This window comes from Cricetulus griseus, chromosome 3 (genome assembly GCF_003668045.3).
Source record: "Cricetulus griseus strain 17A/GY chromosome 3, alternate assembly CriGri-PICRH-1.0, whole genome shotgun sequence".
Lineage (NCBI taxonomy): Eukaryota > Metazoa > Chordata > Mammalia > Rodentia > Cricetidae > Cricetulus > Cricetulus griseus.
In genome coordinates, this window is record NC_048596.1 from 89,827,716 (window position 1) to 89,971,894 (window position 144,179).

Genomic DNA, 144,179 nt, shown 5'->3' on the forward strand with positions numbered 1-144,179 from the left:
AACAACATATATCTGGTTGTTTATGGTTTGAGTGTATTATAAATAACTCCAATTTTGGTGTACCAGTTTTTGTGTGTATATATGCTACAAGCAGGATGACTGGATTGTGCGGTTGGCCACAATCTCTTTCCACAATGACCGTGTTACCTTACACACGCTTTACATACATGCAACAGGCAATCTATAATAATAATTCCAGTTGTTCAGCATCAACATTTAATACAGTCCTTTCAATACTCTTGTGATATTGCATTGACACTTCATTTTCCTTCTAATTTACATTTCCTTAATGAATAATAATGTCAGGCATCATTTTATATGCTTATTTACCATCCATAATCTAGAAAGCTCGTTCAGTCTTTGGCCAATTGAAAAAAAGTGCTTGTTTCTTTTTTGAGGTGGAAGAATTGTTTGTGTATTCTAATTGGAAGTACTTCTGTTAAATATATTTTGCTTATTCCAAGTCAGCGGCTTGCCTCTTCTTTTTTTCCTTTAAAAAATATTTTATTGATTTTTATATATGTATTTTATCTGCAAGTATGTGTCAGCAGCCTTGAGCCATAGAGGCCTCCAAAGCGAGCAGGTGGGGTGGAGCTCCGTCTCCAGGCAACGCTCGAGGGCGTGGCTTTGCGTCACTGAGGTGCGACTGGGACCGCCGCGGCGCCGCTGCCGCCTAGCGGGTTTAGCTAAGCAGCGGCTGAGGCGGCGTCGCTGGCGCGGGGGAGCAATGCCTTCATCAGGGTGAGCCTTGCAGCGCCGCCCCCTCGCCGTGTCCTTTCCCAGCTGCTCCACAGTCCTGGAGCAGGGAGTGGAGGCCGGGGTAGCACTGGGCTTCGGGGGAGCGAGGCCGCCCTGATTAGGGCCTCAGCTGTGGGTTTGGGGCACCGGCTTCCACGGAGGGTGGATGCGTTGGTTCCGCCTTCGCCGTGGTACTGAGGAAAGGTTTCCGATCAGCTCTGACTGTTTTGAATCTTGGCGCTGGAGCAATAAGCAGTTTAGCTGTTGGTTAGCTGAGCAGGTGCGCCGAGGAGGGGCCGAGGGGCGGGGGCCGAGGCGGGAGGGTGGCACAGGGCAAAGCTCCTAAGGGGGAAAGCCTGGGCCTGTAGCGTTGGCCAGCCCTCCTCCTGAACCCGCCCTGGATGTCCACCTGGGCCTTTGTTTGTCAAACTAATTGCTACCTTGAGAACCGACATTTAAAAAATAGTTTCCTTGCTAATCGTAATTGTAGGGTAAGTCGCCTTCTGTGTGCAGTTTCATTACAGAATGTGGGTTTACTATTGTTGGACTTTCTCCAGCCTACCTATTAAATAAATGGCCATGTGCCTTCTCTTTCTGACCCAGCCCCATTTCATGATGCCCGGCATCTCAAGTCCTTCTGTTGGATATGTGTAGCTGCAGTAACACTCCCAATTGCTTTTAATCCATATGTTACGAACTAAGTTGGTCATTTCCACTCCCTCTTCCATTCTTGCTATGCCATTAAGTTCATCCTTCAGAATTTTACCTTGGGAGTGAGCTGCCCAACAACCCATGGTTCTGATAGTTGTCTTTGAGAAGATAGCCTCCTGTATTTAGAACCCTCAAAAGTAGCATGGATTCCCCCTTCATGCTATCTGGTTTCAGTTTCTGTATATTTTCCTCAATTTGATTGTGGTTTTGTCATTTGATAAAAAGGAACAGTATATATAAGGGATATATATATATATATATATATATATATATATAGAGAGAGAGAGAGAGAGAGAGAGAGAGAGAGAGAGAATTTGTATCTTGGTTCTCTGATTATGACTTAATTCCTCTAGGGGAAGTTGTTTTCTCTTTCTAAACAGGTAAAGAAAGTGCAAAGAGAATTCTTACAAATCTAGTATTTTTTTTTAAAGAAGTGAACTTATTAGAACACACCAGGACTATTAGAACTCCAGCAATTACCCAGTACTCTGTTTTTAGGTTTCCAGTGTTTTTTAAGAGTTCTTTAGTTTCATTTTCTCTTACTTAAGACATTTGACCCTAGAACAGGCATTCTAGATTCTCTAGTGACTCTGACCAGTCTAATCATTGGACTATTATATCTGTGTTAATTTCAACAGCTGGTACTTCTTGTAAATTTAGAGTTTGTGTAAACAGTGAATAATAAGGTAGTGTCCTTCAACACCCAGTTGTAGGACTTAGTATTTATTACTAAGCTTGAAGATGTTATAAAATTTAACAGATTTCAAAGGTGCCTTTAATACCACAGTCCTTGTCAAATGATCAGTGTGTGTGTGTGTGTGTGTGTGTGTGTGTGTGTGTGTGTGTGTGTGTGTTCGCATAAGTGCACACCAAAGTTAACCTTGGATCTGGTTAGACTACACCTGCTGGATAGCAAGTCCCAGGGATGAGATTACAAGTGTGCCAACACTCTGTCTTTTCATGCTGGCCCGGGGATAGAACTTGGGTCCCATAAGCACTTCCCAGCTGAGCTCTCTTGCCCTCTTCTAGTCATCTTGCAGTTTGATTGTCTCAGTTTCCCTCCAATACATTTCTGAATGGCTTATGGTTTAAATTTTTAGAGCGCCTGTGTGTGAGAATTATTAGTGATGCAGTTGTTATATAAGGAATACTTGGACGACAACAACTCACTTGTTAGAAAAAGAAGTGATCAACTATCTGCGCCACCCACTGAAGAATGTGGCATTTTTGGAATCCTTGATTTCCTGTGAGTTTCAGAATAACAGCTCTTATTTAGAAAATCCTCCAGATGCTTTCAGGAAGCACAACTGTTTCTTGCTAGAAGGGGCCATGCTAGAGATGGCTCTTTGGTTTGAAAGCCACTCTTTGAGGAGTCTTGACCACTGACTTGTCTTTTGCTGAATTTTATTGCCAATGGTTTGCCAGCAAATTATGTCTGTAAGCAGCACTACTGTTCCATGATTTCAAGGGAGATATTTTGTTGTGCAGATATAATATATATATATATATATATATATATATATATTATATATATATGGGATAAGTTTTTACAATTTTACATTTTCCATAAATATATTTTAACTTCCACTTCATGTTAGTGTGGATGAATGACTGAGCTAATAAAAGAATACGAGATGAGTGATTTAAAAAATTTACTATGGTGACTAGGGAAATATGATATACATTTACCTGTTGTCCAGAATCGAGAACACAGGTAGGTGTCCTGAAGAACTCATGGGGGAGAAGTGTAAGTGATTTAATTGAATGATACATGCTATAATAGTAACACGTAGGTCATTAAAGAGTGATACTGCAAAGGTTGTGGCTGGCCACTGAAGTGTGACTTCAACAGATTGCTTTTGTGGATACTCATGTCAGTGGTTCTGTATTACACATAAAAAATTGTATTTTCACACAAGTGATGAAACTGGTTAAATGCAAGGCCCTCCCTCCTAACCAGTGCATAAGAAGTCTTTAAGGTACAGATACTTTCTAAAGTAGCAGATGAAAGAAGTGTGCTGGGACTTACTTTTCTTCCCTAGAGAAGGGGATGAAGCAATCATGTAAAAGTACCTGCCTTTTACCTGGGAAACTTCCCCCAGCCCCAACCTCTTGTCATCTTTTCACAATTTCACAACTCCTCTTTGTCTAGTGAGTACCTATGCTTTGGGCCCTATTTAAGGTCTTGTGAGGACTTCCCCATATATATAAACAATAAACCAAAATGTGTATAGTTTTCTCCTGTTACTTTTAGTTAACTTGGGAAGAGTTGGGGACTTTTGGTTCCCCTACAAATGTTGGTTCGGTTGTCATGAGTTCCATTAAGTCTTGATTGAGACCATTTCAGAAGTTTATTTTTCTCTGCTAGGTAATGTAGATGGAATTGGAAATATCAGGCTGGTTGATAAGTCTGTTTATTAAACTAGTACAGCAAAGCTTGAGGAAAGTTAAGCCTCATTTTGAGAACTAGAGCAGTGGTTCTCACTCTTCCTAAAGCTGTGACCTTGTGATACAGTTCCTTGTGTTAGGTTAGAGCAGTGGTTCTCAACCTTCCTAATGCTGTGACCCTGTAATGCAGTTCCTCATGTTGTGACCCAACCATAAAATTATTTTCATTGCTACTGCATAACTAATTTTGTGACTGTTGTGAATCGGAGTGTGAATATCTGTGTTTTCTGATGGTCTTTGGGGCCCCTACCCACAGATTGAGAACCATGGGGTATAGGTTAGCACCTCCATTTTGCACCTGGAAAATTCTCTTCGGTGTCACTCTTTAGAGGAACTTCCAATTTTTAAACATTTTCGTATTATATCATTGAAAACTTCACCTATGCTACAGCAGCACTTTCCATTGCTGTGTTGGTAGGGCATTCTTACATAAGTCTGGCTCTCCCCTCTGTCCTTATTGGCCAGTCTGTTCTTTATAGACATAAAAAAAAAAACAGTTCTTGTGACAGTTCCTGAAATATTTGAACAGGCTGTTGTGCTACACAGGTCATTGCGTAGCTGTACTCAGCCACAGCCAGTCACTTTCATGTGACTCTTGAATGTGTTCTCATGTGTTGGCACTCCTTTAAAGGTGTGGCCGCCTTGAGCTGAATGAAAACCTCTTGTGTGGTCAGCCCATTGTATGACACAGTAGAGTGGGAGGCTCCTTGCTGTAGACATCTGCTTCTAGCAAGAGTTAGGGTTATTTTGACATACCTGCTTAACCTATTGTATGTTATTTTAATCTAAAACCTCAGGACTCCTATTTTTGTGCTGCTCTAAAGCACATCTTAACTAGGTGCTTTTGTGCAGTCAGCTTTTCAGCATACTTTGAAGAATTAACTTCTTACTGTATTTATAGACTTAGGAAATCAGAGACTTATTCAGTAGATACAGTTCATTCATTCTAGTCTTGGTCAGCTGGTTTGGGCAAGCATACCTAATATTGTCTTTCAGTTATCTGAGAAAAATCTTAAACAGCCATCTTGATTTTGTTTTGGTGTCAACATCTCCCTTCTCTGGTCACCCCAGGGTTTTTATTTCCCTCCAAGGCACCATGGTCCACCTATCTCAGAGACTTTTGGAAACCTCTTCATAAAAATGCCCTCCCACCATGTCCCGACTCTCTTGCAAACCCAGACTATCTTTCTGGACTCAAGTGTTTGCCCAGGATTTCTTTTCCAACTCAAGGCTAGTGTCTCTCACCCTTCTAGGCTTTCATAACACTCTGTACTTGTTTGGTTTAGTGTTTCTCATTTTGTAATTATATACTTACTTGTATGACTATTGCTCCATCCCTAACTGTATCGGATACCCTGTGGTGCCAAGAAGCCTGTCTTTTTGTTTGCTCACCATCCTGTCCCCAGGCCATAAACAATACTTGTTAAATGTATTGTTGTTGTTGTTGTTGTTTGTTTTTCAAGACAGGGTTTTTCTGTGTTGCCCTGGCTGTCTTGGATTCATAGACCAGGCTAGCCTTGAACGCAGAGATCTGCCTGTCTCTGCCTCCTGAGTACTGGGATTAAAGGTGTGTGCCATCACAGAATTTTTAGAAAGACCATGTATGACAGTGGTTTCCAGCTGCTCTGTAGCCATTTGCTTATGTTTCCACACATTTGAATCAGAACATGAAAAGTAAAGATAGCATGTGTTTAAATACCTATATTCAGTGTCAGGGTGAAATTACTGCTTTTCTTGATAGGGACTTACTCTAATGCCATACCCTACTTTTTATGTTATAAGATGTTACATTTTTCTTAGGTTTTTGGCATTTGGGAATTTTTGTTTTGAAACTGTCTTTGCTTAGGATAAAATGGAGTTCAACACTATTGTGTTTTGGGATGTCACTAGTCTGTGCTGCCCAGAAACCACTAAGGTGAATTCCTTGGACACCTTCTCTAAGCTGGGAATTTTAATGGTTTCTCTTTGGATATAGTTGGTATGAGTCTGTTATACTTGGGCATATTTAAATTGTAATCTTTTGCCTTCAGAGATTATGTTTTAGTAGTCTAGGTTTCCTTCTTTTTCATTATTCCTCTACTATGGTATTTATTGCTACCACATGGGTTCAGATCCAAAATAGTATTAGGGGAATTATTTTTTTTTTAGTATAATTATACTTTTTAAAGTAACTTTAAAAAACCATATAGCACATTAAATTTAATACTGAAAGTAATACATATTTGTGGTTATACGCTTTAGTTTGAAATCTTTTTGTTTGTTTTGTTTTGTTTTGTTTTCTGAGACAGGGTTTCTCTGTGTTAATACCCCTGATTGTCCTGAGACTTACTTTGTAGACCAGGCTGGCCTCAAAACCACAGAGATCCATCTGCCTTTGCCTCCTGAGGGCTGGGATTAAAGGCATTCGTCAGGACCTGGAGACTGCTCTTGCAGAGGTCCCGAGTTCAATTCCCAGCAGCCACATGGTGGCTCACAACCATCTATAATGAGATCTGATGCTTTCTTCTGGTTTGCAGGCATACAGTGCCTAGAACACTGTATACATAATAAATTAATAAATCTTAAGAAAAAAAAAAAACAGAGGTGGTGGCAATGCACGCCTTTAATCCCAGCTATCGGGAGACAGAGGCAGGGGCAGATCTCTGTGAGTTCCAGGCTAGCCTGGTCTACAAAGCTACACAGAGAAACCTGTCTCAAAAAACAAACTAAAAAAGGTATGCACCACAACTGCCCTGCTAAAGTCACATTTTTAAAAATGTTTATTTGCCGTGTGTGTATACGTGCATGTGTCTACGGGTGCACATGCTACAGTGCATGTATGGAGGGCAGGACAACTTTCAAGAGTTGTTTTTTTTTTTTTTTTTTTCCATCATGTGACTCCTGCCAATAGAACTCAGGTTGTCAGGCTTGGCAGCAAGTGCAGTTGCCCACAAGCCACCTTGCTAGCCCTAAAGTCACATATTTTTATTTAAACCTATAATGTCATTTTGATTAAACAATAAAGCAAGCTTTCTGCTGAAATTCTTTTCTATGTAATTGTTACTACTTTGCTTGCTTTATGTGGCAAGGGTGTAATTTGAGTAAAAGTAAAAGATAGATATTTTTATGGTAAACAAAATGGAATTTGCTGAGAGTTCAAAGTTCACATCTATCCCACACCGTAGACTTAACCATTTCCTTATCCATAAAATGAGGATATAAAAAAATCCATCTACCCTGTAGGATGCCGTGAGTAATAAATGATGTCATAGATGGAAAGCATTTAGTTTGGAGTCTGACATATAGTAGACAGTCTGGAAATGTCTTTAGGAAAATGCAGTCACTTGACTGCCTCTCCGTCTCTCTCTGTCTCTCTCTGTCTCTGTCTCTCTCAATCTCTCTCTCTCTCTCTCTCTCTCTCTCTCTCTCTCTCTCTCTCTCTCTCTCTCTGTGTGTGTGTGTGTGTGTGTGTGTGTGTGTGTGTGTGGCTTTTGTTTTTGATAGAGGCCTGTCACTCTTCCATTATCATAAGTGAATCATTTAGCTATATGATTCTGAAAAACTTGATATAAATTTTTACTTTAAAAATGGTTAAATAAATTGTATCTCAGATTCATTTGAGTTGACTGAATCCCCCTTAAGGTGCTTGTAGTTTTTGTTTGCTTTTTGAAGGACAACTGTGCTGGATAGTTTTATATCAACTCAACCCAAGCTAAACTCATCTGAGAAGGGGGAACTCCAATTGAGAAATTACTTCCATAAAATGAGGCTGTAGGCAAGGCTGTAGGTCATCTGCTTAATTGGTGATCACTGTGGGAGGGCCCAGCCCGTTGTGGGTGGTGTTATCACTGGGCTGGTTGTCTGAGGTTCTATGAGAAAGCAGGCTGAGTAAGCCCACTCCTTTGTGGCCTCCACATCAGCTCCTGCCTCCAGGTTCCTGTCTTGGGTTCCTGTCCTGACTTTCTTTGATAATGAACAGTGATGTGGAGGTGTAAGCCAAATAAACCCTTTCCTCCCTAAGTTGCTTTGGTCATGGTATTTTATCACAGCAATAGTAACCCTAACTAGGACAATGAGTATATTGGTATTTTTTATAATTATGTACAAATAACTTCTGCATTGTATTTAATAGAAACTATGTGAAGCAAAACTCTGAATTCTGAAAGACACCGTTTCACCATGGGACAACAAATTTCGGATCAGACGCAGCTGGTTATTAACAAGTTACCAGAAAAAGTAGCAAAACACGTCACCTTGGTTCGAGAAAGTGGTTCTTTAACTTATGAAGAATTTCTTGGGAGAGTAGCTGAACTCAATGATGTGTAAGCCTTGCTCATCTTCTTTCTGTTTTCCCTCATGTGTGATCCCATTTGTTATGTACAGAAGGTAACCATATGTACTGATGGTAAGAATGAATGTTTTTTAGCATAAGTTAGAAAGTACATTGACTGTCTGCTCTAAGTAGACTTTAATGTAGCTATTTTAAAATATGGAAAGGGAACAGAGGGGTGGGAGGAACTTAAAATGAAAATTAGAACACAGGCAGCAGGTATGGCAGAGCAATTCTAGAATGTACTGCAGCTCAGCAGCTGTACTAAGAGGCTGTAACTGACTCTGGTGTGGAAGCACTTAAAGATAATTTGCCATCAGTCACCAGAGCAAAAGAGTTGGACAGTCAGAAGCACCACAGTGTACCAGGTATGTGTGTGGCCGCCTGTTTCTTCACTGAAGTAGTCTGCTTAACTCTCCTGAATGAGTGTCTAAGATAGTGTAAATTTCTCCACCTTGAACTTAGTCTTTCTTTATGGATTTCACCTCAATTTTTGTGCTGATCTATGTAGAAGCTTTTCAAAGTACAAAGGGCTCTTTGCCTTTGAGTGGCCTCAGACCCCTATACTTTCTCAGTACTGCTGGTCCGTCCGTCCCCCCCCCCCCCCCCCCCCCCCCCCCCCGTCCCTGCAGCAGGTGTATTGGTGACACTTTTTTTTTCTCTTAAACCTTCCTCTGGTAGCACCTTCTACTTTACTTTATTCTGTATCAATCTTCTGTCTCTTGGGGAACTTAATTAAAACTTGCCTAAGATACTTTAAATGATATATTTAAAAATATTTCTATTTTATTTTATCTGTATAAAGTTTTGCCTGCATGTATGTTTGTACACCACATGCATGTCTGGTGCCTGTAGAAGCTTGAAGAGGGCACCACATTCACTGAGACTGAAGTAACAGACCATTGTGGGCTGCCATTTAGGTGCTGGAAATTGAACCCAGGTCACGTGGAAGAGTAATCAGTGCTTGTAACCACTGACCCATTTTTCCAGCCCCCTTAAGTGATATCCTAAAGCCTCTCTCTAGTCTCTTCAATCTAACCAGTGTTCACTGAAGACGATATGCACAAAGCACTGTGCCATGGGTTTGAGCATTTTAACTGATGATTCAAATATTGATGACACTTCCAGCTGTCGGTGAATCAGAAGTTCCTTCCATTATCCTACACTGCTTCTTATTCAACCATCTCAAAGCCCAGGACCACTACATACAAATTTATAGTAGTAGTCACTATTCTATTAATAGCTCATCTCGTGCTGATATGTATGCACCTATGCTGGAGGCTTTTATGACAACCCTGTTGGATAAGGGACATAGTGACAATGTGAAACATGTTATGTAAGATGATCATACTTCTTTGTGAATATAGCGTCTATTATTTTTAGTCAGTTATGAAGGCTAAAGGACAGTCCTAAGGTTTTATTGGGGTAGCTTTCTTTTAAGAACACTGAATTTTATTAATTAAAAAAAAGAAAAATAGCTTGTTTCTGGAGTCATATTTATAAGGAGTAAAATGGGATTGAGAATTTAGTAGTATTAGAAGCATAGGGTACCTTATTCTTATTCCAACTTTTAAAAATATTACATTTATTTATTTATGGGGGTAGTGCACATGTAGAGGTCAGAGGACAATTTTAGGAATCTGTTCTCTCCTAACATGTGGGTCCCAGGGATTGAACATAGGTGATCAGGCTTGAGCAAGTGTCTTTACCAAACACTAAGCCATCTCTCCGATGCATTGCTCCAGCTCCTAGGAAGAGTAATTCATAATATTTGCCATCCTTTAGTTCATTATATATGTAAACTCAGACTATTTAATGCAGTTTTGCTTATTGACCTAAAGTTTTTAGAAGGAAAAAAATTGTCCTTTGACATCACTTATGAACTAAATTACTGTGCCACAGTAAAAATATATTCCTTTTACTTACTTGGGACAGGATGCTCAAGTGAATTTGAGAGTTTTGTTTATTTTGGTGGCTTTCTTTTTGTTGTTGTTGTTGTTCTGTTTTTGTTTTAAAGTGTTGAGAATTAAACCTAAGCTCTTGCTGCTGACTGTACACTAAGCAATACCAGCAGTGTAGTTTGAAACACGTTTCCATGGGCTAGAGTTGGACATTTCATGAATACAGTGCTCCCTTCTGTCTGCCAACCATGAAGTCAGACCTGCATAGAGGTGTGGCTTGGTATCTGGGGAAACAACTGGAAGCTGGCATGTCTGAGTTACTCCCTTTGGCTGGCTTGTTGAGGCCAGTTGATTTACTTAGCTGGAAGGTACTTAATTGTATGCAACTCTCCTGCTGCTAGTGCTCAGAGAAAAGCCAGTAATGATAATGGGAGCTACAGTCTTAGGCCTTTAGATCCATTTTAGATGGTGTTGATAGCAAGATTCTGAAAGTGTGGCTCTTGTAACTACTTCTTGAGGAAAGAGCAGTAAAGCTATATTAGTATCACAACTATTTGTTTTACTTGGATGAACCCAAAATTAGTATAAATTGAAAGCTTTCAAAAAAGTATGTGAATGTGGTTATGTAAATAGGACTCAACCAAAAATAAGGTATTCCTTAGAATTATGTGTATTTGGTCAGCATTTCTGTAAATTAAGCCTGCAAACTTTTACCTAAAGTACCAGTTTTCTTGAGCTATGTTTGTCGGGGTTAATTGTTATTGCATGTTTTCTTTTAGTCAGGACCTCATGCAGCCCAAGCTGGCTTCAAGCTCTCCTTGAACTCCTGATCCTCCTTCTTTTCATCTCCCGGGTGCTGAGGTCATAGGCTAGTGTCACCATCCCCAGCTTAGGATGAAGTTTTTCAAAACATCTGTTTTAGGCATTCAGAGACAATTGAAATATAGATATGGAGTATTCCACAGAGCTTTTGACTTTAAAAACATTGGCAACAATCTCTGTCCCTGTGCTGTAGGAATCTGCTTATTGCAATCACTTCTGCTTTTTTCCTTCCTTGTTGGAAAGTGTTTCTTGAATTTGGTTTTACTTTTCATAAAAATAACAAATGTGCTTGCCTCTTTTCAGAACTGCTAAGGTAGCTGCTGGCCAGGAAAAACATCTTCTCTTTGAGGTACAACCTGGGTCTGATTCATCTGCCTTTTGGAAAGTGGTTGTACGGGTGGTCTGTACCAAGGTAAGATTGGTAGTCTTCTGTTTCAGAGCTGATACTGTATTGGTAGTTAGAGGCACATTTAATAATGTAATAGACTATACATAAATGTTATTGATTTTGTAGAACATGGGGGGTGTACGTGCACACGTGTGTGTGTGTGTATGTGTGTGTGTGTGTGTGTGTGTGTGTACTCTAGTACTAAATGTGTTAGTCTATGTATGCGTGTGTACATCATGATTGAGGCCAGACATTGACATTAGGCATCTGTCACACTTCACCGTATTTTTTGAGACAGGGTCTTTCATTGAACCTGAAGCTTACTTATCATTTTGTCTCGGCCGACAGGCCAGGAACCCCACCTCATGCCCAGGACCGTCTATTCTCTGCTCCCCTAGTGCTGGGCTTACATAAATACTCTTTTGCACCCAGATTTTATGTGGGTCCTGAGTATCTGAGCTTAGGTCTTCATGCCTGTGTAGTTGGCACTTTGCTGAACTACATTCTTGACCCTGAAAGCACTGTTTGATATTGTTGTTGCTTTCAAGCTGTTTGAATCTCACTGTTGTCTAATTCCAAGTCATAGAGATTATTATAATTGGGAGGAAGTGGTAGTAAACTTATCCTCACCCAACATCTGTCTTTTGAGGTTTAGCCAGCTATGGAGCCCTCAGAGGACATGTTATAGTTAGCTCTGAGGTGTTACCTTAAAAATTAGTTATCTCAGGAAGTTCGTTCTTTTGAGAACATTGTTTTACATTCACTTAAAAACAATATCCACTGGAGAGGCTGTGCTGATTTTTGAGTTATGGAATGAACTTTTGTCAGGAATGTACTATCTTATAGTTGAGTTTTTATATTTTAGGTAACTGCTAAAAGTATTTTGGCAGCTGTTACAGAGTATTAGAAAACTTCCTTCTCTCAGCAAGTTATTTAGAATAGCAATTCTTAGTCATAGGCTTTTGAGAGGAAATGAATTTTATTAGCTCTCCTTCAGTTTCAACCCCTCTTCTAAAAGCTAAGGTAAGCCATATAAGCCATAATGTACACAGTCGTGAATGCCCTAATGTCCATTCGTGACCAATTGGACTCTCTACCAGGTGAGTCACTTGACAGTCTGAAATATACTATATAAAAGATAATACTCTGTTTATGGACATGGATAGAAGCTAATCTTGTTAAGCAAATCTTAAAGGACAAGGGGCAGTCTTAAGAGAATTATCTCAGAAGATTTCTTTTAAGAACATTGGGAACAACAACCCTTTTTGATGTGTATATAATACGCTAGAAAAAATGGTATTTTATTCTGCAAATAAATGCTAGTGAGTCACAGACCCCAGAGACGGCCTTAGTAGTCTGTCACATTTCCATAGTGAGTTGTCAGGTTTACTTCTGCCATGTTTTATTTCTGGTTTATTCAAGCAGAATAGAGCTAAGAGTGCAAGCAAATGCCATGTCCTCAAGGAAACTGATTATAGTTCAGGTCCTTGTCCCTTCCAAGTAAGAATGGCATAGACTCTGGTGATCTCCACGCCTCCAGAATCCTCCAAATTCCAGTTTATGCTGCCGTGAAATGGCTTTTCTGCCACACAGCTCTCCTCAGCTCTCTACCCTGCTTAACACTCTACAGTCCTCAATGCCTATGAAACTCACCTACTCTTGTATGTGGCATTCATGGCCCCCACCACGACTCCAACCTTCTTTTCTGCTTTAAGCACTATTCCCTTTTACATTCTGCATGTCCATCACTGTTAATGAATTGAAGTTATTACTTTTACAGCTCACACCCTCTGTTTATTGAGTTCTCACAACTAGAACGTCTGTTCCTTCTGTCTCTTTAATGGTTATCAGCTATGAGTCAGAGAACACTTGTTTAAACAAGTTTAAACAAAAGCCGTTTATTTTCTCATGCATCAGCAAATCCTGATATAGTGGTTCCAGAGGTGGTTACAGGCCCAGCAGATGTCCATAACCATTGGTCAATAGTCAGTCTACCTTCTATACACATACACACACACACACACAACACACACAACACACACACACACACACACACACACACACACACACACGCGCACACACACACAAAAACACACAGTGGGGGGTGGAGAGAGAAGGAGAGGGAGATGGGAGGGATGATTGGCTTAGATCAGACTAACCAGTACTGATTCCTAAGGCATTTTAGGGAGTGGAGGATTCCAAAATAAAAGCAGGTGTGCCAGCAACTAAAGAGGGAACAAGACTTGGACAGTCAGCTGCTGTTCCCATCACTCTTGCATGTGGAAACATGATGTCACCAATGGTCCAGCTTAGGTACCGTCTTATTCATAGTCTCCCTTCACAGAAATTTTCTAGCCTCTTCTAAATTCCAGTGGTTCTAGGTTTCTACTTCACCACTAACATTCAGTACTAAGAATAGTCAGGCTGGGAGATGGCTCAGCGGTTAAGAGCACTGGCTGCTCTTCCAGAGGACCTGGGTTCAATTCCCAGCATCCACATGGTAGTTCACACTGTCTGCAACTCCAGTTCCAGGGAATCTGACACCTTCACACAGACATACATGCAGGCAAAACCACCAATGTAAATGAAATAAAAATAAATTAAAACAAAATGAAGAGTAGAGTAGTTTGTTTAGTCCCTAATTTCCCTGTGGCTCCTTGGGCGGGAACTGTTCCTTGCAACTACGTGTCATGGCTGAAATATGTGCTTTGCATGCCGCAGCTCACCTTGTACTACATGACCAAAAACCTGTTGAAGAAATACTCTCCTTTGCATGGCCAGGGCTGAGTCTTCCCTTTTGTTTGGCATACATGTTACCTATATTATATTCACTCTTCATCCTTAGTTCATAAAATACTTAGTTTGCAAGGAAGAGACCTCTATAATTATCAGAATGTAAATGTATCAGGCTTCTGATCCCTTGGTTTTCTGTTACTCCTTTCGATACAGAGTTAATGTTTGATATTATTATTAGTCAGATTCTTTTTTGCCCCAGCAACTTTAACTGTGTTACTGTGTAGTTAAGTTTAAATTATTGTATTCTGTTGAAATTCTTTCTTTCTTTCTTTCTTTCTTTCTTTCTTTCTTTCTTTTTTGTTTGTTTTTCGAGAGAGGGTTTCTCTGTGTAACAGCTCTAGCTGTCCTGGAGCTAGCTCTGTAGACCAAGCTAGCCTCCAACTCAGAGTTCTGTCATTTCTTACAAGCTTTTTTGCCTGTCATTTCAGGCAAGCTTTATTTGTTAGAGTATAAACAAGACATCACTACATTCCCCTTTTGTCTAAAATAAAAAGGTTATAACTAACATAAGAAAAACTATACACAGTAAGTACAATAACTATATATAATATATACAGCAACAAATATATCAACAATGTCTAGTCTGTTAACAATTAACAAATTCAGAGAAAATACTCCATATCTATCCTATCTTGGTGAATCCAAAAAGTTGTATCTACTTCACTTTTCATTCTAACTTGCATTACCACAACTATTTTTTTAATGTCTCTCAAACTTATACACTTTACCTTTCTTTGTTTGGGGGGGGGTGTTTTGAGACAGTTTCTCTGTGGCTTTGGAGGCTGTCCTGGAACTAGCTCTTGTAGACCAGGCTGGTCTTGAACTCACAGAGATTCACCTGCCTCTGCCTCCCGAGTGCTGGGATTAAAGGCGTGCATCACCTACGCCTGTCTCACTTTACCTTTCTTTAAGGAATTCCTCTTCTGAATCTGGTAACAAGGAAAACTGTGGTGATATATTGTTTATGATTATTAAAGCTTGCCTGGGAATTCAGAAAGCAAAGTCATCCACAAGCCATAGAAGCCAGGCACACATCTTTAATCCCAGCAGCCAGAAGCTAGGAGGTGCTAGTACACACCTTTAATCCTAAAACTCAGGATTAAGAAGTAAATGGATCTCTCTGAGTTCAAAGCCACCTAGGGACACTTGAGGTTGAATCAGTCTAAAAGAGTAACAGATCACACGCCCTTAATTCCAGCACTAGAGAGGTATAAAAGCTAGAAGCAGGGTCTTCAGTATTCAGTAGGAGGCATTCATTCTCCAGCCATGCTGAGGAGAGACAACAGTCTGAGGCTTGGTGAGAGCTTGTGGATCCAGGATCAGCCCTTTCAGTCTGAGGTAGAGGTAAGAAGTTAGTGGCCACCTGCTTTGCTTTTCTGATATTCAGTTGAAGCTTGAACCCCAATATCTGTCACTGGGTCATTTATTTGTTTGTGTTACAGAAAACTATAACTATAAAGTCTTCAACTCCATCAGAGACCCGAGAAGGAAATAATATTACCTGAGTAAGCAGGAAGTGCAAGCAAGTGACTTCCATAAAATGTGAGAAATGACAGAAACCTGCCTCTGCCTCCCAAGTGCTGAGATTAAAGGTATATACTGCCACACCCAGTGAAATTCTTAAAATAAGATTCTGAGTAGAAAAATAAAAGTATTTAAGACAGCTGTGCACGCCTTTAATCCCAGCACTCAGGAGGCAGAGGCAGGTGGATCTCTGAGTTCCAGGCCAGACTAGTCTAGAAAGCGAGTTCCAGGACTGCCAGGCCTACACAGAAAAACCCTGGTCTTGGGGGGGGGGGGGAAGCAAAAACAAAACAAAAAAGTATTAAAGGCAATGGCCATTAGCACCTTCTTTTGTATGTGCATTTTCCCCCCCTTGATGGTAGATCTATTCAAAGAATTTTTATTTGCATTTCTTTGCAAAGGATGTTGTGAAGCCAGTATTTGGATTAGAAAGAGTTAAGGCTAGTGTGGAAAAATGATTTGGGCCAAAAGTGTTGTGTTTTTTCTCTTTATTTTTTTTCTTTTATTTTAATTAAAAAATTTTCAGGGCAGGGTTAGCAGTCTCAGTGTGTAACCCAGGCTGTCCTAACTAGTTCCTGGGAATCTGATGACCTCTTCTGATCTCCTCAGGCACCAGGCACACATGTGGTACACATAAATACATGCAGGCAAAAAACTGACACAGATAAAATAAATATGTAAAGCCCCCAAATTTATAGACTGAAGTGGCTGTTAAGAAAACTTCATTAGAGGGCTGAGTAGAAAGAGTTTAGTCAGCAAAACCCTTGCCATGCTATCATGAAGACGTGAGTTCAATTCCTGGAACCCACAGTTTAAAAAAAAAAAAAAAAAAAAAAAAAGCCAGGCTTATTGGTATAATCCTAGCACTGAGGTGCAGGGGGTGGGGATGGGGAGACAGGAGGATCACAGGGGCTTCCTGGCCAGCCAGCTTAGCCCAATTAGTAAGTCTAACCAACACAAGACCCTGTGTCAAAGAACAGGTAAAAGGTGTCCTGAGGAGCAAACAGTGCCCAAGGTTGACCTTTCCTTCACACATATGCCCACACGTGAATACACCTGCATGTGTGTGGGCAGACAGGTCTTCATGAAGTGTGTGTCTTACACCTAGTGTGCTAAATTGACACCTTGCAGTTGTCCATTAGTGTTCCTAACCACCCATGTTCAGATTCTGGAGGCCCTCACGAGGTCCTCTCTACTTTGAGTTATTCATGATGGCCATCACTTCTCACCAAGAGTATTCCAGTCACCTCCCAAGAGGTCCCTGCTTCTGCTCTGGTATCCCTCTGTGTATTCCCAGCACAGAAGCCATTCCTTATCTGTGAAGTAGATCCTGTTATGATTTGGCTCAAAGCGTTCCTGTAGCCTCCTGTGCTTGGAATAAAAGTCAAAGTCATTGTTGAGATCAGCAAAGTTCTATCACTGCCTCACCTTCTAACTTATCTTTCACCACCTTTCCCTCTGTCTTACCAACTCCTGGCTCTTTATCTGGAAGCCTTCCTTGCCCTTCAGCTTCCCCTTTCCCTGTTTTATCTCCACTGCACTGATTTCCATCTAACATCCCCAGGTAGCCATATGTGACTCCTTCCAGTACCCCTTCTAGTTCTTAAATGTTTCTTTTACCTTGGGACCTTCCTTGCCCTTCAGCATCCTCTCTTCCCACCTTATGTCCACCACACTGATTTCCATCTACTCTAGTCTGTTCTTTGTTTCTCTTCCCTGTCATGCAGCTTGCACACAGCAGGGGTTTCTGTTTTATGCTACTTTGTCTTTAGTCCCTAGAAGTAATGCACATCATGCCCATAACATCTGCATTGTGGACACTCAATAAATACAAGGACTCTGTGATTAGAATAGTTACTGTATGACCCATTTCATTAATAGAGTAAGACCCTTATATGAGTCACCTCATAATGTATTCTATGTTATGCAGTTTCAAAAGAACACTGGCCCACTTTTCTGAGTTCTGAAGGCTTATTCTAAATGTTTCTGTAAATTCCCTGTCATGTTTTATTTGTTCTCTCTATATAGTTTTTTTTTATTGCAAAGAATCTTGTATGTTTGAATCTCCACATAGATATTAGCTTCCCAAAATTTAATCAGGTTTTTGAATATTAGATATGATTTTATATTTTCACAGTATGGAATCTGACCCTTTCTTGAGTCTCAATATTTTTTGCTACTTTCTCAGATAGTAAACAATTAATAAATGATTAGTTATACCTTAGCATTTTCATTCAAATACTGCTGTGATAATTTTAAATCTATGTACAGTCTGTGTTCTCATATTTTCTTTTCTATGAGCACATTTAACAATCCTTAGGCTCACTGTTACTGTCCCTGCCCTTTTCTGTCTTTTTTGAGACAGTCTTGTTGTGACATCCAGCCTCCTGGGTCCTGGGATCATTCAGGTATATACCCCACACCCAGCCAGTTCAACTCTCTACATAGTTTCTAGCCTTTCTAGTCTTTGGATAATGTTGTTTCTTTGTTTTTACTTTTTGTTTGTTTGGTTTTTGAGACAGAGTCTCATTACATAACCCAGGCTTGCCTTAAACTTGAATCGGTCCTCCTGCATCAGCCTCCTGTATGCTGGGATTACAGGAATGTACCACCACTCTCAGCTTTGTACAGACTTCTCTACCACCTCATCTGCTGAAAAGAAGTCTATCTACCTATAACTAATCTCTGATTATCTCATGCTCTTCAAAAGCATTACATCCTCATTCTGATTTCAGTTATTTCAAAAGATAATGTGTGTTCCACTCTGATTTTCTCAAGTCTTATGAAAGTGTCCTCTATCCTTGTCTCAAGTATGGTGCATCAGATTGTCAAGTGGAAAGGAACCTACAAAGGAACTATCACCAAGCCACTGGTTCAACTTCATAGGAAATGAAATTTTATGAAATCTCAAAATTCAGTAACTTTTTATAGTTTAATGTAGCATTTAGGTTTAGTTTAAAAGTACAAAGTAGCATAAAGATGTTCAAGAACTGAGCTGAGGAAATAGCTCAGTTGGTAGAGGGCACTGTGCAAACATGAGGGCCTGAGTTTGATCTCCAGAACCCATGTTGGGGAGGGGGGGAATCTAAGCATTACAGCATGCTTGTAATCTCAGGAGCAAGGAGGTAGAGACAGGTAGATGAATCCCTTATGCCTCCTGGTTTGTTGAAAGTTTCAGGCCAAGTGAGAGAACTTCAAACAGACAGAGCAAGTAGCCAGTGTCCTACCCTGTTGTTATCAACTCCAGACAGGATGCCTGATCAACTTTTCGAGGTTATTTTGAATGTCAGATGGGAAAATTTTTTAAGTTCTCTAATGAACTACACAACTGAAGAGAATGTGAGTATTCTTTAATCAGACACTTATTTTCCTAGGTACATTCCATACCATAAATTTCTGTTTCCTAGGATATTTGACTGAGTTGTGTGTCTGTGCCCCCCTACCTTCCCCATTGTTTCTAGATTAACAAAAGCAGTGGTATTGTGGAAGCATCACGGATCATGAATTTATACCAGTTTATTCAGCTTTATAAAGACATCACAAGTCAAGCTGCTGGAGTGTTGGCTCAGAACTCCACCTCTGAAGAGCCAGATGGGAACCCGTCCTCTATAACGTCATGTCAGGCTAGTCTGTGGATGGGCAGGTATGTGTGTACCATGTAACACAGTTACAGTGAATAAGCAAAGCTCTGAGATCACAGTGACATTCTCCCTAGTGCTTGGTGACACCCTCAGGCCTGTTACCTCTGTCAGTGTTATAGCCAGATCAGTTTTAGGTTATCCTATTCTTCGATTCATTTTACAGTCCCAGATTAAGGTGGTTCACAACAGGAAATGTTTCTGTCAGCTCACTCTCTGGGGAACCCACTCTCTGTCTCTTGAATTTAATAACATTAATTACTGATGCTTCCCCTTTAACAGGTTTTTAGACAGTCAAAGCCATTTATAAAATTAGGTCCAAGAATCTGGCAAAATTGTTTCAGAAATGATGTAATTGGAAGTTAAATTTTTAAATATTGTCTCCAGGCCTTGGTGGTCTACTTAGTAAAGAACAAGCACTTGTATGCATGTGGACACTGCATTAGCAGGAGGAAATGATGTCAGATGGAGTTTACCATGATGGCACCTGCTTACTCGGGCCTCATGTATTACTGTTCTGTCTGAGCTTTTCTTTGTCCATGCTTTTGGTGTTGCAAGTTCCCTGCTGCTGCTGCTGCTGCTGCTTGACATGACATATTTAAATTTGTAAGTGCCTTGTTGGAGAAAGACTTCTGTGTTTCCAGGCGTGTTGATATCTTGTCTTACTGGGACACTGGGAGATGGCAGAATCTGCATTGACTCTGCCCTAATTAAGTTAAGTCTGTGTTTGACAGGGGTTTCCCTTTTATTGCTTTATCCACAGTTGCATTTTTGCTCCATTCTGAGTGTTTTGAAAGCTGAAAGTGGTTTTTACATCTGTAGCCACTGAAAAACAAGTGGCATTTCTCTTCCTGTTGGGGTCGTCTTCAGGAAGATGGTGAAAGTGTTACTCTTAAAGACTAGGAAAAGCCGTACCAGTTGGTTAGGTAAGCCAGCACTTGGCTTCATGCATTGTGGGCTTCTAGTGGTACCCTGGTACCCAGGTCATAGAAAAAGACTTTGCAAGTAGAAGGTGAGCCTGGGGGCTTCTGCAGTCCTGCTTCACTTAGATGCATAGTTCTGTTAGTAGCTAATGTTTGCTGAGTACTTGCAGTTCATTAAATCCTAACAGTTATTCCACAGGAATACAATTAGTCAGATGAGGAAAGCGGGTTTAGAGGAATAAGTGTGTGACTAGATATTGATTGACATAGCTAAAGACTCACGTTTAGCCCATTGATGCTCAGTGGTTTGGAGGAGGAGCTGGAGATTGTCCAATTCTGAGATGCTCCAGTGCCTCTGATCCTAGGCAACTGCTCTGTGTGTGCTCTACAGGATCAAGACTGCACCATAGTTCACCGAATGGAAACCAGCTTGTACTTACAAGTTGCATTACCACTAGCTCCCACAGCTTTGTGAGACTCACTGTCTCAGAGAAGCAATCCTCTTCATATCCAGATAGTTTTAACTACTGTGAAGGTTTTCTTTTTGCCTTCTAGCCTCAGAGTAGTCTCAGTCTGGCCCTCTGGAAGCAGCACAGCAAAGGCCCTAGAACCAACTTGCCTGTGTTCAAACCTTAACTCTCCCCTTTCCTCAGTTTGAGAGCAATGGCATCTGCCCTAGAGGACTGGTGAGAGTTAAGTGAGTTAATAGATGAGACACAGAATAGTACCTGGCACATATTGGTATATGTGGGGGCATTAACTCTCACCATTATTATTAAATTATAGAGTGCCCTGCTCGATAAATTATAGAGTAGCCATGCATGACCTCTGGAATTCCACCAAACAAGTCTGATTTCTTCCGTCCTTCAAATGTTGAAAACTAATCAAATTCCTACTGAGCCTTGATCTTCAGAATAAGTGTCTCCAGCTTTGGTTTCCTGAGTTCTTCCTGCACTGGTGTCCTGTGTGGTCCTCATCTGTCAGTGTGCCTCTCAGGGGCTGCAGTAGGAAGCGGCACCCTTCCAGCTCCAAGTGGTCAGATAGAGCAAGGTTCCTTCCTCCTGCTAACTGTGCTACTAGGAAGATAGCAGAGAGTAGCATGGAGCAGCTTCTGCTGGCAATCTGTCTCTGTTTTCTCTGACTACCATGCTATTCTTTGTAATGGCCTTCTGCTCCTGACTCTGAAACTTCCCTGTCAGGACACCCTGTCACTCTGTAGAGTCTGCTGTGTTCTCAGCTGCTGACACCCTTGGGTGACGACTGGGACACTCATAAGCAGAAATGCTAGACCATTGGACCTGAAAAGGCACTTAAATGTCAATATATGTGTATAAATGTTGGTATGCATATTTGTACGTGGCTAATGTATGTGCATACACAACTGTATGTATGAATACACATATCAGATCCACACTCATGTAGGTTTCCACCCATTTCACCATTTCAGTTCAATGAGCACTCTTTTCTCCATGATTGAAGCAAACATTAATCTGTTACCTCACCCTAATAGTATGCCTGTTGTAATTCTCCTTAAACCAGGCCCTAGCTGTCTTTCAAGTGTACTGTGAGATAAGATCCTACCTCGTTCCCTCTCTCTATACTGCCCCTTGCTCTCTCTACTCTTAATTTTCCTGAAGTCCTGTATCAGTGGGGATTTGTGTTCCCTTGATTAGACACTGCTTCTAGTTTGCCTCTTAAAACAAATTCAGATTTAGTATTTTAACATTCAAGAATCAGATTGTCTTTTCTATATAATGAGTCCTTTCTCTCAGTTTAATGCCTGAACACACACACACACACACACAGAGGTTTCGTGTTTTTGTTTGTTTGTTTCATGCTTCTGTGGCTTACTTTATACTCCTAGAATGTTCTCTATCAATGTTCTGTGATTTCTCTCTCATTTTTCTAAAAGTCCTTACTTTACTTAGCACATACTATATGTGCTGCACATTTGATATTTGTTTATATTATGTTCATATCAACAGATTCTGTTATTGCCATGCCTTACATGCTATGCTATAAATACAGCAGGAGATGGAAATACATCAGACACAGCTCCTGCCTTTGAGAAGAATGTCTGTACTTTAAAACAACAGAAAAGCACAAAGAGTGCAACATTTAAATCACTTTAAGGAACATTGTATTTTTAAAAAACTAACCTATGGGGTGACTCACCATGGAACAGCTGTATGCAATTTTAAAATCATTTAATTGAGGCAAAATTTAGTTTCGAAAGCAGAAGGAGATAGGTATTTTAAGCTGAGCTACTGGAGTTGGAGTTGATTAAATTCCACATGCAATGGAGCATGGTTCCTGTTGCTCAGGGTTGTGGAGGGGAGAAGGTTTCTTCCTGGGAGCTCCCTGAGATTGCTGGGCTCCAGCCCTTTTGTGTTTCCTGTGCCATCTGATACTTAACCACTGTGCTGTCCCTTCTCTTCTCTGATACTGTCAGTGCCACTCTAAGGTCCTACTGATGAGGCAGCATTGTGTCCTTTATGGCAAATAAATGATATCCTGGCTCATTTCCTATATGTAAATTCAATATACCTAAAATGGAATGAGTTATTTCAGAAAGACCTGAATATACAGTTTTTGTTCAGATTTTGTTTCCTTTAACCTACTCAGAATTTCTTCCCTAATGTATTTGCTATCCCCAAAAGATGTTAATTTTGGTTTCTTGTTCACTATACACATAAGTCATGCTGAGCTTTATGCTGTGGGTGTTTACTGATGCTTCTTAAGGCAGTGAAACAGTAGGAAGCGTATGGACAGAGACTGTCATTGTTCCAGCTATTTTCACACTCAGGGTGAAGCAGCTGACTGATGAGGAGGAGTGTTGTATCTGCATGGATGGCCGAGCTGACCTCATCCTGCCCTGTGCTCACAGTTTCTGTCAGAAGTGTATTGATAAATGGTAAGTTATCCACTGCCCTTGGGGATAGCAGAGGTCAGCTGGACTGTGAATAAACAACTGGAAATACAAATGTTTCAGTGCTAGCCACTGGAGCTTTGCTCTTTAGTACTCTGAGTTTTATGGTATGCTGTCCACTAGTTCAGGTACTTTTTATACCTAATGCTTATGAAATGTGGAGATGCAACTTGGTTTTAACACTGTAAGAATCTTTTTTGGTTTTTCAAGACATGGTTTCTCTGTGTAGCCCTGGCTATCCTGGAACTTGCTCTGTAGACCAGGCTGGCCTCGAACTCAGAGATCTGCCTGCCCCTGCCTTCTGAGTGCTGGGATTAAAGGTGTATTCCAACACTGCCTTGCCTGACACTGTAAGAATCCTGATGCCTAGTTTGAATCTAGAATCAAACACTTCCCCCTTTTTGGCTCCCCTCCCACCCATAATTCATTATATGTATGTAGAGGAACAAATCCTCAGCTGTATGATCTTCATCTAGAAGGATGTTTGGTCAACTAATTAAGGTCATTTGCTTACAAGACAATGGAGCATTTAGGAGAATTTATAATTGACATGCAATAAGCTATACATGTATCTGAAGTATAATCTGATAAGCTTTAATTTATGTGCATACTAATGAAATCTGTCACAACAAGATGAGGAGCAATCCATCACGCCCCAGAATTACCTGTAGCCTGATTCTTAAGTAGCTGTTAAATGCTTTCATTTGCTGAAAATACTTTGGATTTGCTAGACTTTTTAAAATTGGCACCATACAGTGCTCTCTGTTGTCTAGGTTCTTTCCTTCAGTATAGTCATCTTCAGATTTAACCATGTTGTAGGTGCAGGTAAGTACCATGTAAAAGCTTCTATATATGTTTGTGAACAAGTATTTTTTATGGACATGTATTTTGATTTTCTTCGGTAGCTGCCTCAAGTGGCCAGATCAGATATAACAGATGTTTCTCAAGAAATTGCCAACTCAGTTCCAAAGAAGTCATACTTTTTAAAAGAAAAAGCTTTTTTTTTTTTTAATTTTTTTTTGAGACAACATCTTTCATTGTATAGACCAGGCATGCCTCAATTGGAACTTGTGTCAATCCTCCTGCCTCAACCTCCCAATTCTAGAATTATAGATGTGTGCCACCACGGCTGGCTTCTTCTTACCCTTTTTGTGCCCTCTCCAGTACTACATAGGAGTTTCCACTATCTTTAGCCAGCATTGTAATCAGGCTCTCACATACCCTGGTGTCTGTGCATCTTAGATGATGGTCTGTTGGAGTCTTTGCCTGTTTTGTTACTGGGAGTTTTGCATTATCATATGATTTGCACTTGTTTCTCCCCCTCTGTGGCTTGTCTTCTTTGTCTTGAGACAAAGGGAGAAGAAGTTTTTTGTTTTTATGAAGCTAAATTTCAATTTGTGACAGAGAGAGACCCTATCTATGAAATCTTCCTGCCTCAAGGGCACATAAGTTATTAATCTTCTACAAGTTTAGGGTTTCACATTTAAGTCTATGCTCTATTTTTAGTTAGTTTGTCAAAAGACTGTCTTCACTAAATTGGCTTTGAACCTTTTTTGAAATTAGTTGTTCAAGTATAAGTCAGTTCTGAACTTTTCTGTCCCCTGATCTGAATCTGTTTCACTCCAGTCTCATGCTGTCCTGCTTTCTATAGCTTTACAAATCTCTGCTTTCCAAAATCATTTGGACTGGTCCAGGGCTTTGGCATTTTAATAAGAAGTTTAGAATTAGTGTATAAGCTCCACAAAAGATTCTGCAGAGACCTTGATTGATACTGTATTAGCTACATCAGTCTGGGACAGTGGCTTCATCATGTTTAGTTAGCCCTCTGATTTCTGCAAGCAGTTTTATAGTGCTCAGTGTTGCAGATATTGGGCAGATTTGCCCTTGGGTATTGTATTCTACAGTTTTGCTCTGTTCTAATTAGTTTTTGTTTGTTGCTAGTGCATAAGATGACATTAGTCATTTCACATCCATCTTGTATCTTGAAGTCTTATTAAACCACATATTATTTTTGGAAACTTTCTTCTGCAGATTCTGTTGAACATCTTGATGATTCTATTAGACATCTAACCATTGTTTTTCAAAGATACCTTTTCTGATACAAAATTCTAGGTCAAGTGTTTTTTCTTCCAGACTTTAGTGTTGGGCTCTACCTCATCTTGCTTTGTGTTCCTAGGAGCAGCTGTCTCTTTATTGTTCCCCTCCGAGCAGGCAGTGTGCCTTCTTTTCTCTTCTGTCTGTTGTAAGGTCTTTATCTTTTAACTGCTTTTTAAGCTATTTGAGTAGGAGATGCCTGTTGTCACTCCAGGTTTCTTGTGCTTGGAGTTTGTTGATATAGTAGGTTGATGGTTTTGTTGATATTGGAAATTTTTCAGCCATTGTTTTCTCAAATCTCTTATATGCCCCTTTTCCACTCTCTTCCTGTGACCTCCATTACCATGTGTTATACCCCCTGAATTTTACTTCATTTGGGCAGTCACTGTGTTGTCACACTCCCTAGTATCTAGATATTTGTTTGCCTTGTACTAGCCCTCACTTCTGTGTCCACTGAATATTGTGGCTCTCTAGTACTTTATGTGGACTATAGTTACAGCTTCTCATTCATCTGCTATAGTTCTAATTTCATGTCAGTTCTACATTTTTTATTGTTTTTCCTCTATATGTGTCTTGCAATAGTTTTCTGCTACTTATCTGCCTTATAGTTTTTTATTAAGTACTAAATATTATGAATTTTACCTTTCTAGTTAACAATTTTTTTATTATTGTTAACATTCAAGCTTTGTTTTGGAATATGGTTTGCTTACTTAGAAGCACTTTGACTCTTTGGATCCTACTGTTACAGTTTGTTAGCAGGAGCAGAACAAAGTTTAGTTTCCTCTTATTATTCCCCATGGATGTGACAGAATCCTTCAGAGTGCTTTACCCAGTGCTCCAAGAGTTAGGAGGGTCCAATCTAGCTGTGAGGACACCACCCTGTGCCCTCTGAGGCCTTTGCATACACCTCTCAAATTTCAGCCTCCTGGCATTTGCTCACATGCTCACACTGGTGCACTATTTCGTTCAGTGGAGGGCCTGCTGTCTCTTGACACTGCTCCTCTCTGTGTGGCTCTCTGCTGTGCAGTGCTCTGCCCTGTAACTCTAGCTGCCTTGCCTCAGCTGTTTCTACAATAGTCTGCCAGGCCTCAGGTCCCCTACTTCTTTTTCTGAGTCCTGGAAACTCACAGGGCGGCTGGCTTGCAACCACAGATTCACTTTGCTTCTCACTTCTTGGGAGTCACATCCTTGTCTGTGTCCAGTGCTTTATATGAAACTCATCAAACACCATTCTTTTGGACAGTGTCCTGTGTGTTAGTTGTTTTAAGTGGGAAGATGTCTTAGGGTTTCTATTGCTGTGAAGAGACACCATGATGACAGCAACTCTTTTTTTTTAGTTTTTCGAGACAGGGTTTCTCTGTGGCTTTGAAGGCCATCCTGGAACTAACTCTTGTAGACCAGGCTAGTCTCGAACTCACATAGATCCACCTGCCTCTGCCTCCCAAGCACTGGGATTAAAGGCGTGGGCCACCACCGGCTGGCGACAGTAGCTCTTATAAAGGAAAAACATGTAATTTAGGTGGCTTATATTTTCAGAGGTAATTTAATCAGATTTTAAATAATTAAAAATAATTAAATTATTTTCAGATAATTTAATCCATTATCATCACAGTGATATGCAGGCAGACATGATGCTAGCTACATTTTGATCAGAAGGCAACAGGAAGTGTACTGAGATACTGGATGCGGCTTGAGCATATATGAGACCTCAAACCCTGCCCCCAAGTGACATACTTCCTCCAACAAGGCCACACCCACTCCAACAAAGCTGTACCTCCTAATAGTGCTACTCCTTTTGGGATCCATTTCTTTCAAACCACCACAGAAAATAAATCAGGTTTCTGCTGGCCAGAAGCAGAAATTGACTGTTTTTAAATTATGATGTTTTATTTATAGAAAAGCACACATAATGATCTTGTAAACCATCTCTGGGGAGCCTAAAATCAACTGAATAATGTATGCCAACTCCAAATTTCACATCTAGTTTTTGGAATAAGTTTCTCAGTTTTTACACAAAAGCAAAAGAACAGTTGATGAACTGGTTATTCTGGCCCTAATTTCACTGGGAGAAGGGAAAACATTGTCTTTTCCTTTCATAATGTATTTCAAGTTCAAATATGGTATTTAAATTTCCAAAGTAGTATTTGATGAAGGAAATCCATTTGAAAAACATAATCTTAAGTAATCACATATGTATTCTGTATCAGAAAATTATCCTGTATATAAGTGTCATCTCTTGTTTTAACCCTCAAATGCTCCATCTTTGTACAATTTTCTAACATTTTCTTGGTTTTAAACCAAAGGATATTTTATCAGACCTTTAGTTGTAATTAACTTGTCAAAAGTCTTTTATTTTTCTCCATGTGGTGGTGCATGCCTTTAATCCCAGCATTTGAGGAGGAAGAGGCAGACAGATCTCTATGAGTTCAAGGCCAGTCTGATCTACACAGCAAGTTCTGTGCCAGCCAGGGCTGCAAAGAGACCCTATCTTTAGAAAAAATGGCTTTTAGTACTCAGAATAATAATTAGTATACTAATTAGTAAATACTAGTAATGCCACCATGTGCCTACCACTGGCCAAACATGAGTCCCAAGGCACAGTGGCTTCTGCTTAAAGATAGATAAATATTTAAATATTACACTGTGATCAACTCTCCCACTGGTAAGAGGTAGCTTCCTCTTAGGACGCATAAGGAATCTTTATTGTGAAGGAAAACTTATTTGGGTGCAGGAATAAGAATTAAAGACCCTGGCTGGTGGTAGCAAACAAGATGGGGACTAGGTTCTTTCTGCTGGAGGTTAGTTGGATACTTTATGGCATCTCCATACAGTACATGTTTTTAACAAAGAGTAAACTGAAGTCCAGGTGTGTTGATGTGCGCTACAGTCCCAGTCCCAGCACTGAGCAAGCTTACAGCAGGAGGATGTCAAGTTCTGGGCTAGGCTAGATGTTATATAGCAAGACTGTGTCTCAAAGGAAAAAGCAAAAAGACTAGCATAACATATGCTGGTACGAAATGGTTTCTAAGATATTTGGATAGTAGTACAAAGTCAGTGAGACACATACGTACTTCCTGGTTTCCTACAAGTGTGAGGTTTTTAATTCATCCCTAGTAAAATATGTAGACAACTGGTTGACCCTGGGAAGAGAATTAAAGATTGGGATGAAGAGAAATATTAATTCTTCACTGTGTACTTTTATGTTGTTTTCATTTTTTAAAGCTGTGTACTTTTCAAACAAACTTGTTTTTTTAGAAAAAGAAAGAAACTTGTTTTGCTTGGACTTCCCTGACAGGAGTGATCGGCACAGGAACTGCCCCATTTGTCGCCTACAGATGACTGGAGCGAATGAATCATGGGTGGTGTCAGATGCACCCACTGAAGATGACATGGCTAACTATATTCTTAATATGGCCGATGAGGCAGGCCAGCCTCACAGGCCATGACTAGGGGAAGACTTGTTATTGTGAACTACAGATACACTGTGGTCATAGAGGAAGAGTAGAGGGATGTGTGGCACACACAGGAACATCAGTTTTCCCACCCTCTTATTTTTGCTACTCTGATAATATATCCCATTCTTAAATAAACTCCCATGTCTTCCATGTAGGGTGGGCTACACTTTGCTACTGTTTGGCCATAGTCCTCACAGTCGACCTGTTCTTTGTTGCTCTTGAGCCCTTTGCTACAGATAGCAGCAATACTTGATATTACTACTTTTCAGGGAGGGGGCATTTTTAGATAGGTTTAAAATTTAGGGTGTTGAAAGTTGTAACCATCTGAGATAAAGGACTGAAACTGTCTCAGTGGGAGTTGCTACTGCTGGGACCTGAGGCGAGTGTACTCCGCCCCCTTGTGGTTTATTCTGGATCCTCCAATACTGTGGCCCATTTGCTTCCTGATGTTACAAGTAACTTCGGCAGTGGTTTCTAGGACTACTCTTTATCATTGCCATGCTGCTTACTCAGAGAAGGACACAGAAGTTGGGACTTCATCTTGCAAATGGACTCTACTGGAAGAATCTTCATGGCTGTTCTCCAGACCTGGGGAAGTGTTCACTGGATTTTTCTTAATGCCCCTGTAGCTTGGCTTTTCAGAAGGAAATCTTTCTTTATCTCAGACACATATTTTGTATTTCCAGGTTACACTGAGTCATCCAATACTGAGCTAGAGTGTGTTTATTTTAGGTAACGGTAACTCTCAGAGGCTTCAGTTTCCTCAGGTCTCTTAGATTAAAAGAAAAGGAAGATCAGATGAAGTTTTTTTACCATGCATTTGTAAACCCCTGAAATCCAGAGAATGATTGGCTTTTTTCCCATTTCTCTGTACTCCTTCAAGTGTGGAGTGGACAATATGGTAATAGGAGTGCAACCCTCAGCCGATCTTGGCCTTGGCTATGGAATAAGAATGTTGATGTTAACGGTTCAGCTAAACTAGTGCATGAAATCAAGTCACCTTTAAGAAATTTTAGCATTCCATAGAAATTTTCTCACTAATTGTAAATTTTCCTCTTTTCCTAAGTACAAACATACACAATTAAAGTTGCTGCTTATTGATTTTTAATTAAGATCTTACTGGGCTTGCAAATAAAATCCCTTTCAAAGAAAAAGATCTGACTTGATTCTGCCCCCCAAATACCAAAGACTTAAGCTGTGTACAGATTGTCGTGATAGAACAGTGAAGTATAAAATGGCCAAGTAGACCTCCTGGGTGTGGGCAAGTACAGTGCTGTCCTCTCTTCTAGCTTAGCTGTGTAGTGATGGTTTCCCAGCTTGAGACAGCCTTACTCTACTGTAGGTTCCTGTTGAGAAACTGAGACTGAATTTGTGGCTTTCAAACCTTAGCAGTGAAGCTCCTCCTCCTCCTCCTCCTCCTTCTCCTCCTCTTTTGTTTTTTTGTTTTTCGAGACAGGGTTTCTCTGTAGCTTTGGAGGCTGTCCTGGAACTAGCTCTTGTAGACCAGGCTGGTCTGAACTCACAGAGATCCCTGCCTCTGCCTGCCTCTGCCTCTGCCTCTGCCTCTGCCTCTGCCTCTGCTCTGCTCTCTGCTCTGCCTCTGCTCTGCCTCTGCCTCTGCTCTGCCTCTGCCTCTGCCTCTGCCTCTGCCTCTGCCTCTGCCTCTGCCTCTGCCTCTGCCTCCCAATTGCTGGGATTAAAGGCATGCGCCACCAATGCCCCGGCTGTTCTTTTTTAAAGATTTATTTATCAGATATACAGTGTTCTGCCTTTGTGCCAGAAGAGGACACCAGAATGAATTGTAGATGGTTGTAAGCCACCATGTGGTTGCTGGGAATTGAACTCAGGACCTCTGGAAGAACAGCCAGTGCTTTTAACCACTGAGCCATCTCTCCAGCAGTGAAGCTTCTTTCAAGTAAATTTTGCAAGTTTGTGTGTACTGAGTGTATGCACACATGTTACCCCCATTCTATAGAAGCTACGTTTTATTAACATAGGTGTCCTTTTATAAATTTAGTACAGTGTACTCACCATAAAGTCGGTGTAGGAAAATGTCACAGTGATTGGTGATGCAGTTTCATTAGAATTTAGTAAATAGCAGATTTGTGTGATGAAAAGCTTTTGTTTTGTAAAAATAATATTTCAGGTCTGGAGGTGTAGCTCAATTGGTAGAGTACTTGCCTAGCATACATGAAGCCCTGGGTTCCATCCCAACACTGCATAAAAACAAACAGTATGGGTGGTGTATGCCTGTAGCCCTAGCACTTGAGAGGAGGAAGCAGGAAGAACAGAAGTTCAAGGCATCCTCAACTGCATAGTGAGTTCAAGGCCAGCCTGGGCTACATTGAGACCCTGTTTCAAAAAATTGTGGGTGGTAAGGCTGGAGAAATGGTCCAGTGGTTAAGAGCAATTGCTATTCTTGCAGAGGACTAGAGTTTAATTCCCAGCACCTACATTGGTGACTCACCACAGCCTTTAACTCCAGGGCCAGGAGATGCAACACCCTCTTCTTCTGATCTCTTAGGGTACCCACACCTCTCTCTCTCTCTCTCTCTCTCTCTCTCTCTCTCTCTCTCTCTCACACACACACACACACACACACACACACACACACCAAAAATCTTTAAAACATTTTAAAATTTATATTTGTAGATGATTCAACCTCTTGTGTTGATTCTCAAGTACTCTATGGAACATTGTTTTAAAACCTTGGGGTAAGTGACCTCTGAGATATTTTCCAGCCCTAAAAATTTAAAAACTTTTTTTGGATTAGAGTTGTTGCATTTAATTCAAGTTGCCTAATTGAAAAATGTTTCTGAAAGTGAATAACATAGCTTTATGGGTTTGGGATCCTTTCAGCAATAGCCAAAACTTTTATTCCCCAGAATCCCTCACTTTTGAAGGAATTAAATAGTGAGTCCGGTGACTTGATATTGCCCTTAGCCCTTTCCTTACAGTGTGAGCTCCAAGATTCGAACTGATCCGCTGTGAACTGCTGGTGTCTCCACTCGCCTCATCAGGTAAATGAGCAGAGTTCTTTGTTCATTCCATCTTTCTTCAGATGTGGATGGTATAGGGCCCGCCTGCAGTTCAGAAAAGTTGTAGCTTTGTCTCCTGAGTAAATAGATAATTTTCTACTTTGTACAGCTTTATCTTTTCAAAATAAATAGTACTTAAATGCATTTGCTATGGTAGGGAATCGTGTGCCTTCCGAGATGTGTGAACTGCCTCCTGCTCTGGGGAGTTTTTGTGCTATGCTCATTCAGTAACTGTGGGTTGACTGGGATGCTTTAGACACTGGGTTTCAGAAAATGAGTTTGACTGTGTAGTGGTGTAAAGACAGCAGAACCTGCTTTATTCTTAGGGAAAACTAATACAGTGTGCAATAAGTAAACTTTGCAAGTGAACATTAGCTAATGAAAAAGACTTTTACTTATGTAATTTCACATTCTTATGTACTAAATATTTATATTTATTAGAAGACTGTTTTATATTGTGCTCTGAGGATCATGGTGTTTGCGTGCTATGTTTTGATGTTTTCCTTATATTAATATATATCTGGGTAATAAGGCTGCTTGGAAACCTTTTGGTCCCCTGATTTTTAACACTGGGAAGTTGGATTCATTAAAAAATAGTCCAGATAATTTGCATTTGTAGTGTTGGGAGTTTCCTTGCTCTGGGAGTTGTTTCTCAACTGAAGGTTACTTTGTCAGCTCACCCCACACATCTGTGAGTGGCAGCACAATGGCAGTATAAACAGTGGTGTGACTTTGCTTGCCTCCTCTGCCCTACTGCCCATGAGACAGAACAGAGGATTAGCACTGCGCCCTGGCAGCTCTGCACTTCCCGTGTAAACAGATGTCAGTAGAGAAGTACCTTGAGTCTCACTGCCCAAGAGGGAAAGCAGAAGGAGGTGGCAGCTTAGGGGCAAGTTTGCTGGTGCCCATCAACCACACTGTGGAGAAGTACACACTGGTATCCATCTGAATCACAAAGCCTCCTCAAATATACTTTGATAAATATGTCACTCTATAGGCTTAGCTCTTCATCGTCTTCTGCTTTATACAATAGCCCTTATAGGTAAGCACAGAAGGCAGAGGCTGCTTGTCTGTGCTGTGTGTTCCTTTTATTGGCATTATGGTTATTTTAACAGTCACAGTACAGACACAGAACAGTATGTGTATCACAACCAGCTACCTTCATTTGTATTTAAGACCCAGGGAAAGATGAATATTGTTTCATGAGCCCACTCCTCAGCAAGCACTAACTGCTGAGGAAGCCAGACACACACTCAAAATTGATTTCATTCAAAGCGAACAGATTCAACAGCACAACTTAAGTCGGATATAAGGCAATCACCCGCCTTTAGGAATCAGCCAGAAAGCACTGTCTGGAATCTGTCCCTTTAGAAACCTGGGTCTGTGTACACTTGCCTTTGCTTCCAAACTGTAAAACAAGCAAACGCAGGGATTTGTCCTTACCTCCCAACCCTCAAGAGGATCAGTGAAATACAGGGATGTAATAAAATGTAATGTTAGAGAAACAGGAGCCTGGGAAGCTTTCAGACATGTAAGTCTCAACACATGCTGACGAACAAAGGTAATGTCCCGGGAAAGAACTCGAGGTGCAGCTCTGCTGATGCCCTGTGGGCAGGCATGAGCTACACAGGTGCCAGATACCACTGCAAGGTCTGAGCTTGGGCTCGCAAATTCTGGGTTTTCCTCATGAATGCCCTCCACTTCTCACAACTTTTTACTCTGCTCCATCTTAATAAACACTTGGCTCTACCAAGTCATAGTCTTAAGAGACTTTATTTGTAGTTTTGTTTGTTTTTTTTTAAAAAAATTATTTGATACAATGAAAAAACTGTACAATACTTGCTATGTTTGAGCAAATGTATACAAATGGAGGCTTTTCAAAAACAATCCCTCAGATAATGACAGGTTTTCATTCAGTTTCAGGATCAGCCATGTAAGATAGCATATTTGCCTAGTAAAAGGATGGCATGGTCCCATAAGCTACGTTGACCACTGGGAGAATGACAGTCACAGGATAAGATAATCTAGAATCAAATAACTATCTTCCAGATAAAATTGGGTTCATCCTACAGTGATGCAGAAGGACCTGTGCCTTGTGAATTGTTAGAAAGATATTTGAATGTGTTTTGAGTATTCTGTACATACAGGTGCCAAAGAAAGTCATTCAGTTGTTTCATATGCATTTATTGAGCACCTACTATGTTCTAGGCACTAGTAACAAAGATGAGTAGTCTGATAAAATCTAACTACACATGGATCTTAAAAACTTTCGCTCTGGTACTGGGACCATGATAGCTTCTGAAGAAATCTGTGCTTTAAAATAAAATGCACCAAGCCAGGCGATGGTGGCGCACGCCTTTAATCCCAGCACTCGAGAGGCAGAGGCAGACTAATCTCTGAGTTCCAGGCCAGCCTGGTCTACAGAGCGAGTGCCAGGACAGGCTCCAAAGCTACAGAGAAACCCTGCCTGAGAAACCAAAATAAAATGCACCATGTTAAAATTATTTTAAAAAACGAAACTAACATTTGTGAAGCCTAAAGGAATAATTAGGAAAACACTGGTTCAGGGACCTGGTTCTAGTCCTGTGTGGCCTTAAGAGTGTGTCACTGCCCTGGTCTGACTCCTAGGGGCGGAAGGGGTGATGGTGGTGGTAACAGCTGCAATCACAGGATATTAAAGCCACAAGGAACGGGCCCTCTGGTCCTGTGCTTTTCAAAGGCCTTCATTAAAAGGAAAATAGGATGTTAAGAGCCCCAGAACTCACCCTGTACCTTCCCCAGCCCTGGAATGGTCCATGAGATGGAGTCACAGAACAGGATTTGAGAAGACACATTGAGTCCTGGATGAGGAAAGTAACACACAGCAGGAGTGATGGCATCAGTGGGTGCACTAGGCTTCCTAACCAGAAAGCAAAGAGGGGCTACACCAGTGAAGAAACTCATTTTAAAAAATGAGCTTAACAAATCAACAGGGGAGCCTCATATTTTCTCTCAAGTTAGCCCCTTTTTGAAAGGGAGCTTTGAAGGAGGCTTAAGGCAACCAGCCAGCCAGATGCTGACATGAGAACTACCCTACAAGGCATGCTGAGAGGAGTGTGGCAGATACCACACAGGCCTGTGTCACTTGGCATTCAGCCTTGCAAAGTCCCAGCCTCAACCATGTAAGCACTGGCAATCACAAGAGAAATGTGGAAAACGAACAAGTTCACACAAGTGCCAGCTCCCAGATCCCCCATGGGAGGTGGTCAGCATCCAGCTCAGAAACCCTAACAAAATGGGTATGTGTCTGTAAGGTGCAACCAAAATCAGGAGTTTGAGATTTCTTCAGAGGCGGCCTCATCACAGACGAAAGCCCTGGTTTGAGATCTTGGCCACCATTAGCCCAAGCAGGCTTGCAATTAAACCAAAAGGTGGAAGTGTGTGTGGAACGCTGGGCCTATTTCGTCAGGGCTGTGATCTCCTCTGACTTCATGGCATCAGACAGGAAGCTGAGTTCATTGCACAGGGTCTCGTAGCGGAATGCCATCCGGATCTGCGCTACGTTGGTCTTTCGGATATCATTGCCCTCCGGTCCTTCTTTGTAATAATTCTGTCCCAAAAATTTCTGCTTCTCCTGGAGGCCAAGAGAAAGAGAAGTGAGACCAGATTCATTTCTATATCCACACATACAGCTTTGACATGAGGGCCAACACACAGACTAGTGTCCCTAAAGCTGATCCTCAATGGGGGACATCTTCCTCCCATGGGACTCCAAATCTTCCTGGACCTCCAATGTTGTGACCCTGACCGCTTGGTCATTCCCTCTGTTGTAAGAGAGGAGAGAGAATTACAGAACTGACGGGTCTACAGTGAATGGTAAGGGACTAGGACAAGGAATCCCTCCTGAGAGGTGACATGGGCGTGCAGTCATGTGTACCTGGAGAAGCTGGGTCCCAGAACAACTAAGTGCTGTCTGTCACTTAGGCCTTGAACTGTCATCCCCCCCAAGACCCTGTAATACTGCCTCTTCCTGTTCAAATGGCATCTTCTGAGCAGATGCCCAGGTTCTCAGTGTTGGTTCCACATCCAGCTCTTAAGGGAGCCATACAAAGGTTGCTGAGTGCCTCAGTGCCTGCTCTTGCCAGGACTATTTTAGGACCTGGAGACCCATTCGAAAGGGAAACTGAAAAACACATAAGGAAATGTGTAGCACAGTGTCTGCAATTCGACAGGTTACGGAGAAAAATAGATTAAGGGGGAAAGAGGAGGGCAACCAGGGAAGGCCTTGCTGAGGGCAGGTCTAAGATGAGGGGCAGCCATGGTGGCCCCCGTAGTTTTACTACTGGAGCCTGAATGTGAGTGCTCCTGAGACCTGGCTTCCTCAGCTTGTCAGCTGTCTAGTGCCTAGAAGGCACCCGGTGCAACAGAATTCTGTGTGCTCATTTATGAAGGGAGGAAGGACAGACACGCCCATCACATTCACCTGATGGGAGAGGCCACTCTGCAGCACGCTGTTCCTGGCGATCTCACACAGGTCACATGTGCTCAGCTTCCACACTTGGGCTGCGATGGCATATTCCTCCATGAGTGCTTCCTAGACCCCACCCCAGAGCACACAGGTTAGAGGAGACAACACTTCAGCCTTGCAACACAAAAAGTGCTCTCCCATGGCTGTCCTCCAGTGGCTTGCACCTGCGTCATCAAACTCACACCTTAAACTTCAAGCTCCTGAGATCCTTTTGTGTGCAACTGTGGGTCACCAAATAGAAATCAAAGAGACTAGATTCCTTTCTTCACCGGCACCTAGGGCCCAGCGTGTCAGAAAGCTGGGGTCCTACTCTTCTGGGACAGTCCTTATTAAAAGGGAGCTGCTTAGGTAAATGTAGGAGTGTTCTTGTAAACAAGGATCTGTGAGTGGGACAGCCCCCACCCCCCAAGCAGCAGGCTCTGAGATTGACCAACAAAGTGATGGAGGCTTTGACAGAAAAACAGATGTGAACAGAGGGAACCCTAACTGGCAACACCTTGGTCAAGAAGCTCAATTAACTGTTACAGTGTAATTAACTGATACAGTGTAATTAGTTTTGTTCCAGGGCCTCATATATTGAGCTGGAGCTGAGTTGCTGTAATCAAGGTCTAGATTGATTTGACCTGTTGGCCCTTCAACTGGAACTTACACAAGGCCAACCTCCTGCCTCAAAAGTTCAGCACCCTGTAGTCAGGCACATTTTTAATAATTATTTTTATTTTAGGTGCATTGGTGTTTTGCCTATGTGTATGTCTGTATGAGGGTGATGGATTATCCCCTAGAACAGGAGTTAGACTTGAGTTGCAATGTGGGTACTGGGAATTGAACCCTGGTCCTCTAGAAGACCAGCCAGTGCTGGTTAATTGCTGAACCACTTCTCCAGCCCCCGTCAGGCACACTTTCAGTGCCTGCTCTTAGCTTTGCTTTTTGTTTTTTTTGTTTTGTTTTGTTTTTCCAGACAGGGCTTCTATGTGTAGCAATCCTGGCTGTCCTGGAACTTTCTTTGTAGACCAGGCTGACTTTAAAGTCACAGAGATCCACCTGCCTCTGCCTCCTGAGTGGGACGCCCCCCCAACCCCACCCCTCCACCCCACCCCACCCCCGCCCAAAGGATTAAAGGCATGTGCTACTACACCTGGCTAGCGTTGCTTTTTATTGAACTCTATTTTCATAAAAATGTTCATAAATAAAAGTCAAAATGAGTAAACTGTAACATTAAATAAGAACAAGAAAGACTCCCTCCACGTGGGGAGATGATGCAATCCCTAAGGGGCTGGGCTTAGTCACAGCCCTGATTTATCTTCTGGCTGAGAACTATCTGCCATCCATCACCAGTCCTTTCTTTACCTCCCCATGGCCTCCAGCTGAGGGGCTTAAACTGTTGTTACAAAGACCTCTGGGACTCAGAGACCTTTTGCCAATTCCATTTGCCAACTATGTAGCTGTTGTGAGACAGGGTTGCTTTAGCATACTTTTCAAGAAATTGAATGCAGAGGCAGAGATGGGAACCCAGCTGTCTTCTATTAAGTGAGACATTAAAGCAAACTGCAGAACAACGCCACTCCTCTTGGGATTGTTGTTTTGGGAAATATTTTCATAACATTTTTTGCTATTTATACAATGCTTAATGATTCCATTACTATTTTGGGATGGGTGAAGGGTGTGTGTGTGTGTGTGTGTGTGTGTGTGTGTGTGTGTGTGTGTGTGTGTATTTTGTTGTTGTTGTCATCATCATTGTTTTTAATTTCTTGGTTGTTTTTGTTTTGTTTTGATGCAGGGTTTCATCTGTAGCCCAGGCCAGCCCCCAACTCTAGGTCCCATTGCCTCAGCCCCCTAGTACTGGGATTACAGGCATCAAACTGATACATTACTATTTTTTAAAGGTGAAAGATTTTTACACTCAGAAGAGAAAGCAGAGTATTACATTGTGGATTTTAAATGAGTTTGTAAATATTTTTGAAAGCATCCCTAGTTTCTCACACCATAAAGAGCAACAGACACAACAAAGAGGGGAGGAAGCTCTTTGAGGGCTTCCATTCTGGGTGTCAAAGGTCCGGGTGCTGCAAGCCTACAGAGGCCCTGCCCAGGACACTGCAGCTTCTATTTTTAGCTAGTCAGTGCCTGATCTTGTCAACACCAGTAGAATGTTGTGGGAACACTTGTGGCTACTTCCTGTTCATAACATCATCTTTCTCTTCTCTCCTCCCAAAGACCCAAAGCATAACCATAAAAATACTATTAACAAAGCCAGGTATGGTGGCACATGCCTTTAATCACAGTGCTCTAGAGGCATAGACAGAGGCAGGAAGATCTCTGTGATTTCAAGGCCAGCCTCGTCTACATACCAAGTTCTAAGTTCTAGCCAGTCGTGGCTATACAGTGAAACCTTCTCTCCCCTGAAAAGGGGCAAATACTATTAACTTTTTAAAAAATTGCCTCAATTTTTGAACGCCTGGTATGTTAGGCTATTAGGCTACCAATGAGACTCCATTAGCTTAAGAAAGAAATGATTTTATGCCTACTTCACAAATAAAAAGGAATACAATACATAGAGTTCTAATAAGTCTACCAAGATCACCGAGATACATTAAAAAAAAAAAAAAAAAAAAAAAAAAGGTGGAATGGAGAGAAAGGCAAAGACTCGCCTCACCACAGGCTCAACCCTTGTCTTCACCAAGCCACACTGCCCCCAAAACAAAATTGGGCTATGGGCTCACATCTTCACAGTCGCAGGGTTTGGGGAGCAGGCCAGGGCTGATGCCTGCTGGGACACCGCTGCACCCACTCCTCCCTCCAACATCCTCACCTTGGTGTAGTGGAACTGCATGGGGTCATCAGTAGAGAGAGAGACATGCAGTCCCTTGTGTAGGAATTCCCGAAGCGGATTCTTGGAATATTCCAGAAACAGGCTGTTGTTGCTGAGAGGAGACATGGCAATAGGGATCTGAGCCAGGTAGTAGAGATACTGCAATACAGGACTCTGCAAAAGACCCAGCAAACACTCATGTGACATGTGCCTGAGGGGGTGGTGTGGGAGAAGTATTGTCAATGAAAACCAATGGAAACTAGAGGTTGGGCAGTGTTGGAGACCCCTCCAAGTCCAAGAAAGCTGGCATGCCCAGACCCACCTTCCTCTGCTGCCTGCATCCCTCTCATTGCTCTGTGACGTGCAGGGTCTCTTGCCCACTGTTTGAAGCTCCCACTCTTGGCTCCACATTGTAGGGACTAGCTCTGGATGGGAGGCCACATCCTACACTCCCCACAGGCCCCCTGAGGTAGGCAGGCCAGAAAAAACCCCATGTGTGTGAGAAGCGTTCAAGTTCAGACTTTGAATGGTTTGGATATAAAATGTCCCCCATAGGCTTGTGTGTTTGAGTGCTGGGTCTCAAGCTGGTGGCAGTGTTTTAGAAGGTTGTGAAACCTTTAGAAAATAGAGCCTCAGTGGAGGAAGTGGATCACTGGTTTTGGGCCTTGAAGTTTTTATAATAGCTAGGACCCACTTCCTACCCATTTTCTACTTCCTGACTACAGATGCACTGCAACCCGGGTATCACTGCATTCCTGCCATGATGGGCTGTATCCTTCAAAGTGTGAGCCAAAATAAGGCCCTCCCCTTTTAAGATGCTTCTTATTAGTGCTAGTATTCAGGCATCTGTCCTTGGGATTCTGACAGGATATTCCCTCAGCCACAGCCACTAATAGTAACACCTGTGCACAGTCACTACATTCCCTTTTAAAAGGGCCCTGCCCACCCCCCATCTGTCTCTCTGTCTGTCTCTGTCTCTGTCTCTCCCTCTCTGCCTCTCTCTTCTCTTCTGTTGCTCTTGTTCTTAGAGGTTGGCCCCCTCTTCCCTCCCCACTTTTCCCATTCACTTTCCTCCAAAAAAAAAAAAAAAAAAAAAAAACCCTCCACCCAAGCTCTGTTGCTTGGTGTCTTTCTGCTGCTATATAAAGCTACAACAGTTAGGTATTTGGACACAGCAGTGAGGAAATGACTACCAGAGAGCTGTACATACTCCAGCCCTCGGGGACCTAACCTGAAGGAAAGGGAAGAAGCAGGCTTTGTGCTATCGTCTGATGTAGCTCTTATCCCTTACAAGTGTGGCCAGAGAGAGGATGTCAGGATCAGAGCAAGGGGATATTTGGAATTGATTCACAGTGACATCCTCTACACAATGCAAAAGCTAGATGGCCACTGGGCCCAGACTGGGGATGATCTGAGTCAATGGTGGAAGCTTTGTCCAAAGGCCTAGGAATGTTGCAGCACAGAACAAAGATTGTTGTTAGGAGGAATCACAATTCTTCGTTTAACATTATGTTAAAATTATGCTGTGGATGGATGTGGCTGGGGACAAAGGTTCAGCGTTTAAGAGCATGTAGTGTCCTTGTAGAGGACTTGAGTTCAGTTGGGGATAGTTCACAATAACCTGTAATTCCAGCTCCAAGGGATGCAACAGCCTCCGAAGGCTCCTGTACAGACCCACACACAGACATACATGCATAAACATAATTTTTTAAAATTAGTCTTTTAAAAAGAAAGAAAAAGGGGCCGGAAATACTAAACAACTGGTAGTACTGTCTCTGTAAAGTAAGTAGGAGGTTTCCATTTGCTTTTTTTTTTTAAGTTTCTATTTTTTTTTTTTTTAAGATTTTATTTAGTATGTATACAGTCTTCGGCCTGCACGGCAGCAGAGGGCACCAGATCTCATTCAAGATGGTTGTGAGCCACCATGTGGTTGCCGGGAATTGAACTCAGGACCTCTGGAAGATCAGTCAGTGCTCTTAACTGCTGAGCCATCTCTCCGGCCCTTATTTTAGTTTTTTGAGACAGTGTTTCTCTGTGTAGCTTTGGAGCCTATCCTGGCACTCACTCTGGAGACCAGGCTGGCCTCGAACTCACAGAGATCCACCTGCCCCTGCCTCCCAAGTGCTGGGATTAAAGGCATGCGCCACCAACACCCTGCTTTTAATCACTTTTTTTTTTTTAGCCATTTGATTTAAAAAAAAAAAAAAGTCTAAATCATGTGTTTGTTTATTTTATGACTAAAAGTGAACCCAATTGTTTTGTTTTTTGTCATTTTGTTTTTGTTTTTGTTTTTGTTTTTGTTTTCAAGAGAGGGTTTCTCTGTGTAACACACCTGGCTGTCCAGAAACTCACTATATAGACCAGGCTGGCCTCAAACTCACAGAAATCCATCTGCCTCTGCCTCTGCCTCTGCCTCTCTGCCTCTCTCTGCCTCTCTCTCTCTGCCTCTCTCTCTCTGCCTCTCTCTGCCTCTCTGCGCCTCTGCCTCTCTGCCTCTGCCTCTGCCTCTGCCTCTTGAGTGCTGGGACTAAAGGCGTGCAGCTACCAAGACCAGGCTAAACCCAGTTGTTTTTGTGTGTTGTTCCGGCTATTTGTTTTTGTTTAGAGATAGGAAATGAGAGCATGAAGTTGTGAAGGGAAGTAGGGAGGAGTTGGAAGGGAAAGAATATGATCAAAATATATGAAAAAAATTAAATAAAATTGTCAGTGAACCCAAAAAGACTACAAGTAGCTCAGCCTTCCAGGATCCATGGCCTCCAGCACCACTGACCAACACTCGGAGTGGGGGATGGGAACCCAGCACACACAGCATGGCCTGGGAGTGACCCACATACCTTCTTAAGGAGCAGCCCATGGGAAATGTTGTCTGCAGTCAGGAAGGCCGACACTAGGTGGGTGATGGAGCCTGCCTCCCCACAGTGAGGCCGGAATAGGAATGTGCTCAGGCCACGTTCCCTGTGGAAGGGAGGCTCTAGATTAGGATGTGACCCTGGTTTACCCTTCCCACACCCCCAGCCCAGGACCCACTCCAGGGGAGAACTACCCATGACATGGTCAGCAGAGCTAACCCAGTGCACCATAGAAGCAGTCCCTCCTTAACATAGAGCCAAGAGACATGACTTTCAGGGCAGAGGACACTAGCTATAGAGAGAGACCCTGGCCCTTCCCTGCTTTCTAGGACTGCGACCTCCATCCACCATGAGAAACCAAGTCCAAACTCTGCCATAGAAATGAGCAAAGGCCCAGTGGGTGACGTGTATTGAAAGACACTGAGAAGCTCAGTGACAAAGCCAGACCTGGAAAGCCCATCTCCAAGAGCTCAGCTCAGGACCACCTCCACCCTGGTCCCAGGCCCTTCTCTCAACCCCATTCTGAACCGCCACGCCACAAACTTGGATTGGCCAGCAAGAAGCCATGTCCCCGAAAGACAGTGTACGGAATACTAGATTTGTAAAGAAGCGAATGTGACTGTGTTCTGTGAACCAGGTGTCTGGCCCTTGCCAGCATGTGCTTCCTCCAGTTTGTGGAGCCTTTGCACGGGAGATCTCTCTAAGATTTATGTAGATTGAATCTGCTTCACTCCGCATCTCTCCTGTGCCTGGACTGCGCCCATCACATGGTAGTTACATTTTTCCAAAGCACAAATCTATGTGTGCAGATTGCTTCATAGCAGTAAATAAAGCATACATATGTATCGGCATGTCCTAGGTCTCTCCTGTCTCAGGGATCTACAAGTCCACATGGAGGTATGTGCTGGTGAATATGTACATATGACACATATCTATATCATCATGACCCTTCTCATGCATATGCCCACGTGTAAGCAGTAATGATAAATTTAAGTATCCATTTGGGTGTGCGAGTTGGCAGAAGTGAACACAGACCCAAGGATCACATGCATGTGGAACACGGACGGGTTCATTCCAGGGCCACCTCACCCACCTGCGAAGGTTGTTCAGCACCATGATATTGGCATACATGTAGTACAGGTAGTAACTGTAAGGTGGGTTCTGCTCGCTGGTCCAGAGGTCTGGACTGGGACTCTTGTCGGAGAACATGTGGTCGCTGTGCTTGGACTCATCATCCACGCTGTCAAACCCTGTCACCTGTGTGGGAAGTAAGGATGCTGACACTGAGCCAGGGTAGGATCTTCCAGGACTGAGCTCAGCTCCAGGCAGGGCTTAGGTGCTCTCACTTCTGTTGGGGACCCTGGGCCTCTGCAGCCTTATCCCTCAAGGGCATAGAGATGGGGCACAGCACCTCAGTCTGTCCTTTAGGGCTTCCCAGTGGGTCCAGTAGGCCAGCCTGGAGAACGCCCAGGCCCTGTGTGTCTGTGGAGAAAATGAGGAAACCGAGGCTGGGCCAGATGAAGGTGAGTTGGAACTGCCAAATTTTCCCTTTGCCATGCCAAAGAGGCCAGTGCTGCAGGGAATGGCAGCCACAGCCAACAGCAGCAGTGACAGGCTGAGGTGGGAGGGGACCTACTTGATATGCTATGTGCCTACTAACATCCATCAAGTCCTCCTGGCCTTCCAGCTCACCAGCTAGTTAGTCCTCAGGTGTCTTTGTGTGGGGAAGCCTCATTTTATTGTGATTTAGGAAGCTGTACAAGTAGGATGACCAGGCTGGGCCCACATAGGCTCCAGGGCTTGTTGTAGAATGCTATTTTAACTGGCAAAAAGGTGCTACACTCGTTATGCTGCAGAATATTACTTTAAAGGTGTATTACTTTTGTTTATGCTGCATAAACGATGCTGTTCAACAATGTAAGGATGTGTGTTTAATTATGTAAAGATATGTTGCATCTGTTTCACTTTGCCTGACGCACCTGATTGGTCTAATAAAGAGCTGAATAGCCCAATAGCTAGGCAGAGAAAGGAGAGGAAGGGCTGCCAGGCAGAAAGAATCAGAGGAGAAATCTAGGCTCAAGAGGAGAAAAAGAAGAAGAGAAGAGTGGAGAAAAAGAGGGACACAACTGGGCTAGAATCCAGGCAGACACAGAGAAGCAGTGAAAGTCAGATATACAGAAGTAAGAATGGTAATATGCCAAGAGGCAAAAGTGGATAAAGAGAAACAGGTTAATTTAAGTTAAAAGAGCTAAGCTAGGTTGAGCATTCAAAACTAGTAAGTCTCTATGTCAGGACTGGATTCGAAGCTATAGATAGATGATTCCTTTGGGTATGTCATGTATGACCATGAGACACCAGGATGCCTAACAACAGACCCAGAGGCCCTAGTCGGGCACAGCAGTGGCCCCAGAGGCATCTCTGGTGCCCTGGGAAGGACCTAGGAAATCCTTTTTATCAGGTACACCAGCCTCCAGGCTCAGAGCTGGTGACTCTTGCCCATGGCTGCCCCTCTCTGCTGGGGACGGACAGCCTTCACCAGCAACCACTACCCTGGGAAGCAGCTTCCCCTCCAATCCTTCTTTAAACAGCTTCTGGGAGCTGGCAGCCCAGGCCTGGGGTTCAGGAGCTGGGGAGAGAAGCAATGGACGGCAGGAGGAAGCCTGACCGCGTCCCCTGTGGAGCAGCTGTGCCCTCCTCTGCCAACACTGAGCTCACCAGAGGCCCCAATACTTACATATTTAAGGAAGAGGTGAAGCTCCCGGTGGTCTTGGGGGTTGATGGTAGCCTTGAAAAGGGGCAGGAAGATGTTCTCCAGCATCTTCCCAAAGTTTGGCAGTAGTTTCTTTGACCTAAATATGTCACTGGGGAAATCAAAGGCTTGCTGTTAGGACTTAATCTCTCAGGTGGGCCCCAGTCACTTTCTCAGCAGAGCAAACACCCAGAGCGGTGAGTGTTGTACAAACTCCGTCTTCCAGTGCCCATCAAGCCAGTGGTGGGATTCAGGCTGGGTGAACAGACTCTGCCACTTGGCTGCTCTAAACCCCATGCCCAGCCCAGCTGGAGACGAGAAAGGCACTCTGAGTGACAGTCAGGGAAATGTCAGCAATGTAGGACACTGCCAGTCATGTCGTGCACCAGGCTCACCCAAATCTTCAATAATAATAAGAAGGTAGGATGGTAGTCCCCCACCAAGGCCTTGCCGTATATTCTTCAAAAGCAAGAGTGACATGTGCTGAGAGCCAAGCACCAGCAGCCCTGCCCATGCCTCAATAGCACAGGAGCCATGTAGGACAGGCTGTGGTCCCCAGAAAACCCAGGGCAGACAAAGGCCTGATACTTACTAAATCCGGGGCACCTGGATGATCCATCGCATGTTGGGTGAGTAGACCTTGTGCTGAATGAACCAGCGGGCCAGGCTGGACCACTCCTGGGGACTTCGGCCATAGATGGAGAGCCGTGGTTCTGAGTACTGGTACTTGCTGTCCTCCAGCTCCCGGGCCACCTCCTGGTATCAAGAAGAACTGAGTTAGCCCAGGAGACCCCCAGCCACATGGGAGACCCCAATCCCCAGGAGGGCCCTGGGATCCTTTAGCTACCTGCTCATAGGTGGGAAGGCTGATCTAAATTCCTGGTGTTGCCATGTAAGCACCCACTCCCCAGCCGAGGCTTCTCCTGGGAGGGAGGCCAGGGTTTGACACCGGCATGCTGTAGAAACAGGCCTGGCTGTAGAACCAGGCTGGGCAGCAGCCATGTCTCCTGGAGCCAGCCTGCTAGCAGCCGAGTTCAGGCTGCAAACAGACAGGGGTGGCACCAGGATGCTATGAGCTCTTCCCTTCTGCCCCCTTCCCTGCCATTGGCCCACACAATACATGTGACCATGCCTGAGAGCAGAAGACCAGCACTGGTCTGTGCTGGTTGGTAGAAGGGCCTCCAGGGAGAGGAAGAGACAGAGGTCATACATGCCCCTACTTTTTGAAGGCAGTTGATGTCAGGGATCTGATGAGACAGGTTCACTCACCTTGACCATCCGAGCAAAGTACTCTCCTCCCAGGAAGTTCTCCGTCTTCAGATACAGGTCCCGGAGCTCACTAGCCCCCACAGGGTTGTACTTGGAGTTGAACTTGTCAAAGCGGTGAAATGTCTGCCGACCCTGTGAGGAGGAGACACCAGCATTTCTCTGTAGCTACCAAATATGTTTCTCGAGACCATTACAAGATAGCCACACTGGAAAATGTTGTCACCCCCCATCTCCATCTTTCTATCTCCCTTCCTCCCTCTGTCTTCCCTCCCTTCCTTTTAGATAGAATCTCACTATATAGTGCAAGGTAGCTTCACACTTGCAATCCTCTTGCCTCATCTTCCAGAGTGCCCAGCTCTACATAATTTCCTGCATGGAACCTTGGAAGTCCTGAATGCCAGGACCATGTCCTCTCAGTCAGTCATAGTGCTCTGTGCACAGGACAGTGGTGGAGGTCTGAAGAACACAGTGGCATACAGAGCAGAGGGCCCAAGACCACTCAACAATCAAAGCTCAGGGAAGATGACTGAGCAGATAATGTGCTTACTTCAGGCTATGGACCACAGTTCAGATCCCCAGAAACCCACAGCAATACCAGATAGGGGTAGTTGCCCTGCCTGTGATTCCAGTCTCAGAAGGCGGAAAGAGGGGATCCACAGAGATGCTGACTAAGACTAGCCATAACAGTGAGCTCTAAGTTTGATCGAGAGACCCTGCTTCAATGAATAAGGTGGGAGAGCAATCCAGGATGAACCCCAGCATCCACCTAAGGCCTCCACACACATGTGCAAAAGCATATACCACCAAAAAATGGAATTAGAAAAAAAAAGAATAAAGTTTTTACTGTGACTTTTTAGGTCTGAACAGTATTTACTGTGTGTATTTGTTATGTTTGGGTTACTTGTCTTTGAATACTGTGTCACTTTCTTCATTTTGACTATTGAAGGTAACGCTGCTGTGAATACCAGTTTGCAAGTATCTATTGATGTCCCAGTTTTCAATGCCTTCAAGTGTATGAATAGGAGTCAACTGTGGAATTCGGAATTTTAAAGAACCACTATGCTGTTTCCACAGCAACTACACCATCATTCACAACTTTGAAAATTAACAAGGTGCATGATAGCCATCACTTTATAAATCTTTTTTTTTTTTTTTTTTTTTTTAATGTATTGATTTTTTTACTTCAGGTTTGTTTGGCTGGTTGTGTTCCAAGTGCATGTAGTGCCTATAACAGCCAGAAGAGGGCGCCAGGGTTCCTGGAACTGTAGTTACAGGCACCAGTGAGCTACTGACTGGGTTCTGAGAATTGAACCTGTCTTCTGCAAGAGAAATAAGTGCTCTTAACTGCTGGCTCCCCAGCCCCACAATCATCATTTCATAGACAAGGAAAAAAAAGCTTAAACGAGTCACCTAAGGACACATGACTCCTAAGTGGGATTAGACCTTGGAACCATCTGACTTCATACCGCATAGTCTTCCTTTGATCCATGTTTTTTCTCAGCCCCAATTATTCAATAACACCAGATTCCTCCCACAGCCTCCACTACAAGCAGAGAAAGATGATTCCCCAGCCACCAACTGTTCAAGCACAGTATGGTGGCTTCTGTGGACAGAGTACTCCCTGGTAGAGATGGACACTTACCGCATGGACATCTAGCGAGTCCACGGTGAGGTCGTAGGGGTCCATGTGCAGGCTGTCGAACACCTGCCTTAGGGTGATCTTCCGACCTAGCTTCTCGGCCACAGTTCTGTCAGGCTCTGTCTGGTACGTGTGCTTGATAAAGCGCAGCAAGTGTTTCTGATTCATGCAGGCCGCTGCGTGAATGTGCGTGTCCACCTGAAACACACCCCCACTGGCCAATAAACCTGGTCCTGTCCCATAGTGACCAAAGAGTCCCAACCCTTGATGTGAAGCACAGAACCTTTGCACTACACGGGAGGTGGAGCCAGTGCCCTCTGTCCCTCTTCCTGGTTTTCCTCCAGGCCTCAGCTAGTCGCCTTCTCTGTGGCCCTGCCACCCAGATACCGCCAAGCAGCATTAAGATATTTTTGTTTTGGTTTATATTTTTTCCCTCTTCAAAGTCCTCAATGGCCCTCACATCCTCAGGGGGAAGCCCAAAATTTTAGCCTGGAATCAGGGCCGCATGCAACTTTAATTCTCCCCTTACTGCTGCCTGCATCACACGTGGAGAGCCACTTATGGCTTCTCAGGCACCAAGCTATGCTGCATCACATTGCCTGTGCCTTTCCTCGGCCTGGCAGGTCATCTTCCTTCCCACCAAGTTCATCTACTTCCTTCTGCCTCCTCCACATGGAAACCAATCCCGATCCCTTGGGCACAGCTAATCCATTCTCTCCCTTGCCCAGCCTGGGCACTTGGTACAATCATCCTCACTGATGGGCACATCCTCCTGTCCCTCTCATATGTTTCTATCCACCTAAGAGCTTCTCAAGGATGGGGACCAGGTCCATTGCATCCAGGTCTACAGCACCTGCTCAAGGATTGGTCCAAAGTACCTGGAGAATCATGGATGGATGAGTGAATGAGTAAACCCATGGTGCCATCAGTTCCAATGGTTTCATATAACCATTGAAACTCCACTCTCCCCACTGATTTCTCTGGGAATTCCCATAGCAATCCCTCTAGTAGAGGAAAGAGGGTGGCCATCCCACCTTTCTCAGTCAATTCTACCTCACCCCAACCCAGGAATTCCAAGCCCTGCAGAGCAACAGATGTCCTGACTCGAAGCTAACATATGGACTCAGAACTCAGAGCCAACTCAGACAGGAACCTGGAGCTTGGGTTCTCCTATGTTTGGTGGAAACATAGATTCCTCAGAGGAAGGAAGGACTATTGGCATCCTTGTAGAATGTCTCAGGTCTTCCATAGTATGCTAAACTCCTGGAACATCAAGTTTTCTCTTCACCTCTGGCCTCTCCTTCTTGGTCTCCTGTGAAAGCTCATCTTCACCCCAGACCTAAGCCACTTGTGCCTTTAGAGATTTTTATTTGTGTATGTGATTGTGCCTGAATGTGTATGAGAGAGAAGGCCTGGGGAGGGGTGTCCTGAGAGAGAGAGAGAGAGAGAGAGAGAGAGAGGAGGAAGAGGAGGAAGAGGAGGAGGAGGAGGAGGAGGAGGCCTGTGGGGGCAGTTCTGAAGAGGGTACTGGATCCCCATGAGATGGAATTACATGTAGTTGTGGGCCACCTGCCATGAATGCTGAGAACTGAACTTCAGTCCTCTGCAAGAACAACAAGAGCTATGACCACTACTGAGTCATCTCTCTGGGCTCCATCTGTGCCTCTAACTTTTCTCTTTACACCAACAACCGCAAATGTGAACCATCAGCTGAAACTCCAGAACTAACTAATTGCCTAATATCTCTATTTGAGAAACTCAAAGAGTTCAAAATTAATGTACCCCCCCCAAAAAAAATATTCTCCGTCTCAGGCCACAGCCCAGACTGACGATCTCCCAGGTCTCAGTGTCTGAGAAATGGCCCATCCTGAACTCAGATGTTCACCATGAAAAGTGGGGCATGTGCAGCTTTCCTGTCCCCTTCTCCCAGAACCAGGCAATCCCATCAGTTCTACCCTCCAAACAGATGCTTCAACCTCACTGCCACCACAAGAACTCTCACGCCCAAGTCCAAAAATGACCTCTCTCCTGGTTCTTTCAACTTCTCTTGTCCTCCCCATCATTAATCTTAGGGCAAGGGCCATGGTAGTTTGAATGTAATTCACCCCCATATAGGGAGTGGCACTATTAGGAGATGGCTTTGTTGGAGTCGGTATGGCCGTGTTGGAAGAAGTGTGTCACTGTGGGAGTGAGCTTTAAGGTCTCATATACATTCGAGCCATGTCCAGCATTTCAATTCACTTCCTGTTGCCTGCAGATCAAAGACGTAGAACTCTCAGCTCCTTCTGTGGCACCTTGTCTGTCTGCACACTGCCATGTGTGCATGTCCAATGATGATAATGGACTGAACCTCTGAAACTGTAAGCCACCCCAATGAAATGTTCTCCTTTATAAGAGTTGCTGTGGTTAGTATCTCTTCATAGTAATAGAAACCTAACTAAGACAAGGGCACCCCTAATATTGCTTTGTCCGATCTCCCTATCACCTCTATTCCTACTTTTTACTATATTCCACCTACCAGGCTAAGGGAAGAGGTGACTAAGTCTCAGTGTTCCTGCTGGGTCACCTTTCATTAGCTCGAGAAGACCAAGAGAGGTGCTCCCTGACCCCAACCTGCACCCTGGATCTGCAGCTGACTGGGTTCTCTGCCAAGGCTGGGGTGAGGAGGCACTGACCTCAAGCCAGGGAATGCTGTCTACAGCTGGTTGGTCATCTGTAAGTCATGCCAAGGCAGAAATTTGATCTATTGGACCTCTGTGTACATTGTCCCAGCCAGCCCATGGTGTTAGGCACATTGCTCACTCATCAGGGTCCTTCCTGCCATCAGTTTCTGACACTCCTCCAAAAGGGACAGAAACAACTTAAAGCTGTGAAACCCAAAGCATCACACAGAGCCAGAGCAGGGCTGAGGTTCCAGCACTTCAGCGCTGAGACCAAACCAGATCAGCCTGGCTTTGAGTGCAGGCCTCACTCTGATATCTCAGCATGACTCCACACATTCTTCTGTGATTCTAGCTATGTCCTTCTGGTCATAGACACTGTCTGCCATGGCTCCCATGAGTCACAGTGTATAGAATGAAAACAGCTGGACCATCCAGGAGTCACACAATCCAAGTTTCAGAATCTCAAAGTGACTCCTATAGGAATATGTCAAAAAAGGTCTTTATTAGAGATTAGTACAGTAACATTTCAATGCAGGACTGGTTGATATTTGGGACCTGAGCTAACACTGACCATTCCCACACCCATGCAGACATGAGCAATCGATATTATTCTTTCTCTAAGCTTGAATAGCGTCAAGGAGCCAATCCCCATTGGTCAGTCTTGGCCCAGATGATACCTATGGTATCCCTGATATGACAATTTGCCATTTGCATCTAATGCCCAACTTGCAACTGGCAAACACAACCCTTCTTTCTAAGCACTTGGCAGAAAACATGAGTCTCAACATAGGGTCTGTCTAGTTGGGGCTCACAGCATCATAACTCATCCCCACCACCCATCAGACACATGTCATGCCCAGGCTCCTGCCTTCAGAGCCTGGCTCTGAACATGACAGTCACCACAGAAAAAGGATGCCCCTTCCCAGCCATTGTGGATTTTAAAATCCCAGTCTTGTCCCTAGCACACAGGTTTTGAGGGGGGAATAAAGCCTCTAGCACCCAGCAGGCCAGCTTTCCCACCCTAGAGGAGCAAACACATGCCTAATTCAGCAGCTCTGGACTCATGTTTATGAACTAACCAAGGAGCCCCAGACCAGACTGTTGGTGTCATCAACCCCAGATTGCCAGGGGACCCCAAGAATCATCTCTGTGCTCTCCCCCCAGTCCTACACCAGGGCCAAGGAGTGGCTGAGAACAGCCCAGGGATAGTCCAGGGCAGTTCAGGGATGGCCATCAGAAGCACAGTCAACTAGGCCAGCCTGGCCCCAAGCATCAGGAGCAGGCCCAGAGCGTTCACGCCTGTGGCGGGCAGGGCTGTGCTGGACTCAGTGAGTTGTTTCTCTGCTCTGCCAGGTCTGTGCTGAGCTCTTACAGTAACTAAGGCACCACCTGACTGAATACCTAAGGTTCCCAGAGAAGGAACAGTAGCTATTGTGTCTAGGTAAGTGGTCTAGCCATGGCCTTTCATCTCTGCCCAGGCATACCTAGAGAAGCCTGTCATAACCCACGTGCCCTACTCTCACTTCTGAAGCCTTGCAGTCCAGTCAGAGACTTCTGGCATTCTTAAGAAGTCCATAGGCTGAACATGTATTTGTCTGACCTAGTCTTAGTAACTAGGAAGTCAAATGCCTGCCTCGTGGCAAGGAACCAATCAGAAGTTAACTGGTGGTGCTATGCTTTACGGCTCTGGGTGTGCTTTACGGACAAGCTCACAGCAATGATGCGCAGAGCATAGCAACCACCCTGGGAGGGCCTATGGGCCATAACAACCAGTTGACAATCAACACAGGGCAAATCCTCCAAGCCTGGAGGCACACCAATCCTGAGCCTGTGCGTACCCCTAGACACTCCCCTTACGCTGCCCTTTAAGATCTCTATGCAGACACTTCGAGCTGTATTTCCTAGCCATCCACCATGGCGGGTGGATGAAAGACCTGAGCTAACATGGGGTTAGCTCATTAAACAACAATAAAGCCTCGTGCAGTTTGCATTAAAAAAAAAAAGTCCATAGGCTTCCATGGTTCAGAACCTTCCCACAGCCCTGCAGCCTCCCCTGCCCACCTGGCTGACACCTAAGTTCCAGCCCGGCCTGTTTGCCCTCTCTCTTCTTCCTCTCCCCCTCTCCTGACACCTGCATGTGCCGCTCCCTCCATGGGAATGCTACTCTGTCACACCACACACCCTCCCCTGCTCAGTTCAGGCCTTTCTGTGAAAGTCACTCCCCACCCTCATCACAGCCCTTGTCTCTGGGGATTCTAAAGGGCAGGAAGTGACTCTTGCTCTCTCAGCCATGTTCATCATGGTTCCAAACCTCAGTGGAAGAGGTTTGGAACCATGGAGAAAGTGGAAAAGCTCCAGGCCAGGATCCCTTCACACATACACACATACATACATCCATCCATACATACACACACACACACACACACACACACACACACACACACACACCTGTCCTTGCTGCCACCCCTGCAGGCAGAAGGTGCCAGAGACATTCAGCCATTCCAAAGGTAGAAGAGGGATGAGCAGAGACAGGAGCATCTTAGTGATTTGCTTTAAGAGACCTGGCTCCAAAGGATGTGAACCCCACCACCTCCTAAGTCCAAAGAAGTCCTAACAGCTTTTCCTCTGAGATGACTCTAACACATCCACTACCCTAAAACCACCAGTGCTTAACTGTTCGGACCAATCAGCAGGCTGTGTTCTGATGCAGGAGGAAGAGACATGAACCAACAGAGGCGACCACACAGATCTAGGGTGGTACATGATGCCTGAGAACCCAGTTCACAGTCTTCCTTCTGCACATGTGACCTTATCATCCCAGGTTCCTCTGGCCAAGAAGGCTGACCAGCCAGGAGACCTGACACTCACCCAACTCTGACCCTAAACAGACTCAGCATCATTCCCCTGGCCCAATATGGAGCCAGGTGAGTGGCTTGAACACTGACCACCACGTACCTTCCTCACATTATAGAAGTCTCTGTGGGGGTTACTCTTCAATTCCTTGAACTCGGACATCTCGTTTAACATCTCATGAAGGCTGAACTTGGATTCCAGAAAGTTCAGTCGCCGGTGACAATAGGTTTTCCTGCAAATTGGCCAGAGATAGCGACCATAGTAAGAAGTCACATCAAACATCGGTTTATCAACCCCCAGAGAGGTTAGTGACCCCTGGGTGGAAGGGTCAGGCTCTGATAGGATGAGGAGGAAAAGCCAAGGTGTTTACAGCTTCCCTCAGAACTGGCCAGCACACATGTGCCGTCGTGCCTGTGAGGGGACAGTTAAGACACAGGGGAGGGAAGCACCAATTCTGGAACCCCATGAGGGTTTTTGTTGTCTTATGTGTCTGGGCAATTAGCACAGGAATAAGCATCCTTGCTGAGATGGTAACACCCCAGACTGAAGTTATGAGGCCAGTGTCTGACTGGGCAGCCCCTCCCATTGTTTTCCTTACCCCTCCTCAGCCACCCTAACCCTTTAAAGATAGAATTCATTGCCCAGAATATCAATAGTACAGTCAGACTATATCATACAACCTGACTAGCTTGGGATGCAGATGTACCAGCTATTCACCCATGGTCAACTGCCCTAGATTCCAAGACCTGAGGACTCATCAACTCTGAGACGCTTTGACAGGAAGAGGACACTTTCAGTGAGAGGCAGGTGAGGAACACTGGGACAGAAAGCTTTGCTAGCCTGAGACTTCAGGCTCCCCACCCAGAGAAAGCACTCACAGAGCTCTCCTCAACAGCATAGGCAGCCTCACTGCTGTGGCCAGGTGTCTCCCACACCCAGCTCAGCCACCCAGCCACACAGAATTAACCACCAATCATGCCACCCTGCTTCCACGGCATCCCCAAACAGCAGCTGCCTTCTTATCTAGTCCCCTAGGCCTCCACAAAGAGCAGCTTCTTGGAATTAGAAAGATGGCTCAGTGGTTAAGAGCATATACTGTTCTTGCAGAAGACCTGAGTTTGATTCCAAGGACCCAAATCACCACTGCCTGTACTCAAGCTCCAGGGGACCTCGAGACCTCAGACCTCCTCATGTGCAGATGTACACACATACATATAGGTAAATGGCAATGATAACACTTTTAATGACACTCCACAGCAGTGTCATCATCTATATGCAGAGATAAGCCCTGGATGAGCACAGGTGTGTCTCAGGGTAGGAAAGGAAGGTTAACTAACATTACTTTGTCCAGTGTCTGTCCCAAGAAGGTCTCTCCTTGACAGCTTTTCAGACAACAGTCACTGCTTACACCCCCCCAGTCAAGCAAGGCTTCCAGAAATTGTTCCTTCCTCTCAGGGGTCTTAGTTCTGGCCTCTGATCCGTGAGGACCAAGAGTTAGCTGCCCACCCTCACCAGTCCTGCTAGTTTCTCTCAGAGACTAGACCTGCACCCTTCACAGCAAAACCCAAAAGGCAGGAGGGATGAGAGAGGGGTACATGGCACTCTGGCAGACCCTCACCTTCCCCAGACTCCAATTCCCAAGGTGCAGGTAACTGACCCTTCACCATTGGTTAGTTCATTTCTGTCAGGAAGAGAGCCACCTGCCCTGTCAGCTCTGGGACACAAAGGGCCCCAGGATCCCTGCATGCTACTTTCAAAAACACAGAAAGCCCAAGGGCTAAAGTGAGAGTCTTCATGACTCCCTCCATGCTCACCCATGCCCTGGGCTGGCAGCTCTCTGTGGTGTTTCCTGGCCTGAGGAGGTGACAGCTGATGTAAGGTACACAAATAGCCAATGCACACAGGAGCCCCCACACATGTGTGTGCAGCAGGGACCAGCAGTGACAACTCCAAGCCTGTGCCACCCCAACAAGGAAAACCCAGATGGTTTGCATGCACCAAACAATGAAAGGGGAAGTCGGGGTAACTGGCTTACGTGGGGCCATCAGTGATGAGTGCCAAAATATGGCTCATGTCCACAGTGTAGGTTTCCAGGTCAGGGTAGGGCAGGCTATGGGGTTCCTGGCGTTCCAGCATCGTCTGGTTGTCATACACAAAAAGAATGCCTCCCTGCATGCGGACCAGGTATCCCAGGTTGGGGGGTGCATCATCCAGGCAATAAGGGTCTTCATGGGGGAGTGGAGGAGGGTGGAAGTCTACAAAACAGGATGAGTGATGGCTAAGTGATGACGTCACTTAGTGATGACAATACTGACCTTGTGTAGTCTGCCAGCTTCACTGGTTTGTTTAACTCTCAACACTGTGTGAAATAATTGTTCTTCACACCTCAGGTGTCAGAAGGCACACTGATTTGTGTTGTTAGCTGCCAGAGTCTAGTCTCTAGAGAAACCCTGTCCTCTAGGCTGGCACATTGGTGTGTGTGTGTGTGTGTGTGTGTGTGTGTGTGTGTGTGTGTGTGTTTGTGTGTGTGTGCATAAGTGTATGTTTAGCTTAATTAGCTTAATTAAAATGGACATCACCCTCTTCAGTCCTCCTTGGCCCTCAAGAATGTTTGTTTTTATTTTAGTTTTAGAGCAGAATGGCTGAGTATTCTCCCAGTAAGAGAATGGACAGCACTAGAATAAATGCCCTCTTCCCACATTTTTTTTTTCTGAACCCAAGTCAGACAAGGAATTAGACAGAAGCCACCCTGCCTCCCCAAAAAGCATAAGGAGCAGTGACCAGGCCCTTGCCCTCATCCACCCCTCCCCCCACCTCACCCATCCCTCACACCCCAACCTCCCATTCACCCCACCCCCAGGAACTGCCCAGGATGGAGTTGCTTGCCCAGCAGGAAACCGGGCTGAATCTGCCCATCTCAAGCGGTAACACACCTTTGTTATTTCCCAAGTCCTGACTCCCAGCCTAAGACACCCCTTCCCTACACAGCAGGCTGCTGTGAGGGCTGTAAAAAGTGGGGAGGGAAGGGAAATGCTTTATAAGCAGGCGTGCCCCGCACAGGGATCACAGGGCCTTGCTTATGGTGGCTCGACCGAATGACGGGATATTCAGCACTTTGCTACTAAGTAGATTGATGATTTTGTCCAACCGCAGGCTCACAGAAGCGTTCTGAGCATGGTTAACATAGGTTGCATGTATTAAACGCATTTTCAGCTTCCAATTGGTTTACTGGGAACATAATCAGCAGCAGCCGAGAGCATCTGCATTCTCATTAGTTCTGGGACTCTTAAGCAGCTGGCTCTGGCCGGGGAATAAACACAGAAAGTCAGCCAGCACCTTGCAGGTCGGCTGCCTGCCAGGCAGGAGGAACCTTTCCTGATTGGAAGATGCACCCAGAGCCCAGGGCTGGGCGTCCTGCCTCAGACTCTGGAACAGGCTGACCCTGAGCTGTGCTGGTCACAGAGAAAGCAGAACACAGCAGAGAAGGATGCTGATGGCCCATCAGGCACAGCAAGAACTTCTTGCCCAAGAACTTCTCCATAGTGCTAGAATTGTGAAGGGGCAGATAGTTGGAAAGGCCTGTGTGAAGCCACAATCCACCCACCCAGAGACTGTGTCAATCTCACCACACTCATGCTCAGAACACAAGGGCCTTCTGCCATATAAAGCACATATCTGACAGTCATTCCCACCTGGTCCCTCCAATACTGGCGTCCTGTCTCTCAGACAGACAGGAAAATAGCCTTGGGAAGGCTAAGATTTACCCAGGCCCCTCCCTGGGGGTAATGGATGTTCAACACAGAACTGGGCCAGAAACGGGGACAAGCCAGCATCCATTACCCCAAGGCAGCCAGGTAACCAGCCTGGATGTAATCTCCAGGCCTTCATCCAATCCCCACCCCTGGATTTCAAGGGTGAGGGTTCTCATGCCCTTGTTTTAGTGACTTCATTTTTAATCTCTCCTGCTCTTAAGTCCCTCACTATGTCAGGAAGATACCCTGCCCTTCTCATTTCCTGTCCCTGAATTTGGCAGCATAAATGTGGCTGCCATTTATGGAACATTCTAAATGCCAGATATGTACTAAACACTCCACATGCATTCACACAATCTTGCTCAGAGAGACAGCTTTAGCTGGCATTCCATTTTTTAGACCACAAAACTGAAATTTAGAGAAGCAGTTTGCTCAAGGTCCAAGAATTTGTCATGATCCGGATACAAACACAAATGTGTTTCGCTTCACGGTCTGCTTCCTCTGCCCAGAGCACATGAACACTATGTCTAATCCCACACAACTCATCCTATGCTGTCCATTCAATTGTACTGTTTTAAACACGTCAGGAGCCCCACCCAAAAAACACCACTGGTGGAAAAATACACAGCCAACAAAAAGCCCCAGCCAACTCTTGGGTCAGGCCCACACATAGGATCTCACTTGCTCCCAAGACATCATACCTGGGAGAGCTTCTTCTAAAGGTACACTTTCCCCCTGGTGAGCCAAGTACTGGGCTGTGGTCCGTGGGAAGCGGTGGTAGGCAAGCCGTGCATACTTCTCCCGGATCATCAGGGCCTTGGCCAGGCTCTTGGCAGCCTGTTCATAGTCTTCTACAGTGATCTGCAGCAAGAAGCATGCAAGAAAGGGTCTGTCCACAAGCCAGAGACAACTGTGCTTGGAGAGATCTTGTGCAAGCCTGGCCCCCATGAACCTGGATTTCAGAACAGTTCCCATCAGACTGATAAGAAGGGCTCATTGTGTGTGATCTATTTATACAAACACTAGGATTCATGCTGGGCACCTGAGTTCCTTCTAAGAGTCTGGAATTGGGGATGTGCTATTGTAGATGTACAAGCAAAGCCAAGTCTCTAATGAGCTTCCCTGATGGACACTAGGTGTTTGTGCCTCACTGGGAGAGACTGTTGGAGCCTGTCCTGGTATTCTCCAGACCTTGCCCTGTGTGTCCCTCCCCTTTGCTGACTCTCTCTATGTCCATCTACAGACATCGTGCACCTGTCTACCAAGACCCTGATATTCACATGTGTCCTAATTGCTTCAGATGCCCTTTAGGGGTGGATAAATAAAGTGGCATGGACACAGTGCCCTCCGGTCCCCCTTGCCACACTCTGTCATCAGAGGGAAGCAAGTGGTCAGCATATGTCGTGCTCATTCATTTCACCAAATCTGACTCCTTGCTTTCTAAAGTGGAAGCACCACCCGTTCTGTCTCCTAAATACCCACACCAGTATGTGTTCATTCCTCTCTGTACCTTCCAGGCAGCTGGCCTCAGAGCAGCCACATGCTGAGATAAAGCCATGTCCCCACCCACAGAAAAGCCAAAGGACTCCATCTGACAAGGAGGTCAGAGAAGGTGCAGGGTCCCCAAGAAGAAGTAGCCATTAGCCAAGCTTGGGGGTTCTGTGGGCCCAGTGGCTAGCCCCAGACCCTTTGGGTACCAGGATCATCAAGGTCAGTGTGCCTCACACAGCCTCATAGCTCTCTAGATATGCACAGCGAGGGAAGAGGAAGGGAGGTAACAGTGCAAGCTCCTATGCTCCATTCATCATGCGTTCAGCCCACTTCTAGCCTCTAGTCCATTACTCTGCCTACATGTGTGATGTGGACACCAAACCCTGGTCAGGAGGCTAAGGCTGAAAGCTAGGAGTTGGCAGAGCAGCAGCCTGGCCAAAAAGGAACTGCATTAAATTCCATCTAAATTCCCATCCCCAAGAAGTCAATATGTGGTACAACCGCACAATGGAATGCTATGTACCCATAAAGAAGAACAAGGAAGCTCTTTCATAAATTAATATAGTATCATCTCTAGAAAAAAGCATATTTGTTTTCTCATCAAGAGCCTGTCTTGCTGGCTGAGGGGTTTCTAGCCTATGTTTAAACATATTGACCTAAGCATGTAAGAGCTAATTTTACACAAGGCAAGACCATCATCACATAGTCGCCACTGGACACTGGGAATGTTGACAGGTCTAGTTGGCAGTCTTCCCAGAGGGCAGATTTCTGGGCTGGGGAACACACAGCATGGCCACAGCATGCCAACCTGAAGCCCTTGATCTTGCACACCAGGATAGGGCAGCTCCGGAGACATGCCCACACCCCAGAGTCTCCATTGGAGCCTCCCTTCTCTTTAGGTTCCTGAGTCCCCTTCCACCACCACCACACACACACACACCCCACACACACACACACACTTCAAAGGTGGATATGACCTTACCCCTGCACAGTAATCTCCGCTGATAGTGACCCGCTGATACTCAGGCATGGCATAGGGTGCTGGCCCAGGCTTGGAAGTGGCTCCAGGGACCAAAGGGGTTGCAGGAGACATGGCCGGACTGACAGTTGGAGGGCCCTTCCAGTCTTGTTGTGTTGGCATCTGCAGGGACAGAGACTGCGACCGGATCATCTTGAAACTCTTCTTTCTAAGAGCCAAGGACAAGGGACAGTGGATACATCAGCTGCTAACAGGCAGGGTCTCAGGAGGCAGGAAATTCCACTGTCATCAATTGCTGGTGCTGGGTACCACTAAGACGCTCCTGGTGGGCTAGGGAGATGCTCAATGATAAAGCACTTGCTGAACAAGTATGAGGACCTGGGTTTAAGCCCCAGAACCCACATAGGGCTGGACATCACTGTGGGCATCAGTGACCCTGCACAAGAAGATCACGGAGGGCTCTCTGGTCAGTCAATTTAGCTAAAGAGACTAAGGGTTCAGTGAACAGACTATCTCAAAAAATAAGGTGGAGCTGAATAGAGGACGCCATCAACCTCTGGTCTCCACACCCACACCTTCACACACTCAAGTTTCTGGTTGCTTATGACTTCCTCTACCCAGCCATTCCAACGCTGTACCCATGGTCATGCCTCACTGCTGTGAGTCAGTGTGACAGGGAACAGACAGAGACTACACTGCAGGGGCTCCAATACTACAGCACATGGACAGGAGGGTGACACTGGATCAGAGAGGCATTCCCCAAGGTGTGGAGAGCCAATTCTCCTCAAATAAGCCAAACTTTAAGCCCTGACAAATGAAGTCTCCAGGAAGATGGTGGCAGGGATACAAAGATGCAACATTGTATTTTAGTTACAAATCTAGGCACAGGAACCAGAAGGGATGGGAGTAATCAATTTGTCAAGCTCCTTGGTTAGGGCCCAGAGACAGAAGGGCCCTTACACAAAATGACACAGCAAGGCAACTGCTTTCTCCAGCCATTAGCTAGCTTCTCTTTCCTCAAGCCTGACGTTTGCCATCCTGGCATAAACCACAGCTGGCACAGATCTGCTGCATCTCTGCTGTAGGAGAGGAATTGACCAGCACCAGTGTGAGGCCTGGACCCTGGACCTCTGGTTCTGGCACTGAAAGAGGAATCTTCAGACTGGTTTAAAAAGCTGCAAGTTCATGGTTACTTGTAAGCCTGATTTGTGATGACTTTTTTTGTTAACAAAATCAAAAATGTTTCAGTTGACATCACTCCAAGTCCCGGGATCCTCAGGAAGGAAATGACTCAGCACTGGGATAATGCCAGCAGCAGCAACTGGACTCATCCTCTGAAACCGTAAGCAAGCCCCCAATTAGACACTTTCTTCTATAAATTGTCTTGGTCATGGTGTCTCTTCACAGCAATAGAAAAGTAACTAAGACATGCCTGGTGGCACTGAGTATGGGCAGGCAGTCTATCTCAAGTGGACCCATGCTCATCCAGAAGCAGCCAGCTTCCTGCTGGCGCCGTCGAGGTCTCCTCCTGTCCAACCTTCCAGAACCCAGTTCACCCTACCTGCTTGACATGGTCCTTTCTGTCTCTCACTTGCCTTCCCTCAGGAACTGTGTTTCCACCTCTTGAGACAAGGCTGTTAACAGTTAAGGGATGGAACTGGCCCCTTCTCAGGAGGCATTTCCCCAGGGCTCCCATGGATGACAAACCAGTCTGCTTCAGGAACCCCAGGAAACCCCACCTCAAGTTTCCCCTGGCCTACTGTCCTTCACCTGGAACTGAGCCAACATCCTGCACCAAGGAGGGCAAACGGATGCCAGTATGGGACAGTCAGCCAATCCTGGATGTTAGATACACCCTGAGCACAGAGGTTCTCTTGTGGGATCTTTTGGACATCTTGACTCTGCTCAACTCATCCCATGAGACTCCAGTTTCTGTGTCATACCCATGCCTGTCAATCACTGTTTCATCTCTACACCATTATCCCTTTATGCCTCAGTCTAGCCTGAGGTCTGGCCCAACCAAGAAGAAGCAATGAGTAACTTCTCAGGTGAGCAACAGGTGAGAAAGGTTGAAAAAAATAATAATCTGGAAGACTGCCTAAGCCAAGAACCTACTTGGCTTCTCACTGTATTCTCAATGAATACATCTGCTCCATTGAGGAAGACAGTACCCACCAGCCTGTACCCAGAGAATTCTCCTTCTTGCCCATATTCACTATGACTCAGCCAGACTGTCACACATGGGTGGGGACATGACTCAGTTGGTAGAGTGCTTGCCTAGAAGTCATCAAAGTCCTGAGTTTGATCCCCAGTACCACATAAATCGGGAATGGTGATATACACACCTATAATTGAAGCAATCAGGGGGTAGAGATAGAAGGATCAGAATTAAAGGACTTTGTTTGATTTCAGCAAGTTCAAGGACAGCCTTGGCTACATGAGAAAGACTGTCATACAAAAAACATTCACAGCCGGGCGGTGGTGGCACACGCCTTTAGTCCCAGCTCTCGGGAGGCAGAGGCAGGCAGATCTCTGTGAGTTTGAGACCAGCCTGGTCTACAAGAGCGAGTTCCAGGACAGCCTCCAAAGCCACAGAGAAACCCTGTCTCAAAAAACCAAAATAATAATAATAATAATAATAATAATAATAATAATAATAATAATAATTAACAGGCTGAGAGCTCACACTTGCAAGTCCAGGGGTAGTTTAAAATTACTGGACCACCTCCTTAAAACTACCATCCTGGAGAGGGGCATAGTGGGAGGATGGAATCACTGAGCTGGCATCTGGAAATAGACACGCTATTGTCTACTCCTGTGTAACAGACTTGATGACTTGAACCAATGCCTACTTGTGGCTCCCCAGTTCTGTTGGTGAGAAGGTCAGCTGGGATTTGTAGGGCTCCAAGTGAAGGCCATCCAAAGGCCAAAACAGACACTGGCTGCACTAGGCTCTCTGGAAAGAATTCTCTTCTAAGATCAGTCAGATTGTTGGCAGAATTCAGTTCTGCATGATCGTGAAGACTGAGATTCCCCAGTTCCCTAGTGACTTAGCTAGAGGTCACCTTGGCCCCTACAGGTAACACTCTGATTCTTGAGGAGAGCCCTCTGTCTTCAGTCAGGAAACCCCTGAGCGTTCAGTGCTCCCAGTCTCTCTGACTTCCCCCTCCATGCTGAGCCTGGACAAGTGCTGTTTTGATAGCCTTTGTCATTAGATCCAGTCCACTGACAACCTCCCCACTGTAATGTCAGGTGATGCCTCTCTTCTGCAGGGTAATCACAGGAGTGACAGCTTATATACACAGTCTGGAGATCAGAGTGCAACATCTTGGCAGAGAGAGACATGGGGTGTGGAGAGATGGCTCAAGGGTAAAGTAAGTACTTTCCATGACAACTTGAGTCAGATCCCAGAACCCTCAAACTATCTGTTGGTGAAACATGCCTGTCCCAGCGCTGTGAGGCAGAAATGGGTAGATCCTGGGGGTTTGCAGGCCAGCAGGTAAGTCTAGACAGAATATCTGCCTTTATGGTCAGTAAGAGATAGTATCAAAAACAAAAAACAAAACAAAAAAGACAGAGAGTCACAGAGAAAGACACCTGACAAAGATCTCAGCCTCTACATACACACACAAACACACACACACACACACAGACACACAGAAGAGATTAACTAATTGACCGATTAGTTCTGCCTACAATAGACTGTAGACAAGAATACTAGTATCCACATGTGTATATGTGGGTGTGTGCACATACGCCATACATGCACTCCCCCCCAAGGCTGTATGAGCCTTTCATGTGTCACAATAATAAAAAGTCACACAGGAGTACCAAAAGCTTCAGCAGACTTAGAGAACGATAGGGTCTCTGGCAGGAAGACTTACATTCCTGAGTGAAGCATCTACATACAATTAGTCATTCATTAAACATCTACCAAACACCTGTTCCTGGCCAGGCCGGTGCAAGACACACAAACACTCATAGAGCTGAACAAAGTGTGACCTGTTGCCACTGATATAAAGCACTTCGTCATCTGTCTGTCCACAGCCCACCTGTCACGCCTTGCGCTAGCCTCTAGGGCACCAGGCTTAGCTAGCTCACTCTGGCACAGTTGGCCTGCTCCTTCCTTCCTCCAACCACCTGGCAGAAATACCCCTGCTTGCCAAGGAGCTGGCAGGGTGTGCCACTGTGAAGGCACCAATTCCATACCAAGCCTGAGGCCTGGGCTTGGGAGCAGCTTCATCTCATGGGGCCACAGGGAGCTTCTTGCTGACCAGGCTCTCAAGACAATAAGGTAAACTGGTATATTATCTCTCAGTATCAATCCTGTGTCCCCACCTGTGCTACAGCTCTTGGTTATCCCTGGCATTCATCATGTCCCCATTCCCACCCTGCCCATTCCCTCAAAACCTTACTATAACATCTGATTCACATACGAAACCCAAGTCCAGAAGTTAGCATGGAGGGTCTTCTCGGAGCCTTCCAAAACCTCTGCTCTTGTGTATTTGTCCAAGGCCAGCTAGCCAAGCAGAAGAGCCAATGCAAGGCTCTCATTAAGCTTTCAGAAATGCACAGTGAAGCAAAGGACCACTCATGACCCCACTTTATAAACCTCCAAGGGCCTGGTCCTGGCTAATGACAGGTACATGAAGTACAACCCAGATTCCACAGGCTCACTAGGATCACAGAGATGGGCCTGGAAAGTTGGACAGATGTTTAACATGCAATGTGGTCATGTCATGGGGTATTTTGGGATCCCAGAGGAGACACCTAATCCAGACTGGGCATGGGCACAATGGCGCAACAGGGACAGAGGGAAAAAGAAGGGGCTTCTCAGAATGGCAGGCTTTTGGGGTTCATCCCTGCAGCATACCGGTTCATTCCAGTGGTCCCTCCACCCCCAGATGAAAAGCAAGACTCTAAATTCTGGAGGCAGCAGCCAGCAAAGAATGGTTAATAGCACACTATGCATGCTATTGAGAGGGACAGGTTTCTGCACCTCCACAGGCTCAGTTGCTCTGGTGACTTATCTTGGTCACTGAACTGTTCCACGTGGAAATGAGACCCCTGGTGTAAGGAGGGAGCAGCTGAAGAGCTGGCACATTCTGTGGCCTGATACCAGAGATCCCAGCCTATGTGGTGGGACATGGAAACAGTTGGCAATGGAGATACTATGTGCTAGCTGCCCTAAGAGGCATCTACAGACAATGTGTAGGGAACAGGGGTGGAGGCCACTCATTCTTTGGACATGGCCAGGTGACCAGCAGCCTGACTAGGAGGGTGCAACTTTCCCACACCCTGAAGTCCACGAGGTATAGAGACTTACAACCCTCCTTTCTTATTTGCCTTGGGTTCCTCTTGGTCACCTTTTTTTTTTCCTTTTTGTCCTCCTTTTCCAGCCTAACCAAGGTCTCCATTTGCCTCAATACTGTTCCTCTGGCCTCATCACACTTTCCCCAGCCCTGTCCAGCTGTCTTTCTTCCTAAAAGATTCCAGTGGTCAAACTGAAGTGCAGTCCTTACTGCAATTTATTTATTACTGTATGTATATGCATTGTATGTACACGTGTAAGGTAGGTATGTGTGTGTGCATATGGAGGCCAGAGGTCAAGACCAGTTGTCCTCCTTAGTGGATCTCTCTACCTTAGCTTTTGAGACAGGGTCTCTCACTGAACCTGGAGCTACCAATTCAGCTAGACTGGCTGGCCAGCAAGGCCAGGGAATCCCCTTGCCTCCACCCTTGCAGAGCTGCAATTGTAGGTGCACACAATCATGCCCACCTTCTTTATGTAGGTGCTGAGGGTCAAACTCATGACCTCATGTTTGCACAGCAGGCACTTTAAAATGATGCCACCTCCCCAGACCCTTTTTTACAGTAAACGTTACGCTCTATTCTTCGCTGTAAAAGCAGATGAATTGAATGTTTCGGATAAAGCTTTGTCGATAACTATGAATCTCTGGTTTAGTAAGCTTCATAAAAACAAGCTAACTTAATGGCACTTCAGCTATACTACGCTCAATTCAAAACAAATACCCATTTATTGATTTTACTCAAGACATTCTCAGGGAGGCAGCTGTTCTAAAGAGCCAAATGCTTCCTCTAAGTCTGCCCCGTTTATATCCTGACTCTTTAAAAATAATTGTACAAGGCATTCTTCAATGAAATTCCTAAATCCTGAGCTCTTCGTCAGACACACAGGACAGGATTTGAAATTCTCCTCGTGGTATCTAGTCACAATCTTAGAGGCATTGTGTTCCTGACCTCTAGGCTTCCAATCATCGCATTTACTTTTCATAATCGATACCTCCTCCCTCACTGCTGACTACCAAACAAAACAGTAACAAACGAGCGCAGGGAGATGACCCCAGCACCGTGCTTGACTATCATGGGTATTAGTTCATTTAATTTGTTTAATTCTCCTGAGGCAGGTCCTTTGATCATATTCTTGTTACAAACCAAGAGACAGGCTCAGGCCATTAAAATCCATGTTCCTAATTTTCTTGTTCAAACCTACCATGGTACTGAAAAGCAAGATGTACACTGTAAGGATTTAGGCATAATGCTGGCCTGCCCCTTTCCCCTGGCAGAATGCACTCAGGCAGTACCCTGGTCAGCCCAGGGTTCCATGATTGTGTAATCTGCACCAGGTGCAAAGGACCCCTTTAAAAGAAAGACCGTGGCCACTTACTCCCTCTTTCCCGCTCCTCTCTTGCCCACTCTTTCCCTCTGTTCCTCGGAAGGGGCAGACAGGACTTATCCTGTCTCCCTTTTCTCTCTCTGTCTCTGTGTCTCTTTACCTCTTTTCTCTTCCCTCCTCCCCCCTTCCCTGCCCTTTCTAATAAAACTAATCACATAGCTCTGTCTGCCTGCTATGTTTGTCCCTCCGCCTTGGCCAACCTCACCGGCCATGGAATCCACCAAGGTCCCCCACGCAAGGTTCCCCTCGAACTTTATCATAACAGACACACTTATTAGGACATGTCTTAAAATGAGACAAGAGAAGAGGTGGGAGGAGCTAAGAGGTCAAGGGCCTGGGTTTCTTCTGGGAATGATCACAAAATTCAAAGCCTGGACGTGGTGGTACATATCTCATACTCAAACGGCTGAGACGGGAGGACCATGGGCCCAAGGCCAGTATCAGTCTCATAGCAAGACACCCCTCTCTGTTTCATTCATATATATATATGAAAACATATATAGTGATTATGTCATATATATATATATATATATATATATATATGAATGACACACACACACACACACACACACACACACACACACACATATAATTAAAGCTAGGCTTTGCTGTGTGCAATTGTAATTCCAGCAGGGGACACTGAGGCAGGCTGAGGTAAAAGGATTGTCGTGTGTTTGAAGACAGACTGAGCTGCATAATGAGTACTAGACCAACAGGGAATACAGAGCAAAGCCCTGTCTCAAATAAACAGAGTTCATTAATTAATTAAAAATTTAAATAATAATATAGTCTCAAACTGATCATGATACTGGTGACATATGAGTAAATGCTAAAACCCAGTGAATTACACACACGGTGAGTGGATGGGTTGCATGGTATTGTATGTAAAAGAAGAGGGAAAGGCAGAAAGAAACAGGAGAGATGGAGGCACTCTAGCATGCACATTCGTTGCTCAGAAAATGTTCCATGTTGTCCTCAAAGATGGCAGAGTTCCAATACATGCGTTAGTAGGATGTGAACTCTGCTAGTGTTGGGGTCAGGTGAGGTTAAGAATGAAACTCCGGTCAGCACTTTAGCTGATGCTGGGTCAAAAGCTTCTAGAGTCTGACCAAGCAGTTTATTATTTTTACACATTTAAACACAGTAAAAGTTGGGGGAAAGTCTCCTTGCATGACAGTTATCACAACAAAGCTTCAGGGCCACAACTCCCTTGGAAAGCACTGCTCCAGTGACCTTTAGCATAAGGATGAGTTCTACGGACTAACAAAGAGTGTTCAGGCTTGGGGCCTAAGGAGGAGGGTTTTAAGGAGGGGAAGGGGGGTCGGGGGTAGGAGGGTAGGGGGTGGCTATTAATTGAGCACTCCAAGTACCTGGGGCCTCTTTCATTAAGGATGGGTTCTATTTACCGAGAGATGAAGCTCAGGATTTGGGGGATTCAGGAAGGCTGGCTCTTAGAATAGCAAGAGATCACCAGATTGTTAGATAACATCCACTCCAGCCTTCTGGGTGAACAGGCACCAGTCATTTTCTTTACTTGAAGAAAAAAGCCTGTATGTTTAACAGTTCTGATTTTCTAATGCTTTCTGTAAGCTGTGCCTTCTACATGCTAGGAAACACATGTGAGCCTCAAAGGGAACACAAGACCCGCTGGCAGAGCCCTCCAGTCTAGGCTTGCCTCCAAACTTGACTTTCAAAGGCAGCCCACCCTCCCCTCTTTAGACTCTCACTTACCTACCCACCTGCCTAGCAGAAACCCAGCTATTGTCAGAGGGAAGTAGTCCTCAGGGAGTGGTCTTGCTGGTTACAGACCTAGGCCTGACCTACAAAATTAGCACTTTTCTGAGCAGCCTTGAGTTGGTCCCCAACTCCACCAGGGCTGTGTCTAAACCCCACTCTGTTCCGAGAGCTGGCAATCTGTACCTGGCAGGCTACCAAGTGACAGGTGCGTAATTTTCTTGCTCACAGCTCAGCTTCCGGCTTGTGCCTCTACATTAGATTTAAAAAGAGTTGTAGGTGTTTTGTTTTGTCTAAAGAGAAATATGGTGCCGTAAGAAGAGCCTTCTGCGAGCACTACGGGCATTCAGGGCAGATGGAATGTGGGGGAGGGGTGTGTCCCAAACTAGGAGACCCATTTTGTGTGACAGTTGGAAATACAGACTCGTAGACTGGGGATCTGGAGACCTGCTGCTGTTGGCAGGCCTGTACCCCCAAAGCTCCTTGTCACCACTTATCCCAGAATATTGGGAGGACTCACTGATGGATGAGGGGCTGGGAATGTATCCTCCCTGGAGATGCTGGTATATGAATGGGCTACATAAAAGGCGCCTCCAAAGGGCCTCTCAGCCCCAGGGGTCCCCGGGACATCTGACAAATAGTCAAGGATCCAGGTGTCTTTCAGAAATGAAGCTATGGCAGGCTTTCCTCCACATGTCACTCAGAAGCAGCAGTTACGTTCTAGAAGGCAGCATCAGGTATCTTTCCAGAGGGCAGGACAGTGTCCTGGTTAAAGTGGGGGGGGGTCACAGGACATGCCCTGTCACTTACTATGTCCTTGTGCAAGTCAATTCAACTCCCAAGAGCTCTACATGCCTAGTCAGCCAAGTTGGGACACCAAGAGCACCCACTCCAGGCTTAATATGAAGAGGAAGGAAGTACTACAAAATTGGGAGGCCTAGGACTTGCCACACCATCAGCATCCAACAGCAGTGGGTGCTATTGCCAACCATCTCAGTAGCAGGAAGCCAGGGGGCAATGTTTACATGGTGAACCATGACCCAGACATGATGTCCTAAGCCTTTTACATATGCTGATTCCATCATTCTTCAAAATGCCCCATAAAGACTGATATTATCACCCCCCGCATTTTTAGATGGTGAAGAACCTGAGGCCCAGAAAGGTTTTTTGTTTTGTTTTGTTTTGCCCTGAGTTACAGAGCATGCTAGTGAGTGGCAGAACCCAGCTGTCCTATGCATGGTGGCAATGGGGAGGCAGGACCCTCTTCTTTGCTGATACCCACTGATCTCCAACCTGGCTGAGGCCTAGGCTGGACCCTGGGAAGTGAGAGGTAGACACAGTTCCCAAGTCAGGGAATCAGATGGGTACAAACCAGGAAACTTCTACCTAGCAGGAAAAGACAGAATACATTTCTGCAGAGTTTGCAGCAGGCTCTCTGGAGACCATAGAGTGCCATTTGAATCAAGAGTAACAAAGCCTCCATTTTGCTCTGGGCTTGGGCTCTGATGGGAAAGTACAGGCTCCCTCTGAAGATGCCAATGAAAACTTGCCTCAGACACTTATTATTCTTGGTAATACCAAATGCCAGGGACTCCTGCTTTCATTATAAGGGCCCAGAATGCCCTATTCACAGCACACAGAAGGCCCTGCGGAGCATTCAGCCCCTGAGGCCAGCCCTTGTGATGCCAGGGCAGTGTAGACAAGGGACACCACAGTCTGACTCCTTCTACTTTGCAAGGATGAACATGGCAGTAGGTCTGGGGCCAGCTACCTCCCAACACAAGGATAACACTCAATGGCTAGGGATGATGCCTTCCTTCAAGGGCTCAAGGGTACATCTGAGGGAAGGAGAGACTGATCTTCCAGATGGCCAAGCTCTGCCCCTGCCTCTTTATACAAATATCAACTTCATCCTTCCAAGGAAATGCCAAAATCCTATCCTGCCAAGAAAAAAAAGAAGTGGGGCTTGTTTTCAAAAGGGAGGACCTCTGCATTAGGGCTATGGCTCAGCTCAGCTGGTAGAAGGCTTGCCTCGCATGCATAAAACCCTGGGTTCCTTCCCCAGCACCATATAAACTGGGCCTGGTGGCTCACATATGTAACATCAGAACATAGGAGGTAGAGGCAGGAGGATCAAGAGTTCACAGCCAGCCTAGGCTACATGAGACCTTGCCAAAAAAAATTTTAAAAGAAAAAGTAAAATAAGGACCTTGTGAAAGGTCTATTCCAGAGGAATGTTCAATGAGAGTTCTAAGGTCCAAGGCATTCTTAGATGCTGAAGTCTGCCAGGTGCAGGGCAGACGGGGACCTTGCTAACAGCTGTACTAGAGACCCCTGGAAGCCTTATTTCTTTATAATTCTCCTTGCCCGGGAAAATAAGAAAATGAGAACTTCCCCATTGCTCTTACCTGAGACCTGCACTGTTTATTAGGAGCACAAAGCTAGCCTGATGGGTCCCAGCTCATTTCCAGCCACAGGGCAGAGGACTGCTCCTTCTGGTAGAGTGGGCTTCCTTGAAGGTGTGAGGGCCTATGGCTCTGGTTGGCTTGTCTACTTGTCAGTCTGCCACATGCCAAACCATAGCTAGTATCAACTGAAGCCACCCTCAACAACTCCACCTTTAAACAGTGCACTTTCGTTCTCATTCGTCCCCCCACTCCTAGCCCCCTCCTCATACACACACTTCCTTATCCATCTACATCATAGTACTTGTGCCACTCTTAGGCCCATTTGTCTCCAATCTAATCCATGCCCTCTCCTTCCTTTCCCAGGCTGTCATCTGGCTTCTGAATCAGATTTGGCCAATGGCAGAGACTGTGAGAACACAGAGGTCTAGGAAGGGTAAATCGAGGGATAGAATCCTGGCAGTGGGTCCAAGACCTAACATTAATGCACAAACTGACTTAGTGGAGCCCATTCTATATGGAGAGATAACTTGCCCAGCCTAGACACAGGGGTGTGGGGTGGAGAGGTGCCTTGCTCCTGCCTCAACTAGATGATGGGACAGACTTAGTAGACTTCCTATGGGAGGCTTCACCCTCTCTGTGGAGCAGATGTGAGGAGGGAGGGAGTGGGAGGAACGAAGGGAAGAGGAACTGGGATTGGACTGTAAAAATAAATTAATAAAAAAAAATACATGTTGCTAGGCGTTGGTGGCTCACGCCTTCAATCCCAGCACTCAGGAGGCAGAGGCAGGCGGATCTCTGTGAGTTCGAGGCCAGCCTGGTCTCCAAAGCGAGTGCCAGGATAGGCTCCAAAGCTACACAAGAAACCCTGTCTCGAAAAACCAAAAAAAAATAAAAAAGAAGAAGAGGAGGAGGAGGAGGAGGAGGAGGAGGAGGGAGGAGGAGGAGGAGGAGAAGAAGAAGAAGAAGAAGAAGAAGAAGAAGAAGAAGAAGAAGAAGAAGAAGAAGAAGAAGAAGAAGAATCCCAGCCTTCATCTTGGCCCTGAAGCCAGCTCTCAGCTGCCGTCTAGCCCAGCTTTCCCAGGTGACCCCAGCCCCAGATGCAGCTACACATCTTTCTGCTGTCCACTTCACCTAGAGGTGATGGCTGCCCTCTACTGCATGTCACCTCTGGCAAATCTCTCCCCTATTTGTATTCTCAGATCTCCATGAACCATATAACCAATTCCTTATACTATAACCCTATTTCCAGTATTGGGGTGGTTCCTGTTTTCTGGTTGTCTAACCAGAAACTAGTCCAGGTCTTATCATAACTTGTCATTCCTTTATTAATTTATACAGTTACTTAATTCTCGTCTCCACCCAATGTAAAATCCACAGGGCAGAAACTTTATCTGTAGCACACATTGTGACACCTACAGTCCCAGTACATGCTTGGCAAACAGTGAAGCATGTTAACAGAAATGAAAACAAGTAAAACGGGTGTTTTACCTAAATCCTCAAATTCCCCAAGAGAGAAATGCTATGTGAAAATGGTGTGTGTTTCTGTCTATGATCTGTTACCACAACAGCAGCAGGGGAGCCTGGGAGGTGGCTCCCTTGGTAAAGTGCCCACGGCACAATCATGAAATAAACAGTTGGGCCTGGTGTTACACATTTATAATCCCAGTACACAGGAGGCAGAGACAGGCAGGTTTTTGGAGCTCACTGGTCAGCCAGACTAGCTTAATCAGAGAGCTCCAGGTCTTAGTGAGAGACCCAAAAAATGAGGTGGAGTTTGGAGAGATGTTCCAGTAATTAAAATCTTATACTGCTCATTCAGAGGGCTTGACTCAAGCAGTTCACAACTACCTGTAACTCAAGATCCAAGGGAGCCAATACCCTCTTCTTTTTAAGCACCTGTGTTCATACTCCAGCACACACACACACACACACACACACACACACACACACACACACACTCACACACACACACACACACACAGAGAGAGAGAGAGAGAGAGAGAGAGAGAGAGAGAGAGAGAGAGAGAGAGAGAAGAGAGAGAGATTAGGACTTAAGAGATAGCTCACCAGTTAAAAGTGCATACTGCTCTTCCAGAGGACCAAAGCCCTCACAGCTACCTATAGTTCCAGAGGATCAGACAGGTTCCTCAGGCGTCCACATGCAAACATGTACATACCCACACATAGACACACATGCTTACACATCATTTTAAATTAAAATTAAATGTATCTTTCAATGCAAAACAAGATAGATAGTTTCTGAGGAGCAACTCCTAAGGTTGACCTCTGGCCTCCACATGTAGGTGCACACACATGTATGTGTACCCCCACACATGTACTTGCATGCACATGAATATGCATGAATACACACAGAGCATGACCTTTGATCTTTTCAAGCAGGCAGAGGCAGCAAGGCATCCTTCACTAAATTTCTAGTGAGTTAAGCAGCCTTGATTAAGAAAGCACCAGAGACCCAGGGACATGTCATCTCTCTCAGGTGTCCCAACTCAGGTCACACAACTCTACACACGTAAAAGCTGGGTCACAGGAACAAACCTTTTTGCCGTCTCCACAGACTTCTGTTCTGCCAGTTCCTTCTGGAGCTCTCTCTCCTTGGCTTCCTTCTGTCCGATGGGACAGTCCTCGGGGACAGTGAACAGGGACATAACATCTTTGCTGTCCTCTTCTCTGAGCACCTTAGCGAACACCTTCTCCGCCAACAGCCGGACTTGCTCGTCCAAATCGGACATGTTCAACTTGGGGAATTGGCGAGGCATCTCGGCTGACAAAGAACAAATGTGAGCCTTCCTGGCTTTGTGGATGTCCTGAGTCCCTAGAGTGAAGAACAGAAGGCCACTGACCCCAGGCCTGGACCTTGAGTCAGCTGTGGATATGGAGATGGGAACCCAGAGCAAGCCCAGCAGACCAGATTTCAAAATCAGCTTCATAAGTAAGTGGGTGTGAAGAGCTCACATTTCACAAGCAGCAAATGTCAGAAACCAAAGAAAGGACTGATCATTTAAGCTCCTCCATTTCTCCAACCTGTGGGAATGGCAGCCCCACCCTCTTTACTTTCAAAACTGAGAGGGTCAGAAGAGGGCTCAGAACTGCCCTTCTCAAGACTTCTGGGGGCCCCCAGTACTTCACCACTCCAGTTCCCTCCAAGAGGGAAGGCCCAAGCTCAAGGCTAACAGTGAGCCTCAGCAGAGCCCGGGGATATCCAGGACTACTCTTCATGCAAGAAATGGGGCCTTGTGTTGAAAAGAAGGACTCAGAGACCACAATCCCAAGTTCCCCCAACCTTCCAGAACTATCTAATAGAACACTATCTAACAGGAACTATCTAATAGCAAATACTTCAAAGGCTTTGAACAGTAACATTCATTCTTTACTCGGCTGAAAATTCATTTTCTAAAAGAAGTTTCCCTACCCTCCTCTCTTCACAGTCCTTTCCCTCCCTCCTTCCCTTCCTTCCTCCCTCCCCACTTCTCTTCCTTCTTCCTCTCTGTCCTGAGCACATGCACTGGGTAAATACACCCTGTCAACAGTCCTGATGCCTTCCCCAGGAGCTTTGTGAGGTATGGGGAGGGGGTCCCCCGGGGTCCCCCACCACCGCCTATTACCAGTTTCTTTAAGGCTATTTCAAGAGACAGTGGTTTTGTTGGCCAGGCTGAATGAGGATGGGATGGGTCTTGCTGGTCTTAGTCAAGGACAGGAAGCAATTACAGGGGCAGGGCTCATTAGGTCATTTCGGGTCAGTCACTCTTAGGCCTCAATTTTTTTCTCATCTGTGAGATTAAGGGACGCTGTAAGTGGTCTCTTGGGTCCTCTTATTGTAAGTGGTGGAATTCTAGGTAGTAGAGAGGTTTCCTGTGTTGGAGGCTCAGTGCACTGCTCTTCTCTGTAGCATGCGTGGTTAATTCATGACACACACACAGGAAGGAAGAAAACAGGCTGGTAATGGGCAGTCAGAGCCATGTCTGTGGTCTTGATTCTGAAACCAAATCCCTCCCTCCCCCACACTCCAGAGATGTGCCTTCCTGGGCCTCTCAGTCTAAGGAAGATGAGAAGGGAAGGGGGAGGAAGGGCCACCTCAGCATCCCACCTTGAGAGTTCAGAGAGCAGCCAGGGACAGCACATCAGCCAAGAACAAGCAGAAGCCTGTCCCCTGCGAGGAAGAAGAGGAGCAGAGATGGCTGTGTGGGAGGCTGGGGCCGGCAGAGCAGAGGTTCAAGATGAAGGTGACAGGGAGCCAGCTGAGGCAGTACCAAGAACTAGGCTTGGCAGGTAGGCAGGAGCAAAGCGGGACTCTGTGCCCCAACTCCTAGTCCATTGGTCAAGTGCAGTATCCTGAACCTCATGTCACGTCTCAGAAGTAGACACAGAGAGACCCAGACAAAGGGCAGCAGACAAAACGCTGCTGGATCAAGTTCCTGAAATCACCAAGAAGATAAACTGGACTAAGGAGACAGGAGCAGCCACATTTTTAAAACCCTGTGAAATAATTCTAAATAAAGAATTAACGTATGGAATTGCTCTGTGCTTTGATTACAATTATATAAAAATGAATTCCCTTATGATCAGGGCCATGGGAGTGTTGCACACTCAAAAAAATCAGACGGCAGGAGATAGCTGTTTTGGTTTGGGTTGCTTTTTGTTTGAGATAGAATCTTGCTATACAGCCCAGAATAACCTAATATTCATTCTAGTCCAAGCTGGCCTTAAATTTGCTGCAATCCTCCTGCCTCAGCTTCCTGAGTTCTGGGATTATAATGTATAAGCTGCTATACCCAGCTGGGATATCTTATTTTAATAATTAATACTACTATAATTTAAATTTCCTATTTTCATTTTGTTTTTGAGCTCACTGTATAGCGTTGGCTGATCTGGAGCTTGCTGTTGTAGACTAAGCTGATCTTCAGTTCACAGAGATCTGCCTGCCTCTGCCTCCTGAGTGGTTTAAAAGTGTGCACCACTACACATAGCTAATTTCAGATACTAAGATAATAGAAAAAAATGAGTGGTCTTAAGACTCTATAAGAGGAAAGTAAGTCAAACTTCTTCCTCCAATGTTTGACTGTTGGGCCCTCTCCTGCCTGACCCACACACAGAAAGATACTCTCTGCCTAGCTCCTATCCTGTGTATAACCGCTCCCTCCACCCAACAGATACACATAACCTAAGCCAGATACTCCACTCTGGACCCCCTCAAGAAGGGGCATTTAGACAGCCCTTATGCCCAAGGCGTCTTACACCGCAGCCCACCATCTCCGTCCCTGAGCTCTGTTAACTTATTCAAGTCAACCAAACATATTCTTCATCATGCATCTTCCTTACTCTTGATCCTCCCCCTTCTTCCTTTGCTCGAGTCTGTCTCCCTCAAACTGGGCCCCAAAAGAAACTATGTGCTCCTGGTTAGGCGGAGCCTGAGAGCAATGATGAAGGAGACACTGAATTCTCTGGGTCTACAAGGCACACAAGACTCCGGGATCATGGAACAGTGCTTCCCCACAAGACCCTTTCTTTTTTCTCTCTTATTTTTTAATTAGTGTAAATTCACTGTATGAAATAACAGGTTTCAGCATGTCATTTTCATACACGTATGTGATATATTTTAGTCATTTCCACCACCCCCCACACACACATTCTCTTTCCTGCTGACCCCTCCCACCGATATCCTTTTCTTTTCAGAACTTGCATGAATCAGCTAAAGGATTATGATGAGTGTCCCACACATGGTGAGGACTTTGGTCCAGGCTTCCATGTGGTCCCAGTCTTGCAAATGGACCTGTGTGCAAATGGACCTCAGTGGGCCTTGAACCCTGCAGCACATCTGCTGCCTTCTGGGCATCCTAGACGGATACCCTGCCATCCTGCCCCTCCCAAACTACTAGCACCTGCCAGGCCAGTCTTGCCAAGGAAAGCCCACTCTGCAGATGCCAAGTAGAGTTCAGCTCCAGCGGCCCCATCATGCCTGGCTTTCAATCATTTGCCAACTGAAGCCAGCAGGCTTGTGAGGTTTAGCTGTGAATTCACCAGCATCAGTCGGCTAATGATACAGCTTATCTTAATGCTACACACAGCACCCTCTGTTGAGCGTGAACAATTGTCCAGGAGTTAGGAAGCGCTAAAACCAATTTCAACAAATAGCAACTTTGCACAGCTCTAAGACCCCTCCGGAAAGGTGGCCCAATGCCACCAAAATCCTGCCATACCCTAACAAACTTGTTCCCGCCTCCTGCCAGAAGCTCAATGCAGAACCCATGTCACAGACCTGAGCCTGGTGTCTCCATAACTGATTCTGAGGATGCCACCCAGGCGATGTGCTGCCTGTGCTGCCTGGAGCTGAGTCAGGGCGGGAGCAGCTAGCTGAGTCCTCCCTGCTGTGGCTGGGGTGGGAGGTCTCTGCTTTGCATATCTGTGAGCAGGAAAAGTCTGGCCTGGAAATTCTCCTGCGAATACGAAATGCAAGTGGAAAATTTCCAAAAGCTCTAAAGGCCTCAGGTAATGCCGGTTATCCAAGGCAAAATGGATGTAGGATCCTGAACACCACGTCCTGGCCCTGCTCCCAGCCTTCACCAGAAGAAATGAAAGCAGCCCGTTCTGCTGCCCAGGGCAGCCACACAGGATAAGCTACCCTCCCTCCAACGCCCAGGCTCCAATGAAAGCGGAGCAGAGACTGGTGATACCATCACCTTGGCTGCTTCCTGTATGAACCCACTTTAGGCCTGATGGGACAATATGGCTCAAGTCATCGAGGGGATTCATCTATAGCAGGGACTGCTCTGCCTGCTCTCAGAAGTCCCATCATGCAAAACAGCCCTCCTGAAGGCACCCCACAAGTCGACAGAGCCCAACACTACCTCCTCCTTCCCCTCCCCCTCAAAAAAGAGGAAAGGCCTGTGAACTGCTTCCTCCTTGGCCAGGAAAGAACAGAGCCCAGAATAAGGGGCGGCCTCCACACAGAAGCAGACAGCAGAAGGGCAGGCAGCTGAGACAAAAGCCTACCCTACCCAAAAGAAGCCACACACCCAGGTAACTGGACAGCCTGACAAGCTCTGCCAGACTCACTTCAACATGATCCCTCTCTCTATCTCTTTCTCTATCTCTCCCTCCCTCCCCTTCTCTCTCCTACACATGCATGTACATACACCACACTCACAGACAGGACAGAAGCACCCCAAACCTGGCCTGACCAAGTTCACTCCAGCCCTCCTCTTCTCCCCACTACTCACAGTAGTATCCCAAAGTGCAGGCTGGATTCTGTAACTGTCCTTTCTTAAGTGACCCACAGAGGACAACACAGATATATAAAGGATTTACACAAGCCCTGTGTATACCCTTTCCTCAGCCCTTTAGGAAAATGGGGAGGTTGTGGTGATACACACAGCCTTCCTGTGACTTCAAACTGTGGGTCTAGGAAATTCCGCTGAGTGAAATGGCTATTTCTATGGAGCTGTTGAAATCCAAGGGAAAGGAGCCCAGAAAGAACAGGTCAGTTGTTTACCAGGAGGCTAGCTGTGGCCCTGTCCTGGACCTGAGTCACCACCTCATGTCCAATCAAGAGGCTGTGCCCACACTGTAAGATCTGTGAGCCCAGAGCAGGATTACAGTGCTGACACATGACCTGCTGCCGGGCTTTAGCAACGCAGAGATCACAATCCACCTGTCCACACAACTGTTTCATAAACAGTATAGTCAGCGGGCCACATACAACCTGGAAGGGGGTATGTTTATTCTTTAAATAATTTAATGTGCTCATAGCATAGGGAAATAGGAAGCCAAGCCCTTACAGTTATCAAGGGACTGAAGAGATGGCTTGGTGGTTAAGAGGGCTTCTTGCTCTTAAAGAGGACTTGAGTTCAATTCCAGCATGTATATCAAGCAACCACTTATAACTAGCTCTGACACCCTCTCTGGCCTTCAGGGACACACACACACACACACACACACACACACACACACACACACACACACTGTGTCAAAAGACAAATGGGATGAATAATTCTTACTAGCATTTTGGGAAGGCAATGATATGTGGGGAAAGTGATCAGAGCATCCTGGACCATGACTTTAAGTCCAACACACTCAGGTAATTTTATTCTCTTCCTTTAATGGGATTCTAGATAGCCTTGATCTAAACAAAGTACAGTCTGTAGAATCCAAAAGGGAAGATCTAAAAATACTGTTTTCTTTTATAGGGATCCCCACACAGTTTCTGGGTTTCTTTGTTTTGTTTTTATTTTCAAAACAAGGTCTCACTATGTAGTCCTGGCTGTCCTCAAACTCAGAGATCCATATGCCTCTGTCTCCTAAGTGCAGCCCAGTCCCCACAGTTTCTTCTGGCAGATACATCAGTGAGAAGTTCCACAGTAAAGAGAACTGCTGAACACACTTCACTGGCCATCCCATCATGGGAAAGAACACATATTAGTATCTCGTGGCATCAGAGCTAGGAAACACCTTCCACTTGGTCTTCAGTTTCCATTCTAGAGAAAGCTGCCATCCTGAGACCAAGCTAACTTTGAGGTCAACTCTACCAGGTCTAGACAGAGGAGTGAGGCAGGTCTGCTTTGATGACAAGGGCAGAACAATGGCAAAGGGCCTTTATGGCTAAATGACCAAGGACAGCTGTCTCAGGAGGACCTGTGATGCTCAAGACCTCACAGTTTACCTTGAGACTGGCACACTGTTGCTTCTTGTGGCCCACCAGATGTTTACCTCAGTGGACTAAGTGTTCATCCTTTACTCAAAGCTTCAGGTGTGTGTGTGTGTGTGTGTGTGTGTGCAGGTGCACTCACCTGAACATGTGGAAGCCATTGATGTTAGTTTCCTCAATTGCTTATCACCTTATCTGAGACAAGGTCTCTTTACTGAGCTGGTCACTGTTCAGCTAACCTGGTCAGAAGGCTCCAGGATCAGCCTGTCTTGTGCTAGTGCTGGGGTTACAGATGAGCACTGATGTACCTATTTTATGTGGGTTCTGGGGATTTGAATTCAGGTCCTCATGCTCAAGCAGCAAACGCTTCCTGAGCCATCTCCCCAGCTCCTCACTTCCCTCCTGATCCCTCCTGAATGGATATCAGGATGACCTAAGATAACAAGACCCAAGGCCTGCAACTCCTACTCCAGAGACCAGGGTGTGTTCACTTTTATCATTTAATTGTTCCTACATGGCAGCAAAGGCTGGAATCAAATTATGAGTCATCGTGAAACACACCACTCTGCTCTCTAAAAGCAAGGCACAGGCTTGCCTAGAAGGACTAATTTCTTTCTTATTTCTGAGCTGTGTGTGACAAGAGTTGGGCACCTGCAAAATATCATCTCCACACACATCACCTGTCTCATTTGCAATTATAACCCAGTGCCAAGGCACTCAGCACACACACACACACACACACACACACACACACACACACACACACACATTGAATAGCTGTTTACATAAGACAATGAATGAGTGAATGGTCTAAGCTGACGTAGAATGTCCCTATGGTGATCTCAAGTCAGTTGTGTGTACGGTTAAGTATATGGACTCAAGTCAGACTACCAGGCATTGAATCCTGTCCGACCACTTGTTTATATGACCTTGGGCAGATGATGAAACTTTCTGTGGCTTTTTTATTCCCTATAAAAGAAGAGTAACAAAAATAGCAATGCCATGAGATGCCTTGACTAATTGGTCAGCACATGAGAAGTGTTTAGACTCATCCTTAGCTCAGCATATGTGTTTTATAGGTACTATCTGTCAGCATCATTATCTTCTTCAGCATCATCATATCAGACACAAGAGAGTCCAGCAGGAAAATGAATGTGAAGTTTCACACAGACACCAACTCCTTTTATTTGACATTTATCAAACACCATGGTGGAGCTGGTACTCTCCCGAGTTCCCACCTGGGTACAAGAAGACAGAAGCCATATCTAAATGTGAAGCCAGACCTGAGGGGGGGGAGTTATCCCCCTCTATCATTGCTACTGCTTGATGACTGTGAACATCCTGGACTTGAGCCATCAGCCTGTACCCTCACCCATTCCTCATACCATGCATTAAAAGACAGAGCCATAGTCTCTTGCCCTAGAACTGCAGTCAGTGTGTGGAGGAAATAGATTGGAAATACTTGGTAGCAGAACCAGGCCACTGCACTGCTTTAGGCGAGAAGAGTATATTCCTACTTAATTCTAAGCCTACATTTAACTTGCCCAAGATACTGTCAAGATCTGTGATTGATTTAGAGGCCAAGTGGCCAGCAAGAGTAAGAGCAAGAAAAGCAAACATTTTATCTCAAAGAACTTCTTGATGTAGCTGAAAGTGTGTTAACCTGTATCCAAGACTTCAGGTCTGAGGCTGGGCTAAGGATGGACAGGCCTGAAAGAGTCTCCCACCAACCCACCTTAGAGGGCACCCTCTTCAGAGCAAGCCAAGTCCCTCCATGTTGCTCCCCAGAGGTGGAGCTGATGGTGGAAAAGAGACAATAGAGACTCCCTGGCTCAGAGGCTCCGCGGCAACTCATCCTTGACTCTTTGAATCCAAGGAGGCTTGTCTTCTCAGTGTTCCAGCCTAGTCCACGACTGCTCAGGATCATGCTGGACTTAGTGCTGCCAGCTTTTACTCAGTAACTTGACTTACTACTCACCCAGAAGCTTCCAGCTACACACAGTTTGGGTACAATCTAGTCTGGAGGAGTCTCCTATCCAGGGCCTCTCTCTCTTACATCACAGGCCTCTGCCAGCCTACACCAGCCATTAGCAAATCTACTCGCAAAGCAGCGGCAGGAAGTTCAAGGGCGGAACCCAACCTATTAGAGCACAAGGCTGTACTCTTCCCTTGCCCAGTGACACAGGAGGTAAGAAAGGGGACCTCAAACGACTCATCACCTTCCCATCCCGTCCACACCTCTGTCTCCTACTAGAAGTCCACCCCAGCCAAACACATCCCATTGGCCTCCGGCACCTAGAAACTCGTCCAGGAGCTTAAGAGCCAGCATGTCCCGGGTCCTTTTAATTTCCCTAAATCTTGCTAATCTGATTTTAGCCAGGAACCCTGGATGCTTCAGGCTCACCGGAGGCCTGTGGAGCCCAGGCCACTGCTGGGTAGGGAAAGGCAGCACAAGACAGGGAACAAGGTCTGGGGTGGGCACTGCGGAGGTTCAAGACTCTTCGTTCTCAGGGGACTGATCGCAGGACGCCGGCCCAAGGTCGGCGGCGCAGCATCGTGCGCACTCACCCGGTTCGGAGGGCAGGGCCATGGGGGTTGGCTGCCAGGCTGGAGCGCAGGTGCCGCGCCAGGCAGGGCGCACAGGGCAGCGGCTGCAGTGCACTGACGCCTGTGGGGCCGGGCGCGCCGAGCTGGACCCGACCAGGCCGCGCTCGCAGCCGGTGCCTACCCGACAGGAGCCCACGGCTGGCAGGGACCGAGCTGAGCGCAGCGCGGCCGGGCCCAGGTGGCCGGTCGGGAGGAGCGCGAGCGGCCTGCGCAGCAGATCCACACTACCTGGAGGACCCGCAGCTACCCGAGGTGCTGGGCCGCTCTGCCAGCAGGAAACCTGAGCACCCGGGAGCGGTGGCCGCCCTGTCTTCGGCCGGAAGCGAGCCCGGCTCCACCCGGGCTCCTTGGGGCCGCGACACAGTCCGGGGTCAGATGCCAACAGGGATACTCGCTCTGTGCCTCGCTACCACCAACCCAGCCGCAATGCCGCGCCCCAAGGTGTCTGCCGACCTCCTTCCCTCCCCACCAGGACTTTCCCCCAAAACGAGATTCTGGAGGCTCGATCCCCGCCAGGACACTTACTCTCGGTAGCTAAACCGATCATCAAGCATTGGTTTTCTCCAGGTGTCTGCCGGGTCCCTTGAATCACCTTCCCGCCCCTCCCAACACACAGGCGTGCGCGTATGTACACACACACACACACACACACACACACACACACACACGTACACCCTCACTCCCTTGCTCTCCAGCCTTCTGCGGTCTGGTTTCTATGCCCGCCCCTCAAAGTCCGGAATGACCTCCGAGTTGCCAAGGCCAGCGGGAGCTTTCTGTGCACCCTTGCTCACCTCTTCCCAGCACTGGGGCCTGCTGACCACGCCTTCCTTCCTGGAACACAGCTCCCAAAGTTAGCACCGGTTGCCTGCCGCCCTCGCACAACCACGCTGTGTGAGGCACACTTTCCACAGGCTTGGGTGACCGGTTTCTCAGCTTCCATGGCCTGGTTTTCCATTATGATGCTCCTGCTTCGGGGAGTCTCAGGATGCCAGCACCTTGGATCATTCCCTCAGCTCATTCAGGGAATCCAGGCCCATCCCCCATGATTTTAACAGCCTGCTGATAGCTGTTGAATCCCATTTTAGCCCAGAATACTCCAGAGCCGCAGGTGCTAATATACTAGAGATCATCTCAACCAGAGGTTCCTGGCCCGACTCCTAATGGCCTGCTTATGTTTCTGGTCTTGACATCACCAAGCACCCAGTCTTTAAGCCACATTGAGGACCCATCCTTGACTTGTGTTTCTTTCTCTAAGTTTCTGCCACTATGCGTTTTCACTCATTTCACAGCTGTCTCATGCAAGCACAAAATTTTATTCTTTCTACTTCATGGCTTGATGCTTACAAACTGCTTATTTATAAATGACACACACATGACTACTACTATACATTACAAAGCACACTAACAAGTGTTAAAAGATGTGATAAAGATGGACCAATAATGAAAAAACAAAAAGACAGGGTCTCACTATGCTGCAGCCCTGACTGGCCTAGAATTTGCTATGTAGACCTTCCACTGCCTTCAGAGTGCTGAGATTAAAGGCATGTGCCGTCACGCCCAGCAAATTATTTTCTTTTTAATGGATGGTATGTTGTATCTTTTTCTTTTCACTTTAAAGTTTTCCACAATCTGCTTGGTGAGAGCTCAGTGATTAAACTAATTTACTAAACCCTAATAATAGTTAACTAAGCCCTGGTTTAATAGTTAATGAGACTAGAAATTTGCTTTTTAGTTCAAGTAATAGAGATACTTGTTTCTAATGGCTATTGCCCCATGTATGTCTATGCACCATCTGTGTGCCTAGTGCCTGAGGAGGTGTGAAGAGGGCATTGGAACTAGAGTTATGGGGTGTTGGGGATAGAACCCAGATCTTCTGCAAGAACAAGTGCTCTTAACTGCTAAGCCATCGCTCCAGCCCCCTGGTTGTTATTTATTTCCTAAGAAGACACATCATGCAAAGATAAACAGAACTCTGTCTTTGCATTTATTAAATAATGCTTCTGTTTAAATAACACCTCCCAACTTTGTAAATGTGAAGTGCCACAGAAAAACTGTTTTGTCCCTGAAATCAATGTTCTCAGTATTTATTTCATCAAGTGTTCTTGCAATTATCTTTAATACGTGGGATATTTTTAATTGAGATAGTGAACTTATAAGGTTATAAACATTATGCTTTCAGAACTGACCCAATGGTGCAGTCAGTAAAAGGACTTCTTGAGAGCATGAGGACCTTAGTTTGGTCACATATCCTGACCCTTCACAATGTGTCCCTGTAATTCCAGCACTGGGGAGGAAGAGGCAAGAGGATACCTGGGGCTCACAGCTAGCCAGTTTAGACAAATCAGCAGGCTCCACATTCAGTGATGACTGTGTCTCAAAAAATAAGGTGGGGAGCAATTGAGGAAGACAACAACAACCTCTGGCTTTGACACATACATACAGATTGTGAGAAAAGAGGAAAAGTGACACATTTCATTTTGCCGCTAAACTTACATAACAGGAACAGTCCAAATGCAAATTTTCATAGTATATCCATGTAATATTCATTTATTAAAATAGTCCCTTAAAAATATCTCCCTTACCTGAAAGACATTGTGTTTTTTGTTTGTTTGGTTAGTTTGGTTTGGTTTTGTTATTGCTGCTGCTGCTGCTGCTGCTGCTGCTGGTGGTGGTGGTGGTGTGTGTGTTTGTGTGTGTGTGTGTGTGTGAGAGAGAGAGAGAGAGAGAGAGAGAGAGAGAGAGAGAGAGAGAGCTTATGCACATGTGTGCACTCCCTCTACATAACACACTTGTAACAGTCATAGTCATCAGAGGTCAAAAAATTTGGGATATTTGCCCTTTGTGTTAAAGAGAGACATCTCTAGGGGCTGGATAGATGGCAGTTAAGAGCAATGACTACTCTCTCAGAGGACCTGGGTTCAATTCCCAGCACCCACATAGCAACTCACAACTGTTTGTAACTCCAAGATGTGACACCCTCAGGCAGACACATATGCAGGCAGAACATCAATGAACATTAAATAAACAAACAAACACATCTGTAAATTCCAGGGACATCAAATTCTTGGCCCTGAGATGGCCAGTGAACTTCTGAGCCATGATAGTCAGGATTTCCTGTGTTTCCCAATATTTCATTATAAAGTATTATAAAGCTCCCCGCTGGGTTTTTAAGGGTGTATCTTAATCATGTCCTTCAACTTTATTGTGACAGTGTATCCAGGGAAGAGTGAATGGTTGGCTTCATGTCGCAGTCTTCAGACAGGGTCACCAGCATATGGTGGTCCTCACCATGGGCTAAATTGTCCATTGCTGTAAACACACCCTTATCCTTATTTTAGCAGACAGGATTTCATGAATGTTATCATCAGGAAGCATAGCATCTTCTGGGCAAACAAAATTGCTCAACAATTGTGGGCTTCCTTGGACAGGTCCAAGAATGGACCCATCAACAACAAGACATGGAAGAAACAGAGGCTTGGGGGCCCTTAACTCTCAGGGATGAACTATTCCCCACTGATAGACTCATGGAATAAGAGTCATTCCCTTCAGTTGTATGCCCTCTAGTGATCCCCACACTTCAGTGGATAGCCCCAGTCCAATGGCCCTCATAAGCTAAATGGTATATAAAACAAAACTAAGTGATGAATCTGGGGAAAGGACTGACAGAATAGGATTGAGGAGGATGACAGTTTTAGGAGGAGTACCCAGAATGCACTATACATGTCTGAAGTCATCAAAGAACTAACTTGGTTAATAGAGAAGAAGCATGGTGTACTGGTTAGTTTTTGTCAACCAAAATGTTATTGAGAAAAATGCTTCCATAAGACTGGCCTGTAGATGAGTCTGTGGGGCATTTTGTTGATTAATGATTGACGTGGGGCAGCCCTACCCACTGTGGGCAGTGCCATCCCTGGGCTGGTTAGTGATCCTGGGTGCCATAAGAAAGCAAGCCGAGAAAGCCACGAGAGGCAACCCAGTAAGCAGCATTCCTTGTGTCCCCTACATCAGCACCTGCTTCCAAGTTCCTGCCCTGAGTCTCTGCCCTAACTTCCCTGGATGATGGACTATAAGCTGTAAACCCTTTTTTCTCCACGTTGCTTTTGGACATGGTGTTTAATCACAGCAATAGAAATAGAAACCCTAGTTAAGACATGGCAAAGACAAGATGGAATGTTAGCAACTTACACCCAAGCCTGTACCCATCTTGCATAACACATTATATATTCTAAATTCCTTTCTTTGACTCTTTCACAATGTTTTCTGAGCGTGTTTCAATATTGTGCCTGTGGTAGTTTGAATGTAAGTTGCTCCCATAAATTTATAGGGAGTGGCACCATTGGGAAGTGTGGCCTTGTTGAAGGAAGTGTGTCACTCTGGGGGCGGGCATTGAGGTCTGCTTTGCTTAAGCTTTGCTCAGTGTCTCAGACCATTTCCTGTTGCCTGCAAGATGTAGGACTCTCAGCTACTACTCCAGCACCATGTCCACCCACCATGATGAGAATGAACCGAACCTTTAAAACTGTAAGTAAGCCACCCCAATTAAATGCTTCCTTTATAAGAGTTGCTATGGCCATGGTGTCTCTTCACAGCAATAGAAACCCTAACTAAGTCAGTGCCCTTTATGACTGTCTTCTCTCTTAACCAATACGGTCACTTTAACCATGGCAAACAGAGAGGCAGTTTTCTCTAAAGATGCCACCTGACATTTTACCTCAAAGAAGGTGTCTACAGCTGAGGATAGGGCTCGGTGGTAGATCATGTGTGTAGTATGCACAAGGCCTGAGTTCTGTGCAGTGGGGAGGAAGAGGGAGGAGGAAAAGCAGGGACATCTCCTAAGAACTCATTAACTACCGTTTTGCTGAGTCCGCTGTTCATGTCATTATCTGTCTCTGGGCCTTGCAGGGGTCTTTCCAAACCACCCACCCTTTAATGAGAACAACTTCAGCAGACTCAGATTGCATACTCCATCTATCCACTGCCTGGAATGGAAGTCCTTTGAAGACCGGTCCCTTCTATACTTGAAAGTACCTGGGCCAGGGGTTCCCAAGCTCCCTTCCCTCCCTGCCTATGTATGATGGACACTAGACTGTGGACAGAATAGGAGTGCTTATGTGGATTTATTTAGTAGATATTGGCATGAGAAATTTCTAAACAAAAATATGATGTAATTCTGTATTTCAGCGGGTTGTTCTGCACACCCCACTTTAAAGACCACTGATTGAAGTCTTCCCTTCCATTGACTCAGGTCAATATGAACACTACCTAGAGAGCCTCGGCCACTACAACCACCTCCCTGAGACACCTGTCCCCCTGCCCATCCTAGCAGCAGCACACACCAATCTTTTCTTCATGCTTCTGAATTCAGGGGAAAACAGCCCACCTTGCTGAGTCCTCACCTCCAATGAACTGTTCCATTCCCTGAGCCATTTTGGCATCTTAAAGGACACATGGAGCCAGAGACATGGACAGCTCCACCAGGAAGTACTTCTAATGCACTCAGGGACTGAGGCTTGCTGGAGCAGTTCACACAGGTATGCTGTCCTCTGGACAGTTGCCGCTGGACAGTTGCCGCTCTATGAACATGTACACATTCAAAATGGGTGCAGTGCTTTCCAAATAGCTAGTCTCTCTGCTTCCTCTCACAGTCTCCTGTGCTAGGAGCCAAACTGCACACCACAACCCCACAATGAGGCTGTAGGGGAGGGGCTCTGCTTCTGGGAGTGTTTAAAAGGTGCCGGCCAGCCTCTGTCAGTTCCCAACCTAAACAGCCCGAGGGTTGCTACTAATTGAATTGAGTGGACTGAAATCATGGCATTTGGTCTGACAACAACAGGAAGAAACAGGGCAGCAAAAATACACAGTGGTTGGGGGGAAAGTGCCCAGGACAGTGGTGTCAGCTCCTGCCATGGAAGGACATCACAGCCCACCCAGAGGCTGTGGTATGGCAGGGTACAAGCCTTCCCCCCACCCCCATATACACCAACTGCAGACTGATTCCTTCTTAGGACTTCAACTCCATGGAGACAAGCCAACCTGAGCAAGCTGGCATTGACTGGCAGAGGGTGGAGCGATCCCTTCACTGTGAAGAACCAGTTCCTACTTTGTCCTAAGAAGAGCCAGTCCTGTCTGAGCACTTGAGAGATCAGTGTGGGGAGTTTGGCCCTGATCACAAAGCACAAGCTCCTGAGACTGTGACAGGAGTGGAAAGGGAGTTCATGGTGCCTCAAGAGACTATGACTAGGAGAGGAAGAGCGCTCAGGAGGACGGGCTTCTGTCTTTTGGGGACTCAGATATTTGGGCTTAGGGCCCTCACTTCTCTCTGGATTGTTATGAAGGAGATTAGTGACAAGGGATTCGGGGATGGGGCCCACAGCCTGTGCTTCTCCTTGGTCTAAGAGCACAGTGGGTGCTGATGCTCTTTGGGGAACATGCCTAACAAGCATATGACTTCTTCAATTAGATGAAGTCTAATTAAATTAGGAGTCCCTTTCTCATCCAAGAATGGCCTGCTGTCACTGCATTCCCTCCAAGACTTGATCCAAAATCAAACTAAGTGACACAAGGAATTAGATTCTGGCAAGAACACAGTTGACTCTTCATAGACAGCAATCACAACCTCAAACATCCTTGCTTATTTAGCCCTTTCTTGGAGCTACCCTGAGTCATCAGCCCTCAGTCTCCACTATCTCTTGCCTTGTGGTTTAAAGACTGGGTTTCTAATTCTAACATGGTTCTTTATAATGTTTGGAAATAAGAAAAGGGAGGTGTGAAGAATTCAGACAAGGCTAGGACCTTTGTTTATAGGAGATATACTCACCATATTCATCTAACTTCACACCACACCACACCACACCACACCACACCACACTCATGCATATATCCCTATTAGGCCATACTCTTTCCCAGGGTTCCTTTTAGCACTCCCAATCTTAGACCATCCTCTTCTCTCTACTTGGCTCAGGACTGACCATCCAACAACCACTCGGCAAACTATTAGGCGATGGCTGAACAGAAGCAGAAGTATGTAACTGTCCTGCCATATAGTATTTGCATCAGATTTGTGTGGCAGGCTCCAGAAGTCTGTCTACTATCAGTCCTTCATTGTACTATTCCTGGTACTATGGTTTCTACCAGGGACACCTGGAAGAGGGCCAGCTTAAGTTGTGCCAAAGAAAAGCATATGATTCAAGCTCCTGAACTCCTTTAAGAATGAGCTTAAGATATCTCTGGGCAAGGGGAAAACAGTCTGCTTAAGAATTTGATGTGGTTGGGGTTGGGGCAGTCAGTTTTTAAGAGCCAGAGGTTCAGGTGAAACTGTCTTTTGTACACAGCAGGATCATTGTGTTTATAAACTCACAGCAGCTGTGGTTGCCTGCACACAACCATGCTAGTCAACACTTGAGCAGGAAGGAGGGAGGGGCTCATGAGCCCCGACCCCCAGCTTCGGAGCTATTGACAGCTGGTGGCTGCAGGAAGAGAGTCAGTTTCTTTAAGAGTTCGAGCTCCAGCAAATGGCCCCACATCCAACACAAATTGGACTCAATAGTTGTTTTAAAAGGAGAGGAGGATGTGAAGTTGAGAAGGAGTGAGAGGGTGGGGAAGAGACCTGGAAGGAGTTTCCGGGAGGAGTGGGATGAATAGGATCAAGATACATTGTATGTATGTGAGGAGTGGGATGAATAGGATCAAGATACATTGTATGTATGCATGCATGAAATTCTCAGATAACTAATAAATATGCTACATTTTTAAAAAAGAATTTGACCCAGGTGGTGGTAGTGCACACATTTGATCCCAGTACTCGGGAGGCAGAGGCAGGTGGATCTCTGTGAGTTCAAGGCCAGCCTGGTCTACAAGAACTAGTTCCAGGACAGCCTCCAAAACTCCAAAAACCACAGAGAAACCCTGTCTCCAAAAAAAAAAAAAAGGAAGAAAGAGAGAAAGAAAAAGAACTTGATATGAGAAGGGCAAGAGATGGGTGCAGAGATGGCTCAGCACTATCGCTCAATGATAGAGTGCTTGTCAGCATGCACGAAGCCCTGGGTTTAACCCACGTTGAATAAATCAGGCATAGGATCTAATCTCAGCACTTTAGAGGTGGAAGTAAGAGCATCATAAATTCAAGGTCATCCTCAGTGAGTTCAAAGCAGTCTGGGATGCATGAGATCCAGTCAGGGAGGAGAAGAAGAAAGGAAAGATGGGAAAGAGTGAGGAAGAGAAGGAGGGGTTAATTTGACACAGAAAATAAAAATACCAAAAAATTTGAGGAAAGCCAGGCATGATGGCTCCAGCCTGTAAACCTAGGGCGGGGATGGAAAGTTTGGGGAAAGCCTGGGCTACAAACCAAGATCCCACCTCTAGAAAAAATGAGCAAGAAATTATCACAATTACACAACAATGTGAATTCAACCAGTGCTGCTGAACTGCCCATGTAAAATAGTTAAAATGGCAAATTTTCCTTAGATATGTTTTTCATATTAAAAAATTATGAAAGAAATTAACCTTATATCCTCTTATGACTCATGTGCCCTTTTGTCTACAAAAAATCATAAAAATCATAAAAATATAAAGGACATAAAAGCCAAGAGCTTGAAAAGGAATTTCAATGCTACTTCAGAATTTCACTACTTCTTTTCATCATTAAGCATGAACAAGGCAGGGCAGATGGCTAGTTATCAACTATGCAACTTCCCACAACCCTTCAGGCAAGGATGCAAGGCTGCTCTGGGAAACAGAGCGGGAAGCGACAGTCCAGATGGGCCAGGCCAGGGAACAGGAGGATAGAGCCAGGGAAAGAGCATACATGAGGAAACAAGACCCAGTATTCACTACAACACAGAGGTCCAGGTCCTCAGACCCTGTGGGGTCTGAGGGCACTGGAAAAAAACCTTAGCTCATTTCTTGTCTAATGACCAAGTCCTTGGGATAGAGAAGTAAATCTTGTAGTATTCACTAGTGTCTAACACCTGTCAACTGCTCCCAAAAGATGAGCCCCTAACTTTGACCATCTGAAAAATTTATGTCTCTCTTATACCTCAGGCAATTCTTGCTCCAACCAGATCAATTCCCCATCAACTATGGCAAAGTGCAGATCCTTTTTTTTTCCCCTTGAGACAAGGTGTTTCTTTATAACCCTGTCTGTCCTGGAACTCCCTACGTAGACCAAGCTGGCCTTGAACTCACAGAGACCCACCTGCCTCTGCCTCTAGAGTATTGGGATTAAAAGACCTACTCCACCACGCCTAGCTCAGATCCTATCTAGATAAACACAGTGAATACTTGTGCGTCAACAATTTAGTATTTCACAATGAACTTTTGGCAGTTAGTTTCAGCTGATGGTAACAGACCTGAAATAACGACCTAGGCAAGAAAAGAAAACATTTTCTTAATTAAGAGTTGAAAACTGCATACCACTCCACAAACCCCCAGGCTCCTTCCAGCCCAGACTGTGCCATCCCTCAAATATGTCTCTCACCCTCACAGCAAAGAGAAATTTTTCTTCTGGAAATGTCAACAGGGGAACCTTTAGTTATTGCAGCTGTGTTCCATGGAACAAGAAGAAAGGAGGGGTAGAGATTTGGAGACAGATAGCATGGGCCAGTGCGTATGTGTGAGTGTGTGGCTGATCTCTTCCTCACAGTCTCTCCATACATTTTTGAGACACCCAGAGTTCACCAATTTGACTGGACTTGCTTGGCAGAAAACTCCAAGGATTCTCTTGTATCCCTCTCATAAGTGCTGGGCTTACAGGCACATTGTGAGTCCTGTGCCTGGCTTTTTCACACATGTCCTGGCAGACCATACCCAGGTCCTTATGCTTGCATGCACAGCGCTTTACTGACTGAACAGACTTCCCAGATTATGGCACTACAGGGAGCTATCAGATTACCTTCTCATTGGCCTCTCTGTTACACTGTAACATCACTAACCAATGGTGCCTATATTTCTCTTCTCATTTATAACTCTACCAAGGTATTTTCCTTTCCAAATAAACTGCCATTGATTTCCATGGCTAATTTGGTTGCACCAGGCCTAGAGTCTCACATTAAAGAAAACAGAGAAGAATACCAACCCAGTGTAGTTTAGCTATCTCCACACCTCCAAACTCCTCCCAGCTGTTGAGTGCCATTGTGTCTGCAGAGTTGTAGAAGCCACAAGATCCAAAGTTAAGTGAAAACATTTGGCAACTTCAAGGACATCAAAAGGAACTGGGTGTCTCTCCCATGCTGTGAGGGCACAGTCTGAGCTATTCAAAGCCCTCACTACACTTGCTCATGAAGCTCTGATGTATGGAGGGACCACACTGGCATCACACACCCCGTTCCACTATAGCCATGGCAGAAAGAAGTTTTTACTCAGAGAAATTCAGGTCACACAGACCCAAACTATACTTCACCTCCTCTTATGGAGGAGGCCAGTTTTAATCCAACACACTTGGAAGGACCCTCAAACACACTATCATCTGTGAAACCATTTACAGAGCACTTAGCAGGTATCAGACACTAGGTTCCAGAGGAGCAATGGAGGGTAGAGTGTAGTCCTCTCCTTCATGAAGACTGTCAGCTAATGGTTGAGACAAGACATCCATCAAAAAGCCACCCCAAACCATGACTGGAAGAGAGACATGAGCAAAAATATGAGTGGGGCCTCAGGCAGGAGAAACTCATGTGCAAAGGCCCTGGGACAATGCATGCTAAAAACACCCGGCTCTCGTTTTCTTTCTCTCACATATTTGTGATTGGGTGTTCTGTTGTGTTCACACATTCAGAGCTGGGTTTGGTGTGTGTGCATTTCTTGCTTTGTTGAGAGGAAGTAGCTCACAGCCTGGGTAAGCAAAACCACATTTGGAGCTCCAGGGCAGTGCTGTTCAAAATCAATGTTTCCAAACCGTTACTGGTCCAGCATTTATTAGATCTCTCACAAGCCTGTTTTTAAATTCCTCATGCCCACTCTCCCCGGGGCCCTGGCATTTTCTGTGTGTGTTTCCAGCTTCTTCTGACCTGAGGATTCCTTCCATGTATGTGGACACTGAAGCCAGTGCAGGGAGCCTTCTCCTGCCTAGAGCTATTTATAAGCACCGCAGCTCTCCATTCATGATTATAGAGATGTCCACTCATAAAAATGCTCTCGGGAGTGATAATATGAGCAAAGGGGTCAAGACTAGGATGGGGAAACCTACAGAAACACCGTCCTGAACTAGTGGGAGATCACTGACCCCGAACTGACAGCTGGGGATCCTGCATAGGACTGAACTAGACCCCCTGAATGAAGGTGACAGTGGGTGACTTGGGCAGTTTGTGGGGTCCCTGACAGAGGGACCAGGACCTATCCCTGGTGCATGAACTGGCTTTTTGGAGCTCAATCTAGACACAGGGGCAAGGACCTTACCCTCTCTGAGGAGCAAAAGGCCCCGGGGTGGTGATGGGAAGGTGTGGGGAGCCGGAGGAGGGGAGAGAGAGTCAGGTACACCCCCAACTTTCCATAGTAGGTACCAGCTACAATTACCCATGCTCCCCCAGAACCTGGCCTTCTGTTAAGCTCTCGAGAGAGCAGATGCTTTGGATCTAGCTGAGGTGACTGATCTTACTGTAGCCACCTGCCTCTTAATTCCACCCCTACAATGGTTCATTCCAAAAACTTGATTGGGTCTAGAAACACACATACTTACCTTTCAGTGCATCTATAAGGGCATTTCCAGAGAAGATTAATGAGAGGGTGAGACTATAGCCAGCTTCATTCTCAGGGTTGGGGGGTCCATGAATAAAAAGAGAAAAGAGAGACCATGACCTCACTGCAAGCACTCCCCTTTTTCTGCTTCCTGGCCCACAAAGATGTGAGAGAGCAGCCCCCCATCACCGTGGTCCCACTGCCATGCCTTCCCCTCCATGATAGACTGTATTCCCCGACCCATGAGCCAAAACAACCCTTCTTTCCTTACGTGGCCTTTTGTCAGTTATTAGATACCATCAATGAGAAAATAACTAAGACGCCATCCCTTCCTCAGACTAAACCTAATTTCTGCCTATCCTGATGAGTCAGACTCCAAAGGATAACCAAATTTCTACCAGTGGGTCTCTGAGGTATGCCAGGGATGCACCCTCACCTTTGTGTAGTAAAGACACCCACCATATACACAGTGCTTTTCTCATTGACTAAATGCATTTCATGGAGGCAGCGTTTCTTTGGTTTGTGGTTTGAGGGTGCAGTCCGTCACAGTGGGGAAGGCATGGCAGCAGCAGTGTGAGGGGACCATCACATTGCATCTGCACTCATACAGCACAAAGACTTGAATGCTCGGCTCACTACCCACTTTCCTCTTTTTTGTATTCAGTGCAGGAATCGAACCTATGAGAGGACACATGTTCAAGGAAGGTCTTCCCTTTATGCTTAAGTCTCTGGAAACACTTTACAGATGCACCCAGAGATGTCACCCATTGGTGTTTCCAAATCTAGTCAAGTTGACAAGGAAAGCCGCATCATATGCCCATAAAACCCACCCCCAACCTCCATCTCCACAGTGGCTGAGAACTAGAATCTCAGAGGCCTCCACTGGCCATTAACAGAGTGGCCCTTCTATCAGCAGGTTCCAACAGATGGTACACACATGGAAGGTTTAAGAGATAATTTAATTGAAGGGCTGTTAGGGACAGCACTGATAGGTGACTGGGTAGAGGGACAAGTCAGGATAACTGACTAAATAACAAGACTATTTACAAAGGTGGAGAAAGACATGGGGAAACTATGAGGGCCTGGGCAGTATTCAGGGCTGGAGGGCATTGCTGCTGGGCATTTTTCCTCACAATCCACTCCTGTATCTCCAAACCCCTCACAAGGTCTCTCCAGCCCCCACCCCACCCACCTACCACCCCCCATGATGTAAACCCTCACCTGAGGAGTCTTTCTTTCTCTTGTATAGACTGCAGGCTATAACCTTACAGCAACAATCATGTATATGACAAGGTCACCTACCCCTCACATTTCTCCCCCCTCAGCTGAGAACCTCAGAACAGTCCTAAGGGTCACTGCCTTTTCCCTCTGACCTCCCTGGCCTTTTTCATAGTGGGTGAGGGTACCCAGTCAGGCTGAACATTGATGTCATAGATAGTTCTTACAGCAGCTCAGTGCGAAGGCCTTTGACCTCTTGGTCCAGCCAGTGTAACTTAGCCCATCTTGAGGCTTACACAGCTGTTTCCAATATATTTCCCAGAGACTATCATAACGAGTGTGGAGGAGAGCAGGAACCCTCCCCCCAATGCTTCCTGGTCCCCTGTGGTCATTTACAAAGAGCACACAGCAGAGTGGCCCTGTACTCCCAGAGAAGTTTCCATGACTACCTCATGTTACATCACGTTCCCTTACAGCTGCCTCCTCTCAGGCTGAGCTAGAGCAAGTAGCATCTGCAAAACCATCCTCGTCAAGGGGCTTCTAGAGCAGTGGTTCTCAGCCTTCCTAACCCTGCTGCCCTTTAATACAGTTCTCATGTTGTTGTGACCCCAAACATAAAATTACTTTCATTGCTACTTCATAGCTATAATTTTGCTACTGTTATGAATCATAATGTAAATATCTCTGTTTTCCAATGATCTCTAGGGGTTGCCTCCCACAGGTTGAGAACTGCTGTCATAGAGCTTTTTTGCACATAGACTGTAGCCTGCCTGCTCCACACAGTTGGTACAGACACGCACCAACGCACCTGGATATGCAGCCCTGGTGCTGAAGGTGCCAGGCTCTCCCAGCAGGATCATGGCCCTAATACAAAGGACAGCTTTGTTTAAGTAGTCACCTCACTGAATTACTCAGTAATGTCCTCTTTTCTGACCAGCTGTCAGCAGCTAAAACCACACCATCCAATTTGCCAGGGAGTGGCTCGTCATTTGTCCTAGTTAGGGTTACTATTGCTGTGACCAAAACAACTTGGGGAGGAAAGGGTTAATTATTTGACTTATACTTTCACATCACTGTTCATCTGGACAGGAACTCAAACAGGGCAGAAACCCAGAGGCAGGAGCTGATGCAGAGGCGTGCTGCTTACTGGCTTGCTCTCCATAACTTGTTCAGCCTGCTTTCTTGTAGAACCCAGGACCACCAGCCCAGAGATGGCACCACCCACAATGGGCTGGGTCCTTCCCTATCAACCACTAATTTAAAAAAATGTCCTACAGCCTGATCTCAGGTGAGGCTCCCTCCTCTCTGATGACACTGGCTTGAGACAAGTTGACATCAAACTAGCCAGCACACCATTTTTATACCCTTTAGGACTGACCTTGTGTTTTTAAGAAGGGGAAAATGAGTATTTTTTAAAATATGCCTTGGGGCATGGTGGCATAGATCTTTAATTCTAGCAATCAGGAAGCCGAAGCAGGTAGCCCTGAATTCAAGGCCAGCCTGGGCTATATAATGAGCTCCAGGCCAGCTAGAGCTACATGGTTGTAGTAGAGAATTTGAGCTTGCCAATGCTTCGGAGTTGTGGGTACCCTGGAATAGCAGAGATGGGAAGGAGGAGGAACAGGATCACAAAATTTGGCAGCAGGACAGAGTCAACCCTGAAAATCCCCATGGGATGAGGCGATGGCAGGTTAGGTCAGTTAAAGTCCAAAGAAGTCAAAGGGAAGAATAAGGATCAGACATGGAAGAAGAAAATATAGACACACAAGGAAAGACATTAACACCGTCTAAACTTTAGATTCCAAAGGACATTTGGAGAGCTTAATATAATTGATAAACTCCTAACATGATAATTAAGGAGAAACAGGAAATTCATTTATTTATTAATTTTTAAAGTTCATTAGAAAATAGTATTAAGGGGCTGGAAAGATGGATGGACAGTTAAAAACTTCCACTGCTCTTGAAGAGGCCCAGAGTTCAGTAGGATCTCAGCACATGCTGGATGGTTCACAAAGCCTGGCAAATCTACCTCTAGGATATCCAAAATCATCTTTTGGCTTTAGCAGATACTGCATTCATGTGAACTAACACACACACACACACACACACACACACACACACCCCACATAATACAAATTTCTTTTAGAAAAAAGATACTGTAATTTAGGCAGTGGGCAGGACATAACTCAGTTAATAGAGTGCTTCTCTAGGAGGCAGGAACCCTGGGTTCTATCCCTGGCACCATGTAAAATCAGGTGTAGTGGCTCACACCTATAAACTCAGCTGAAGAGGTGGTGGGAAGACTTTTTGTCCAAGGTCATCCTCAGCTGCATAGTAAATTTGAACCTGGGATACATATGTGAGAACCTATCTCAAAATAAAACAACAAAAGCAGATATTATAAATAACCTTATGATAATCAAATGACATTCTGTATGCCTTCATTTAGGCTAATAAATTGGTATTTAAAACGTACAAGTTCCTTAAAATGCAATTTGCCAAAATTACCATAAAAAGAAACACAAATCACTAATAGTCATATAGATACAGATGGGAGTGTGCCAAAGGAATTAATATCAAGGAAAGTAAGATCATTCCCAGGAAAACAAAACAAAACAACAATAACAACAAAAACTTTACCAAGATGGGGGTCATAAAACTTAAGTATTTATACTGATCTAAAATACTGTCCAGAAAATATAAGCAGAGGGGAACATCCAAACTGGTTTTTACAATCTGCAAAAACTTGGTTCCAAATATTCAGACATTACAAGAAAGGAAAATTACTAGCCAACATGTCAGTCTGAGGGAACATGTTTGTACACATGGACCAGCTCTTACTGCTCCTCACGGGAAACCACCCAAGGCCAATCTGTCACCACAAGCAGGGGCTAGTATTGAGACAGGAAGATTACTGTGAGTTCTGGGCCCCTCTGGGCTGCAGAGTGAGACTCTGTCTCAAAAAGATAAACAAAAATCTATCATGGCTTTTCGTGGGCCTTCCATTCAAGAACAGACATGCTTCGGTTAGAGGGTGGACCTGTGAACTAAAATGGCAGGTTGTCAATCATCAGATACTCATGGCAACATACAAACCACAGAATAGGAACAGGAAGTAAGCACTTAGAAAGGGTATTCTGAGGCATCCATGGAGCCACTGGCCTGCAACAATACTAAGGTACCTACAGCAGATATTATAGAGCAGGAAGTCCCTCACCCATTGTTTGCTGCAATCCTTGCCTCCCTTTCCTGAACAGCTTCCTCCTACCCTTTTACTCCCCTTGGCCATGTGGTAATAGGAACTGAGGAGAACATAGGGCTGGGGAGTGGGGTGCCACTTCAAGCCTGAAGTTGCTTAAAGGCTGAATTAATCAACTCCTGAGTTTTTATGCAGACCGGTGCTTTAGCAATATGGTTTGCTCCAGAAACTACTGGTGTGTTGGTATCTAGTGAGTTCCATTCACCAATGACCGTACTCAATTCCACTTGGTAAAGATGGGGGTCTCAAATATGCTGTCTTTTGCCCTCTTGCCTGTAGCTCCTTGATCTTTCCAAGTGGCCATGACACCAACTGGAGTACACTCTCAGTCAAGTATTTTTCACTACTCATTTTAGTCACCTGAGACTTTTCTTGTGGCATTGTCATACCAAGACTTTACACTTCCCACATTTTCCTGTCTAGGACCTAGAATCAGTCAGTTTTTCCAATCCCGTTGACTTTAATATTCTGGGTTTTATTCCATTTTGTTTAAATTACAATGTTTGCAGAATTTGTTTAGTATATCTTAACATGCTGCCATTTCCCTGGTATCTCTTTCTTTCCAGAGTATTCTATTATGTGTAGACATCATATTTCATTGTGTACGTAGTACACATGTGTGTAAATGTGCATATGTGTCCATGTGCAGAAGTGTACCTTTGCCTCTGGAGGCCAGAGGTTGGCAGCAGGTGTCTTCCCCAGTCACTCTCCACTCTCTTTGAGACAGTCTCTCACTGAACTCAGAACTCACTCGTGTGTGTGTGTGTGTGTGTGTGTGTGTGTGTGTGTGTGTGTGTGTGTGCGTGCGTGTACAGGAACCTGCAGAGGCCAGAAGAGGGTGTTGGATCCTCTGGAGATGGAGTTACTGGTGGTTGTGAGCTGCCGGATGTGGGTGCTGAAAACTGAACTCTGGTCCTCTGAGAGATCGTCAAGCACTCTTAACCACTGAACCACCCCTCTAGCTCCCAATTTTATTTATTTCAGAACATTTTCACCAACCCTTGTTGTGGAATATTTGTTTAACTAGGGAAAGATGTGTTACTTTTCTTTATGCTGCATTTGACTCTGTAAAGATGTGGTGTGTTTGTTTTACCTTGCCTATCCAAGACACCCAATTGGACTAATAAAAAGCTGAATGGCCAATAGCTAAGCAGTAGAGAGATGGGCAGGGCTGGGAGGCAGAAAGAATAAGTAGGAGGAGGAATCTGGGCTTAGGAGAGAATGAGGGAGAAAGAGCAGGAGACAGCACTGACCAGCCAGCCAGGCAGCCACCAGACAGACAGACATGGAGGAAGCAGGAAAGTAGGACATACAGAATGAAAGAAAAGTAAAAAGCCCCAAGGCAAAATGTAGATGAGAAATGGGTTAAAGTAAGTTATAAGAGCTAGTGGGACAAACATAAGATAACTCCGAACATTTATAACTAATAAGTCTCTGTGTCATGATTTGGGGGCTGTTACAAACCCTCAAAGCAGCATCTTTCTAGACATTTCTGATCAGGGAATTTGTAAGACATATGGTTTCTTGTGTCTAGTTTCTCTCACTCAATATTTCAGAGTCCCCCTGTGGTGTAGTATGAAGCTGAATGGCATTCTCTCGTATGGGCACACCATCTTTGGCTTGCTTGTCTGCTGACAGATATGTAGGTTGCTTAATTTAATTTTAAGAAAGTCTACTTTTTTGGAAAAAAGAAAGTATTATTTCATCCAAAGCTATGGAGATCTACACATGTTCCATTTTGGGGATATCATCTTTTTAGCTCTTACTTTAGGGTCTTTGACAAATTTGAGCTAATATGAATAATTCTGCCAACATACCTTTGTGTATGAGTTTTTCTGTGGATGTGTGTTGCATTGCTCTTACACAGAGCCCTAGAGGGAAACTGGTAACTAATACAGTAATTCTATGTTTAGCATTTTTTTTCAATAAAACTTTATTTACTACAACACAAGGTAGAGTTGACCTATGGGAACAATCTGCCAACTACTGTTGTTAGCTTCCTAAGATTATGTTTAGCATTTTAAGAAATCATCAAACTCTTCCCAAGTGGCCATATCATTTGATATTCCCACCAATAAGGCATGGGAGTCCCGACCTCTCCATATGCTCATTGTCTTTATTTGATTGTGTCAGTGTTATCGAGTAAGAAGCTGAAGTGGCATCTTATTGTAGGTCTGGTTTGCATCTCTCTGATGACTGACAGAGAAAGCATCTTTTTGTATGTTTATTGGCATACCTCCAAAACCTTTGCCTGTTTTTTTAAGATCTCTCTTTTCTTTTTAACTTTTATTTATTCTTTGTGATTCTCACATCATGCATCTCAATGCCATGCATCTTTCTGCCCCTTTGTATCTGCCCTCTGCCCTTGCCACCTACCCCCCCAATAAAATAAAATTTAAAAGAGGAAAAAAAGAAAAATCTCAATGTAAAAGCTTTAGCGTGACACAGCAAGTCATGCAGTAAACCCTTTAGTCCACGCACCTTTACTTACAAGTGCTCATTGCCAAGAGTCATCAGTTTGGTTTGAGGCCTCTGGTTTCTGCTACACTATCAATGCTGGGCCCTCATTGGGACTCCTCTTGGGTATCCTGCTGTCGCCCTGTGTCGTGGAGATCCTGTAGCTTTGGGTCTGCAGGACTGGCCCCTTCATGTGCTTCAGCAGATCATAGATGGTGTGGATATTGGGTGGGCCAACTCATAACCTGGTTGCAGGGTTGGTCAGCCCTCCCACTGGCCCCCCTCCTCACCACTAGAGTGAGCCCTCCAGCACTGCCCCAGCTAGTTCACCCTATGCAGCCATGAGCAAGGGGCAGGGCTGGGTCTTCTGCTTTCATGCCCTCAGGGCTATGTCACACACACACACACACACACACACACACACACACACACACACACACACACCTCTACCACCAATGCCAGCTCTACTGTGCTGCCCAGGTGAGGTGCAGGGGCCACTCTGCTGCAGCAGGTGAGGGGCAGGAACAGTTCTCTTGCTATCATGACCTTAGGCCAGTCCATCTGCCACAGGTGGTGGTGGGGGCATCTCTCTCTCACTCACACCACCATATGGCAGATGAGGGGCAGGGCCAGATCTCCCAGGCTAATGTTCCCAGCCAGCTTACCCACACACCTGTGCACAGGGTCAGCTCTACTGAGCTGCCCGGGTGGGGTGCAGGACCCCTCTCCACGTGCCGCAGCAGGTGAGGAGCTGGGTCAGCTCTCTCACTTGCCCCAGGTGTAAGAGGGGACAAGGGCATCTTTCAGTCACCCACACCACCACTTGGCAGATGAGGGGGGTGGAGCCAGCTCTCCCTATGCTCATGTTCTCAGGACCAGCTCATCTGTGTCCCCGTGAACAGGGTCAGCTCTACTGTGCTGCCCAAGCAAGGTGCAGGACATGCTCTCTGGGGCCAGTTCTCCCTAATGTTGTAGCCACTGAGGGACAGGGCCAACTCTGTACAGCCCTATCCTCTAGGCTTCAGTGGTATTAGGAGCCATGGACATCAATACAGATCACAGCTGCAGCCGGTCCATGAACGCAGACAGGGCCTTGGCGGCAGCCCAGGCCCAAACATTGCCATGGCCCTGGGTGGCAAGCAAGCCACCCATCTCAGCCCACTCCTCACTGCCTTCAACATCTTTAGATCTGCTTCTCTCCACAGGACATGAACCATACTGTCTCTCTTTCTCTCCCGTGCCCCACCATATATTTGCTTACCCTAGTAGGGCCCAACTGCCCAGGGGAGGGCCCATGTTTTCTCCTTCATACCTGGGGCAGGCTGCCCTGGGAATGTGTGTGGGTCTCCTCCCACTCAGTCTTAATAGTTAACCTTTTGGCCAACCTATTTTAAACTCCTAATGGCCAGCCTATTTTAATTTTTTTTTTATTGTTGGTTTATAGTGGTTCTTTGTATATTCTTAGCCCTTATCAGACATCATTGGCATATCAGACTTAAAAGTGTTTTCTCCTGTTCTATGTGTTGTCTTTTCATCTGTCTCTTAGGGTCTTTTATGGGACCCTGGATTTTAAGAAAGAATGTTTTTCTCTCCTTACAAAAAAAAAAGAAATCATTATAGAGCTAGTACTTGTTGCCCCTGTGGAGGACCAGGTTTGGTTCCCAGCATCCACATGGTGCTTACAGCCATCATAACTCCAGTTCTTCTGGCCTCTGTGGGCACTAAACATGCATGTGGTACATGTACATACATGCAGACAAAACACAAAGCTATGAGGATTCACCCCTGTTTTTAATCTAACAGTATTATCACTGCAGCTCTTACACTTGGGTCCTTAATAAAATTTAAGGTAAGTTTTGTATATGATGTGAAAGTCCGGCTTTACTCTCATATGGTTATTTGGTTTCTCTCATCCATTTATTGAATAGACCATTCGTTCTTCCCAGAATGCTTTTGACATCCTCGTAGAAAATCAGTTGAATGTAATAGGAATGTGAGCTTACTGCCAGATGCTGGTTTGTCCACTGACCACTGCACCTACACTCACACCAGCACAACAATCTATTGGTTACTCTATTAACATTTTGTCAAGTTTTCAGGTCAGAGAGTGTGAGCCCTCCAATTGTGTTCTTTCTTGAGATGTCTTTGGTTATCTTGGATCTTCTGTATTTCCACATGAATTTTAAGCTTGTCAGATTCTGTAAAAACCCAGCTGCATCTTGATAGAGTCTGGGCTGAACAGATTGGCCTGGCCAGTATAGCCATCTTGACGGTATTAAGCCTTGGAATTCAAGAATCCAGAGCATCTTTCCATTTGTTGAGGCCTTCTCTAATTTCAAGGACTGCCGGCTCTTCTCTGGAAGCAAACATTGCCCTCCTTCTGTTCAGTTCGTCCCTAGAAGGTTTATTCTTTTCGCTGCTACTTCTGCATGTATTGAGGATCGTGTTTTGTTTTTATGACCTGACGTCTTGTCTATTCCTAACGATGTTCCAGGTGCACTTGAGAGGGGTTTTTATTCTGCAGCCTGTCATTTAGAGAGTTCTTTTACTATTATGCCCTTTTTATTTATTGAAGTTCATTTTATTCCAGTCTGTCCCTGTGATCTGTTCAGTTGCCCTGTGTACTACTCTAAGTGGGGTGTTGAATTCTTTAAATATTATTGTACAACTATCCTTTCATTTTTCCAGTTTTGCTTCATGCATTTTGGGTTATGTTATTGAAAGCACATATGCTCAAAGTTTTATATATTTTGGTGCTTTGACTGTTTTATGATTCTAAAAAATGTTTATCCTCGTCTCTAGCAACATTTTTTTGCCTGGGAATTCATTTTGTCTGCCAGCAGACACACCAGCTTTCTTTTGGTTACTGTTAGCATGGTATATCTTTTTCCATTTGTGGTGGTTTGAATGAGAATGGTCCCCATAGGCCCCTATGTTTTAATACTTGTTCCCCAGTTGGTAGAACTGTTTGGAGAAAGGATTAGGGGTGTGGCCTTGTTGGAGAAGGCCTGTAACTGGGAGTGGGCTTTGAGGTTTCAAAAGCCATGCCAGGTCCAGGCTCAATCTTTCTTTCTCAGTGTCTTCTCCTCTCCCTCCCCTGCTCCCTTCCCTCTGCATCCTGCTTGCAGATCAGACATAATCTTTCAGCTACTGAATCAGCTTCATGCCAGCCTATTGCCATGTTCCTTACCATGACGGTCATGGACTCACCCTCTGTAACTGTAAGCAAGTCCCCAGTTAAATGCTTAAGCGCCTTCTTTTGTAAGTTACCTTGGCCAATGTGCTTTATCACAGCAATAGAAAAGAAACCAGGACACCATTCTTTTTATTTTCAGCCCATTTCTTTTTTTTAAAGATTTTATTTATTTATCATGTATACAACATTCTGCCTCCATGCAAATCTGCACACCAGAAGAGGGCACCAGATCTCATAAGGGATGGTTGTGAGCCACCATGTGGTTGCTGGGAATTGAACTCAGGACCTCTGGAAGAGCAGTCGGTGCTCTTAACCTCTGAGCCATCTCTCCAGCGCCCCATTTCTTTTTTAAAGAAGCTTTTTGTTGTTGTTTTAATTTTTATTACATTTGTTTGTTTGTTTGTTTGTTTGTTTGTTTGTTTGTTTTTTGGGGGGTGTGTGCTATCTGTCTGTCTGTGTTTGCACTCATGCCACAGCATGCATATGGAAGTCAAGAATAATTTGCATGAGTTGGTTCTCTCCTTCCTATCTAGATCCTGGGGGTCAAACTCAGATTGTCAGGCTTGACAGAAAACTCCTTTACCCACTGAGCCATCTCACCAGCCCATTTTCAATCTACTTCTGTCCTTGAAGCTAACAAACATTTTGTTGAGCATATAGTTGGGTTATTTCTTATCCATTCTGAAAGTCTCTGTCCAATTTTACTCTGAGTTTGACTTTTTTCATGCACTTAGCAAGTGTATTAAAACATTTTAATATATATTTTATATATAATATAATATATAAAACATAAAATATATCCCCAAATCTTGTCTAATCCAGCACAACTCCATTGCTCACAGATTACCATTCAGTAGAGATAATCAGTTTCACTGCTTGGCTCTCTCCTTACCTGTGGCAACTCAGCCAGTTTAGAGTCCTTCGATTCTGGAAAAGGAAAAGGGAGAAGAATGGGTGGGAGGGGTTTATGCCCAAGCTAAAATATGATGCAGACCATTTCTGCCACCATCTAATAGACCAGATGTGGTTATATAGCTCAGCCTCAACTCCAGTGGAAACGGGAACTTGAAAAGAATACATGGGGTTGGAGAGATGACTCAGCAGTCAGCACCAGCTGCTCTTGCAGAGGACCTGGGTTCAATTACCATCACCCACATGGCAGCTCACCACTGTCTGTAACTCTGGTTCCAGAGGATCTGATACCTTCTGGCCTCTGTAGGCACCAGACATGCATGTACTTACATGCACAAACCACTCAGACATAAAAGAAATCTTTTTTTTTTTTAAAGAGCACACATATTTGGTGATCACATGTAGTCTCCACTGTCCCCCATATATATATATATATATAAATTCACATGTGAAAGGGGAGAAGAGTATCTAGTGCCCACTCTTTTATGAGGACAGGTCATCCAAGGTACTAACCGGCATCCTGGATAAGCTGTGCTGTCTGTGCAGTGCGTCTGCCTGGGCTCAGATCCTGGGCCTGATGTTTGTTATGTTACCGTAGGCACCCCATTAAGCTCTGGTTTCTTCATTTATGAAGTGGGGATTAAGTATTATTACCCTACCACCTAGGTTTGTTGTCAAGATGAAATGAGGCAATACTTGTACCTAATTCACAGTAAATGTATGCCAGGAGACAAGAAATGAAGCTGTACAGAGACTATTTTATCATTATTAATAAGGTTTCCCTCTGCATGACTGACTGGCTCCAAGTGATGGCAGGAAACTGAATGGTCAGACAGATGAGGTGCCAGTGGGCCCATCTGAGTGATGAACAGGCGCCTGGCAATGGCATTTGCTCTCACAAGTGTATGTTTGGGTCTGGATGTGCCCTCCTGAGGACTGAGAGAAGCAAGGCTTAATTGAAAATGATTTAAATCTCCATCATATCCCTGTTCGCAGGAGAGCAGGACTGCTTGCACTCTACTCAAGCACGGATGGTACTTAGGCATCCTCTGAGTGTCCAAACCATGTGGCCCCAAAAACCTCAGGGAGAGAGTCTGAAGAAAAAGTAGACGTCCAGTTCTCTCTGTACCATTCTGAGGAGACAGATGTGAGTTCTTGCTCTTGCAACTAAAAGGTAAGGTAGCAAGTGGAGCAAAGAGTTAAAGTCTCTCACCCAAACTATGTGGGTGCATTCTGGGAATATCTAAATTCAGGCTCTTCATCTGAGAGGTGACAGAGAATATCATCCAGAAGTGTGGGTTCTAGGGCTAGGGACATAGCTAAGTCAGTAGAGTGCTTGCCTAGCACGAGGCCCTGAGTTCAAACCCCACCATTTTATCAGGTGTGGTGGCATGTATCTGTAATCCTAGAGCTGGGGAGGGAGAGGCATGAGGATGATGAGTTCAAGGTTATCCTCAGCTACAGAGAGAGTTACAGGCTAACCTGAGCTACATGTAAGACACTGTGTCAAACAACCAAAGGTGAGTCCCAAAGACTTCCCTCCAGTTAACTGTGTGAACCTAAAGGGGTTACTAACTTCCTTCTCCAGACTTTGGATTATTCACTATAAAGTAGATTCATTGTGTTGACTTCTATTCTCACCTCTCTATCTGTTCTCCACCCTCCTCTACCCTGACCTGTGTCCTAGAAGGCTGGCCTTTTGTAGACAGTCTCCAAGGATTCCTTTGCCCTCTGACTTCCAGCTGCACCAGAAAAATGAATGGAAAGGTGGGAGGCACATGACATGTTGGTGCTTGTGCACCTGGATCCCACCCTGCAGCGGGGCAGAAAAAAAGCTGATGACCTTCCCAAGTAGCACAACTGCTTTCAAGCAGGGGCCTCCTTATACCACCTCCACAGATCCTAGAAGCCACCGCTTCTTTCAGGCCTGGGATTGTAACCTCAATACACTGTTGCTAGCCCCAGGCTCTTCCCATTTAATCCCAGCTGATAGAAATGCGAGCATGTGGTTGTTAGCCTTTTGATAAACCACTCAGAGTAAATCTGCTTCTCTGAAAACACACCCTCTCCCCTGCCCCCCCTCCCGTGTAAAGATGGGCACTCTCAAAGTCATGTGCCTGAGCTAGAGCGTCCTTCAATTTGATTGGTCCAGAAACAGGTATATGATCCCAGAAAGGCCAATTAGATTCTCACTCCCAGGAATGTGACATTTGGAACAGAAATAGGGACTGGGAAGCTCCTGATACTGCACCAGATTAATCTCCATATCCACTTTCTGAGGTACCCACAAAACCAGGCGAAAACTGTTTCCTAAATGTCCATGGTTTGCACGTTAGCTCTCCCTCAGATAGGATGTCCCTTTCATACTCTACCATCATATCAGTAAATTTTTCTTTGCTAGACAGAATTGGTTTCTGTTGCTTACAATCCAGATTGTCAACAAACCTAGCCCTACACAGAGCTTTTTTGATACATGCAGGATATTTACAGAAAGAAGTGTTTGTTGGATGGTGGGCACTCTCAATAACTTTTAGCATTTATTGTCTAAAAATACAAGGCTAATAGTAGGTTCACAGATTTTGTAGAAATTAAGTAGAAATCGGTTAACTCTCTAGCACATTTGGGGGCAGAACCATCTAGGGTCTACAGATCTTGGCTTATTCTTTAGCCCAACTCTACTCACATACTGCTCAAACAGTTGGGGGGAGGTGTGTCGCACACTGGTGGCCCACTCTGTTCATCTATGACTTCTGCTCTATTTACTTTTGATGTTGGCTGTCTACTGGCCACTAACCCTGACCAGTATCTATTGTAAGCATTGCAATGGATTGGATGAAAAGGTATTCTGACACTCGGGAGCCAAGGAATACTGAGTGTTACAGCTCAAATGGAAAGGTATTCTGGCACTCAGGAGCCACAAAATACTGAGTGTTACAGCTCAGATGGAAAGGTACTCTGGCACTAGGGAGCCACAGAATATTAAGTGTTACAGCTTGGATGGAAAGGTATTCTGGCAATCAGGAGCCAAGGAATACCATAGGTCACAGTAAGCATAGCAGCTTACAGCCCTGCTTCAGGGAAAGGCTTCCCCAGTCTTGATAGCTCTGCCCCAGCAGTGGAGGGCTTCCCCAGCAAAGTTGTTACAATTCTGCTCCAGCATCCTGACCCTGTCCCTGCCCGTGCCCTGCCATGCTGTGCCTTCCACGAAAAGTTGATACTTTCCACTGAGCTCCATTCCCAGGAAGGAAGGTCTCACTCAGACCTCATTCAAAAATTTTTTTGGGAAGCAAGAATCCAAGAGAGTAGAAATCAAAAAATTTTTTGGGAAGCAAGAATCCAAGAATCCAGGGTGGCAGAGGACAGCCGGGCAGTCGGGCAGCCAGATAGCCACAAGCTGAACAGGCACAGGGTTTATATAGGGCTTCTTAGGGGCAGAGTTTTCCCAGGGAGATTTCCAGGGTGAGGACTGGTCAGATTTCAATCCCTGAGCTCAGACTGGCTAGATCTTCTGCTCAGGGATTGGTTAGTTTTCTGCACAGGTTTAGAGTCAGATTTGACTCTGGCTTCAGGACCAAAGTGTGTTTCTTTCACTGGTCCTTTTTAGCCTTTTGCCTCTAATTTTAGGTTCAGGGTGTATTTCTTTCACTGGCTCTGATTCCCAGGATAAAGTGTGTTTCTTTGGCACTGTTTTCAGGGTGCATTTCTTTGGTTCTGGTTGCAAGGCCAAAGTGTGTTTCTTTGGCTCTGCTCAGGGTGTGTTTCTTTGGCTGGCCCTTTTCCCTTACATCTATGACCTTGCAGGTGTTGCCTGCTTCTGACCTTGGAGGGATCTGCTTGCTAGCTGTGAATTAAACTGTCATGTCTTTGTTCTCATGTTTATATAGCCTGCTTGTAGCTTTCACCATTGGCCCTTTTCCTCTCTGTGCCTACAGAGTGCTGGTTCCTGCCTCAGCAAGCCAGCTGCCTTCCAACAGGAAGGGTCGCTGAATTATATCCTGAGGCTCATATGGAATAGGCCAGGTAACCACTGTCTCCAATCCTCTAAAATTGGTAGAACAAGCCAGAATGTTGAAGGCAAACTTACACATGCTTCACTGCTTTATAGGTGTCCCAGAGAATACAGAAGTTCACAGGTTTGTGAGAAAAATCTAAACTAAAAACTAGATAGGACATGAAAGGGCCTAAGAAGCAGCTATCACTCAACATGACAGGAGGGGACTGGAGAGATATCCTGGGGGTTAATAGCACTTGCTGTTCTTGTAGAGGGCCTGGGTTCAGTTTTCAACCCCAACATGGCTCATAACTGTCTGCAACTCAAGTTCTAGGGAATCCAATACCTTATCTGGCCTCAATGGGCACCTGGCATTCACATGTTGCCCTTATATCTATGCAGGCAAAACATTCATACATATAAAGCAAAACAGAATAATCTTAGAGAAAATAGCAGGGGGCACTTAAAGCTCTCTTTAAAAAAACAAAACAAAGCAAAACACAAGAGGAGAACTTGCCAGGCTACCGGGCTGTTAGTCAATAAGAACACATTGCTGGGAAATGCCAAGACACTGTAAGATGAGTGAGCATTTTTCTCAAACTGCCTCTTCCCAAAAGTGTTAAGAGAGTGACAGCCACAGCCACAGGCTGTTGGCAGTGAGGTAGAAGCCGCTGCAGAAGTGCTGCAAGGACACAGCCAGCTCCTCTGTCTCCTCGGGACAGCTGTCACTAGCACTTTAGTTCATGCTGAGCCTGTGAACGGTCTAGGACCATCCTAAGGCTTCACCAGCCTGACCCCTCCCAGCCCCCTTAGCTCTGTAAAAGATCCGTGAGAATGCTGCAACCCCACCGGGGCCTCCCCAGCCACTCATAAAGGAAATGCCTCTCTCTGTGTGCACTCTTCAAAACCTTCACATTTTATCTCTCCCTCTATTTTCATAAATGGGTTGCTATTTTTGTTTTTGGTTCTTTTCCCCAAGCCAAAGACATCAATAACCACGGAGACTCACAAAGAAAGGGAAACCATGATAAATAGGCATGTCCCAGGCTCCAGCCCAAACTCCTGGGGAGAATGTGTCTTAATATCTGTTCTGAGCTTGAAACCACACATTTCAGCTCTAACCGGGAGGCAAAACAGGCTTCTCTACAGGCACATGACACAAACAAAAACAGAAACTTAACTCTTGTGTGCACTCACAACCTAGGCCACTTCTGTGATTCTGAAATGCACAGGGTTTCCCTCACCAATAAGTAGGGTTTTCCTCACCAGTAAGCAGATGCTCAGAGACACCCTCTACCACAAGACTGACACCACCTACTTACAGTCAGTGTCACTACAGCCACCACTGAGATACCACTCACAAGTCTGAGCCTCTTAAACTTCAGTCTGCCTGGCTAAAAATTGGGGACTCCACAATCCCTTCTCTTGGTTCAACTAATTTGCTGGGGGGTGGGGGTGGGAGTCACAGAACTTGGAGAACACTTCTCACACCTTTATTATTAAGAGCACATTAACAGATACAAAGGAAGTCTGGAACTGCCTCTGAGGTCTCAGCCAGTCCAGGCTGTGTTCTTGGCCCCTCAACAACACTCTCTCCTCCCAGAACAAGACCACTACTGAAGTGTTGATTCATCGTTATTGGTCTTCACTGTCAACTTAAATGAATTTAGAATCACCATAGAAACATCTGTGGGTGTTTCCAGAAAGGTTTAACTGGAAGGGCAAGACCCACCCTGAACTGGGGACCTGGATAGAATGAGAGGAACAAAGGAGAAAGCCAGCAGAACACTGGATTCCCCATTCTTGACTTCCTGGTTAGTACCGAGGACCAAGCTGCTCTCACTACCATGTCTTTGCCATAGTGGACTGTGTACCTCCTAACTGTAAGCCCAAATAAACTCTTCCTCTCTGAAGTTGCTGTTTGTCAGGTATGTGGCCACAACAATGAGAAAATCAACCGTACAAGGTCTCATGATTCAACACCAAACTAGTTAGGTGAGTGTGCTGGTTAGTGCTCGTTAGCTCAAAACATGAGTGGGTCACTTAGGAAAAGGGAGCCTCAGTTGAGAAAATGTGTCCATTAGACTGGCATGTCTTCAGGGCATCTACCTGATTAATGACTGGTGTGGGAGGGCCTAGCCCATTATGAGTGGTGCCACCCCTGGACAGGTGGTCCTGGGATGGTGTAAAAAAGCAGCTGAGCAACCATGGGGTGCAACCCAGTAGGCAGCACTCCTCCATGGCCTCTGTTTCCTTTCCTGTCTCCAGGTTCCTGCTTTTGTTTCCTCCCCAAGCCTTTGGTCCTGCTGTTTTATCACAGCAATGGAAACTAAACTAAGACAGTATATCAGAGAATGGAGTGCCACTTTAGGTTCTTATGACCCTGCTTCGAGGAGGAGAGGTTCTAGTTCCTCTGACTTAGCTTGGGGAGACGAAGAGGTCAGAAGAGTCGGTTTGTGAGGATACCTGTGAGTGCCAGCTTCTCTCTGCACACCTTTTGCCTTCATCACTCTGCATCTGGTTCCAAGATGCTTTCTGAACCAAAGACCAAAGGCCAAATACTTTAACCTTATTGTTTTAGACACTTGGGGAAAATGATGGGTTATGAGCCACAAACCAAGAACACAAGCCGACCTAGGTATATGGATATGAGTAAGTGTGACAGTATTATAGCCTTTAAGGAGCCACAAAGGAAAACTGTGTCACCTACCAGGATTCTCCCACATGAAGGAGAGCTGGGAGCCTAGTGGCACTCTTCCCTCTCCAATCTTTCTGTTCCTCCCAACTGTGTGTGGGGTCCTATCCTTACAGCTGCACTCGATAGAGCTGTATTGCCACATGAAAAGTTACTCCCAGTAAGTTGTAAAGAGTCATGGAAAGTTATAGACTGTTACAGTACAAGAGCTAGGCTGTTGGGGACAGAGGAATGGAGCAACACCTTTGCAGGACAGGACCTTCCTGTATGGTCACTCTGTCACACTCGCTACCCGCAGTCCCAGCATCACCTGACTCTTCAGTGTTTGCTCACTAGTCTTTGATAGGACCGACAGACTGCATAGTGAGCTGGCCCCAGATGGAGCGAAGGTGCCAGACACACACTTAGGAACACCTCTTCTGGCCACATCTCAAGGAACTGTCCCTGCTCCTGGTCCCTTTAGCTTACCTGGTCACTCATTTACATAGCACACATACATTTATTGAGCACCTAGTATATTCCAAATCATGCATTAAGTAGAGATGCAAAAGTCTGAGGGGAGAGACCTTTCTTCTCAATTAATTGGAGTGGAAGATGTTTGTTTTTGAGACAGTATCTCCCACAACCCAGGCTGGCTTCCAAATTGCTATATAGCCAAGGCTAGCTTTGAACTCTTGATCCTTCTTCCTCAGTCTCATAAGTGCTAAATTTCAGAGTTAGTATTTTAGTAGAGAGAGGTGATGATGTAAAGTGAAAAAGGACCTCCCCAAGCTAAGGGCAAGTTTGGATGATTCTTACTAGGATTTCGCTGCTGTTGTTTGTTTATTTTTGTGGTGATACTAGGGATGAAGCCCAGGGCCCTAGATGCACCACAAAGTATCCTTCCGCTGAGCTGCATCTCCTACCCCTTGTCTCTACTATAGTTGCTTTCTGGTTTGTTTTGAGTTTTGTTGTTGTTGTTGTTGTTTATTTGTTTGTTTGCTTACCACAGTGTCTCACTATGTAATCCTGACTGGCCTGGAACTTTCTATGTAGAACAGGCTGGCCTTGAATTCAGAAAGAGCCACCTGCATCCACCTCGAGTTTGTTTGTTTGCTTGCTTCTGCTTTGCTTTGCTTGTACATATGTTTACCACATGCGTGGAGTGCCCCCAGAAGCCAGAAGAGAGCATCAGACCCCAGAACTTGAGTTACAGACAGTTGTAAGCCTCCATGTGGGTGCTGGGAACCAAACCCAAGTGCTCTGGAAGAGCAATGGGTGTCCTTAACTGCTGAACCAAGCTTTGCTTTGTTTTGAGACAAGCTATTACTTCATAGTTCAGGCTGGCCTGGAACTCACTATGCAGCCCAGGCTAGCTTCAAACTCATGATCCTCCTACCTCAACCTCACTAGTAGCTGGGATTACAGGTATGCAACAAAACATCCTGTGCCTCTACTATGACTATTTCAAGCAGAAGCAAAACAAAATGGTGTTCTAGAGAGGATGATTGCGGAGACAGTTGTCTACCTGGGAAGAGCTGACTAAACAAGCCTCTCAGAAAAAAGAAATGATGGTGACAAAGACTTTGGCTGAGATGTGCATCCCTGGCAGGAGAACGGACAGTGTTAGTCAAGGCCTTGAGTTGGATAAGGAACAAGCAAAGATGTCACCATGACTGAGGCTTATGAGCCAGGGCAGGTAAAAGATGGCTTTGCCAGGAAGTGTGGCCTTTGTATGGCCACTTGGCTTTCCTTACAAGGAATAGAAAATCACTGTTTATAAACCAAGGTATGGCACAACCTGATAGAACATTTTTAAATTAGTTTTTTAATTTTATGTGCATTAGTGTTTTGGCTGTATGTGAGGGTGTCAAACCCCCCTGGAACTGGAGTTATAGACAGTTGTGAGCCACCATGTAGGTGCTGGGAATTGAACCTGGATCCTCTAGAAGAGCAGCCAGTGCTCTTAACCACTGAGTCATCTCTCCAGCCCCTCTGATAGATCATTTTTAATGGACTCATTTTGACTGCTGAATGGAAGGAGGATCGTGGAGTGTAAGCAACAATGATGGAATGGGGTAGCCAATCAGGAGACAGTTGGTGGTCATGTCATGCATGGCATAGTGGCTCTAACAGGCATTCAGCAGCGGAAACAAAGAGAACTGTAAGGAATGGCCAGTGAAATGAGCCAGGACACAGGCCTATCACCCCCAAAGTCTCAGAGGCTGAGACAGGAGAATGGGAAGTTCAAGGCCAGACCAGAGTACAAAGTAAGTTCAAGGCTAGCCTGGGCAACTTAGTGTCTCAACAGGTAAAAGATATAGCTCAGTGGGAGAGACTTGCCTAACTTATCTGAGGACCTAGGAATGATCGGTGGTGCCACAGACAGAAAATAGTGGTGAGAATGACAGGGAAGAGGAATGTGTTGGCACAAAGAACAAAGGACAAGACCAAGGGAGTGGCCAGATGCAGGGAAAGCTGCTAAATCAAGAGGACAGTAAAGTGACAGATGAGAGATGAGTGGTGACAAGATATTGTGTCAAATATGACTAAGACTTCTCCCTAAGCAGGGAAGTGAAACACTCATGACACCCCCATTCATTCCTGACACTCATTAAGGAAGATAATGAAATAAAGTGGTGCGTGTCCTTTGTGTGTGTGTGTGTGTGTGTGTGAGAGAGAGAGAGAGAGAGAGAGAGAGAGAGAGAGAGAGAGAGAGAGAGGGAGAGAGGGAGGGAGAGAAAGACAGACAGGCAGGCAGGCAGACAGACAGACAGACAGAGACAGAGAGACAGAGAGACAGAGAGAGAGAATACCATGATGGTCAAGGACAAAGGTCAGACGAGAAGTCGGTGATTGTTGGAAGAACGAGTGGTCAGACAGCAGCAAGCTGAAACAAAAATGAGTGCCAAGAGTCATGCCAGCACGAAACCAGGGCCTGCAAAAGCTGAGGGTAGAACTGGCATCTAGATGAGAAATGGGACCAGAGTCCTCAGAAAGAAGCATAACTCCTGAGTCCCTCCCTGACCTCTCCCTCTGGAGAATTACCCTAGAGGACACTAGCTTCTTCTCCCAGGAATCCAGGGATACTCAAAGATTATCCACACAGTACCAGGGAAGGAAAGCAAGGATGAAATCAAATTTCCATACTGCTTGGTGAGACTCCACCCTCCCCTGCAGAAGCTGACTACCCTCTGAGTAGGGGTCTGAGAAGCAGTGGATGACAACTCTCCCAGGCTAGTGGCCAGGTGGAACAGAGCTGGCAAAGAAGCCAGCAGAGAGAAAGCTGCAGAAGTGGAAGGTGTTAGAGATAAAGCCACTTTAGGGTGCTGACCTCCAGCTGGGACTGGGAGTTCTTCCCACCCCACAGCTAAAGTTTGCCTATGGTACCCACCCCCCCCCCACACACACACACAGAGGCACGCATGCTCCCTTGCTCCCACACCTAGAGGAATCTCGGCTCTCACAGCCTGATGGTCCCCAATAAAGGCCAGTGGAAGCCCTTTTACTGTTTTCTGATATGCAGAAGTAGGTAGCTGAGCTGCAGGCTGTACTTTTCTCAGGGACACTAGAGTGGTCTGGCAAAGCCTGTCCTGGACAGACAACCCATTGTCCTACCCATGTCACAGGAGCCAAGGGTTTAGAGCACTCTAGTGTGGCTATGATGTGTTACAGATAGGGATGGTAAAACCCGAGAGGGGGGTAGTTTTCCTGAAACTTCCATGCTCCATTATTAAAAGAGTTGGTCAAAATCAGGCTATAGATTTCCCAGCTCCCAACTCCTTCCATTGCCCACATTCCCTGTCACTACGCATGACTGACTGGCTGGAAACATGGCGTGGTGCCCAAAAGGCTGTTATTACTGCCTCATTGCCCCAACACAAAAACTAAACCACCTGTGATGATTGTCTTTATTGTCAACTCAACTATATTCTGAGTCAGAATCACCATGTGTGGTTCGAATAAGAACAGCCCCCAGAGGCTCAAGTATTGAATACTTGGTCATCAGGGAGAGGCACTATTTGAAAGGGTTATTAGGTGTGGCCTTGTTGGAGAAAAGCCCATGCCAAGCCCAGATCCTCTCTCTCTCTGCTGTCTGCAGACTCAGATGTAGACTCTTGCTACGTCTCCAGCACCATGTCTGCCTGTGCACAGCCATGCTTCCTCTCACAATGACAATAAACTCAACCTCTGAAACGGTAAGCAAGACCCAATTAAATGATTCCTTTTATAAGAGTTGCTGTGGTCATGGTGTCTCCTCACAGCAATAGAACACTGACTCAGTTACCACAGAAACACAGCTCTAGTTGTATCTGTGAGGGTGTTTCCCAAAAAGATCAACTGAAGGAGGAAATCCCACTCTCAGTGTGAGCAGCAGCATCTCATGGGCTGCTTGTCTCAGACAGAATAGAAAGGGACAATGAGCCAAGCCCGGGCACTCATCTCTGCTTTAGTGGACACCATGTGAACGTCTGCCTCATGCTCCTGCCACCAGGCCTTCCCTGCCATAGGAACTGTTTCTCAAGCTGTAAGCCCAAATGAGCCCTTCCTCTTTTATTTTTTTAATTAACCCCCCCCCCGTGTGTGTGTGTGTGTGTGTGTGTGTGTGTGTGTGTGTGTGTGTGTGTGTGTGTGTGTGTGTGATCACAGACATGCATTGCCACAGTGTGTGCAAAAAGGTGTCTGAGACAGTCTCAGGTGCCTTTAGCTTCCACCATGTTTGCAGCAGGGGCTTCTTGCTTACACACAGTTTCTAGGGTTCCTGCCATCTCATCAAATGTGTGCTGGGATTACAGATTGGCACCACTGAGTCCAGTCAACTGGGGATGGAAGATTCAGGTTCTCATACTTGGGTGGCAAGCATCTTACCCACTGAGACGTCTCCCCGTCCCCTTCCTTCCTGAAGCTGCTTGTGCCAAGTATGTTGCCACAGAGATGAGAAAAGTATCTAACGTACTGCCTAGTTTCAAAATCTCTACCCTGTCATAAAGAGCCCACTGTGTGCACCACCAGCAGCATGACCAGTGTCGATCTCGCCTCTCCTTAAGCCAAACACGCCTCCCTTCCCCAAACTCATTTACCTCATTTGCAAATGTGGCATGCCATGAGAAAGAGCACAGAAGCCAAGACTCTGGGAGCAGCCTGGACATGCCTCTTAAGTGTGTGGTTTCTGTAAGGGCTCACTATTTTCTTAAATAGGCCTGTAAAATGGCTTCTATTCCTAATTACATATTTGTTTTAATATAAACATAAGTGGAGGTGGCATTTCACATGGGCATTCATATCACATTGGTCCTCCAGGGGCATGGTCTATTTTATGCTGACTACTTATCCTTGCACAGCCAGCTAATATCCTGATATCCTTGTGAGAGAAAGAAACAACCCATTGTGGCAACGGCAGCTCAGGCCAGGCTGCACAGCTCAGCCCACCAGCTGTCTGAAGCTCCACACCGGCCACAAAATCCTGGCCCCCAGAGAGGTCCTCTTTCTGGACCTCAAACTGTTCTCTCCCACAGCACTTGCCCTCTGGAGCCACAGTCCAGGAAACCTGAGAGCTGAAACTCCCTGCTGTGAAGGCCCACAGAGGGAGAGCCTGGAGAGCCCACCTCTGGCCATCAGTCCCTGAGTGTTTCTGGCACTGAGCACGCTGTCTCTGTTCATGGCTGTCCCCTGAGATAGGTCACGGGCTTCTCTGTTTGACCCAAACAGGTACTCAGGGTCAAGGCTGGAGCAGAGGTCTCACTTCCCCTGCTCTTTGCTTTGCTCTCACTGTCTCTGACCCAGGCCACAGTCCCTTTCTGTATCCCTGACCTTGTCCCTGTCCTGGTTCCCTTCCCTCTCTGCCCTGAGTTATTACAAGATTCCCTCCTTGGTCCCCATCCCACTCTACCCCCTGATTTCCCATCAGTAAACATGGCAGGCTGTTCCGGGGTGGAACAACAGGCCGGTCTCCCAAGTGGCCAGGGGCCCCTGAGGACAGACAGTGGAGCTGGCTATAGCTTCTAGTTTCCAGTTAGGCCTGGGCTGTAAAGTCAGATCCCACTACTGAACTACTGACTGTGTTCCAGCTAAAAGACACTATCAGTGTGTACCCTGGACTCTGCATGCACTAGGTTCTAGAGGGATAGCTTTGGGATGCACACAGCATGGTCCAGCCCCTGAGGGGCACCAGGTCTGAAATTGCCATGGATTGGCTGCACTTGGAAAATGGACAAGAGGAAGGGAAGAAAAGAAGGAAGAAAGGGAGAAATCAGGGTGGCCATCCCTGCTATGACATCACCACCGCAATAACATCTCTCCGTGGGATCAATTCCTGATTTCAACAGAAACTCCCAGTCACAAAACCAACAGACCTCACAGAAGTTCTGTAACAGGAAGAGGGAGGGAATAAGACAAGGGTGGATCCAGGAACTCAGGGATGTGGGGCTCACACAGAAGACAGCAAGCAAAAGGCAGAGATGATGATGGATGTTTGCCAGTGGGGATGGTGCTACTGCTGTGTAGAAGCTCAAACCATGCCATCTGAGACCCGCTTGGCCATCCCACAAAGCATGCTTCTTCCCTAGCATGCACTCTGGATCCTAGTGGAAGTGATACCTAGATGCTCAGCCCACGGTCAAACTGCCTCTCTGGAGGTGGTACCTGAAAAATTCCTACTCTGAGTCTTATTCAGATAGTCACTTTTTTATAAGCCTCATCCATAAAAAATTTGATAGCCAGTGTGGTAGCACACACCTGGAAATCCCACTGCTGGGGATGTGGAGGCAGGAGGATTCAGAGTTTGAGTCTAGCTGGGAAAACAAAGCAACACTTGTCTCAAAAACAACCACAAAATCAGAGATAGGTTAATTGTGACCCTTCATGCCTAAGCCTGCTGTGACTGAGTGTGTTTCCAGTGTGTCTTCAAGGGCTCTTGTGTCAGAGTTGGGTACATAGTATGTTTGGGCTCCTGAGAGGTGATTGGTCTTTTATAAGGTGGGACCTAGTGGGGGATTCTTGGTTCTCTGGGGAGCTGCCCTTAAAAGAGATTAAGGTTAAGATAGGTCTTATCGGACCCCGGGATCTCACGAGAGTTATGAGCATGAGCCCAAGCCACCTGAACTCCTAGCACTCAGGAAGCTAAAGCAGGAGAATTTCTGAGTTTGAAGCCAGCTCTAACTACACAGTGAGTTCCAGGCCGTCCTGGGCTACACTGTGAGACACTATCAGAACAAAAAGACAAGTGAGTTTGGTCCCTAAACAACTCTGGCTTCTTGGTTTAAGATGCAATCTCTTCCTTCCACTTGTCCCTGGCACTAACACCACCCATCTTTAGCCCCTCAGCAGAGGCATAACTAATGAGACCACCCAATCTTGGACTTGAACACCAAAAATGTGAGTTAAATACCCCTCTTTTCTCTATAAAATTAGCCTGTCATAGCAATGCAAGCCTGACTAGTTCAGTTCCAGACAAGATTTTATGTCATTTTATAGCCTTCTTTTAGTGGCCCTAATGGTTTCTGAAGCTTATTTGAAAGTCAAATTGGGAAGACTGGGAGTTACAGTCTCTTTGTGTTAAGGATGGCAACTGTGTTAAGAACAGTATTCAGAGGCTGAAGGAGCATCTGAGTCTCACCCTCAGCACACAAGAGCTAAGAGCCTCCTACAAAACCTAAAGGCTGTGGCTTCTTAACCAGAATGACATTCCAGATCCACTCCCTCTCCAGAGCCCTCCACCCTCGGAGTTTCTATACTAACACACCTTTCTAAGCCAGGAGTTGGCAAGCTACCCCTGTCAGCCAAACCATGACTGCCAATGTGCTAAAAATAGGTTTTATAGTGTTTTAATGGCTGGGGAAAAAGAAAAAGCAAAAGAAGACTTGGGGGCTGGGAATGTAGCTCAGTTGGTAGCATGCTGACCCAATACGCAGGAAGGTGTGTTTGATCCCTAGCACTGCATAAACTGAATTAAATCCAGTGCAGTGATGCACTCCTTTAATTCCGGCATTTGGGAAGCAGGAGGACCAAGAGCTCCAGGTCATGGCTAGAGAGATGGCTCAGTGGCTAAGAGCACTGGCTGCTCTTCCAGAGGACCCGGGTTCAATTCCCAGCACCCACACGGCAACTCACAATGGTCTTTAATTCTAGTTGCAGGGGATCTGATTCCCTCTTCTGGCCTCCTTGGTATGTACATAGCTCACAGACACATGCAGGCAGAACACTCACATACATAAAATTTTTTAAAAATTAAGAATTCAAGGTCATCCTCAATTACACAAGTTTGAAGCCATGCTGGGCATCTGAGATCCTGACCAAAAAGAAAAGGAAGGAAGGGAGGGAGGGAGGGAGGGAGGGAGGGAGGGAAGGAAGAAGGGAGGAAGGGAGGGAAGAAAGGAAGGGAAGGAAGGGAAGGAGGGAAAGAAGGAAGGAAGGAAGGAAGGAAGGAAGGAAGGAAGGAAGGAAGGAAGGAAGGAAATATCTTATGACCCATGGAAATTAGTGAATTCAAATCAACCTTCAGAAAGTTGTTGTATCCTCTCCAATGTCCTCTGAGCCTCTTTGTAGTCACCCCTCTGCCCCACTCGCCACTGACACAGACAACTATTCATCTGCTTTCTATCAGTACAAATGTGTTATTCCTTTCCTCAAACTTCAAGTAAATGGAATCACAAAGCCTGAGCTTTTTGTGCCTGGCTTCTTTCAGTCAGGATAATGTTTTGAGACTCAACCATGTTCTATCAATACCAGACCGGACACTTCTGCCTTTGTTTGTGAGTGAAAAGGAATAATCATGTCAGATCTGACGGCACAAATCAGAACTCCACATGACCATGCAGGAAAAGAGTCACTCTAGGTACATGGCTGTTTGGTCGTTCTCAGCACAGGGGCACTTCTGGTCACAAGGTTGTTCTACAATCATGTGTGTGTTCTTCGGGTCAGCACATCACCACCGTTTTATGAATTTGAGCAGGAAAGACTTGATGGGCATCTATCCACTGCCTTGCACAAGAAATGTCAACAGTGCGTTTGTTGATGGAAAAAAACGAGAAGAGGAAGCAGGAATAGCCTTCAAATACAACTTCAACCACTATATATTTTTGAGTGGTTGTGCATTTGCTTGTAGCGGGACATAGTGGCACATGTCTTTAGTCCTAGCACTAGGGAGGTAAAGCCAGGCAGATCTCTGTGAGTTCCAGGCCAGCCTGTTTTACATAGTAATTCCCAGGCCAGTGAAACCTTTTCTTAAAAAAATAAAGTGATTTGTAATTTTTTTATTTTTAATTATGTGTATATGTAGGAGGGTGCCCATGGAAGCCAAAGGCATAGGATCCCCCAGGAGCTGGAATTATAGGTGGTTGCGAGTTCCTGACAGAGGTGCTGGGAACTGAACTTAACTCAGGACCTATGTAACAGCATCATGAGCTCTTAACCACTGAGCCATCTCTCCAGCCCTGCTTGTAAGTTTTATTTCATTGATTTGTTCAAACAAAATTTGCCAATTATGCTCCAGGAAAATTTGAAGAAATCACATTGCCATTTCAAGCATATAATTGGATACTAATAGGTTTAGATTGTAACAGACTTGTGCTTAGTGGCAAAACAATTGTGATTCCTTCATTTAGACTTTCATACAAATTTAATACCTAAAATTTTCCTTTACTTTGTTTTTTTTTTAAGTATAAGCATAATAAAATTTTCTTTCACTAAGCCCCTTGCAGGCACCTCCAAATTTATTTCAGCTGGTCCCATGTGCCCTACCCATCTGTATTCTGTGGGAACTGTAAAGAGGAAATAGTGATGTCTCACTGCCCCAGACCAGGAGAGAAGTCCCGCTCTTGATTAGCAAGGTGTCCTGCTAAGGAGGTCCCTCCTGCCCCCTAGTGGTCATTTTGGTACATGGCTCTCAAGAGGAAAATGTGATTAAGAGGTAATAAACTGGTTTTGTACAGGCAAAGCTATCATCCTTGTTACACAGTCATTGTGCCTACCATGGGTCATGGCAAGGGTGTGTGCCTTCATAGGCTTCCTCTTGTTTATATGCCATCCCTGGGGAGGTCTAGCCTGTGGCTCCTCTCTAGCGATTTCATCACACTGCCTTCGTCTTCAATACTACATCATGAGCCAAGTCGCCACCCTTGACATCACCTAATACCGTTTTCATTAGACCCCCATTCCTAAGCCTGACAGATTTAAAGTCTATAGGAGAAAAATGAGAGAGCTGACCTGGAAGAAAAACACCCACTGTTTCAGCAATTGATACCAACAGGCAGACTCCAGGTCTCAGGCACTCAGGGAATTTGAGATCCTCTTGACACAGCACAAGGAAAGAGCCACGCTGGGCTATAAGCACTTACTGTACCCTCTGTGTCTAGGCAGAGACCCAATCTTTTTGTCACTAGCCACAGCAAAGAACAAGTGGCCACAAGATGAGAACAGAAAAATCATCCTCACTTCAACTCAAAACCAAGCCTCAGTTTCAAGTTACTTATGTGTGCTGGGTAGTTTGTGTGTGTGTGTGTGTGTGTGTGTGTGTGTGTGTGTGTGTGTGTGTGTCATCTTGACACAAGCTAGGGTCATCTGAGAAGATGGAGCCTCAACTAAGAAAATGCTTCCATCAGATTGGCCCGTAAGTAAGGCTGTGGGACATTGACTTGATTAATCATTGATATAGAAGGATCAAGCCCACTATGAGTAACACCATCCCTGGGCAGGTGGCCCTGGATTGCATGAGAAAGCAAAGTGAGTGAGCCGCAGAGAGCAAGCTTATAAACAGCTTTCCTCTGTGGGTTCTGCCTCTGCTCCTGCTTGACTCCCTATGATCAGATGTTTAAGCCAAATAAACCCTTTCCTCTTCATTTTGCTTTTGGTAATGGCGTTTATCGCATCAATAGAAAGTAAACTAGAACACCAAGTATTGTTACAGAGGTGAAAGTTACATGGAGCCCATATGGAAATCAGAACATGTTAAGGTTGAGGGTCTTTCATGCACACAAGAAAACTGGAGGATACCTGAATTTGCCTCCAAAATGAGGATAGTGGATTCCACTCTGAAAACAAACTGAGCAAACTGTAGAATCAATCTGGAATGTTCTGGTACTCCACTCCATCTCATCTTTGTCCTCCTCTGCTGCTCTTGGAGCCTCTGCAGGCTGGAGGCCCCAGACTCCCTGCCCCATCCTGCCCTGCTCTCCCAACAGAGCCCCATGAGTCCATTGGGAAGTGCTGCTGGAGGTTATGTTAGAACCAGGGAAGGGCAGCTTGTATGCCAGGATGGACGTCAGGATGTCATTCAACCTTTGTTTCTGAGTGGCACTTCAGAAGTACCTCTCCCCACAGCAGGCTCAACAAGTTCAAGTCTTAGTATCTATTTAATCCCTCTTCTCTGAACTGTGAGCTGACCTGCCTTAGGCCATGAGTTTGGCAGTGGTCAGCTAATCTCTTCCTAGCCAGAGATCCCTGAAGCATGGTAGACAAGGACACTGGTGCCCAGGGTTTCAGGCTCAGGTCACACCCTGGAGCTGTGGGGCAGCTATCCTGGGTCACCAAGCTGTCAGTAGGTCCCATCTGACTGCATATCTGCCATCCACAGATGATCCCATAAAACACTGTGACCATCAGAGACCTCCAGAGGGGTCTTATGTTATCACCTTGGTCTTTCAGGAGATGAACTTTATCCTGGGTTCTTCTGGTTAGAAGAAACCAACACAAATTCTAAATGGCTTATGAAAAACAAGTCCTGAGATAGTTAGGTTCAGGCAAGGCTATAAAGATGGCTTTCTTCCCTTTTGGCATCAATCTTAATTTCACATCTAAGGAAAATGACTACTGGAAATTCCATGCTTCATCTCCTAGACACAAGTCCAATGTTCAAGTCTTGCAGTTCTCTGTAGAGATAAACCAATGTCTGTAGACTGGGGAAACAGCACAATCACTGAAGTCCTTGGCACACAAGTAGGAGGAACTGAGTTCTGTCCCCAGAACCCTTTATAAAAAAGAGCAGCCATGGTGTAAGCATTTGTAATTCAGCACCATGGAGGTAAAGACAGGTGAATCCCTGAGGTTTGCTGGCTAGTCAACCTAGCCTATTTGAGACCCAGGCCAACAGGAGGCCCAGTCTTAATAAACAAGGTTTGTGGCTAGTGGGTGCCTCAGCAAGTAAAGGCACTTGTTGCACAAACCTGGCAGCTTGACTTTTAATCCCCAGGACCCATGTAAAGGACAAAGGAAAGAATGAACTCCAAAGTTGTCCTCTGATCTCCACACATGCAGTATGGCATATGTGCACATGAATACACATGAGAGAGGTTCGGAGGTGGGGGTGATCACTACTGTAACATGCATGGCTCTAAACTCATCACTGTATCCATCAGCAAGAGCAGGATGCAGTCCAAAGCATCCAGGCTGTGCTGTCCTCTGAGGTCTGGATGCCAAGTAGCCTCTGGTCTTTGTAATTCCGATCTCCTGCCCATAACCTCTCCCAGGTCTCTTCTGGTCTCTCCTTCTCTGCTCTGGCTCCAGGTGTGGAATGTGAAGGGCTTGAAAAGTACAGGGCAGGATAAAGATCAGTCAGGAAGATAAAAACCTCTCTTCTAGCTCCATCCCAGACAGCTTTGAATGTGGAGGCTGCACTAAGTCTGAGATTTCATTCAGCAGGAGATTGGGAGTAGGCAAAAGGCTCTGGGTGGGCGACTAAGAGCCCTGAGATGCACAGTGACTTGGATCATGTCACACAGCAAACAAGGGACAGACACAGGGCCCAACTCCATGCCTCCTTGTGCCATCCTGGATCCAGGAGCCAGCCCAGGCAGCCTCCATCTCAGCAGGGCCATCTGGGAACCCTGGAGATTATCAGCCTTGCCTCCACATTGCAATGGAGCCAAGCCTGCACTGCTGAGCCCCAAGCCAAAGCAGGGGACTGGGGATTAGAAACCTGGACACAGTGAGACAGAGTTAGCACCTAGGAAATCTCAGGAAGGCTCACACTGGTGCCTGAAATTGAGACTAAGGAATTCAGTTTCAGTGAATTCTTGTAGAGCAATGTAGAGGAGATGCAGGAGGAGCCAGCCCTGAGCTCAGGCATGCTTGGCTCTGTGTGGGCACCATCCATGACAAAGCCCAGAGCCCAAGGGAGGAGACAGCCAACTAGGGGAAATGGGTGAATGTGTTGCTGGTTGTCACTAGCTATCTGGACTGGTATTTCCAAATTCTTGGCATCATATTGAAAGAGTACACACAAACAGCAACGTAACAAGTTTTATTTAAAGAAACAGTACAGGATATGCTTCAAGAGGGTAGTGGACCACTTGGGTTAGAGTACCCAAAAAAGCAGCGAGTTATTGTTTGGGGCCTTACATGGATTCTGTAGAAGGAGGCGTTGACTGAAAGGAGGTGGGGAAAGGGTGTTCTTTCTGTTCTGATTGGCAAGCATGGATTATGTAAGCCTTTGTTACCATGATCACATAATGGTGAGTACTCCGTGATGTAAGCCTGTGTTCACCAGGCATGTCCTTTCCCATGATTTATCTGACTTTAACAATATGCATGCCTGATTACACATAGGCATAAGATGGTAAATAGTGGTTTTCCCTATTTCACTCAGAGAACACAGTTTATCTTGCTGTGTATGCACCAAAAGTGAGTTTAGGCAGGATGGGGCCCTGCCTCCCATCCCCTCATAAATTTGAATGGGAATCAGACATTGCCATAGTGATTCACTCCATTGTTTGCAGTGCAGTGTATATGTGGCTCAATGCAAGGGAGAGTGCCAGGTTGCCAAATACATTGAAGGAAAGGTATGAAAATAGATAGCCCAAGCCAAGCAGAGTCCCAGGATACTAAGCATTCCTTGTTTTCCTGCACCAGATGGGGGCTACCTCTGGTCTCCAAGGGCCTTGTTGGTGCTCCTGCTGAGCCTAGCATTTGCCCCACAGCATGGAACTGAATTAAGGCCAGCAACGCTGATGATATCATCCAAGATGGAGAGAGAGAAGCCATTTAGTCCCTGCTTTAGGAGATTCTGAAACTAGCTTCATGCAAGATGAGCCAGGACATCAGACAAAAGATCTAGAATTTCCATGAAAACAAGAATCTAGCTGTCTGGATCATTAAGTATCCCCAGTGTCTAGAACAGAGACAGACATACAACAGGTACCTAATAAACAGCTGAGACAATCTGTCCCTGTGGCTGTAGAGGAGCAATACTTTTTATGACTCTCACGATGTACTGTACCATCTTCATATAACAAATGTCAAGTCAACACATGGTGGGTGGTTGGTTAAGAACTTATTGTCCTCAGAACTACTGCCCACCCCAACTAGAACATTTCATCCTTAGTCTCGTCAAACATGTTGACTGATACCACCTCCCACCCCCACCCAAAAAAAGAAAGCTAGGCCAGAGACCAGGACATTTCAGTCCTAGGAACAGCCAGTATCTATCAAGGACAGATGTGCAAAAGTACTGTTCAGAACATCCTCACATTGATCCTCCCGTGACTGCCCACATCTGTAGATGTAAAGATAGTTGTGGTTGGTCATGGGCCACACAGCCTGTGGCTGATGATAGAGACATTTATGTATCTTCATGTCTGGGGTCTCTGAAGACGGTCCTGAGTCTCCTACTGTGTAAGCAGGAGACAGTATGGTAGCACATTATCTTGGAATAATCTTTTTGTGCACTGTGAAGATGTGTCACTCTGATTGGTTTGATGAAAAGCTGAACGGCTACATAAAGATGGAAAATGCACAGAGAGTCTGGATCCCTTATGGTGTCTTGTTGACTTTGAATTTTTTGATTGCTGATGGGTAATAGCTGCTGAGAGATATTGGATTATGAAAACTGCTAAATTAAACCAACCTATATATTTTTAAAATGTCTTAACTTCAAAACGTAAATCAAAAGTATGTTGCATTGGAGAAAAGGCTATACTTTTATTTCCACAGAAAATGAAAGGCTGTGGATTCGTTCAAGGTTAAAGAGGATCAGGTTTGCTTGGGGAGATCCCCCAGAAAATCTTGGCTACAGACATAAAGAAATAAACCTAAAAAGGCTACAATACAGGTGACATATATTTTACCTGCTCAAACATAAAACAAAAAATCTTTAACTTATGCACACTATATATTTCATATTTGTGTTAATGCAAATATATATTTTACCTTTGAAAGTTTGTGCGTTTTCAGAACAAGGAGACCAGACACCAATCAAAACAGGTAGCTGAGGTGATCTAGGCCCTCTAGCAGTTTTCTCAGAGTTCTGCATCCAGAACAGCTTCAAGGATGCTGACTGAGATGATTCAGCCTCACAGACTATTCTAACCAGGACTGCAGATAAGCTTTGCACTTTCCTATTGCATGGAGACTGGACAACAAATATTATAGTGGTTTTCCCAGGACTTGGCCTTATTTCAATTTTCTGAGGTTGCCTAAAAAGATACCTTCATCGTCAGACAACAAGAAGCAGTCTAGAGAATACAACATCCACATTCCCAAGAGGTTGGGTAGGTGTTTTTTTGTTTTGTTTTGTTTTTTGTCATTCAGTGGGTTATGGATGTTTATCATCATTTTGGGGAGAGGGTGGTTAAAAGTTGTTATTGGTCATGGACAGGGGGAAAAAAGGCGAAACAAAAGAGATTAGATTCTGGGATCTTTCTGAAGAAATGATGTAATAAAAGGGTGGATTTTGAGTCTACTTTTAAACAACTACTAGCCTCAAATATTTTGCCTTGATATGAATTTCTTTATATTGACACAAAGTTGAGGTTATTTTTGTTACAATATACTGTGTATATGTTTCTACTCTTATCTAATGTATTGTACCTATGCAGCTCATTTAAAAATGTAATGTGAAGCTCTAGTCCTCAAAAGCTATTATTATAAACCACTTAGGATAATTAAGAAACACAGGTTAGTAGTTAGTTATCTATACCAATCAAACTTGTAGTCATGTTAGGTATGCTTTCAAAGTCATGAAGAAATATATTCTAGATAGATGGTGTTTGGAATCTCCAGCTCAGGGCCCTATTCCAGAAAGCCCACCATGGGTGGCTCATCTCCCACAGATGCCCAGGGCCACACATGTCAGCTATTTAAGACCTGGCCCATAGATCTGTCACATGTGCTCTCAAGTCCTCTCTCCTGCCTTCCTGGGAGTCACCTGGGGGTGCTCTGTTTTGCATTGTCCTGTTTATTAAACCTGGGTTTATTAATTCAGTTTGATTTGACTTATTAGAGGAACCCAGCAACTGGGGATCTAATACTCATCAGATAGATGGTCTTCAAATACTTCAAAGACCTACAGAGTAGGGTATATGATGCATTTGTCTAATTTCTCTTTATCAATAAAAAAAATTGGGAGTCAGATGTTGGGTTAAGAACCTGAAAGATCATAGAAGCAGAGGAGTAGCCACCAATGACTTCCTATCTCTTCTGTTCCTTCCTCCAAAAGGACTGAGATCCTCTCTAAGTCCAGCCTTACTACTTCCTCAGTCCTCCAAAACCTCTATGGTTAATTTTAGTTAGCTAGTGGCTAGCTCCACCCTCTGATTCAAAATAAACTTTATTTTCAGAATGCAATCAAAATATTACACAACAAGTATTTAAGATGTTTTAATAAAATAAGACTTTTCATGGCAGTGAGATACATCTGATCCTGACAGCAACAATTTACCTAAAAAAAGGATGATGGACATCAAAGAACCTCCATACGGAGTTTGCTTTCAATCTGGCAAAACTAGCCACTGGGCAAGAAACTGCCTTTGCCTCTATTGCTGACAGTACACTGTCCAAATTGGAAAAGAAGGCGACTGCTGAAAAGTCTGTCAGATAGTCTTGGCCTGTTTGCCAAAGATGGATGCTCCAGTGTTGCAAAGGAACCTTAGGGTGACTGTCTGGGCAGCCAGATGTCTCTGTTGTTTCTTAGTTTTGGAAATGGCTTGCATTGTACTTCCTGTTTACCCTGATAATATTGTATCCTTCTAGAATCTTTGATGGAATTAAATAGTAGATAGTTATAGTTACAGTTTCCTTAGTTATGATAGAAGATAAATTAGGTACAAAACTTTGGATTCATCCAGAGAGGATAGATAATGGAGTATTTTTCTAAATTTGCCACATAAAAATGGACTGGACACTTAAATGTAATTCTTACTTGATAATTGTTCTTATTATATATAGTTTAATTTGTTAAAGGTAATACTTTTACTTTTTATTTAGACAATATCTAATAATTGTTCTTATTGTAAACCTTTCCTTTTAATTTAGCCAAAAAGGGAAAAATGTTGTGGGATAATCTTTTTGCACACTGTGAAGATGTGTTACTCAGATTGGTTTAATTAAAAAGCTGAATGGACAATAGCTAGGCAGAATTATGGAGGCATAGACGACACTGGGAAGAAGAAGGGCAGAGGAGAGATAACAGCCACAAGCCACGTGGCGGCACATAGATTGGTAGAAATGGGTTGATTTAAGGTATAAGAGCTAGCCATAAACAAGCCTGGGCTATTGGCTGAGCTTTCAAAATAAATAAGTCTGCTTGTGGCTATTTGGCAGTTGACTGGCAGGACCAAGACTTACTATTGCACATCCTGGGACTCTTAGACCCTGAAGTGTTCCCTGCTGACCTCTTCTAATACTTATAAATGATCTATTGTCCCCACCCCACCCCACACTGGAGGCCAGTGGGTATGGTAAGGTGGATGTCAGGGGGATGACTTGGGCCTTGTCAGATCTGCCACCTTCACCTAATCTGGATTTTTCCTATGACCTTTTCTAAAACACAGCATGGAATAACTAGGAAGGGCTTTTCAGTAGAAGTGGAGGGTTAGGAAAACCAAGATGGAAGAAGAGAAACAAAAGGAGGGCTTACAGGTGTGCAACAGGTGTGGAAAGTGCTTGCCACCACTAATCATCGGGATAATGTCAATCAAAACTTTAGTAGGGTGCCAGCTCATACCTTTCAGGGTGGCTAGTATCAAAAGGTTAAAGACAGCACATATTTATTAGCCAGGAACTGGAAGAAAGGGGACCCTTTGTACACTATTGATAAAAACAAAACAGTGCAAACACTATGGGAAAAACATGGAGGGGCCACCAAAGATCACAACTAGAACTGCCACAGGCTCCAATTTGCCAGCTTCTGTGTGCACACACCCAAAAGGAGTGAAATTGTCACCTCACAATGATGCCTGCATCACTGTGTCCACTATTCATAATAGGCAAGAAGACATGGAAACAACTTAAGTATCCACAGATGACTGGGTAAAGAAAATGTGTGTGTGTGTGTGTGTGTGTGTGTGTGTGTGTGTGTGTGTGTGTGTGTGTGTGTGTGTACAATGAAACTACAGCATTTTAAAAGAAGATATTACCATCTAAATGGGTGAACTTAGAAGACATTGAGCTAAGTGAAATAAGCCATACAAGTTTAAAAAAAGGTTACATGATCTAAGTTATATGTCAAATCCTGTTTTTTAAAAATTGAACACATAGATGACTCAGTCAGTTAAGAGGGCTTGCCACCAAGCCTGTGAACTGACTTCCATCCATCCCTAGAACCCACATTATAGAAGGAAGGAACTGACCCCAAAAGTTTCCTTTTGCCCTCCACATATTCACTATGGTGTACACACACATTCTAAATAAATGAACAAATGTAAACAATGAACATATAGTAATAGGAGAAGAGTGAATAACTGGGGGCGGGAGGCCAAAGGGTACAGAATTACAGTTTTTTGGGAAGAATAGAGGGAAATCTAAAGTACACCATGAGGACTGTACTCAACCATATTGTACACTGGAAATTTGCTGAGAAAGTAGGATTAAGAAAGTATTAATATTAAATTGGAAGGAGGACAAAGAAAGAGAAACTGGAGATAATCGATGTTAATTAGTCAATGAATATGTAAACTGCGAGATGATGGATATATTAGATATAAATAGAGATAACAACAAAATGTTATGTTGGATATTTTAAATTCACACAATTAAAAAAGAATCAGAGACAGGAGACACCAAGCTTCCCACTTCATCTCCTCCCCACTGATTTCTTCTGTGGAGTCCCAGACACCCAGGCAGGAGTGCCTCATTCAGGGCCCAGCTATTCAATACCCACAGAGATCTAGAATTAGCTGTGGCAGACCCAGGGGACCCAAGGATTAAAGAGGGGCAAGCCTGTTCCTAAGAAGTCACAGTCTCTTGGAGGTGGTAGGGCTTAGGCAGACATCAGCACCCTCAATACAGCCTGAAATGTGCCTTGCAGAGACAAACCCAGGGGCTGATGACACCAGGGAGGAAATAACTGATTCTGGGAAGCCAACGAAGGTGGGGAGCCTGCAGGCCAGTTCCAGTGTGTGTGGGCCCGGGACAAGGTCACCAAGAGGAACCAGCTGCAAGCAGCCCTCTGAGTGCAGGTCCAGTCCCCCCTCCTACATCCCTGTTTCTACTTAGCCTGTCCTTGAGCTCTGGGTGACCTTCAGGTCTTACCAGTCCCCAGTCCTCTTTGCACAGCAGCCCATGAGTAGCCAGACATCCTTTTGCTTCCCTGATCTTCATTCCTGATGGGTAATGCCTTCCAGCCACACTAGGGGTAAGCCAGAGCCATATAGGAGCTCTTCATCCCTCCCAGATCCCCCTGAAGCCTCTCGTCCTGAAGACTTATGCCACTGCCCCACAAGGACCACAGCAGCAACTCCTAAATCTAGCACAATGCATCTGCTACACCACCCCTCCCTCATATACTCCTGCCAGACCAGGTCCCCAGATCAGTTAGTTCTGTAAATTAGGGAATAGAGTCCAGTTGTCTCAGATGCCAGTCTTGATATTGCTGTATAGGTAAATTATTATTTAAGACAGTAGACTCAGGTCTGGAGAGATGGTTCAGCAGTTATGAGTCCTGGCTGCTCCTTCAGAGAACCAAGTATCCACATGCCAGCTCACACAAGTCTGTAACTCTAGCTCCAGGACATCTAATGCCTTATTTGACTTCCTCGGGTACCAGGCACATGCATGGTCCTCATATATACATGTAGGCAAAATACTCATACCCATAACATAAATGGATAAATGAATCTTTAAACTAGCAGACTTGTGAATAAAGCAGGTCACATGCTGTTATGTGGTGGGCCTTATCTGATGAGCCAACATCTCTTAAGAGCAAAGACCAAGCTTGTTAGAGCAGGAATGTAGCCTTGAGATTACGACACAGAAACTGCCTCCATCTCCAGACTGCCTGCTTGCCCCCAAAACTAAAACTTCCACAGTGACATACATATGTCAACTCCCTGAAACAAATGTCTGTTCATGAAAATCCCTATGAGATATAATGTAAATGTATATCTAATGTATATGTAAGCATTCTATACCACTCAGACGCCTAATTCATACACACACACAGACACCTAATTCACACACACACACTCACACACACAGACACACAAGAATGTGCATACTCACATGGTTCTAATCCTCTGGATAGCCCAATTAATACGCCCCTTTCTTTTACTTCATCCACAGACAAGGCTGCAACCTGAGCTTCCCTCTGTGGCAGTAAGTACTTCTAGTACATCAACCTGGGTACCAGGTAAAGCATCTGCTCCTTGAAATCCTTCCAGGAACAGCCTGGCTCATGCCCAGTGCTGAGGGGGTCCCTTGTGCAATGGGACAATGCTATTAGGAAAGAAAATTTGATTAAAAGAAAATGTTGACACAATTGACAAACATTCACACTGAAGATTACATATCGGTAATAAACAGTCGCTAAGACCCCAATTTTCATCGTATGCAGTGACTCACTTGCTCATTCAACAAATATTTATTGAATGTGTGCTTGAGCCAAGCTTTCTTCTAGGTGCTGGGAATGCACCAACAAAGGACATGATTGCATTCAAGCAGGAGAGATGGGCAACATGCAGGTTGATATCTAATATTTTGTTGAAGAGAAACAGCCCAGTAGGGAGACTGGACACAGACGGGCAGGTGGCAAGGGGTCCATTGGTGTAAGATGCACAGAAGCTACAGTTACAGTGGCATTTGCAAGAAGGAAGAAGGTAAGTAAGGAAACTCTGTGAGAAGAAAGTGTCTCAAGACAGGAAGCAGCAAAGGCAGAGCTCCTGAAGAGTCACACTGGGAGAGCAGCAAGTAGCCGGCATGGCAAGCACAGACTTAGAAGGGAGAGCAGAGAAATAGTAGAGGGAGGCCAGGCGTGGAGTCTGATGGGTTTTACTCTGAAGAATGTCACAGTCACTAAATGTTGGCCCAGGGGAGGTGTCCTAACTCTGTAAGGCTCCTAAGAGGAGGCAGCTCCAAATGTGGGGACCTGGGTTAGATATTAGTCAACAACAGAGAGCCCCATGAGGTGGAGAAAAGAAAGGGGGAAGACGTGGGTCTTTCTATATAGTAATTTAGCACCCACCATTCCTGAGCTGCAATATACCCAGAGAAGCCTATGACTAAAATTTCTGCCTCTCTTGTCTTGTCTCGTCCTTAGAGGAGGGATTGGATTTAACCCCAATGTGAAATAGCTGAGGATGGAGAAAGGATAATGAGGAAGAATGTCACCAAGAACTAGCTCTACAAGTTGATGTTTGTGTTATTTTTGGTTTTTCTTGGTTGGTTGGTTGGGTGAGTGGGTGGGTGGGTTTTGGTTGCTTTTTAAGACAGTCTCACTTTGTAGTCCAGGCTAGCCCAAAACTCACAGTGATCCCCCTGACTCTACATCTTACCATCTTTCTATCCCTCCAGCAACATTTTACAGCTTTTGTCAACACTATTGTCCCTCATCCACTACTGATTCCATCCAATGGAGAGAAGAGAGACCCTATCCTGCTAGCCAGAGACCCCTAAGCAACAATCAGGAGGTGATACCTTCCTCCCTGAAGAAGTTACTTGGGGATCTATGTTTAGTAAACAGAGACAAGTAGCTAATCATAAAAGGCTCTGCCTCTCCCCAATGTATCCTCTAAAGCCAAGAATGGTGGCAGCAAGAACCCCATGTCCTCTAAGAGCCAAGTCAGACTTCCATTCAGAGAGCTCAGTCCTAAAGCAAATTGAAAGCCCTCAGCAAGAAATTGTTCCTGAGCTGGAAGCTAGAGAGGCACACTGTGTTCTCTTACCCCCTCAGAAGTGACATGCCCCTTCCTTTTCCAATGTCCCCTTTCTGCCTGGAACATGAGGAGGACCACAGTTGGCCCTCCCCCCAGCTAGAGCTGGTGACTCAGAGGCCACCTGCATCCATTTTCCAGCTCTGCCTGTGGCACATCCTCTGCCCTTGCCTCCAAGCCACCAGCGAGCGGTGCCCTCTGCCTGGGCTACATCTGAACACTGAAGCATTCTTCTGGGATTCGTCACTTTCTGAGAGGGATTACATAAAGAGGAGCTGTTTCCAGGACAGAGCAAGGACTAGCCAGTGGAATTTAGAACAATCCTCGGAAAAGCCAGTCCCCTAGAGAAGGGAAAATTCCCCTGCTCTAGCAGACTCATCGTTTGCGAGCAACCCTGAGGTTGGAGGGACCCTCAGATGAGAAGGGTAGCAGAGAATCCCAACCCCTGAGCCATGTGCTCTGAAGTTTGCAGGGCCTGGACACTAGAGCCAGCTTGTGGGAATGGGATGAGAAGGCTCTCACTGTCCTGCCTCTTCTCAGTGAGCATACCTTCCAGCCTGCAGCTCTTTGGTACCAACCTCATGTTCCCCCATTGTCCCATCTGCAGAGATGCTCAGATGCTTCCTGAGTATCTACAAGAGCAGCCAAAGCTGAGCTCTGAACGCTTGGTCCCACCCTTCAAAGCTTCCCTGCTTGCTACCTCCATCAAATGGCTCCTGGTTAGAGCAGTCTGGGAGTCAGGCATGAAGTCCCCTGACCATTAAACTGGACTTCCTGCACTTCACTCAGCAGCATCTCCAGTGACATGAGCCCAAGCCATCATCCACTTCCCCTTAAGCCCCTTTTGTTGAAACTTCCTGACCCTGTTCACCTTCACCTCACTTCATCTTACTCTTCCACCAGCTGTTCTTCAGCTGGTCTTTCTGTAACATATTTTCTTTGCTCCCCTGGGAGATTTTTCTTTTTTAAAGATGGTGTTTCACTATGTAGCTCAGGTTAACCACAAATTCAATGTAGCCAAGGATGACTTTGAACTCCTGATTCTCTTGCCTCCACCACCTAAGCCCTGGGATTTTCGGTGTGTATCACCTGGCCTTAACATTTCCTTTTTTTCCCCTGTGTGTCTGTGTGTATGTTGTTGCTCCTCTAGCTCATCCCTCAGATCTCAACCTCAGAAAGCTGGTGCTGACACCCTCCCTAACTTCTTGCTCTCTTTTGCTATCCTGTTTATTTACTATATAGCATTTGGCCAGCTTGTGTTGAGCACACTTTAATAATAATTATAAGCTTGTGTGTTTCTTGTCAATCTCCCTACTATTGCTTCTTATGGGTATAGATTGGAGGTAGGCACATCAGAGAGCTCTGGGAGACAGAAATGGAGCTCAGTGGAGACAAGACTCAATGAGAGAAGAAACCATTTCTCACACCATGTTTCTATGGTCCATCTCAAATCATGACCTAGGACCTCCTAGATGGATGGAGGATGGATGAATGGGTGATATATATGTAATACATGAATGGTCGGTGGATAGAGGGATGATGGCCTGATAGGAGAATTCTAGATTTTAGCATAAAGTAACAGAAATCCTGTTTAAGACATTGGGAGTAGTTAAGAAAGACTCTGTAGCTACAGAAAGACCCATTCCTGGGTTGGAGACCCATTTCATAAATTCGGACAATGTCATTCCAAATCCTGGACGAGAAAACTCATCCATGAGTACACTCAGGAAATACCTTCCTGAAGAATGAGATGGAAAATGAAAACCAAATGGCTGAGGAATGCTGCCTGCTTTTCTCATTCTTCGCTGGGGGCAGAGCTGCTTGGACTCAACTGAATCACGGGTTGATGAGCTGAAGCAGGATGACCGACAATACTCTGGGACATGTTTACATGACAGAACTTGGTTTTGCAATATCAGCATCATTCCTTGGAACATCAGGGACAAATTCCAGAGGAGAAGGCTTTCTATCTATGGACTCCCAGTGACTCATGCAACCAACACAAGGGACACAAATGGCTATTGGTCACAGCTCAATGGATCAGGCAACTCAGACTATGCCAAATGTTATCAGAATGAGCTCACATAGAAACTTCAAGAATACTCAGTGAGAGGCAGAAGATAGTGGCTGCCTCATCTGCACACTACCACATTCCTTTATCCTGCCTAACCTATGTGGTGAGAGAAATGACTTACTATGATGTTTGGGAAATCAAACCCAACCCCAACACTACCAAAGAAGAACTAAAAAAGACTACAAGCCAAATGTTGTCTCTGATACCAAGAGAATTGTGTAACAAAGGAGGCAAACAGGTAATTTAGGAGGAGAGAAGGTGATACTGGGGTTCTCTTGTAGACATCTTTGATGTTTTCTGGAGGAGACAGAGGGAGGATGCAGAGACAAAAGAGAAGTAAACATGTTGCGTGTGAACTACAATAACCTTGGACTTACACAAGGATGCAACAAGACTGGCTTTGCAAAAGAATGTGCTTTGTGACAAATGTGAAAACCGTCATGGTAAAAAAGGAGCTATGGCATACTGGCCCAACTGCAGAGATAGTGGGATCCAAATTTGGATTCTCAGAAAGGATGGGGAATGGTTCCAGAAATTCAGTCTGTGTGCATGGAGTACCAGAGCTATGGAGACTTTCCACCCCACTTAAAGACAGATGTAAAGGCTGCAATAGAAAGGAGACTGGGAGAAGATTCTAGAAGACTGTGTTGACTGGGAATTTTTGTCAACTTAATACAAGCTAGACTCATCTGAGAAGAGATAATCTCAATTGAGAAAATGCCACCATCAGACTGGCCTGCATATAGGCCTGAAGGGAATTTTCTTGGTTGATGACTGATATGGAAGGGCCCAGCACACTATGAGCAGTGCCATCCCTGGGCACTGGGGTGTATAAGAAACCAACTAAGCAAGCCTGAAGGAGCAAGCCAGTAAGTTCCTCCATGATCTCTGTCTGCTTCAGTTCCTGCCATCAAGTTTCTGCCTTGAGCTCCTGCCCTGATGTCCTTTTCTCATGAACTACAGACTGTAAGTGTTGTGCCCAAATTCTGAACCCGCAAATTACCAAGAGACCTATTCTGATGCAAAAGTAAAGAGTCTTTTATTATTTAATGAGTTAACTGTGTTAACTAGCTTCCTCCCTCCAACACAGTGAGTGGAGTGAGAAGGACCTGAAGGGGCCCAGGGGCAGAGAATTTATTGGGTAGAGCAAGGGGAGTGTCTAGGGGCCCCTCAACAGTCATCTCAGGATTGGTGCACTTCTGGATTTGGGCAACCTGTCCTGTGTTGATTGGTCAACAGGTTGCTATGGCCTATAGGCCCTCCCAGGGCAGTTGCTATGCTCTGCATGCCACTGTTACCATAAAGAATGTCCAGAGCCCACCAGCAAACTTCTATTTGGTTTCTTGGAACATGGAGGGTTTCTGACCTCCTAGTGACCAGGGCAGGTCCCACAAAGTCAGAAGGTCAGAAACTCAGCAACATGTCAGAGGCCTACATCTTGCTGGATCTTTTTGGCAGCCTGTCAGGGCTGCTAAAGCAGGGAGCTGGGTGAGGGTCTGGTCCCTTCATAAGCTGAAATAAACTCTTTCCTCCCCAAGTTGTTTTTGGTCATCGTGTTGTGTCACAGTAATCAAACTAAGACACACAAATTGACAAAAAGTATGAATAATGGGAAGAAGGAGACCAAGAACCAGTACTGGAGTAAGGAGATATCATTGTGTTAAATCAGGGCTGTGCTGTTTTCAACCAACAAGAAGACTTTGATTGTGGATGGACACACAGTTGACTGAAGCAATGTGTATGTTCCCTAGACAGTGTCCCCTTGATGATCAGTCATTGCTTCTTGTCCAGGTCTGATTGTCAAACACAGAGACCACAAGTCTGTGCTCAACAAAGGTATGGCAGCATATTATCTGCCATATGGAGCTAAGTAATTATTTAGTAAAATTCCCTAAAAGGCTCTCTTCTGATAAACTTTCTTTGTTAGAAAACTCCTTCCTCTGGAAAAGGAAGTAGAAGAAACTAGAAAAATGTCAAGCAGAATAAGTGGTCCTTGACCCAAACTAAGAAGCGACACTAGTGGAGCAGCATATGGGAATGATGGACATCTTCTTAGAGATGATGTGCTGGTTACTTTTTTGTCAACCTGACATAAGCCAGAGACACCCGAGAAGAAGGAACCTCAGTTGAAGAATTGTCTCCACCAGATTGGTGTGTCTATACGGCATTTTCTTGATTGCTAGTTGGTGGAGGAGGGCCAAAACCACTATAGTAGTGCCACTTCCAGACATGTGGTGGTCTTGGATCGTACAAGAAAGGTAAATGAATATGAGCGTGGAAGCAAGCCAGTAAGCAGACCTCTGCTTCAGTCTCTCCTCTAGAATCCGTCCTTGGCTTCCCTTGATTATGTAAGAAGATATAAACACTTCCCTCCCCGACTCGCTTTTGGTATTTCATACAACAACAGAAGGCAAACTAGCACAGAAGGTGTTCATGTCAGTCCTCGTATTTGAAGAATACCATGGCCTGCTGGCATTGAAGGGACCAGACCTTCACCCAGCTCCCCCCCCCCACTTTAGCCGCCATGACAGGATGAGGGCCTCTGACTCAGCAAAATGTGCTGAGTTTCCAGCCTATTGACCTTGTCAGACCTGCCCCTAGTCACTAGGAGGTCAGAAACCCTCCATGTAGCAAGGAACCAGTCAGAAGTTAGCTGGCGGGCTCTGGATGTGCTTTACGGGTTCTGAATTTGCTTTACAGTGGTGTAACAGTGATGAACAGAGCAGAGAAACTGCCCTGAGAGGACCTATAGGCCATAACAACCAGTTGACCAATAACACTTCCAGGCCTGGAAGTGCACCAATCCTGAGACGGTTGCTGACCCCTAGACACTCCCCTTTCACATCCCAATAAATTCCCTGTTTCTCTGGGTCCTTCTCACCCCACCTGCTGTATTGGACAGGTGAGGGACACGTTAACTCATTAAATAATAAAAGACTCTTTGCTTTTGCATTGGAATGGGTCCCTTGGTGATTTGGGGGTTCAGAATTTGGGCACAACAGCATTTTCCCTGCATGAGTGAGTGATTGGGTAAAGGACTATAATTATTACTTACTATTGTATTGTTTTGCAACTCAACTAAAGCAGTGTTCTAAAAGTTGAGTGAAGGTTGCACTCTGGTCAGTCCAGAGTTCCATGACTATTAGTCTGCACGCAGGTGCAAAGGACCCCTTTAAAAGACAGACCCCCCCCCCCACTTAGAATCTCTTTCTGCTATCTCTTTCCCTCTCTCTTTCCCACTGTTCCCCTGGGCAGACAGGACTCTTCCTGTCTCCTTTTTCTCTTCTGTCCTCTCTTTGTTTCTGTGTCTCTTTACCTCTTTTCTCTCCCCTCCTTCCCTTTCTAATAAACCTTCTCATTTAAGCTCTGTCTGTCTGGCATGTTTGTCCCTCCACCTCAGTCAACCTCACCTGCCATGAAATCCGCCAAGGTTCACCTTGAGCTTTATTCATAACTACTAACATAGTTTAAAGCCAATTTTAAAGCAAGCTTTAATTAAATACTGGATGAAAAGTTTATACACCCCAACAAGCCTCTCCACTGATGCAGCAATCCATATCAGAGCAAATTAAACCAAATTAGAAAAAGCCCATGTTTAATGGATACAATGCTTCCAGATGGCCTTCCAGCCCCACAGAGAGGAGACAGGAAAGAGAGACCAGAAAAACCACAAGTCTGTTTTCTGGGAGGCAGTTTAAATACCCTGTGGGAGTGGTCTTGAGCATCTCTGGAGGAAGGGTCATCATTTGGCACGCTTTCTGAGATACAGCAAGGTTTGGAGGAAGATGGGGGAGGGGGCTTGGGTGGAACCTCCACCATAATATTCCAGACTCTGTGGGTATATGGATGCCAGGAGCTGGGGCAAAGCTTCCACCATAACACTGGCCAGGTGAGTGTGCTCTGGCCAGGCCCATGTCCAGGTTCCTGGGAAATGGTGCAGAATCAAGTATGTCAAGGGTCTAAAAAGGAAAACCTATAATTCATTGCATTTCCCATCAGATCCAGTCAGGGGCAAGCATATATCCTGACTATTTCCTGCCTGTGAACCTCCTGCTCACATGTGATCAAGCACATCCAGTACAGATGGGTCAAACAAACTTGTTTAGGGGAGTGAAAAACATGTAGCTTGCTATCTCCCATAAACAATAGCCTCCAGCATTTCAGGAACTATCTGTCCTTGGGCAAGGGGCTTGCATATCAGAGGCATTTTTGTTTCATGGATCTCTAAGGCACAGTAATTAAAACTTAAAATGTAACTTTGGCTCTCACAAGAGCAGCAAGAATCATGGGTATAACTTTCAGAGGTTGTGATGGCTAAACTGTCAACATGGCTGGATTTTTCTTTTACATTTACTTGTTTATTCATATGTAAAAGTGTGTGTACAGGCATGCATGCCTGTCATATGGATGCCTGTCATATGCATGTCTCCATACATATGGAGGCCAGAGGAAAACTTGTTTGAGACAGTTCTCTCCTTACACCATGTGGGTCCTTGAGACCAAACTCAGGTCTTCAGCCTTGGCATCGAGCACCTTTACCCACTAAGCTGTCTCACTGACCACCTAACTATATTTAGAATCATCTTAGAAACTTACTTCTCAGTGTCTATGTAGACATTTCTAGAACGATTTAACCAAAAAGGGGAGGCCCACCCTGAATGTGGGCAGCACCATGCCATGGTCCATGGTTTCAGTAAAAGGAAAACATGATCATTCATGTTGTTCTCGCTCACTAGCGTTCATCTCTGCTTCCCTGTGGGCACATAGCCAACCACCTCATGTTCCTGCTACCTCATCTTGCCCTCCCTCATCGACTTCCCCTCAAGTGTGATCCAAAAAAATAAACACATCCTCCTTTGCCTTGTTTTTGCCAGGCATGTTGTCACAGTGATGAGAAAATAACTAATGCAGAGTCCCACCCTCAGTGACCCACATCTGCCAGGTAGGCCTCACCTCCTATAGGTTTCACGGCCTCCAAAGTAGGGCCACCAGCTGGGGAACAAGCATTCAGAACATGACCCTAGGGAGGGGCACTGTTAGTGATTCCCCTTTGAACCAAGCAGCCACCACCTTAGGGAGGTCAGCTCTACTCTCCACAAAGGATTAGCTGAGTTGGTCTTATTGACTGTCTACATCCCCTTGTGGAATGTGGAAAGGGCCACAAAACGCTCACTTGAGTATCCAGACACTCTTTACCGTAGACTGTATGCTTCTCTGCCTTAGTTGCGTAAGACTTGTGGAGAGTCAAAGGATGCAATGGGGGAGGACCACTATGGGAGAAGGGCTTTCTGGGAAAGCCCTCATCCCTACTTGGTAAGACTTTGTCTCCCGGGGGGAAGGAGCACGTACCTTCTAAAGTAACCTCTCACCTGTGTTCTATGAGGAAACCAAATGAACTTACAGGTTCCCCAGAATGAACTTGGATAGAATTGTGCCTCGGTTTGTTGTTGGGACCTTATTTTTAGGAGAAGGGTAGACGTTGCTAGCATCTTCCCCCTTGAAAGGGATTTTAGCAACAAAGAATATTTTAGAATCAAACCGTAACATCAGTGTACACGCTGAAGTTAAAAATAAAAAAGTAAACAGAAAATGAACTCACTGAGGAAGTATGTAGGGCTGGAAGGAGTAAAAGGGAACAGAGGGAGCCTCACTGAACCTGAGCTACAAGTCCAGCCCAGCTGCAAACTGCGGGGGAAGACTCTTCAAAGCGCATGTCTGTTTGACATCAGTGTTGTGGCTTAAATCTGAAATGTCTCCCACAGGCTCGTGTGTTTGAACACTCGGTCCCCAGCCGGTAGTGCTGTTTGGGGAGGTGATAAGATCTTTGATACACGGGGCTCAGCTGCTGAATATAAGCCTCTTGGGCCCTGCATCGTACCTAAGATCTCTATTTCCTGATGTACTGAGATGTGAACAAGCTGTGCTGCAAGCTTCTACCTCCATGACCAAGCTGCTTCAGCCCCCATACTTTGCCTGCCATGATGGACTGTATTTGCCTGAGCCAAGAGCCGATGTAACCTTCTCCCATAGCTGCTTCTATCAGAGATTTGATCACGGTGATATAAAAGTAACTAATACAGACAGCCAGGCTGGTTGGCAGCAATGACAGAAAGGAAGGGGGTCAGAGAGCCAGGAGAAGCTGCACTGTGATGCCTAACAGGGAGCAGACCCAAGGGTTGCAAATGGTCATAGAGCCCCAAACTGGCTGAGTTCGGGAGGCATAGCCAAGTGCACCAGGAAGGGGGAGGAAGGGCTCAGGCTAGTGGGTGCACACCACAGAAAAACAGGAAGGACTCCAACTCACTCAGCCCACTGCTCCTTACAATGAGTTTTCCAGTGGAATATAGCTGAAGCCACTTTTGGTATGGGCTCCAGACTGGAGGTAGGAGTGGCTCCAGCCACTAGGTGCTACAGAGAGAGAGACAACAGGTATACATGCCACAGACAGCATCCTGGGAAATGTTAGCTTTATACCCCACCCCAAGACAGAGGAGTAAGAGTAATGTGGTTGCTCAGTAGCTGTGGTGGTTTGAATAAGAATGCCCCCCATAGGCTCATAGATTTGAATGCTTAGTCACCAGGAGTGGTACTATTTGAAAGAATTAAGAGGTTTGGCTTTGTTGGAGTAGGTGTGGCCTTGTTGGAGGAAGTGTGTCACTGTGGGTGGGCTTTGGGGTTTCAAAAGCCCAAGCCAGGCCTGGTGGTTCTCTCTGCCTCTTGCCTGTGGATCCAGATGCAGAACTCTCAGTTACCTCTCCAGCACCACGTCTGCCTGCACACTGTCATGCTCCTTACCGTGAGGATAGTGGACTAAACATCTGAACTGTAAGCCCAATTAAATGCTCTCTTTTATAAGAGCTGCCATGGTCACGGTGTCTCTTCATAGCAACAGAATACTGACTAAGACAGTAGCTGTCAGGCTGACTAAAGTGCCACGAAGTCTCTTTTCCCTTGGATCCTTTAGAAGCAAGCTCTCTAGCCTGCTTTGGGGACCTTCTTCTTCATCCTCAGAGAAGGAAAGGATTCTCCCCCTCACCCCATTGCATGACTCAAAGTCCCTCGTTTGAACTGAGACTCGGGTAAGACACCTCCTCACTGCCAGCCCCAACTTTCCCAACAAGAGCAGGAGTCCACCCTCACCCATGCGCCATGTACCCTGAGAGGCCACCCTGCAAGGGTCTATGACATATGCTCTCTGATGGTTTCCCAAGGGTCACACTGGCCACACCCTTGGGGTTTGGCTCCCAGCTCTCTCCAAGTTCCGCCAGCAAAATTATCTTTAATCAATGCTGCTCAGTCTGCAGCTTCTCCCAAGGGAATGCCACTAGGCAGCCTGTTTCACAATCATTGGCTTCACATCAGGACCAGAGGAACAGGGTGTAGTGGAAAGAGCACCACAAGAGGCAGGAGCCTTCGTCCAGCTCTCTTGACCCTAACAAAGTCACCTAACAAAGTTTCCCTACTTTGTCCCTTTCAAAGGTTTCAGTCTGGTGAAAGTGAATCTGTTGTGTCCATAAGCACTTTCTATGAAGGAGAGCACCCACACCAGCATGGTGCCTCTCAGGATAGACTTCCCTCAACCACATTTATGCATGTGAATTCCTGGCCATAGCTGCTGTCACCAAGAGCAACTGTCCACACCTCAGATAGGGCCAGTTAACACTTTCCCCCAAATAGTTTGGGATACAGAAAGAAAGAAACCAAGAGAGGACTCAGAAGTTAGGGATAATCATGTTCTCACCTGAGCCATCTGGAGAATGGAAACCCCACTGCAAGGAATGGGAGAAAGAAGAAACATGAAAGCCTAGTGGACAAGAGGGACAGAGAGTCTGGGTGCTTTCTGTTCTGCATTTCAAGTTTCCCTGAAACCTGGGACCTTCTGAGTTAAAGCCTTTTTAAAACTCCCCCCTCTCTCTTTCTCTCTCTCTCTCTCTCTCTCTCTCTCTCTCTCTCTCTCTCTCTCTCTGTGTGTGTGTGTGTGTGTGTGTGTGTGTGTGTGGAGGGGTGGAGGGGTGTGTGTATGTAGGGGTGGAGGGGTGTGTATGTGTGGAGGGGTGTGTGTGTGTGTGTGTGTGTGTGTGTGTGTGTGTGTAAGGGACTCTGTGTGTGTGTGTGTGTGTGTGTGTGTGTGTTGTGTGTGTGTGGAGGCTGGAGGACAGCCTGGACTGTTGTTCCTCGGGTGCTGCCTATCTTGTTTTTGAGACAGGGTCTCTCATTGGCCTAGAGTTCACCAGTTCAGCCAGACTGACGGGCCAGTAGGTTCCAGTGAGCTTCCTAACCCTTCTCCAGTGTTGGGATGTAAGCATGTACTACCATTTCTGGCTGTGTATGTGGTGGCTGGTGACTGATTCAGGCAGGTCCTCAGGCTTCAGGGCAGTAACTTAACCAACAGAGCCATCACCCCTGCCCCAACCCCCTGAACAGGCTTTGAAAAGTGGGTTTGAGGGCTCTGAACCCTCCCCTCCTGATAATTTCAAGGGAGTGAACTTTAACAAGCCTGTGTCCTGCTGGTCCATCTGGCTTCTTAGTCCTGCACCACACATCTTAGCCTAGGTTCTGGTCCCCATCTGCATCTTGCTTGGTCACCACAACCAGCCATGGCCTTGGTCACAGTAAGTGTTCCATCAACTCATGTCAGGTTGAGACCGAGAAAAATCCAAAGCCATCATTCCTCTGTGAGGTGTGTTCCTCAGAGCTAGCCGGCAGCTCCTCCCTCCCTGGGCAAGGTTGTCCATAGTGGATCCATGACCCCACATAAGGCCAGGACTCAACCCCGATGCAGCCAGCCCACAGCTTCCCAAGTTTTATTTTTATTAACCCAACTGGAAAATTGGACTTCACTCAGGGCTCTGCTGCAAAACAGATGCTAGAGCTGGGCTCTGGTTTCCTAGATAAACACATTGCGATAATATGCATCTACCCGTGAAATGCTCTCTGCAGCAGCGGCACGTGGCAGCTCTCCAGAAGAAAGAAAAACAGTGTCAACGCTACATTGGAGGCCTCTCACTCCCCTTCCTGGCCAGAGGCTTCACTGCAGGCTAACTCTCTCCTGGATGGCTCCCCTTGTCCTCTCCTGCCTCTGGCCAGGAATTTAACAGCTTCTAGAAAGAACACTAGGCTTTCCTCTCTTCTCTTGTCTTGATCAAGGACCTCCCTTTGCTCTTCCACCATGCCCTCTGTGAACTCCATGCCAGCACATGGAGACTCTATGTACTTCAGTTTTCCAGGTGTGTCTGCCTCCTCCTGAGAAGCAGGAAACCTCCCCGAGATTAGGAACAGAGC

General features: G+C 45.4%; 2 protein-coding genes and 1 long non-coding RNA gene across 8 annotated transcripts in view; 2 read left to right on the plus strand and 1 right to left on the minus strand.

The window, feature by feature from the left end:
• Window positions 1-625: 625 nt before the first annotated feature.
• Window positions 626-29,830, plus strand: Rnf141 (ring finger protein 141). 3 transcript variants are annotated; one of them, XM_027410082.2, is made up of 6 exons: window positions 626-741; window positions 8,009-8,198; window positions 11,233-11,341; window positions 19,099-19,280; window positions 23,005-23,112; window positions 28,517-29,830. In XM_027410082.2, the coding sequence occupies exons 2-6, from the start codon at window positions 8,056-8,058 to the stop codon at window positions 28,665-28,667; spliced, it is 693 nt and encodes a 230-aa protein (XP_027265883.1). In that variant the 5' UTR covers window positions 626-741; window positions 8,009-8,055; the 3' UTR covers window positions 28,668-29,830. The 3 variants fall into 3 exon arrangements, with proteins under 3 accessions (XP_027265883.1, XP_027265885.1, XP_027265884.1); XM_027410084.1 differs by lacking the exon at window positions 626-741 and adding an exon at window positions 821-1,018; XM_027410083.2 differs by lacking the exon at window positions 626-741 and adding an exon at window positions 2,548-2,695.
• A 2,950-nt stretch (window positions 29,831-32,780) lies between these two features.
• On the minus strand, window positions 32,781-77,622 carry Ampd3 (adenosine monophosphate deaminase 3). 4 transcript variants are annotated; one of them, XM_027410079.2, is made up of 16 exons: window positions 77,346-77,622; window positions 76,385-76,562; window positions 72,667-72,892; window positions 59,275-59,479; window positions 57,503-57,662; window positions 55,085-55,304; window positions 53,152-53,281; window positions 47,537-47,731; window positions 45,895-46,026; window positions 45,218-45,381; window positions 44,611-44,737; window positions 42,970-43,133; window positions 41,862-41,982; window positions 39,028-39,201; window positions 36,177-36,287; window positions 35,151-35,327 (listed from the first exon to the last, which is right to left on the minus strand). In XM_027410079.2, the coding sequence occupies exons 2-16, from the start codon at window positions 76,401-76,403 to the stop codon at window positions 35,151-35,153; spliced, it is 2,325 nt and encodes a 774-aa protein (XP_027265880.1). In that variant the 5' UTR covers window positions 76,404-76,562; window positions 77,346-77,622. The 4 variants fall into 4 exon arrangements, with proteins under 4 accessions (XP_035298182.1, XP_027265882.1, XP_027265880.1 ...); XM_035442291.1 differs by lacking the exon at window positions 77,346-77,622 and having other exon boundaries at window positions 32,781-35,327; window positions 76,385-76,403; XM_027410080.2 differs by lacking the exon at window positions 76,385-76,562.
• A 63,995-nt stretch (window positions 77,623-141,617) lies between these two features.
• Window positions 141,618-144,179, plus strand: part of LOC113835080 — an 11,775-nt gene continuing 9,213 nt past the window's right edge. The window contains exon 1 of the long non-coding RNA XR_003484295.2: window positions 141,618-141,722. This is a non-coding gene — a long non-coding RNA (uncharacterized LOC113835080). The remainder of the gene's footprint in view (window positions 141,723-144,179) is intronic.

What these genes read in the sequence shown, in the direction of transcription:
- Rnf141 (XM_027410082.2), top strand. Translation starts at nt 8,056, where the DNA reads ATGGGACAACAAATTTCGGATCAGACGCAGCTGGTTATTAACAAGTTA. An exon ending in TACGGGTGGTCTGTACCAAG is followed by an intron (nt 11,342 to 19,098) that starts GTAAGATTGGTA and finishes CATTGTTTCTAG; the next exon opens with ATTAACAAAAGCAGTGGTAT. An exon ending in CAGAAGTGTATTGATAAATG is followed by an intron (nt 23,113 to 28,516) that starts GTAAGTTATCCA and finishes CTTCCCTGACAG; the next exon opens with GAGTGATCGGCACAGGAACT.
- Ampd3 (XM_035442291.1), bottom strand. An exon ending in TCTGTGGAGACGGCAAAAAG is followed by an intron (nt 59,480 to 72,666) that starts GTTTGTTCCTGT and finishes CTTGGCTCTTAG; the next exon opens with AAAGAAGAGTTTCAAGATGA. An exon ending in ACTCGCTAGATGTCCATGCG is followed by an intron (nt 46,027 to 47,536) that starts GTAAGTGTCCAT and finishes TCCTCCTCACAG; the next exon opens with GGTCGGCAGACATTTCACCG.